The sequence below is a fragment of the Ovis canadensis genome, chromosome 17 (assembly GCF_042477335.2).
Source record: "Ovis canadensis isolate MfBH-ARS-UI-01 breed Bighorn chromosome 17, ARS-UI_OviCan_v2, whole genome shotgun sequence".
Lineage (NCBI taxonomy): Eukaryota > Metazoa > Chordata > Mammalia > Artiodactyla > Bovidae > Ovis > Ovis canadensis.
In genome coordinates, this window is record NC_091261.1 from 55,654,388 (window position 1) to 55,798,566 (window position 144,179).

The window sequence follows — 144,179 nt, forward strand, 5'->3', positions numbered from 1 at the left end:
AAGGCTCAGTACCTGTGGCTTGTGGGCTTTGTTGCTCTGTGGCCTGTGAAATCTTCCCAGCCCAGGGATCAAACCCACGTCCTCTGTATTGGCAAGTTGATTCTTCCTACTGTACCACCAGGGAAGTCCTCACTTTGTCTTTAACCAGAAGTGCCCATTCTGAGGGCTTCCCCAGTGGCTCAGCAGTAAAGAATCTGCCTGCAATGCAGGAGCTGCAAGAGACATGGGTTTGATCCCTGGGTTGGGAAGATCCCCTGGAGGCGGGCATGGCAACCCACTCCAGTATTCTTGCCTGGAGAATCCCATGGACAGAGGAGCCTGGTGGGCTACAGTCCATAGGGTTGCAGAGTCAGACACGACTGAATTGACTTAGCACACGCACGCGTGCTTATTCTGAACAAGTCTGTGACAGATAATGAGAACAGGCGATGCGTCTCTAAGCCTTGACTTTATTGAAGTCAACAAATATTCCTTTGTTAGTGTTCAGTCCCCTGGTTCCAGTGCTCGGTGGTGGAGGGAATAATCTATCAGATTCCATGACGTTGTGGAAGATTAGCTCTGGAGCCCAGTCGTGGGGCACCTGTGTTTGGTGGCAGCCTCGGCAGTGGGAGACGGTGCCGCCCGTGACTGAGGCCACTCCTCCTGAGTGATGCCCTGTCTTCTCCCTGCTGGACTTCAGGGCCCAGGGTTCCCAATGAGCCCCGTGAGTAGGTTCCACAGCTCATGTGCACTCATCCTTCAAGCTGACACGCTTTCCAAACGCAGGCATTCCTACTCCCAGCTTTAGAAGGCAGAGTTTTTGTGTTTGAGTTTCTCTTTTCTTCTTGTCTTTTAAATAAACCTTGGGGATTCCCTGGTGGTTCAGTGGTTAGGATTCTGTGCTTCATTGCAGGGGGCCTGGGTTCGATCCCTGGTTGGGGAACTAAGATGTTTCATGCTCAAAACAAACAGACAAACAAAACACCCAAACAATACTTTAAAATTTGGAAGTTTACACGTATAGAAAAACTGTGACCAGCATATAGAAGTGCCGATGACCCCTGTACCTACTTCCCTCTGTTAGTAACACCGCATGTGCTGTGGTGTCTTGTCACCATCTGCTGCTGCTAAGTCGCTTCAGTCGTGTCCGACTCTGTGCGACCCCATGGACGGCAGCCCACCAGGCTCCCCCGTCCCTGGGATTCTCCAGGCAAGAACACTGGAGCGGGTTGCCATTTCCTTTTCCAATGTATGAAAGTGAAAAGTGAAAGTGAAGTAGCTCAGTTGTGTCCGACTCTTTGCGACCCCATGGACTGCAGCCCACCAGGCTCCTCCGTCCATGGGATTCTCCAGGCAAGAGTACTGGAGTGGGGTGCCATTGCCTTCTCCAAGGGATCTTCCCGACCCAGGGATCCAACCCGGATCTCCCGCATTGCAGGCAGATTCTTTATAGCTGAGCCACCAGGGAAGCCTATTTAACCATATGAATGATCACTTAATTCAACACAAATGAAACCGCAAACTCTGCTGAAAACCACCTGCTGGACTGAGATGTTTGGCCGTTGGGTTGAGTTTCCACCTCTTCTCGGCAGCAGCCTGGCCTCCCTGCCCCACCCCCCGCCCCCGCTTCCCCCTTGGCCTCCTCTCCCCTACCCCCCACCGCCTCCATGCTCTCTGCCATTGCAGTCTTGTCCTGGATGAAGCGCCTTCCCCAGCAGCTTTGTCTCTTTCTGGGAATGTGGCGGAGCGGCTGGGCCCTGAGCTCTCGCTGGGTCAGGGGAGTGGAATGGTCTGGCTGGGGGTGGGGGGTGGAGGGCAGGGCTTTCGGACCTTAGCCACACCCGCCTCTGGGCTGTAGGGATGTTGAGACAAAGCATTCCTGACAACAGGTGGGAGTGTGTTTTGAGCAATGTTAATGCATGTGAAGAGCCTTGGAGATGATCCGGATCCACGCTGCACACGCATGATGAGGAGAGAAAGGCTTTTTTGGCTTGGTACCCTGGCATTTTCAGTTGTAGGATGCGAGAGCGTGCTGTTCACCGAGGGGATGGGCTGGGGGGCTACGGTGGCTGCCTGGTCTTCCGCCCAGGGGGGGCAGCTGAGCCGGTGAGGGAGACCAAAGCCAGGGTTCCCGCCCAGACCTGCGCTGGACCGGGGGCCTCTCCTCCCGTTCCCGCTGTGGTGATGGTGGTTGCCAGTCTCGTGGACCCTAGACACAGAGTCCACGACAGGTGTTGTCTGGGGGACGTCTGTGTAAAGACCGTATTTCCTCACCATACCACGATGCTCCCCTGACAGCTCGATGTCACCTGCCATGTTCCTGGAGCCTCCAGACAAGGCTGCGTGCCATCACCCAGGAGCACTTGGTTGCAAACAGAAATGTCTGTGTTACATGGGGCCTGACAGATGCCTGGACGAAGCCCCCAGCCCCAGCCCCGACATCCTCTGCCAGTGCTTTCCTGCAGCCGTCCTCACGGATGACTCTGGACATCAGAGGGTGCGGGCCCATGACGGACACCCCACCCCACAGTGCTCGATCAGCGGGTGTCCTGCTGGCGTTCGTCCAAGTCATCCTTTTCCTGCCAAGAACCTTTGCCTGGCTCATGCTCCCAGTTACTTCACAGTGGAACAGCTCAACAGTGGCCCTGCACCAAGCAACAGAGACGTAAAAATAGCAGAGAATGGAAGTCACGGTCGGTGCCCACAGGTCTAAGGACACAGAACCCAGACCTCGTGAGGAAAATGAAGGACCATGTTAAAAAAAAAATTTTTTTTTGCAGGCTCAAAAAAACCTATAAAGTTAAAAGAGAGGTGACACATTGGGAGAAAATTACTTACAAAGTAAATAATACAGAACGGGCTGCTTACTGTGCAATAAGCAACTCAATAGTAATAAAGAGCCGAAGCACAGGGCTGGTTTGCAGAGGAGAAATACAAAGGGATTTATAAATACAAGAGAAGTTGCTCAATCTTGCTCATAATTAAAGAAACGAAATGAAAATGTGAGAACTTTTCATCTCTTTGATTCAGCCAAGGTGACGTGTGAGTCACAGTGCTTTGATGAGGATGCTGAAAAGACACTCATGTTTGACTGCCAAAGAGCCCTTTCTGGAGGACAATTAATCGCATCAAAATCAAAAGGATACGTACCCTGGGACTTCCACTGCAGACTCTGTGGTACCTGTGTGCTTAGGTGACGTCTGTTCCAGGATGTCTGGTGTGGCTGTCATGCGGGGACAGCACGAAAAAAAGAGGATGCCCCTGACATGCAAGCTCTGGGTCTGTGCGCCAGGCTTGTGTCTGTTGGATGGTGGTGGCCAGGGTGGGGCCTTAACTGCTGCTGACAGGGCACCGTCTCAAGGCAAGCCCGCAGGATAAAGTACAGAACTCCACAAAGCACAGCAGCCACCGCCGTGTGAAGGGACAGGTGTGTGAGACAGTGGCGTGCATACGCACCCACCGGGCAGCAGGACCGCAGCCGCAGCGGGAAGTGGCTCCGTGCCCTCAGCTCTGCGCACGCCCCGGCCCCGTCCTCCTCCAGCCCAGCCTCAGACAGTCGGTTCCCAGGGGTGTGTCGTTTTCTTCCTGACTGTCCTCAGCAAGAGCCCTGGGAAGGCGTCTGCTTTCTGAAAAGGAACATCTCAAGGATCCATTTTCTGGTTCTTGAAAATTGGCAGAACCAGGATGAATTCCGACTTTGGCACGGAGGGTGTGTGTGTGAGTGAGCAGTGCAGAACCTTCTTACTGGGAGGATGAACTTCAAACCATGGACAAGAGACAGCAGGCCCTCACTGCTGGTGCTTTAAATAAGGCACAGGCGTCTGCGCACTGCTGGGGGCCTCGGGTACTCTGCAAAGGCCCCGAGACACAAGCCAAGCTGCCCTCTCATGGCTGTGGCCGAAGCCTACAGTAGGGTGAAAATGGGTGGAAATATGAGGTATGGGGGCCAAGCGAGCAGGGTTCAGGGAAAGGACAGCTGTGTTCAGCACCATCCATCTGAGTGAACGGGGGGGGGGGGGGGGGGATGGGGCACAGGTGCTAAAGGTAGGAACCCACCCATGCAGCGATGACCTGCCCGGTGGAGGGGGCTCCAGGCCGTTTGCCTCTCCTGCTCTGCGGGGAGCAGAGACGGCAGTGGCCCTGCACCCTGGTGCAGGGAGTGCTGAGCTCTGACCACAGTTGGGGGCACAGGAGCCAGGGGTGGGGGGTAGTGGTGGTTGTATGCCTGGGTCGGGGTGGTGGTGTCAGACTGGCAAAACCAATAGCCATCCCCACGTCCCCTGATGCCCACATAACAAGTGTTAGAGGCCAATGATAGACGACAAACAGTGAAAAAACTCACAAGCCAGACAAGGAAGAAACTGCCCACAGTTACTAGCTAAAAAAGGTGTTTTCCTCCCATTTTATTTGATAATACATTTTCACAGAAACATGATATTATTTACAAATATACAGGTAAGAGACTGCTGGTCAAAAATCTTAAACTGAAAATGTCATCAAAAAGTAATTTACAAAACCCGCCAACTGTCCAGGAGCCCCGGCGGGGATGGTCTGTGCAGGTCGGGGCTCTGCTCTGCTGGCTTCGGGAGACCAGTCGCCCGGTCGCCCGAGGCCCGTGTCTCAGGAGGCGCTGGTCTGCATGTTTTTGGAAGCTGCTAGCATCGCTCTTACTTTGGCCATGAGGTCCTGTGTGAGGAGAGACGAGGTGAGGTGAGGACAGAGGAGACTGGGGGCAACGTGCTGGGGGCCATGGGTGTGCTCAGGGCAGGGTTCCATCCCAGCCCTGCTGCTGGGATGCGAGGTGGGGCTCACGGGCTCACGGCCCAGGAGTCGACCACACAGGTCACCGGGGAAGGAGGACACGGCTGCCCGGAGAGGGAAGCTCAGGGCTCAGCCAACCCGGGACCTCCAGGCAAGCAGCCCAGGACCCCCGTCAGCACCCATGAGGGAAGAAGGAAGTGAAGGCTAGCCCCGTCACAAAAAGACAAGAGGGAAGACAGACCCGCTCCCACCTTACCTGAGTGATTTTGCTCTGCACGGAAGAAACGATGGCTGAGGAGATCTGACCGTCCTTTTCCTGAGAAACTCCCCTAATGCAAAGAGAAAGAGAAATCGGGGGCTTAAAAATACTTCAAGCCATTTTGTTTCTAGTATCTTTAAAAAATAAAGCAACCTTATAAATGCACATATTTTGTCTATTTTATGTAACAGAAATTTGAAATATTTCATAAAATATAATCTAACTCAAAAGATATTTTCATATAAACATCTAAGGCACATTTACAAAACGATGAAGAAAAGGAGGGCAGCAGAGAGAGCTGGCATGCACTCAGAACCTGACCATGACCTGAGTGGGCGCCTCCGGCCCACGTTTTGGACTTTTGGGGGCATGGATGTGACACGCAAGTGATGATGGAGCCTGTACTCAGGTTCACCTTTGAAGAAGCCACAGCCTAGTTTTTGATTCACCCCAAGTGAGCTATGGTCTCTATGGTCTCCGCCACTCACCTGCCAGGTTTGGGGGAGATGGGCCAAAACTCACACTCATGAAAACAGTGGGTGTACGAGCAGGAGGGGACATGATCCCAGCGCCCCTCTGGGTGGATGGGTGGGGGCGGCTTTATGAAATGGTACTGTCTGGCAGATACCTCCCAACAACCAGGGCAGCCAGTCCTTGGGGAGCCACCTTGTGGGCATGGGGAGACTGTGATGGTCAGCGTGGACTCCCACGGCCCTGCAGCCCGGGTGCTCGGGAAGTTTCGCCCCTGTCTGCTCTGGCTTAGAGTAAGCAGTGGGTTGACGGGTTCTGGGGCTCAGTCACCGTGCACTCCTGTGCCTGCTCCCTTCCCGTGGTCACACGGGGCTCCGCAGAGGGGGCGACTCCCACCCCACACGGCCCGTGTGAAGACAGAGGTACCATCATGAGGGAACGGCTGCTGCCACATTACAACTGAGGCAGGCGCTTCCCCAGGACTCGTGCCCAGGTCTGGGAAGGGAGGCCCCCCACCTGCTCCCAGGTTCCCTCTGCCTCACAGCAGGGGGTGGGGGCAGCCCAGGGTGTGGGTGCAGGAGGCAGCCTAGGTTCTCTGACCTCTGTGTCCGCCTTTAGCTCACTCTGAGCCTGAGTGACACACAGAGGAGGGTGCAGGAGCAGGGGTCTGGGCGTTTGCCAGCGCGCCTGCCCCCTCTCAGCTCCCCTGCGTGGCCCAGAGGTGGGGGTGGGTCAGGGAGAAGCTACCTGGAGCGCTCCTGGCTGGAGCCCCGGCTCTCCACAGGAGAGATGCTGGCCGAGTGGCGGCGCGTGGGCTGCTTGCTTGGGGAGGCTGGCTGAGATCCAGCCTTGGACTTGGTCCGTGACCGTGAGCGTCTCTTCTTCTTCTTCTCGTGGGGGCTCCTGGAAGGAAAGCAGTGTTAGACAAAGGCACCGCGCTGGCTCTGAAGGAGTGCTGGGTGTGTTCCAGGAGAATTCAGCAACTTCCCCCTTCTATATACATGAACTCTTTTTAAGAACTATGTATGTTTAACTTGAAACGGGGATGGGTCTAACAATATAAAAGCCATGCAAGAAGTGAAATGTAGACCACTTTTGAGACAGAAGACAGAAGTTCTGAAGTCAGATGCCTGTGGGTTTACAACATGCTCAGCACTTTATCTGCATTTAAACACCCAAGATAAGCAACTGAGTGCTGTTTATGCTTCCTGTTCATTTATGCTGACTTAACGGGAATTTCCAGCCAGAAATGGAAAATTATTAAAACCAAGCACTGCGAACACAAAAGCTCAGTGTGTCCTTCTGGCCTGAGGCGGACATTCCCAGGGGCTGCCTGCCCTCCCGCTGGTCCCCACATTCATGTCTCGCTGACTGTAGCCCACGTGCTCCGAGTCACCAAGGCCTGCAATTCCACGTCAGAAATGTGCCCCCAGCTCCGTCTCCCCTTTCCAGACCCTTCCCCTGCCCAGAGACGATGATCCCTGAGGTCTCATGCTACGTCCTGCCCTGTGACCCTCCTTCCCATGCCCCTAAAACACCTTAAGAAAGAGGGAACGTGTATAGATGGTGAAAGCGTGGAAGTGCAGATGGGCACTGAGCCCCTCCTCCGGGCTTCTTCTGAAAGACTACCTGTTGCCAGTCCTTGAGAAGCCCACCCCAGCACACAGCACAGGGGCCTCTGCAGCCTGCCCTCTTGCTGTGACCGAGCATTTCTGGGAGATTCTTTGAAGACATAGGTCACTGTGAATTTCATGAGCCTGACGCCCAAACTGTGCAGGGTGCCAGCTGGTGGGTGGATGACAGGCTCCCAGTGCTATCGTGACCCCTGCAAGTATTTATTGCTCTAAATACGGACACCCCAGGTCACCACCTGCACAGCTCAGACTCCTCTCGGCTCCTCAGGACTCAGGCAGCTTGCAGGCCCTCCCTAATCTGCAGATACCCCAGGGTCTGTCCTCACGTCCTCTCACCATTTCACCTGCCACCTGACCTGCCACTCACCAGGGCATTTCCCTGGTGCCTCGATCCACCTTGGTAGCAGAGTGTGGGGTTCAGGCAGGGCCACTCCGGGCACCTGAGGGGGCTCATGCTTGAGTCCCACGGTTCAGTTCCCGTGGGCCCCTGGCGTAACAGACTGCTGAGCCAGAGAAGCAAGCTGATCCTCCTGTCTGGTAGGGCATAGCTTTCTGGCCCTGCCTCAACCACAGCACCAGAGCCTGGCCGCAGGTGGTGACAGCCTGACAACTCCAGCTGCGGGAAGTGCCCCCAGGGAGCCAGGCTGTGGGCAGGTGGCCTCCGTGCAGGCCTGGATGAAGAGAAGCGGTCGAGAAAGGAGAGGCTGTTCCTGGGGCTGGACACACAGAGGTGGAGTGCGTAACACCACAGGCCTACTTCCTATACTGCAGAGGTTTTGTGAATTTTTGTCTATAAACACATGCCTAGGATTTCAAAGGAAGCAGGGTTAAAAAAAAAGTGACTTAAGCCCAAATCTAGCTAAGCTCCTGTGGCTGCCGATATGAAATAAAGGTAGGTTAGCAATCCTGACCTGTAAATCACTACAACTTGATCTCATAACAAAACTTTCTAAGTGTTTGCTTAAGGAATTAAGTAATCTAATTATTAATGGACCCACTGCTCTGATTTCCAGTACAGATTAGGTTGGTGCAAAAGTAACTGCAGTTTCGCACTGCTGAACTTTGCTGTTTGACACTGGAATACATTCTTAAAAAAATTCGGTTTTGTTATATACATTTTAACACACATTTCTTGCTTTATGGTTTTTTTTGCTAATGACTTACTACTTGCTGTTTATATTTATTTTAGGAATGATGTGAGATAAAGAGCAAATTCGAGCGATTTTCTTATTAGAGTTCAAAATGGGTAATAAAGCATCAGAGACAACTCACAACATCAACAATGCATTTAGCCCAGGAACTGCTAACCAAAGCACAGTGCAGTGGTAGTTCAAGAAGTTTTGCAAAGGAGATGAGAGCCTTGAAGATGAGGAGTGCAGTGGGCGGCCGTTGGACGCTGACAACGACCAACTGAGAGGATCACTGAAGCTGATCCTCTTACAACTACCCGAGAAGCTGCCAAAGAATTCAGTGTCGACCATTCTACGGTCTTCTGGCATTTGAAGCAGATCGGAAAGGTGAAAAAGCTTGTTAAATGGGTGTCTCATGAGCTGACTGCAAGTCAAAAAAACTGTCCTTATGAAGTGTCATCTTCCCTTATTGTACACAACAACAACAAACCGTTTCTCGATCGGATTGTGACATGCCACAAAAAGTGGATTTTATACAAGTGGCGACAACCAGCTCAGTGGCTGGACCAAGAAGCAGCTCTAAAGCACTTCTCAAAGCCAAACTTGCACCAAAAAAAGGTCATAGTCACTGTTTGGTGGTCTGCTGCTAGTCTGATCCACTACAGCTTTTCGAATCCTGGTGAAAACCATTACATCTGAGAAGTATGCTCAGCAAATGGATGAGGTGCACTGAAAACCGCAACTCCTGCAACCGGCATTGGTCAACAGAACGGGCCCAGTTCATCTGCACTACACCCGACCGCACACTGCGTAACCAGCGCTTCAAAAGTTGAACTGGGCTACGAGATTTTGCCTCATCCGCCATATTCACCTGACCTCTTGCCAAGTGATTATCACTTCTTCAAGCATCTCAACAACTTTTTGCAGGGAAAATGCTTCTGCAACCAGCAGGATGCAGAAAATGCTTTCCAAGAGTTGGTCGAATCCTGAAGCACAGATTTTTATGCTATAGGAAGAGACAAACTTATTTCTCATTGGCAAAAAAATGTGTTGATTGTAATGGTTCCTATTTTGATTAATACTGTATGAATCTACCTTCATACAGTTTAGGCTTTCTCCTGTTAACTGATACCTGAGTTGTTTCCAATTTTGGCAATTACGAATCAAGTGGGCATTTGCGGGCAAATGTTTACGGGGAGTGGACACCTGGGACTAGCGGGGTTGGGCCGTGCAGCAGTGTACGTGGGACTCTGTGAGAAACTGCCTAACTGCTTCCCAAGTGCTGTACCACCCCGCCCCCGCCCTGCAGCTACATCTCAGGATTACGGCTGCTCACACGCTTGTCGACACTCATTACGTAATACCGGGCTTGCTTATTGCTGGCTATTCCTGTCAATGTAAAGAGCACCTCGTCGTGGTTTTAATCTGCATTTCCCTAACAGATGACTAATGAAGCTAAGCATCTTTTCATACCCTATCTTCACTGGCTATTTAAATATATTCTTTTTTTCATGCACAGTATTTATTAGTTGTTTATTTATCAAGAGAAACTATTCCGTAGCCCAGATATTCATAGTTCATACTTTAGGAACACAGGTTAAGTGACAAACTACCATGGAACTCAACCCGAAGAAATCCTGTGCATTCCAAAATCACTCTGCACTCTGAAAGACACCAGCCTTCCTCATCTCCTCCAGATCTTTTACGGAATCACAATTTGTGTAGGAAACTGTGTATGCCTTCTTTCCTGATTCACCCACAGCAAACTTAGAGAGAAAAACTCAACTCCCAGGCACACAGTAAATGCTCCAGCAATATGAAGTCGCAGATGCTTGACCAGAAGGCTGTGCATCCAAGCGCTCATCAGAGACCTGGAAGCCATGGTAATTTTTCTCCTTGACAGCTCAACAACAACGTCCTTCCAGGCTGATGCAGACGAGGACCTTAAATACATTCTGTCATGAAACGTCTTTTCAAGCAGTCTGCCCCTTTTCTATGGGGTTGTCTTTTTGGCATTGACACAGGCCTTTGTCAAAGATACACACTGTAAATATTTCTCCCCGTCTGGGGCCTGTCAATGCGGTTTCTTAACTGTGCCTTTTGAATGAAATTTTTAATTTCAATGAAGTCAAATTTATAATCTTTTCCTCTTATGGTGGAATTTTCTATATCCTCAAGATTCTCTGTCACTTCATTAAATGTATTCTCCTTATTTTCTTAAAAAAAAAAACACACAACACACACAACAGAATGGTTTCAGTTTTCACATTTAGGTCTGTGATACATCTTAAATTAAACCTGGTATATGGGGTACAGGTCACTGTTCTTCCATTTTGATATCCAGTTACTCAAGCAAATGGTTGAAAAGGTTTTCCTCACTGCACTGTTTGGCTCTTTACCTCTTAAAGGTATATAGTACATACTGTCTGCTTGATGAAGCTTTCTAGTAAGTCTTGGATTAGTAGTAAAAGTCTTCCAATTTAGCTTTCAAGTGTCTTTTCTTTTTAAATTTTCGTTTTGTTTTTGGCTGCGCCGGGTCTTCGTTGCTGCATGCGGGCTTTTCTCTATTTGTGGCGAGCAGGGGCTACTCTCTAGCTGTGGAGCAAGCTTGTGGCTTCTCTTGTTGCAGAGCACGGGCTGTAGAGCGTGAGCTTCGGCAGGTGTGGCTCGTGGGGTTAGTGGCCCTGTGGCATGTGGGATCTTCCTGGACCAGGGATTGAACCCGTGACTCTGGCAATGGCAGTAGGACTCTCAGCCACTGGACTACCAGGGAGGTCCTCAAGGTTGTTCTGACTGCTAGTCAGTTTGCCAGTACCTACAAGAAGCCCATGAGAGTTCTGATGGGGACTGTGCTGGATCTACAGATCAATTTGTGGAGAAGAGCATCTGACTAATACTGAGCCTTCCGATCCCTGAATACGGACTTTATCTCCATTTCTTTAAGTTTCCTAAACATTTTATCTGAAATGTTTTATGGTTTTCATTGTAGAGAGATCTTACATGTTTCCTTACATTAATTGATATGTAGTTTGCTTTTCTGATATTGTTATGGATGGTACTGCTTTTAACTTCATTTTTTGTTTTATGCCAGTATACAGAAATACTGGCATAAAACAAAAAATGAAGTTAAAAGCCTCATGAGAAGAGTTGACTCATTGGAAAAGACTCTGATGCTGGGAGGGATTGGGGGCAGGAGGAGAAGGGGACGACCGAGGATGAGATGGCTGGATGGCATCAGGGACTCGATGGACGTGAGTCTGAGTGAACTCCGGGGGTTGGTGATGGACAGGGAGGGCTGGCGTGCTGCGATTCATGGGGTCGCAAAGAGTCGGACATGACTGAGCGACTGAACTGAACTGAAGACAGAAATAAGAGGTTCCTCACGATTTTACACAATTATGTAAAAAGACACAGTTTCACATTTCCCTTTGCAACCTTTATGCCCTCTACTTCTCTCTCTTGCCTTACCGTCCTGGCTATTTCTATTACACGGCAGACACCCTGGCCTTTTCTCTAATCTCAGAGGAAGGCACTAGGAAGTGTGATGTTAATTGCAGGTTTTTCAAAGATGCCCTTCAGGAATTTCCTGGTGGTCCAGTGGTTAGGACACCACCTTTTCACTGCCAAGGGCCAGGGTTCAATCCCTGGTTAGGGAACTAAATTCCTGAAAGCTGCTGGGTGCAGCAAAAAATAAAATCGGACGGAAAAGATTTCCTTCTATTTCTGCTTTTGCCAAAAATATCCCCCGCCCCATTTTTCTTTTTAATGAATGGGTGCTCAACTGTATCAAATACTTTTTCCTGCATCCATTGAGATGTCATATGATTTTCTTCATTTATTTTGTCAGCACTGAATTACAAGGACTGGTTTTTGAATGTTAAAGAACTCTGCACTTCTGAGACAAATCCCATTTGGTCCTGATGTGTTAGTGTGATCCTTTTAGTAAACTGCTACACTCAAATCAGCTAACACTTTGTTAAGAATTATTGCACTTATTTTCCTGAGAATATTAGTTCATGACTACATCTACACCCCCTGACAAAACACACTCCCCACCACACGGATGTGCACACGCCTGCCCATCTGCTTCAGGTGGCCTCATGAAGTGTTCTCTCTTCGGTTTCCTTTGAAGTGTGTTCTGCTTTTTCTTGAGCGTTTGTTAGGCTCTGCTGATGAACGTCATCTGGGCCTGCGTTTTGTGGGAGGTTTGGACCATAAATTAGGTCCCTTTAGCAGACGTGGAGATGTTTGGACTTTCCATTTCTTCTGTTGTCCATTTGCACTTTGTTTCTTTCAAGGAAATTTGTCCACTTCACCTAAATTGTTAAGTTTACTGGCATGGTATTTATTTCCTTATTATTCTTTTAATATCTCTTGGGTCTTTCATTCTTGATCAATCTAAAAACAGATTAATCAATTAAAAAATCATTTTCAAAGAACAATCATTTGGTTTTACTATTTTCCTCTGTGAGTCTGTTTTCTGTTTTGTTGATTTCTGATCTTTTATTATTTCCTTGCTTCTACTTACTTTTGGTTTCATTTGTTCTTTTTTCTTGCTTAAGACAGATTAGATCACAGTTTTTTGACTTTGCTCTTTTTTTCATATAAACATTTAAAGCTAGTAACTTCTTTCTGAGCACAACTGCACTCCATAGACTTGAGTGTTACATTTTCATTATTATTCATTTCAAACTATTTTCTACTTTCTCTTGTGATTTCTTCTTTGACCTATGGGTAATTTTCAAATATGTTTATTTTCAAATATTTGGGATCTTTCCAGATATCCTTTTACAGATTTTCATACTTAAAGTCGGCCTTCCTAGGTGGTGCTAGTAGTAAAGAACCCCCCTGCCAATGCAGGGACATAAGAGACTCAGGTTCAATCCCTGGGTTGGGAAGATCCCCTGAAGGAGGGCATGGAAACCCAATCCAGTATTCTTGGCTGGAGAATCCCATGGACAGAGGAGCCTGGCAGGCTGCAGTCCATGGGGTTGCACAGAGTCGGACATGACTGAGCAACTTAGCACGCACACACACTTAGTCATGTGGTAGGAAGACACGGAAGACACGTTCTGTGTTATCTGAACATACTGGCACTAGTTCAGCAGTACAGAGAATGGTCTAGCTTGGTGACTGACCCGCGCACGTCATGACGCGCACCTCATGAGAGCGTACACGCTTCACTGCAGGGCGTAGTGTTGGTGCTGTTCACATCTGCTGCTTCTGTACTGTTATACTGCCTGCCTTTTTCCCTTTAATTCTTTCAGTTTCTGTTTCAAGTATTTTAAAGCTTTTATTCAACGCTCACATTTAAAACATTATGTGCTCATGAAGAACTGATCCCTTCATCATTATGAAAAGGCCTTCTTAATTTCTAGCACCATTGCTTCAAGTCTATGTGGTCTCCTATTACAGCCGTATTGCCTTTCTTCTTATTAGCCCTGCATGGTGTATCTTTTTTCAGTCTTTTAGATCTCAAAGTATTTGTGTATTTCAAGTGTCTCTTTTAAGCAGCTTAGTATTAGGTTTCGCGCTTTAATGTAGTCTAAATTTCTGCCTTTTAACTAGCGCTTTTGGTCTACTTACATTTAATGTAATTATTTGTATAGATGGTGTTAACAATCCCTTTTGCCTTCCAGTTGTCTATTTGTTCTTTTTCCTTCCCCTCTGCACTTTTCCACTTTCTTTTGCATTAATAAAGCATTTTTAATGTTCTCTTTAACAGTCTCTATTAGATTTTAGCCTTTCTTAATTGGTTGCTCTAGGGAATTATGATATGCAACCTTTGACAGTCATAGTCTACAATGAATTAATAACACTTCATGTATGATGTAAGAACCGTAGAACAGCAGTATATTCCCACTCACTCAATAAACATTTACTGATGTGCTCAGTGCAGTGCTGAGCTGTAGGAATTCAATGCTAACCACCCCTTCCCCAATCAATCACTAACTATTTACTGTTATAAAGTAATGGGGACTTCCTGCTGGAGTATATGGCAATATGATTTGGCTAGACATTTTAGTGAATTTTACTTTAAAAAATATTCACTCTGCCCAGATTTAGATTTCTAAACACTCACTAAAAGGAACCATGATTCCTAGGAGAAATGACTGACCCCAGGTCCAAGGTAGGGGAAGCACCAGCTAAACCTACAGTATCTTGGGTCAGAAGTGACAAAGTGCTCAAGGAACAATGGGGTCAAATGTGAGACAATGTCACCATCAAATGGAATATAGTGGCAATGGATTACTATACAACCAATATAAAATAAATTCCCCAAACCCCAAATCCACAGTGATACTACACAAAGGGTGGGGTGTCTTTAGAGAAAAAATGAGGAGAAAGCTGATAGCAACAGACATCTACACTGTGCAGCGCCACCCACAGGTCACCTGCCAGTTCAAAGAGAAAGAGGCGCAGAGCAAGTGCAACCTCAACCGAGTCATCAAACTCAGAGCCCCTGGTTACGGGACAAAAGGGCACTTGTGCATCTGTGCGATACCATGCGCAGTTACCCAGCATCATTTATACAGTATACAGTGCTCTTGCCCCAGATACTTAACAGCAACACAGCCAAGAGGACAAAGTAAGACCAACCCAGAGTGTGGAGTCTTCAATGACCTGGACTGGCCTGGACTTGTATAAGTCATGAAATATACACATAGAAAGGCGGGAGGGAGGGAGAGGAAGAGAGAGGAAAGCAAACGTGTGAAAAGCATTCACAGTGAATTGAGCTACAAGCTTCATGCCGATGGCTGTTCACTGTACTATTTCTATGTAAATCCAAAACTTTCTAGTAAGTTAAAATTAAACAAAAAAAAAAGTCAGCAAAAGCAGCATTCAATGATCAGCTTGCAGGAATAATCCTTCAAATCTGGGAGGAGGCACCTTCCCCTCAGTTGGGGGACCTGATGGGATTAGTCACCCTGACTTGGTGCATCATTAGCTACCTGCTGCTGTGCTGAAGCAGAGAACCCCCCGTCCCCGCCCCAGCAGCTGCTCTGAGTAGAAGGACAGAGGGAACAGCCTGACTGTTGGGTTTATATAACCTGCCTGCCAAAAAAACATATTCTGGACCTAGAGACAACTCTAGGTTTGCAATAGCTTTTCTTCTAAGGAGCAAGCATCTTTTAATTTCATGGCTGCAGTCACGATCTGCAGTGATTCTGGAGCCCAAGAAAAGAAAGTCTGTCACTGTTTCCATTGTTTCCCCATCTATCTGCCATGAGGTGATGACAAACCTAGACAGCATATTAAAAAGCAGAGACATTACTTTGCTGACAAAGGTCTGTCTAGTCAAGGCTATGGTTTTTCCAGTGGCCATGTATGGATGTGAGAGTTGGACTGTGAAGAGGGCTGAGTGCTGAAGAATTGATGCTTTTGAACTGTGGTGTTGGAGAAGACTCTTGAGAGTCCCTTGGACTGCAAGGAGATCCAACCAGTCCATTCTGAAGGAGATCAGCCCTGGGTGTTCATTGGAAGGACTGATGCTGAAGCTGAAGCTCCAATACTTTGGCCACCTGATGCGAAGAACCGACTCATTGGAAAAGACCCTGATGCTGGGAAAGATTGAAGACAGGAGAAGAAGCGGACAACAGAGAATGGAGATGGTTGGATAGCATCACCGACTCGATGGATGTGAGTTTTAGCAAGGTCCAGGAGTTGGTGATGGACAAGGAAGCCTGGTGTGCTACAGTTCATGGGGTTGCAAAGAGTCAGACACGACCAAGTGACTGAACTGAGAGATAACTCTGTGAGTTTATAATCACTGCCATGAAATCGACCAGTAACCATGCACATGTTCAGCTCTTCAGGCTCCCCCTGAATCCACCACCGCCCACAGCCCCTCAGAGTTAGGCCACAGGATTAATCCCATCCACCAGGGCAGGGCAGCTGGGCCCTGCAGTGGGATCAATCTTGACTTCTTTTGTCTGACTTAAAGTTCCGATGATAACACAAGCTCTGATGAATCCTAATATAATTACCATAGTCTCAAGTGATAGCTCTTTTAATGCAAAGGCTAATTTGAGGGTAAAGCAAGAACTCTTCTGTTAGAGATTTTCGGCTACAAGGAATTAATTTTAGCCCATGCCCTTTACATATACCAAGGGTGATGATAAATTTCAAATGTCAATTACTTGCATAAAGAATAAAATTTAAAATGGACTTCACTTTTCATCATGTTATCCTGGAACAGTCACGTATACTTAGTGAGGGATTTCTAAGGCACAAAATGAAATTTATAAACAGATGGAATGAGTCGTACATGAAGCCTTTGCTGAAATATATTAGCTTCACAGCTCCTTTCTGATTTTTCTGTTTTAAATAAATGAGTTGACATTTTATCATTTAATGGAACAATCACATAACTAGCCAGACTGCAGGAACATTATCTGGCTAGCAATGCCTTTTAGAACTCTCCCTGTTAAAGGCAGTGCTGATGGAGGCGGGTCTCTGAGGCAGGTTTGGGTGATGGTTGGGTTCATTTGCCCAAGAATTCAGATCTGTCCTATGGAAGGCTCCAGAAGGTTCTGGAACTCCAGATGTCCTGACACACACACACACACACACACACACACACACTGAGCAGCATAGCCTCATGCAATCTGAGACTATCACACACACACACACACACACACACACACACACACACTGAGCAGCATAGCCTCATGCAATCTGAGACTATGATGGGCAACAATGGCATCCTGCCTGTTTCTGGACGCCTCAGTCGCCGGGACAGCAATATTCCTGTCTACCCAGAACAGCTGGGGCCTGCTTAACCCCAGAGCCAGGGCACAGAAAGCAACCAGCCTCACTTCTGGGGCAAATGGAAATACAGAAGCCAAATGACTTTAAAGTGTTCAGGTGGCATCACCCACACTGGACGGGATGGTCTCCAGATGGCAACGCTTAGCTGAGAGGGAAATGCCCACTGGTCCACCAGCCACCAGCTCTGCTCCTGGCTTGGATTCTGTGTCTTCTCAAGTCAGTGGTGGTACTGGGGCCTCTGGTGGCAGAGGTCAGCCCTAGAGCTCTCTCCCTGGGAGTGAGAGTGGGGCCCTGGCTTGCTGAGTGTCAGAGGCCCAGACCCGGGTGGTGGTGATGTGGGAACCTGGCTCCCTCACCCTCCTCAATAGACAGGTCTCTTCCAGTGGTCAAGGGGTCAGACGACGGACCCTGTCCCTTCTCTCTGGCCCACTCCTGGGAGCCAAAGCTGGGGCCTGGCCACCTGAGCAGCAGGGACCTACTTGAGACTTGAACTTCCGATTTTCCTTGTCACTCATCCCTACCGTCCTTTTCCTTCTCAACAGGTAGAGGATAAGGTGCTATGTGTGGGGGTCCAGAGGAGCAGCTAGACATGGGGAAAATGGAGGCCCCACGACCCACTGCAAAGACAGACGGTCCCTGGCTCTAGCATGGCAAGTTCCCCTCTGCCTGTGAGAGTTCCAGAGCAGTGGAAACGCTGCCAGGACTACTCAGGATCTGTCAAAGCAGCTGCTCCCCTGGTTCCCAACAGCTCGGTGCTGTGGACGCGGAAGCCCCACCTTCCCAGTTCAGGTCCCACGTCCGCAAAAGCTCGGCTGCCTACCTGGACCGGGTCCGCTTCCTGCTGACTCCAGGGCTGTTACTCATCCGGTAGGCGGTGGGGACGCTCCTGTCCTCCCGTCGTCTCTCGGGGGAGTGCGCTCGTCTCCGAGGGGACCGGGACCGGGACCTGGGCAGAGGAAGGCAGGCGTTTCAGTCCTCTGTGTGTGGGGGCAGGGGAGCACCTCCACCACTGAGGTGGCGGCCAGCCCTGGCCTGTCCTCTGAGGCCCGCCCCCAGCCTCCCTACTCTGCCGACCCAGAACGGGATCCAGGCTCAGGGGCAGAGCACTTGTCACGCCAATGCTAAGCTTCTAACTGGGGCACAACTCATGCTGAGGCTGGAGCCATGCGCTCTGGGCCGGCAGCGGCCAGCTCCCCGACTGGGCACCTCCCTGCGGGTCTTGGTGGACGTGGGCCTGCTGCTGCTCTTCCTCCCTCTTGCCTTCGCCCTAAAAATGTTCAGCTCACTGGTATTTCTATCAAAATTAGGGACGGAAAGGCACTGAGGCTCTAGTGAGTTTTTCTACTTGTTCTGAACACTGGCAAGAGGAAGGAACGAAACAGAGTAAGGTTAGAAGGTGACTTGGAAATTTCCCCTGTATGCACTCATCTCACGGGCTCTCAGCATGAAAAGCAGGCTGCAGGCCCACTGGCAGGAGCCTAAACCTTCAGTCCAACGCAGACCCTGCCATTCCCATGAAAGTTTCGGCTAAATCATTTGTTTCTGAGATTTCTAGTGTTTTACTCTTCCCTTTCCTGAGCCTGGAAAGGGACTATTCTATTCATGCAGTGTCCCACAGACACCAGCACACAGAGCTCTAGCTCCAGACCCTCACCTGTGCGGTCAGGTCCTTAAGAAGAGACCTTTAATAATGGGTTTAGGACTCTTATTTAAGTTTTTTGTCCATTCAGTGAAAATACTATTTTGGGGAAATCTGAAATAAGCAGATATCTGAGCTAAAAAAGAAAAAAAAAAACCCAACAACCCCCAAACCAAAACAATTTATTTCTGTTCTGTTTCTATGACAACACACTCAAAACCAATGTAAAGAAGAGATGTTTTGATTTTTGTCATCTAAAAAAATTCTACACTGAACCATTCCAGTTACAACCAAACCTCCCAAACAACACACATGGTTGTTGCAAAGATCAGCCTGTAATCACATTCCACCCTCTGTGTCATGGAGAAAACCCTGAGTCATTCCTGAAAAAACACAACCACAGAATGAACCTGCTCCGGGATCAACTCCCCTCGACTCTGGGGCTCCTCCCACACAACTGCTTCTCAGCTTATACAGCGGTTTTGGTTTTCCAGACCTTTCCTAAGATTTAAGTAACAGATTACAAAGGTGAGGTCAGTCAGACACCTTGACATTTTACCAGGTTTCCCCTCAAAAGAGCTCCAGGAGGCAAATCTGCTCGTGGTCGAAGCTGCCTGATAACTGTCCCGCTCTGCTGCTGCTGCCACTGCCGAGCTGCTCTGACAAGGCTCCGTGCTCAGCGTCCCTGGGGAGGCTGTGGGTCTGTGATATGGAGGTACACACTTCACATTCAGAATAAAATGTGCTGAGCTGGGCAGCGCTAGAACCCTGAAAAAAGGGCTCTGCTTAATCAAAACTATAGTACCTATGGAATGCTCAGACGCAGAATTCTACAATAAACTCAGTAATCAGGAAAATGGATTAGTTTTTAATGTTTGCAAATTCGTAACTTTGAAATACAATACCATTTAGCGGTGGCTATGAGTATTAGATTTCTTTAAAGTAAAGTGGCTGTTACCAGTAGATTTCAAGTTATCTGGGAAAAAAGCCCATCTCAGAATTAAGGGCCGTGAGCTATGCCAGATAACACTTGGGTTTTATTTTGATTAAAGAAGCTCTAATGTTTTTATTCTATTAAGTAGGCTCTTAATATTGCTACCACGACACAGTGCAGGAATCAGGAATTCCATTCTTTACGTAAATCATCTGTATAACGTGACCAGAGGCCTTCTTATAGAGATGCAATAGTCTGAATTCAAAATACTTCAAGCATAATGCAACTTGGATATTTTTTTCTTAAATAATCATAACGGTTTGCTGTCAAATAAAAGCATAAGGAAACCTTTTGTCTGAATGATGAGATATTTATAAATAGCTCCTTCTACCAGCGTTTAACCATGTCTGCGACCCACTTCTTCACTCCTGTTACTTTCCTGCTCACAGGTCCTCATGGAACCGAACGGGTGTTGCTGGTGCCCTGGCAGCAAGGATTTGGCACCAACTGGCGTGAATAACCAAGAGGATCCCAGGTTCTACTGAGATGTATTTCACTTCTGAGCTGTGGACCCAGCTTCTCTCACAGACCCTCCCTCCTCTCCTGAGGGGCCAGTGTCTCCCACAGCTTTCCACCCCAGCACTGTTATCAGTGGCTGTGGCCCTGTCTGGGGATACGACTCACTTCCTGGAAACCAGCATGGGAACTGTCTCCTCGTGGGAGCATCAGGGCCCCACGCTCTTTCAAAGATCAGGATTGGGAGATGAACCACTCACTCACTGACTAGATATGCAGCTTATCAGGGGGGAGAAGTGAGGAACTAAATTTCAAACTAAAATATGACCCCGATTTTGCCCACCTGAGTTCTTTTTGAACATTAAGTGTAACTGTTAAAAAGCCACGTTAACCTCCGGCCTCTCCTTGAGTGAAAGCCCTGAGGGAACTTTACTTCAGGAAGTGACACAGGGCTCATTATCCTTCACAGAGAACACCCCAAAATGTGGGGGTGCAGAGTTCTACCTAGAAACCTCCCCTTAGACACAAACTAACCAATGAAACGACACCACAGGTGATCTTATTAAAAGCTTTACAAATAAACTGAATTTCAAGCTTTAGTCGCATTGAGTTTAGTTTTAAAATACCTAAACTGTTAAAACTGGATTTTAATTTTAGGCAGTAGATTGCATGAGTACATCTTTATCCCATTAAGATATAAAACCTAATGTGATATAAAAGCAGAAAACAAAAGAGAAGGAAGTCTTATACTTTAATCAATGTTGATTTAAAAGACACTAAATCCTGCCTTGCGGTAATCACTGTGCTTTCTGAGAAGCAACAGACTGATTTCCAAAACTAAAGATTTTTCTATGACTAATTCACCTTTGGAGAGCCAGAGTCATCAATAATTTAGACATATTTGATAAATGGGACTTCAACCACACAAGCATTAATATATTAACATAAAAATTACTTATGATAGTAAAGCTTTTCATCTTAACTTTCTACATTTTACACAGGACTTTAGTAATTTAATATACAAAAAAAATACATATTTCAACTGTAACATCCTACCCCAAGCAGAAATATTAACAAAAGTCATTTTACTTGAAGCTGGCAGTAGTCTTTTAAAAACAATCGATTAAATTGTGTCAGGCCCAAGAAACAAGTTTGATATATCCTATGTAGACATTATGTCTGTAATGGGTTATTCTATCTGAAAAGACAGTTAAAGAAATAATTATGATAGTTATCATTAGCAACTTCAATATTTTGGTTAAAATTTAATTTCTTTTCTTTTACATTTCAAACAATTCATATTACCAAGAACACCAACCCCTCTCATTTCATAACTGCTGCATTCAAAATTCAGTTGGGTCCCTAGAAATTATTAATGTGAGCTTGGATTAAGAAAGCAGGTCTATAACCAGCTTAAAAAAAGATATAGTTTTATCAAATAAAACTCACTCTTCTCAGAAATAAGAGCTGAGGCAGGATCCTACCTGGTGAAGGTAACTTCCTGCCTTATGTCCCTGGGACCCAGAGACCAACCACAGGACAGCTAGGCTCCTCCATACATCCAACCAGACCTATAACCCACTTCAGCACCCTGAGCTCAGAGGTGGTCTGATTTCAAGCGGCATCACTGTCACATACAAGCTTTCAAGGCAAAACTTCCTGGACAAATACTTTGAAGGTTTTGTTTTATAATATTATTTTTAAAAAACAATTTATAATAAAGTTGCACTTTGCCTTGATACTTTATCTAAGCTGTAAAATCAAACACCAAAGATCTGACTTATTTAGTGAACTTAAGTCAGCTGATTTAACTAAAATTAACTAAAAGTATCACATAGATACTACTGTGTGTGCCTGTGTGTCTAAGTTGCTTAGTTATGTCCAACTCTTTGGGACCCCATGGACTGTAGCCTGCCAGGCTCTTTTGTCAATGGAATTCTCCAGGCAAGAATACTGGAGTGGTTCACCATTTCCTTTTCCATAGATACTATTGATATTTTTCTTAAAGTTTGAGAATTATGAAAATACTCAGCTCTCTTTACACATAAAATACTCTGTTGGTTAAATTAAGGTAAAATTGTCAGCCTGCCATCACAGAACTTATAGTAACAATTTTTTAATCTTAATTTTTTCTTTAACTGAAAATTATACACTAAGGATTAGGATTTTGCTTCTTGTACTTGTCAGTACTGAATATATGAAAACAATATAAAATACACTTGCATAGAAAATATGTAAGTCTATTCTAAAATAAAAGCTATTTTAAAAATACTAACATAATATACATAATGACTTACTCTACTAGAGATAGTCAATAAAAACCATAGAAATCCTAGAGAGTTGAAATTCCAAGTGTTTCATAAACACTTCTAGTTCTGAAGAGACCAACCTGGGGAAAAGTCTGTGGCCATTAAGTCTGACCAAATGGGTTCACATAAGAACTAGACACCTGCACCTACTATTTGTGCTAAGCATGCACCATGAAAACCAACTCATTTCTTACATAAGAAGCGATCGAAGGAGCCCTGAGCATTATCAGACCCCTAGAAGGGGATTTAGGAGTAGATTATACTTTCTTCTCTTTGAGCGCTGAAATAAATGAAATCTAGGAAGGATTTTACTGGGTATGGTTATTATTCATCGGGCTTGTACAGGCCTGTTTATTTACTTCCACTATATCATAAGAAATTTTTTCAAGTAAGAAACCCTAGTTTTGATATATACATACAAGTTCCTGGGGACTTTCAAATATTGGAAATATGTCAGCAAAGTTGTTCATTTAATTAAACAACAAGGTGTGTGTGTGTGTGTGTGTGTGTGTATGTGTGTGTGTGAGAGAGAGAAAGGGAGAGAGAAGGACAGCAAGGGATAGAACTTCTAAAGAACTAACAAAAATGCAGAGCCAAAGATCAAATTTATTTATCGTGGGGGTAAACCTAATTTCATTGTAGAGAAGGGTAAATACTTGTCAAGCCTTGAAGGTCTGGTCTAGGTAAAAATTAGGGAGCATGTTGTTTTAGGGTATATTCAAGAAAGGCTAATGTGTATACAAGTACAGTTTTTTAAAACATAAAAAATAAAAAGTATAGGCCCATCTGCATTTTTCCCATGGAAAGGAAAGAACATCAGTTGTAGAAGTAGATTAGTACAAGTGCTGTGCTAGAGAAACTAAGTCCAATTGACACTCAGTAAGAAATCAGAAGGCGTGAGGTAAGTTTTAAAACTAGAAACTTGTTTTTCTGAACCTCCTGCAAGTCAGATGCTTTAAAAATCAGAAAAGTACCTGCTTCACTAAGCACTAAATTCTGTGATCCTTACAGGTTTTCGTGTTTATTATTTCTGTTGCATAAAACCTTAAGCTGCTTCCTCAAAAGCTGGCTCCTCAGAAGGTGGCTTTTGGTTGAACAGTGCCTGTTAGTGGGAGGCTGGGGAAGCAGATTAATTGAGAAAACAGATCTGTGCCGCTGTGTTTCCTCCTTTACGGGCACTTGCAGGTGCTGTGCCAGTGAAGCTGAACACAGACACAGTGCACATGTCTCTCGTTTCGGCAGATACACATTCAAAAGGAATTAGCCTGGGAAAGTCGACTCATTCACCAAACAAAACGCCCCCAACCCTGTGAGTTTTCCACACATTTTCAGCAAATACGCCAGGCTTGCTCCCAAGACCTGTTAAAAATTCAAATACCTCTCCTTTAAGAAAAACCTGACAGTAGTTGATGCATTTTGGAAAGTCAGGTTAAAAAATATTTTGAAAAGATGAAACTGCAGGGCGCATCTCTGCGTAAAGACACGCAGGTGTGTGGGTCTGTGCTTGCGGCAAGCCGGGGGAGGGGAGCCCCGCGCCCCCTGCTGGCGAGCAGGAGCAGCGGGATCCGCCCCGCACCGGACGCCCGGCCGCGGGGGCACCCTGCACACTCACCTCGAGCGCCGCGCTGTCCGATAGGCACTGGGAAGACAATGCTTTGCTTTTGAGTGAGACCTAGACCTGGACTTGGACGACGAATGATACTTGGGAGACCGCGATCTTGTTCGAGACCGTTTTTTGTGCTTTTTCTTTTTCCTCTCTCTTTCTTCTTCTCTCGGCGGGTCTTTGCTTCGGCTCGAGCGCCCTTCTGGAGGCTTCACGTCTAAAGTTGGCAGAGGTCTGCCTCCAGCCAGTAGAGGACAGGGCACGGTACCAGCCTCCTGAAAACAGAAGCACACGTCCGGATTTCAGCAAGGAAGATATGCTGTTTTAAAATGTATGTTTATAAGATTCCAACTTTGGTGCACTCTCATTTGTTAGAGCAGCCCATGCCTCCGTCTGTGGCTCTAAATATACCCCCGGCATCTCTGGGAGAATGATGGCTCCTCAGAGGCCAAGAGCACGAATGCCTACCTCTCATGGCCGAGCCTTCCTGTGCAGGGTCCCGTCCCCAGCCTGCCAGGCTCTGGAGGCTGGATCTGAGAAAAGAAACGCGGCACATGGAGGGCTGTGTTAGGAAGAGCCCCGCCAGCTCTTTCCTAAATAATTGTGACTTTCCACTAAAAAGGAGATTCTTCAAATTGCTAGCACCAGGTTTTTATGGATCTCTGCTCTGCCTGAACCAAAAGAGGTTCCTCTTTGATTAAAAAAATAACAAATTATTTGTCACTAGGAACACTCATTTCTTTGTATGAGGTAGTGGATATTAACTTACTGTGTCGATTACTGCGTATTTTATGTAAGTCGTATCATGCCATGAGCCTTGAACACAGTGCTACATGTCAACTGCTAACTGGAAAATGGTCCCTCACCATCTGGTGCTACAAGGATGAAGTCACTGGTCACTGGAGTTGCTGACCTTTGACACACCCTGAAAGAAGTTCAGTGCAGAGATCAGGAAAGAGGCCCTTTAAGTATGCCCAGAGAACAGGGCTCTGCCTTCCCGCGCTGTGGGAAAAACTGGCAGAATGTGCCTTCAGATAGTTAGACCTTTACAGGAGAAGATTCTAAGAGCCATTCTTGCATCTCCTCATGTCTGGAAAAGCACTAACATTACTAATGGAGACATCTGCTCCTCATGATAAGCAGCCATCTTCCGCCAAAACGTGTGCTTCACTGCACATTCCGCTTTTCCCAAACTCACGTATATACGGACCCGCCCCCCACCTCTCAGGAGCAGTTCCTCAGAGGTCTTAGAGGCTGTCTCCCCCGGCTATCATCCTCATTTTTGTCCCAAATAAAACTTGATGTGCACCTTTTTTCAGGTGACACAATTATACCTCAGTCAAACTGAAAGTAAAAAAATAAAGCCACTAATGGGAACCACAGACAAGACAATCCCATCAACACAAGCCAGCCTTACTCCACGTGTATCAATACAGCAAAGAATTTCACTTAATGGGTTATCAGTCTTCAGACTGCTTTGTCCAAGTATGGCAGATACACAGAGAGTGCAGGATCTTAGGGCTGCTGCCTACTGAACTCTCATGTCAAGACCCCAGCACATACATCAAGGAGCCACCACTCTCAGCAGTGTGCATCCAGAGCAGTCCCGTTTCTAGGACTTGTTCACTATAGTCCAACCAGGAAGGGAATTACTACTCAACTTTAAAAATGATGTGGCAGTCCTATTTTATTGACATTAACATTGTCCATGTCACACAGTAAGATTAAAAAAAAATGAATTTACAAAAAACAAAACCAAAAAAGCCACACACAAGAAAACCACAAAAAACACCCCCCAAACCACATTTTATATTTGCAATTGCAGCCACCCACCTTCAGCCCCTTCCCCTTCTGAGAAAGGTCATTTCCTTGAATTAGTTTATGTGAATTTTAACTACAGCCAATAAACACCAAACACAGAGATATACCGAAAAATCTGGAATTTATCATTTTGTGCCTCAGAACTTTCAAGCTGTTAAGGTTCATGAAAATAAAAAAATCCCAGGCAGGGGCTGCAGCCCTGAGTGGGTGCTGGCTGTTGGCGGGTGGTGGGCTCCAGCAGGCCTGGCTTCCCTTCTCCTCGGGTCCATTTGGATAAGGCCAACTGGATGAGACAAAACAACACTTTGTGCAAATGATTCTTCTGAAGTTATGCTTCTTCCCCTCATTTGAAAGGAACTGTGATGGTGGTCTTGTGGGGCAGCCACCAGACAAAGATGTCGCCCCTCCATTAGGGGTACGCCCAGAGAACAGGGCTCTGCCTTCCTGTCAGCCTCCTGTTGCTTACACTCACAACACACTGTCTTCACATCTTTCATTTACTGTGAGCTGAGAGGCAGTGGGGCTGAGAACTGCTCAAGAACAATATGCCCTGCTCGCAAAGCAGTTTATTCCCACCGAAATACTCTTAGTAACCAGGCCCCCTGTGGAAGGGCACACGGCCGCCTGGTGTTCCTGTCGGGCCTTCACTCTTCTCCATCGTGGCAATGCTGCCCAGGGCATTTTTAAGGTTTTGCTTAAACTGTCTCCAGGGAAACCATTTCATTATGAGACAGTTCTTCTTATCAAAAATGTCTTTCTTACTTCAAATTATTTTAGTGCAGTAATCTTTTTCTTCCTTTTTTTTTTTTTTTTTTGGTGTCACTTGGCATGGCTTGAAGGATCTTAGTTCCTCAATTGGGGATCGAACCTGTGCCCCCTGCAGTGGAATCGAGGATTCTTAACCACTGGACCGCCAGGGAAGTCCTGCAATAATATTTTTTCAGGTTAAATTTTAAAATAATTGGTTGTTAAACAATTCTAACATGTAGATACACAACTTTACATCTAAGAACACCTAATTCCCATTCTGGCACTCTCTAAATACACATACAAAATGATACAATAAATTAAGACTAATAAAATGTAGTGAGTTTTCTAACTTTAGAGGCTGGAGGAAGGGAAATGCTGCCCCCTTCACCCCGGCATCCACTGGCCTGTAGAGAACTCTGCTGTTGCCAGGGTGGAAAACCAGCTTTTAGTGCATTAAAACACCCCAATAACCATGGACTCTAAATTAGGAATATATGTAGGTCTTCTCAGGTGGCACTAGTGATGAAGAATTCACCTGCCAATGCAGCAGATGCAAGAGATGCAGGTTGGATCCCTGGGTCGGGAAGATACCTGGAGGAGGAGATGGCAACCTACTCCAGTATTCTTGCCTGGAGACTCCCATGGGCAGAGGAGCCTGGTGGGCTACAGTCGATGGGACCACAGAGAGTCAGACACGACTGAGCGCACACACACACACCCTGCATGAAAAAGTGAGTTGGAATTGGGGGTAAAAGTCACCACTAAGAATTTCCAGGCCAGCACACGCGAGGCCTCTAGGAACGCTGAAGGTCAGGGCCCAGGACCACAGGGCAGTCAGGGCAGCTGCAGGGAATTCCCTTGGGAACCAGAGAGCCCGTTTTAGAACTGAGACTCCATCTTTTATCTAAGTGGATGGTTGAATGAAGAGAACACGGGATGGCTTTCTCCTTCTCCTGCACAGGGGACAGAAGATGGCACTGATGAGTGATAATGTGCGCTGCACTAAGAGGGGGAGAAGGGGAAAGTACGTCCCCCCAAGGATGTCTGCAAAGAACAGGAACCAGGGGGACGAGGCACTGCGGGCAGCCACACCAGGCCAGCAGGAGGGGGGCGTGGCAGCTCATTAGATGAATTCCCGTTTATACGTTGCTGCCAGCCTGATGATTTGTGTCTCTGAACTTCATTAGTGCTTCTGTTGCCTTTGTCCTAAGCCCATTGTTAGTAACACTTATTTTACTGCTGTGGTTATAGTTTATTTCATTTTGAGGCAAGGGAATAAGTAAATCAATATATTAAAAGTATAACTTGCAATTAAGTCATAGGATCTATTTATTCTAATAAAATGATCGATTACCCTTCACCATTAAAGTAAAAATCAGCAACTTGGGGGTGGGGGTGGGGCCGGCGCTTGGCTGGGCAGAATTAAGATGATGCATTGTGACGACCTCACCGTTTTTTCAGCTTAAAAATACAAAGAGGACATTAAAAACCCAGCAGTTAGACTTGAGAATAATAACAAAACAGGCTAACCAATCCTACATGCCCAGTGGTAGCCCCCACAGTGGTGGCTCCAGGGGCAGGCTGTGTGCGCCAGCATGTCTCAGCAGTCTGGAGATGTACGTTCTCCGCAACATGCCAGTGCTTCTGAAACCCAGAAACTTCATGACGCATCCTACAGTCCAGGGCAGCGGCTCTTGTGACCGCACCTCAAGAAACAGACTCAGGTCACGCCTCTCATGCAGGGTCACCAGCAGTCAAGGGAGGAGCCCAGTTGAGCCCACAGTGGTACCTATGCCCAGAATGCAAGTAAAAATGCAGAGTTTAAGAGACTTGCAGAGACGCAGGTGCTCTACCCAAACATAAGCAGGAGGACCTGGTTTCCCAGGGCCCCCACAACTGCTCGGGAGGTGGGCTTCTTGGCCTCCAGTGTCAGGGAGCATCCCAGCACATGGCACACGACAGGACAGGGGTGCGTTCTGGCCTCTCCAACTACACCAAAGGCGTTCCTGTGTGCACAGCTGGGGGTGGGGTACACACTCCAGCAACACAGAAGAAGTAGTTCATGGATATTTAGACACAAGCCATGGAACTACTGGGTTGACCAAAAAGCTCCTTTGGTTTTTAAGTAAAAACAAAAGATACATTTTTCATTTTCCCCAAGAACTGCACTGAACAACATACTCATTCTGTTCTACTACCTTCTGCTGTTTTCCAGGCAGTTTTGTAATTCCAGGGATTCCCTGGTGGCTCAGAGGGTAAAGAGTCTGCCTGCAATGTGGGAGGCCTGAGTTTGATCCCTGGGTCAGGACGATCTCCTGGAGAAAAAAATGGCAACCCACTCCAGTATTCTTGCCTGGAAAATCCCATGGACGGAGGAGGAGCCTGGTGGGCTACAGTCCATAGTGTTGCAGAGTCAGACATGACTAAGCGACTTCTCTCACTTTTGTAATTCCATCTTTCCAACACTTTTTATCTTTTTGAGCCAGGTGTCTTTTACAGTCTTTCAGGAAACTGAAATTTCTTCCACTAAGAGAACTTTGTAAAGACTGAAATATATGGACATCTGAAGGTGCAATGTCTGGTGAATACAGCAGATGGATCAGAACTCCCAGCCAGGCAAACAGCTGCCTCCTCAGCCAGGTGGCTTTTGTCTGATCGTTAAAGAAATGCGCGCCCTTGTGTTACCCCAATGGAAGATTATTTGTGTTCTGTCGACTATTTCCAGACGCTTTTTGTGGAGTGCTGCTTTAAGTTTGGTCTATTTTGAAGCAGTACTTGTTGGAATTAATCCATCTGGTTTTCCGGAAGGAGCTCATAATAGAGGACTCCCTTCCAATACTACCATATACTGAAGACTGGCCTTTGGTGCATTTGGCCTGCCTCATGATCTTTTCTGTTCCACATTATTGTATCTACTTTCATCGCCTGTCACAATTTGTTTTAAAAATGGACTGTTTCATTACATTTCAGTAAAGAATTGCATGCGGAAGTATGGTCAGGAAGGTTTTCTTGCTTAACTTACATGGAGCCCAGACATCAAAGTGATTAACCCAACCAAGCTGGTGCAAATGATCCTCAGTTCCTGATTTGAATATTTTGAGTGTGTCGGCTATCTCCCAGGTGGTATAACACTGACTGTTCTTAATTAATGTCTTGATTTGAAAGCTATCAACTGGTCTACCCAACTATGGAGCCTTGTCTAGCGAGAAATCTCCAGCACTAAACTTCAAAAACCACTTCTAACACATCTGATCTGCTGCAGCACCTTCTCTAGACACTGCACACATTTTTTTTTTTTTGGCATTTCAGTTGTATTTTTTATCTTTCTTGAAATAATAAAATAATAATATGCCAAAAATGTTTTTCTTCCATCTTCAGTATTAAAATGGCTACACAGAAATTAATTTTTTTTTTTAAATGCACATTGATATGACAGCTGTCACAATGCAGAGCTGGAGAGCGTGGCCAGCCAGGGGAGGCTGGGCCTGCGGATGCACCCTTGAGATTTCTTGTGACGTCCCGTGAGCCGTGCTACCCTCACAACTCAGAAAGCAAACCTGACTAGTTAGTGGTTTTGCTTAAGTCGTTTGGGGGCAGTAGGGTAGGCTTCTAGCATGTGTAATATAGAGCCCTGACTGATGCAGCAATCTGGATTTTTAAACTGCTGGCAAAAAAGAATGAATACCCAGCTAGCTCTGTAATGTAGGCCGTGCTGTGGTGGTGGAAATGTTCTATTTCTGCTGCATTTAGCTACCAGCCATGTGCGGCTATGGAGTACCTGAAATACGGCTAGTGTGGTCAAGGACCTGAAGTCCAAATTTAATTAAGTTTAACTGAAACTGCCAGGGAGTCCCCTGGTGGTCCAGTGGTTAAAATTTTGCCTTCCAATGCAGGGGGTGCAGGCTTGATCCCTGGTCTCTCCCACATGCCACCTGGCCAAAAAAAATCAAAACATTAAGCAGAAGCAATATTGTAAGAAATTCAATAAAGACTTTAAAAATGGTCTACATTAAAAAAAAAAAAAACTTTAACAGAAACAAAACTGAGATTGCCACATGTGGTTAGCAGCTACCATACTGTATAGTGTATATCCTGAAGGAGTCAAATGACCTGTTAATTTATACTCTAAATTATATGAATAACCTGAGAGACTAAGCCACTGCTGAGTCAAGACCTTCCTTGCAGCCCCACATGTTCTGTGTCTGGTTTCTGAAGGTGTCTGGCTAAGGCCTGGCACACAGTGACCTGTGAGAAGCTGCCTGCGATGCCCACAGGAGACACAGCAACAGAACCACATGGCAACCAGTGCCAAACAAGCAAAGCAGCCTCACACGGACAGAATGTTAACATTCCAGCAAGGATGACCAAGGCACAAATCATCATGGGCGGGGGGAGAGCACAGGCTGGTCTGAATCGTGGGAGGGCAAAACCAAAAGGAACTTTATAAAGATCAGTTACTCATACGGGTATTTAAAAACTGACATCCCTTTTGTTGGTAACACTGAAAAATATTAATCTGTCTTTGATCACAACGAAGTATTTGCCAACAAGTTAGCACACAAACTAGCAACTACTATTTCCTGCTGTGGGAAAACAAATTGCTCAAAAGCAGACTAACAGACATTTTAAAATAAAATCTTATTTCTGAAGTAACACTACATTACCTAGGAAATGGGATAATTATGCAAAAGACTCAAGATAACGTTTGAAATCGGACTTTGAAATGCATCCTCTAGAACTGTATTTGCAAATTTCTACCCGTGCTGGGCACACCCCTACAACCCTCCCAGGCAGGGCAATGGCCCAGGTCTGATCGCTGAGGCCTCTGTCCAGATGACCCTGCGTTTTCCACTCTGTTGGCACCCTCTCCTCCCCTCATCAGCTGTGTTTGCTTGGGCGTGCTGCTGCCAGCCTTGCCAATGCTGCTCCATACATATTCTTCCCGTGGAAACACTGCTTTAGCTCGTCAGTGTCCCACTCGTACTGCAGCCAGTGGTTCAGCCTCTCCCACACCTGCCTGTGTCACTGACTTGCTCTGCGCCTCCTCCACAGACTCTCTGATGCAGGGTTGCAGGCATTATCACTGCCTGCACGGGCTTCACTGGCCTCCCCCACAGGTGAGCCTCAGGGCCTCCTCGCTACTGTCACCTCTCCAAATGACCCAGGTTCCTCACAGTCCCGCTGCTGCCTCTGCTGACCTGGAGGCCCGGGGCCCTCATCCACACACTCAGAGCTGCTCTGCCCCTTACAGGGCTGGCGTGGTAGAAATGTTCATGTGTAGATGCCAGCCACTCAAAAGCGACTGGTCATGAGAAACAGTTTCTAACTCATACCCCGAAGCTCCCTGAATTATCACAGAGGCTCAGCGAACATGGGTTGATTGTTGTTCCCCTTTTCTTTTCAAACTCTTGAAAAGTGAAACTGAAAGTGAAGTTGCTCAGTCGTGTCTGACTCTTTTCGACCCCATGGACTGTAGGCTCCTCCGTCCATGGGATTTTCCAGGCAAGAGTACTGGAGTGGGTTGCCATTGCCTTTTCCAGGAGATCCTCCCGACCCAGGGATTGAACCTGGGTCTCCAGTACTATAGGCAGATGCTTTACCGTCTGAGCCACCAGGGAAGTCTTGCTGTACCTTAAACCTGGCAGGATCATTATCCTGAAAAAAGTCACTGCATCTAAACAAAAGTACTGAAGTCTGTCGTTACCACATAAATGATGCCATGATTCAACAGAGACTTGATTCAAAACTTCTGATTTCTCTTCATTTTGAATAACAGTGCATGTGTGCACGGACACACACACACAAAATGGGATGATATATACACAGATTTCTAAATACTACTTATGAATAGGTTTTTATATATTTTATATACTGCTTAAACATTTAACATACTAGTATCTGTCCACGTCAATAAATACACTTCAAGATATCCTTAAAAGTTATACCTAAGCATAAAATCACCTTTCCTAACAAACAGACCAAAGGAATTGAACAGACAAGAATGTAAACACAGAGCAAACACAAGTGGGAATTTAGTATACAATAAAGGGAGTCCTTTACACCAGTGGGAAAAGGTATGTGGTTTAGTCGTTTGTGTTGTGCCTAGCTATATGCTCCTCAAAGTGAAATAAACTCCCAGTGGGGCAGATTAAGAGACAAAAAACAAACTGCTGGTAATGCTGATGACACAGAGCTAACACAAAAACAGCAGAGACAAGACAATCAGCCAGGAGAAAAGCAAAGGCCACAGAGGGTGTTCTCAGGAGGAGAACGGAAAGGCCGTGAAGCCTGTGCAAAGTTACTCAGTGTCCCCTATAATTAAAGTAAGTAGTCACACCAAAGAGATAACATATTTTCCCACCTATCAGACTGAGAATTAAGGTGGATGATAACCAATGCTGACAGGGAGGCAACAAAGCTATATTCATACACAAGGGAGACACACAAAATAAAAACATCCCCACCCCACCCCAGAACTGCAATAACCGTTGTAGGGCCTAATTTAAAGGTAAACTAAATTTAAAAATCGAAAATGTAATAAACAATTCCACGCTCAGGAATTTACTCTGTGCGTACACTCACCTCAGTGAGTGCACAAGTCACAGGAGCCGCTGTACAGTAAAACCCCGAGTAGGGCCTGTGCTTCTTGAGCAGGGAGGCGTGAACAGCGCACAGCACACGCAGAGTAGCTTGACACAAGGGCTGATGCGTGAAAGGACTGACGGTCATGCATCCAGAGAACAGTTACCAAGTGTTTATTACACACCAAGCATCACTCTGACACTGGTATGGCAAGATCTCTGGAGCCAGTGAAAAAAATCAAGACACCAGAAAAAAGGATAGGGCACAGTCCTATGGTAATACTCTATACATACAGAACTTACTTCCCTGGTGGCCCAGTGGCTAAGGCTCCATGCTCCCAATGCAGGGGACCTGGGCTCGATCCCTGGTTGGGGAACTAGATCCCACGTGCCACAACTAAGAGTTTGCATGCCACAACTAAAGATCCTATGGGTCGCAACTAAGACTGAAAATCCTGAATGCTGTAGCTAAGACCTGCTACAGTCAAATAAGTAACTAATATTTAAAAAAATCTATATGTAGATAAGTATGATGGTGGGTGCCAGAGGCTGGGGAAGGGGAGTGGGGAGTTGGTGTTTAACGGGGACAGTTTCCGTTTGGGGAGATGAAAAAGTTTTCAAGAGGGATGGTGGTGATGGTTGCCTAACAACATAAACGTACTTGGTGCCACTGAACTGTATCCTTAAAAAGGGTTAAAATAGTAAAAGACTTTTACTCTTTACTTTACACTTCTCTTGAGCATTTGAACTTATAAACCATATGTATGTACTGCTTTTATACAAAGCAAAGTAAAAACAGAAAGTGCCTCTCAGGCAGATAAGCTACAAGGTGCCAGGTTTTGAATGACCCTATTCAGCCCTATGTGTGTCTGCTCAGAATGGAGCTGGGGTGCCGTCTATTCCCACTGGGCTGACACCACTGCACTCCAAGTCCCCTGGACACTAAAATGATACACCTGAGCAGTGGGGTCGGACACGTCAGCATATGAGTCCAGTGCACAGGAAATGGTCAACAGAATCAGGGTCACCTGTCTCCAGAAGCTGCTTTAGACTGAAAATATTTTCAAGTGTGAATCTCATTTATGATAGCTGCCAATTTAATTCAGGTATTTTGTTTCAAAGTCATTAAAGATATCTATCACCACCTGCAAGTACCGTTAACATTTTTGTTGAAATAGTTCAGTAGCTGTAATCTTTCCCACTAGACGTCCAGGAAGATCAACCCAATGATTTAAACATGAAGCATAAGCACTCATTTCTAAGGTATTACAGATTTAAAATACATGCTTGAGAAGAACACAGTGGGGAGATGCCACAAAAAAGACAAACAAGATAAGAACCTAAGTCTCAGGCTATTTTGTGTTTATAAAGAAGCGATTCTGGTACCTGTGACAATACCGGCAGTACAGCAGACAGAAAAACTGGATTAACGATGAAGGACTCTGGCTGTGATTGAGTTTGCATTTAGACACAATTTTATTAGAAAATATAGATGCACCCATGTAGAATAGTTGGTGAAAGTATCTATGTACGTGGATAACTTTTAATTAAGTCCTTTATTCACTGCCTAAGTGACATCCAAACAATAAGGAAAACGAAAATAGCCACTCACACCCCTCCCATGGAGGCAGTTCCCTGTCTTCCTAACAACCTGCCCTGGTGCTATATGCATAATTTTTACAGCTGCAACCATAAAAGTGGAGCTGCTCCATATCCTGCCTCTTCTTCCTTTTACATCTAACGCAGTCTTAGTGGCTGCTGGTTTCACCTCTGCACTGGTCCAGAGGTCCTCCCAAAGCTAGGTGATGGCCGAGGGTGCCTTCCTGGGCATGCTTATTTTTGGCCCAGCTGGTGGCAGTGAGGCCCTCCCCAAAGGGGGACGGATGCATCTGAAGGCGCCATGTAAGCCGGCGCTCGCTGCTCCCCAGTCTGATCCAGCTACTATTTTTGAGGCCTCCTGCCAGATTTGAATTGCAGACTGATTCCTGGGGTGAGAAAACTGATTTGACCTTCAACACAATGCTGAAAAATGCTGCTTTCCAAGGAGAAACAAATAAACCTGTGGCTACATGCAGCAAAAATCAGTTGTGAATAATGGCTCTAGACTCTTAGAAATGTCAATGTAATTAAAGTAAAAGACGCACAGGGCCCATCTACATTACAGGGGAAAGAGCTGCAAAAGACATTTCGGGGACACTTGGCGAAGTGGCGTGAACCCTGCTCTGAGCAGTCCAAGCCCCCCTCCACAGCCTTCTGAAGGGAAGAAATGGGCCGGGGGGCTAAGTTCTGGTCCTACAGCTTAGGAAACTTGTCTTAAGAGAAGATGACAGTGACCGCATCTTATCTCACTTTTCTTTTAATTGAAGAGCTGACAGTAACCTAGATCCCTGAATAAGACTATAACCCTAAGCATGAGCTCAAGGGCTGCTATGATGGCAGGAACATGAGTGTTCCGGCGGGTCTGTCCAGGCCTGAGATGAGTGCCTCAGAGGCGAAGTTCTGTTGCTCCTGGGAGGTCGCCACAAAGCACAGGCTCCCAGCCTGGGCCCAGAGGCCTGGACTGTGACACTGCACCCAGAATGTGGTGTGTGCATGTACATTCTGGGAATCTCCATCAGACTCTTGCTGACCCCAGCTATACAGTACAGGCAGACCTCATCTTCACAGATACTATGGTTTGTTTTTTCCCAAATTGTTGGAATTCACAGATACTGTGTTTGTTTTTTTTTTTTTCTTTTTACAAATTGCAGGTTTGTGGCAGCTCTGTGTCGAGCAAGTCTGTTAAGGCCATCCTCCCAACAGCATATTCTTACTTCACATCTGTGTCACAGTCTGGTAATTCTTGCATTTTTTCAAACCTTTTTCATTATTTGATCTGTGATCAGTGAAGTTACTACTGCAAAATGGTTATGACTTGCTAAAGGCTCAGATGATGGCTGGCATTTTTGGGCATCAAAGGATTTTTAAATTAAGGTATGTATTTATCTTTCAGGCATATGTGCTTGCACACTTCAGAGACTACGGTATAGTATAACGTAACTGTTACACACATGGGGAAACCAAGAAACGTGCATGCCTCACTTTGCTGCCAGGTCTGGAACTGAACTCCATGGTGCCTCCATAGTCTGCCTGGACAGGCGCTCCATCCCATAGGGGAGAGATGCAGGGGCTGCCCATAGCCTTCACACAGCTCAAGAGCTGAGAGGCTACAGGATTCACACACAGGTACTTCTACCAATGGTGCTTGGTTCAGAGCACTGATGGCGGACCCTTTTTAAACTCACCTCTACGCTGAAAGGACTCTCTTCAACTTTCCCGACTTCTGCTTCTGGCAGAGGATTTTTTAAGGTCTGTAAAAATAAAGCGGCTTTTCTTTTACGTTCTGCTTGGAGCTGTTTCTCCTTTGATTCCTTAGACGCTTGGGCCAGCTTTTCCCTGGCAGCAGCTGCCAGTCGATCCTCCAACTTTTGCTTTGCTTAAGGAATAAACAAAGAAAAAAGATGTTTAGAGCAAGCAGTATTTTATAAATACCTTGCTGTCTTAATTTTCATGGGCAGTAGCACGGTCATGAGATACAATGCAGTTTAAAACATGAACGTGATACCGATTTCAGGAAAGGTCAACAAATCAGGCAAACAGATTTCTGAAAGAATTAGTTTATGATGCTTATTATTAGTACTTTTCATAAATTTACTTTCAAACTGAAAGTCAGAAAGCTGATGGGGTTCCATAGCAGTGAAACCTGGAATGATGAGACTCTTGGAATGGTTCTCATATACAAGTGCCCAAACAGCCATACCGGGCAATGAACACTCTGTGAAGTGTTTTATGCCAAATGAACCGACACACAGTTGAGTTCACACGTAGTAAATGCAGATTTAGCGACACAGGCATGAACACATGTGTGCTGGGGAGAGAACTACAGCATATCACAAGTTCCAGGACCTCCTGTGGTTAAAGAGTTACCTTTTACCAATGCTGTGTGATCTGTCTGTGCATACACAGAAAAAGCAATTCACAAAACCAGTTAAGGATTGTTAATGACTTTAGTTAGAGAAGAATAGTGCTTATTTTGAAAGAAGGGTAGAACACTGCTGGTCATGTGTCAGAGGCAAGCGGTGGCCACACTGTGACCCATGAAGACGAGCCACAGTCTGAAAACCAGCAGGGGCCCCGGCCCCTTCAAGGGTCCGATGGTTCTGTAGGGAGAGGCCTCACAGAAGGGAACCTGCTGGCTCAGAACATTAACCCGAGCTGAGAACGCGGGCTGAGCATTTGCCCCAGGGCTGCCATTAAAGCACTCTTGGCCACTCTCAGCTCCTCCTCGGAAAACAAATCGCCGAGGGCACTGCGTCTGAGCTTAATGAGCAGCAGCGCTCCTCATCTGACTGAGAGCTTCTCAGCTGAACAGAAACATCACACAGCTCCCCAGCGGTCTGACTCCAAAGGCTGGAGACTCTAGTCTGCAGTCCTGTATTTTTGGCTTAGTAGGTTAATCTTGTATGTACATACTTTTCTTTTAAGAAGTTTAAAACATTTGACAAACCTTGCTTTGCTTCTAGCTCCTCCTGGGTAAGTTGAGGCCGCTTCTCCTCAACAACTACACAGGGTGGGGCAACTGCCGGGTTAGTGTTTGTAGCACTACTAGAACTTTCTTGGCCTTCTTTGCTTTCTTCATCATCATCACTGTCATCATCTAGCTTAACACGATTTTTTTCCAGGGGAAGTAGATCATTTTCTTTGGCCTTGATTGCAAAGCTTATTGGAGCAAATGAAGCTATTGAGAAAAGGTGAAAATGGTAATACATTTTTAAGTAACTGGAAGCACAGAGCAAAAATCTCGGCCCCACCATTCACATGAGCATCAGTTGGTGGGAGCAACGTCTAGAGTGGAGCCACATCTTACGCAAAGGGAGGGTTTAGGGGCAGTAGGTAGTGCCCATGATGTCAGAGAGCCTTTAGAAGGATGTCACACACCCCAGGCTAGATGCAGGGCACTGCAAAGCACTGGCTCCAACTCGGGCCACGTCAGGACGCACACACCGAGTGCCAGCTGGGGTCACTGCAGGGCCAAATGGTCAATTTTTGTTGACGTTTTCCTTCTTTTTTCTGGGCTCAGCACATAGCTGAGTTTCCGTAAGTAAGCATATGATGCGACTCCACTATTAAAAGTTACTTCTAAAAAAAAAGTCCCAACTGTATAAAATAAACTTTTTTTTTAAACAAAAGCAAGATAATCTATTCCTTTATTCAGCAAACATTTGACTGGGTGCCTACTTTGTGCCAGGCATTATGTTAAACTATTTTCTGAACCTGTAAGACAATTTTAAACCTAAGGTAACAAAAATTTAGGTGGTTCAATTTTTTCTCTACTAGAATATTTGGAATTTTTAATTTAAGAGAAATACAAAGGCCCAAAAGGAAACAATCTTCTTCCCCTTCCCCCCCATCCACTCAACACTCACTCACTGGGTCCCTTCTTCCTCAGACACTATGGTAAACGGCTCCTAACAACACCTAATTGGTTGTAATAAGACACTTTATTTTTAAAACCATGTGTTATTACTGATGAAAGCTATTCAAGTAAACCTCAATGAAGGGTGATTTTAAGTGCAGCACAAATGAGCTAACTCTGAGAAGGAAGTGGATCTGGGTTAACCAAGGCAGGTTCTGAAGTGGCTGGGGTTGTGAGGGTGAGCTCACTCAGCTGATCCCAGAGGCACCCCCACTTTCAGCATTTTATGGTTCCAAATCCATGTGTGATTAGAAGCTGGCAAATAACCCGATCACCGAAAAATAATCATCTCTTGTCAATAATTACCTCAAGCTACAAAGCACACCCTAAGATGTTCAATGTTGGTAAACTGGGCTTCCCTGATGGCTCAGATGGCAAAGAATCTGCCTGCAATGCAGGACACCCGGGTTTGATCCCTGGGTCAGGAAGATCCCCTGGAGAAGGGAATGGCACCCCACTCCAGTATTCTTGCCTGGAGAATCCCATGGACAGAGGAGCCTGGTGGGCTACAGTCCACGGGGTCACAAAGAGACACAACTGAGCGACTAATGCGCACAAAGCGCTGTTTTGTAAGTCAGAGCCAAAGGGGGCAAAGTCAGTCTCTGTGCTGATCATGCAACGCTACGCACCTGGACTGTGCAGGGTGGTGCACGTTCCTAATAAACCCCAGACAAAGAACACGGGAGGAAAAATACACTTTGTTGGGAGAGCCAACATTAATCATTTTACTGTGGTTATGTTAAGAACAGCCCTTATCTTTTGGAGATACATGCACTCACACTGATGGATAAAATGCCAAGATGTTGGGATCTGCTTCAGAATATCCTAGGGGATGGGCTGGACTGAGTCTATAGATAAAATTAGTCAGTGCTGGCCACGGGAGCTGGACACTCAGTGCTGCATGTGTGTGTGGTGACTATTTTGCCAGGCTCTGTTTTTGTACTTGTTTGAAATTTTTCTTAAGAAAAAAGTATCATAACATTAACCTTGTATTGCCTCTAGGTCTCTTTAATAAATCAGAGTCAAATAAACATGTCACTATAAAAGAAAACCTCAGTTAACTGTTAATCAAAATTACTCAAGTTAACTTGGGGCTAAAGTACTGTATCATAAAACAATTTTAAAACAATTACTCCCCATCTTCAGGCCTCCAAACTAAAATAAATTCAACCAAAAAATACATTAAAAGGAACACTTCTGGAACACAGCTTAATGCACGCCAACACCATGCATATACTTTAAAGTGACTTAAAATAAAACTAATACACAGTCTACACGCCTCACCTCACTTCACATTTGCGACCCCAGGAAGAGAAAGAAATGATCAGGCCTCCCCATTTACAGACAAGGAAACTGAGGTTAAAAAGGTGAAGTAACTTTCCCAATGTAGCTCAGCCTGAAAGCAGGTGATTAGGAATTACTTCCTTTGTAGAATTATTCAATTATACAACTATTGCTTCTACATGGAAGCTTATTTGCAAGTCACATCACACAACATGTGAAGAGCGCTTCTTACAGCCTTCAGTTTCCTGTTGTGTTAGGATGCAGCCCAGGCTCCTGGCCACCTCTCCCACTATGTTCCGGGCCAGCCCTGTCCTCCGCCTGGAGCTGTCGCCCTCTCCCACGCCTGGCTTTCTTCCTCAGCTCTTCTCAAATGAAGGCTCTCCCTGGACAGGGCCTGCTGGCCTCTCCTCCTTCAGCCGCTCTTCAGTTTGTCCTGCGTGTGTGGTCTGCTCACCTGGAGCCTGGGAAAGGCAAGGACTGCAGCACTAAGGTGGCTCAGGTCCGCACCGACTCTCAGAAAACACTTGTGAGTGAACCCACAGTGTCTGGCCCTCTGCCTTCCACATCAGATACGCTTCCTTTCTTAAGGTCATTAATAGCTTTTAACTTCTATGGTAAGATATATTCTCGGTGGGAAATTATGAAAATACAGGTGAAGAAAATGAAAGACCAACTGCAATTTGGATATGGGAAAAAAAGGATCTGAATATTATCAGAGGATGGTTCTGAGGCAGCAACATGTGCACAGATACAGGAAAATGGGACCATGCTTTACTGTTTTTAACCCGCTTATTATTTCCACTTCACAAGTGTAGACATCTTTCCATGTCAACATACATCATTTTAATAAATGGCAGTCATATTTTTAGTATGGACATACCAGTTTATTTCAATCTCCCACAGCTGTTCCCAATTTCTTATTTTTGAAAGCTCACAAGCCTTGTGATGAACACCTGGCTGAGACAGCCTGGGGAACCAGCCGTTTCCAGGAGCAGGAGGGCGTCTGTGTTCAGAAGTGGGTCTCCACCATCAGGCTCCCTCCTCTAGAGAGGCCTTACCAACAACACTCCACGGCCAGTGTGTGAGGGCCCAGCCGCCCACAACCTCTCTTTTACTTTCTAACTTAGCAAAGTGGAGGCAAAGAACAGTATCTTGTCAGTGGAGACACATTTTAGAAATCTGCTCACGTACCACCTCTTTTTCTTTTGTGAACTAGCTTTTCATGCCCTTTGTTTTTCTACTGCAGTGACTTTTCTTATTGATTCACAAGAGCTCTTCCTATAGCAAGGATTTTGACCTTTATCTTCTGTTATTATTAGCAATCACCGCTGTCCTGACATTTGTCTTTCAACTCTATACGGGCCCAGCTCCCGCCAGACCTATTAATCTTTCTTTATCATTTATGGCTTAAATTCTTAGGCAGTACTTTCCAACTCTAAAGACTAGGAAAGAACTATCTAGTTTTCCTCTCCTTTCATGGTTTTAGTTTCTGCATTTAAACACTTTGTCTGGAATCATTATTTATTGTCAGGTGGGGTGTAACAGTCTAATTTTTTTCAAATGGAGAGCCTGTTTTTCCAACATCAATTATTGTCATATTAGGGAAGCTGTCTCATAAGCATCTCGGGAACTGCGGATGTTGTTCTGGCACCTGTCTGGTGGTAAGACTGGCTGTACTGGGAGATTTTCTGGTGGGGTGCCACACTGGGACTTCTGCAAGGAACCCCACCTGCCCACACTTGCTCTTACTGCCCTTACTTCTCTGGCATTTAATGCTATAGACACATGTCTAATGTGCCAGCCTGCTTTTTTCCCCCTGTGGAGGACAACCTATTTTTCTTTCTAGACAGCTTTTCTTCCATCTTTATCCTTTTCCTTGGAAATCTGAGGAAAATTCTGAACTTGTTTTCTCATCCAATCTGATTTTGAGCGCTTTATTATATTTTAAAAATTGGCAATCTTTTTCTAAATCTTTCCCAGATGCTGGATTATCGGTTACACTGATTTTACAGTACCTTTTAATTCTATGAGAATAGAAATCAGAGAGTAAAAGAATTTTCCTATAACTTAGTACTGCTTCCAAGGGCTCAGATGCGTGTCCTTCTGAACTCTTGCCCCTCTGCAGGTGCAGCGGCCTGTCTCAGGCAGGGCGGGTTCTGTTGGACACCTGCAGCTCTCAGGCGTCTCAGGCTCAGAGAGTGCAAGGAGGCGAGCATGGTTTCATCTGCTGAATTACCAGGCACTCACAGGAAAGGGGAGGGTGCCCCATGGCGGGCAGTAACCTTGGCTGAGGGGCTGACCCACTGCACTGGATCACACTGATAGGGCCTAGCTGCCCTCAGATGCTCCTGGCTGTTCTGGTCTTTGGCCTGCTCCCTTCTTTGGTTGACAGTGGGTTCTTCTGGGGGTCACTGCCACTGGCTCCCCGAATGTCCAGCTTGTTCCTATGAACTAAAGTCCAGATGGGCTGGCTTGTCTTTCTTAAGCATGTTCCCCCAGTTTTTGAAGCAGTAACCAACCCCACCCTCCTTTTATAATTTTTAATTGAAGAATAATTGCTTTACTAGTAACAGTTTTTACTCTCTACTTACTACATTCCTTTGGTTATTTCAACGAGAGTCTGAAGACAGCTGGGAGGGGTGAGAGATGAAACACACATGCCCAGGGAACCTGCTATACTGAGAGGCTTACAGATGCTTCCCTGCTCTCCTAAATCACTGGTTCCCTAGTTCTTCATTTGCGTCCTTTTGGTCACTCTTGAGAACCTTGTCTTTGGTTGCTGGGAAAGCCCCTCCTGTGGTCCTGGCCCATTCGGGACCTCCTGCCTCTCCTCTCGCCCCAGCACTAGCTCCAGCGCCCCTCCCCAACCTGGGGCCATCAGCTCCACTCCAAACCTCCCACGTGGTCTCTCTGCTTCACATACTCACCACACAGGGCAAAGAGACTCCTCTGATCTAAGCGGTAAGGTGTTTTGCCCCTGTCGGGAGCCCCAGGACCCACCGGGAGGGCAGAGCCCCACGAGCTGGCTGAGGCTACCTTGGTGGGTATGCCTCACTTGACACCTGAGTCGCTGGGACCGCTTCCCATCTCTGAACCAGCCATGCATTTCAGGTGGGACTGCCTCTGCCTGGGTGTGAGCCTCTATTTCTGGGAGTCCCTTTCCCTCCGCACGCCCTTTCTTGTTCCCACTTGGTGGAATTCACTGCTTCTTCGCATGCTCTACCACACAGGGTTCTGCTAATGTGCCTGTGTCAGCCTTTTTCTTTCTGTATGTCTGTCCTGGTAGATGAAAAACTCCTCCCAAGAACATAAAGGGAAACGGGAATGGAGTGAATGGAATACCGCCTGGTAGAGACCCTCAAGGGAACTACCTTAACAAATAAAACTAATTTCATTGGCACAATAGTCTGAATGTAGTTTCAGAAGTCCAAGGGGGTACAAAACATTATTTGAAAAATTCTAAACGCTTCCATTAACCCTAACACGAGAATAATCTGTTAAAACAAATGTATACCTAAGATGAGTTTGTATCCAAATGACCCCAAATTCAAAATCAAGAAAGTACTGGGTTGGCCAAAAAGCTTGTTCAGGTTTTTCCATAAGATAGTACTGAAAAACTTGAACAAACTTGTTGGCTAACCCATATGCTATGAAGTAAGCAAGTTTCATTACAGCAACTTAGAAGGGGCAGCCATTCCCTCCTGTCCTATGGTTGAAGGCAGCTGACCGTAAGTGGTCTAGCGCTCTTCCTTGCTAATTTAAAGTGACACCTACGAGGTACAAGATCAAAAATGGAACTCTCAGTACCAAAGGCAGCGTACCTTTCACAAGCTTCCCGTCTGGGACAGCTCTGCTGGATGACGCCTCCTTCTTCCCCGAGGAGACACCTCTTCCCCCTGCGTCAGCTGCGTCTTCAGACGCACTATCTTCCCCAACATCACTCGGCTTTTCAGGAGCAGGCTCTGCAGGAGTCTCTTCCGGCGCTGACACAGCCTGCAGAGGTTAAAAACATGACTATGAACTGCTCACCGGAAATGATGCAGGATTTGTCAGGAAACAGTGTATGTACATCTCATGGGACAACAGCACTGCTATGTTACTGCCTAAGTAACACTAAGGAGCATACTTTCTAACTCAGACTTCTATTTTCTGATAGAACAGACTAAAAAGAGAAGGAGGTATTTCCCCTCTAACACCGTTTTGGGAACAAATGCCCACAACTTCTGTGGAAATGGATCACTGAGAACACATTTAGAACACCAAATTATGCCCAGCACCTGCAGATAAATCCATTTTCTTCAGTTTGAGCAGTCAGAGATAAAAACCTGAGGAAATCCACTGATATGTTTTCTACCAATACAGGTTTTAAAAAATATCAGGAGGAGAGGAGAGCCAGAAGAAAGGATTATAAGGACAGGAAGAAATGCTTCCAACAGGTACCTAAGAATCAAGTGTGGGGCCGATTGCAGGGAGGGACGCTGTGAAGGGAGCTGCTAGCAGGCGGCCCTCAAGGACAAAGGTGGGCAGCACCCTTGACTGGACAAATGATCATCAATGAACTGTGAATGTGGTCAAAGGTTTCAACAGGTGTAAAACAGAGAGAGGGGAGAAAGGTAAGTCAGTAAAAGCAAGACATCCATTACACCTAAAAGCAAGTGTGAAATGTACACACTATTAGTACACATCTTGAGAATCAGACCGTTCTTCCCACACATACCTGTGCGTTCTCACCCCCTTCTTTCTGGAGGAAGAACTGCTTCTTAAACTCGTAATAGGCGTTATACTGGTGCCACGGCTGCAGGAACTCAAACCTAGGAACAGAGAAGGGTTGAGCCATTCAATAAGACACGCTCACTGCAACACCTCAGCTCCGACCAACCACACCTGCTCTGACTTCACAGTGACTGACTCCCAGGATCTCAACGACCCCTAGGGGAGCCACAACACCCGCCCCCACACTTTACAGACCCGAGAGACTGGGGCAGAGCGCTCATCCACAGTCACAAAGATTGTGCGGCAACCACAGCCTCCTGTTTTTATGTTACAATCTGAGCATGGAACATTATTTGATTAAAAACACAAGGTGAAGTGTGGGTCTAAACTTCCACAGCAGATTCTTGAAAAGCATGAATTCCAGCCTTTTATTTTAGGCAGGTCCAATATTTTTTAAAAATGAAGCAAAACAAACTGAATGAATAAAAACTGTAACAATAAAACAGACCACCACCCCAATTCAAAGTGACTGAACAAGATGTATTTATCTAAACATAGGATTAAATATATATGTGTATATATATAAAGAATTATGTAGCTAGGTAAAAAAAGAAGCTAAACTAAACCTCAAATACCATCTACCTACCCCATATAAACTCTTTTACTCACCGCTGATCATTCTTGGCCCGAACGCTGGTCTCAAACTTAAGGCCGTTCCTGGCCACGTACTCTGCCAATTTGTCAATCACAGGCTGGATGTCGGGGGGCGGGGGGATGATGGTGGCCACGGGAGCAAGCGCACTGCAAGGGAGAACAGAGTCACACCCACAGCACTAGGCCCTCCCCCAGACCACTGGTCGGGGCAGCCGGCACAGCGGCTGGAGGAGGACCTGCACTGTCTCAGTTCCCACCAATAGGTAAGTCACACAGAGACAGGGACGCTCTTATCTGAGATGACTGGGACTCCAGAAAACAAATCAAAGTCAATCCACTTGAAACAGGGACCGAAATATCATTGCTGATTGTGAAAATAGGGGTTTTACTCAAAGTGACACTTAAGGTCATGAAAACAGGATCATCTCCTCCCGTTTCCCTCAAATTGCTAATTCTCAGAAGTAACCACGAATAAACCAAGTGTGGATTTTTTTATCTTAAAAATGCTGGCTAGCATAATTCATCACCCATAGTTTCATCTTTGACTTTCTTAGCACGTTCAGAAAGTGGGTCATTTCTACAAAAACACCCAAGTGTTCTGCCAAGTTTCCTAAGCACATTTTCAGCACGTTCTAGTGCCTCTTACAAAGTGCCTGCTCAGCTGAGACGCTCAGAGTCCCTTCCATTCCACCCGACAAGGGCTGGGGGTTTAGTCCCTGCCGTGCTAGCTCTGGACTCAGTGGTTTGCTGGGCTGATGGCCAGGTCCCCGTTTCCCAGCAGTTTGGGAGAGATTCACTTGCACCAACTCTATGAAATCCGGGTTTTTGGCAAATAACTGGACTCGATACTGACTGTGCCCGGGACTGTCCGCCTGAGATGGTGACATACAGGAAGGAACAGATGCTGGGGCTCAGGGGAGGGTGTGGGATGCTAACAGGGAGGGGATTTTCTCAGTTGGTTAGATCTCACTGCTCTAAGTGCCTATGTCACAATCACCCCTGTAATGCGGGGACTTGGATAATAAATACTCAGATAACAGAGACCCTCTGTGTGACCCATACTATAAAGAAGCCCAAACCAAGAGCACGCGTGCCCCAGCCAGCCAGCAGGAGGGCATACCTTGTGGTGATGGTGGTAGAGGTCGCCCCACTGCTTGTCTCCGCCGTGGCTGGTGGGGGAGGGGGCGTGGTCCCTGGCGGGGGTGGGGCGGTGGCAGTCACTCCGGTGGAGCTCGATACGGCCACCCCGGCAGGCAGGGTGCTGTAGTAAGTGGCAACATCAACCCCTGGAGGGGGAGGTGCCAGGCAGTAGGTGCCGTCTGGCAGCATGTAGTAGCTGTAGTACATGGCTGCCACCGTTGCTGTGAAGAGACACATTTTGAGGGCATGAGAGTGGTAAATGATGGGCCAGTTGGCTAGAATACACAATGCAGGGAGAAAGGGACACTTGCTCAAGTGCAGTGTCCCTTCTGTCCAATGTCAACCATGTATTTTATTTATTTTTCTGATATAAGAAAGGGTGCCGAGGGGGCAACACAATTTGGAAGAACTGGACAATGTCCAGACACACACCCAGGAACAATGGAATCTGAGCATGCACAGGGACATTCAGAGAAGGCCACTGCCTACACAAACTGCAGAACGGCAGATTAGGACGGACTCCCCCACCCAGCACCCCAGCTCCCCTCCCCGTGTGTCTTGTGAGATGACCGTCTGAGGACTAAACCCCTCCACTGGCTTCCCTGTTTGACACCAACTCTCCACTCTTTACATTCATTACTTTCCTCTTTTAAAAATTCGTCTTGGCATAAATCGTTTTCTTAGGTCTCCAAGGCAACAGACACAAAAGCAAAACCAAACAAATGCGACCCAATAAAACTTCATAAGCTTTTACACAGCAAAGGAAACTATAAATGAAATGAAAACACAACTCACAGAACAGGAGAAAGTATGATGATGTGACCAACAAGGGCTTAATTTCCACAATATACAAACAGTTCATATACCTCAATAACAAGAAAACAAACAACCCAATCAAAAAATGGGTAGAAGACCCAAACAGACATTTCTCCAAGAAACACACAATGGCCAATAAGCACACAAAAAAGATGGTCAACACTGCTAATTATTAGGGCAATGCATTAGAAATACAAGGTATCACCTCTCACTAGTCAGAATGGCCATCATGAAAAAGTCTACAAATAATACATGAGGAAGAGGGTATGAGAACAGGGAATCCTACACTGTTGGTGGGACTGTAAATTGGTCCTGCCACTATGGAGAATAGTATGGAGATTTCTTATTCCTTAAAAAACTAGAGCCACCCTCCCGGGCCTACATCTAGAGAAAACCCTAATTGTTCAAAGCAGCACTATTTACAATAGCCAAGATATGGAAGCAGCCTAAATGTCCATCAATAGATGAATGGATAAAGATGTGATACATACGTACAATGGAATACTATTGTTGTTAAGTCGTGCCTGACTCTTTGTGACCCCATGGACTGCAGCCTGCCAAGACTCCTCTCTCCATGAGCTTTCCCAGGCAAGAATACTGGAGTGGCTGCCATTTTCTGCTCCAGGGGATCTTTCTGACTCAGGGATCAAACCTGTGTCTCCTGCATTGTGGGTGGATTCTTAAAACCCAACAGAATATTACTCATCCACAAAAAAGAATGAAATAATGCCATCTGTAGCAACATGAACGGAACTGAGATTATTACTTAGTGAACTAAGTCAGAAAGAGAGACAAATATATTTGATATCATTTACATGCAGAAGGTAAATGGGCTTCCTTCATAGCTCAGTTGTTAAAGAATCCACCTGCAAAGCAGGAGACCCCGGCTCGATTGCTGGGTTGGGAAGATCCCTTGGAGAAGGGAAAGGCTACCCACTCCAGTATTCTGGCCTGGAGAATCCCATGGATACAGTCAATGGGGTCACAAAGAGTAGGACATGACTGAGCGACTTTCACATATGGAATCCAAAATATGATACAAATGAACTTATTTACAATAGAGAAACAGTCTCACAGTCAAATAAAACAATACCAAAGAGGGAAGGAGAGACATAAATTAAGCGTTTGGGATTATCAGATACATACTGCTATATATAAAATAGATAAAACAACAAGGTCCTACTCTATAGCACAGAGAACTATCCAGTATCTTTTAATAAACTATAACAGAACTGAATCTGAAAAAGAACATATATGTAATAGATATAATAAATGAATCTGATACAAATCTCATATACATACATGTATATACATGTATGTATGTTTAGTTGTTCAGCTGTGTATAACTCTTTGCAATCCCATGGACTGTAGCCCACAGGCTCCTCTGTCCAGGGGGATTCTCCAGGCAAGAATACTGGAGTGGGTTGCAATGCCCTCCTCCAGGAGATCTTCCCAACCCAGGGATCAAACCTAAGTCTCCCACATTACAGGAAGATTCTTTGCTATCTGAGCCACCCATATACATCTGTGTGTGTGTGTGTGTGTTGTGTGTGTGTGTGTGTGTGTAGATATAAATAACTGAATCACTTTGATGTACAGCAGAAACTAACACAACACTGTAAATTAACTACACTTCAAAAATAAACATACATTCGTCTTGAAGTAAAGTCTTCTTGTCTACAAAGCTGTGCTGCTCTGTAACCACTGCATGTCCCCACCTCAGCGCAGAGATGCACTGCGATTTACTTAAGAAGTCCTAATGGACACTGAGATCACTTTGCGGCTTTACTATTATAAACAGTGACGTACAAAAACTTCTTACATATTTTGCCCACACAGGCTAGTATCTGTAAGACAGAGCCTATTTAAAAACAAAAAACAAAAACAATGACAATTCCTGTAAGTTTATTCTTTTTTTTTTGGTGAGGGAAAAAAATTTCAAAACCAGCAAACCCACAGAAGACCCAATGATCTAATTAAGCATTTAAATTTCTAATCCTGTTGTAGATAAGCAACTGGTTCTGACTACAGAGATTTAATTTACTATTCATTAGAGGATGGTGAAAGATTTTCCTAAGTAAGGAATTTTGATTTTCAATTAACTTACTTTAAGACAAAAACACTTACAAATAGCGAGAGCTATTCACTGCCCGTGGTCTCCAGCAAGGTAGGCCATGCAGGGCAGATGCGGGAGGTGCAGCAGCTCCCTAGGTCTCCTAACAGCTGGACCAGAGCTCTGCCGCCCTCGGCGGGAACGACTGCACAGTTCACATGCGCTGCAGGTGTATCCGCAGATGCTAATGACTTACTCTCTGTTAATCACACAAGTCTCAGTTCCTAGGTTGTGACTCTCTGGCTTGATGCTGTGCACCAACCACCGTTCACATTCACGACAATATTCCACATTTTCAGAGTAATATGTGTGGCCTCGACATCCTCTCTATGTGATCTTCAGCAAGGAGACATTTAGACCGCACCTCTGAAGGCAGGCGTGGGCAGAGATGAGATCACAAAGGGCTGGGCGTTGAGGGAGGAAAGGGAGGTTAGCTCTCTAAGCCCAGCACTCAGCCCACAGAGTTTGATGGGTGGACAGACTGATAGGACATTCATATACAGGCTTTTCCTAACCAAAGGAGGTATCTGAATGTGAAGAGAAGCCTCTGGGAGATAAACCATAACCTTGAAAAAATGGAATTACGTTTCCCTTTATCCCCTTCAGATAATCAAGCTACAAGGTCCTTCTCACCCCTTGGGCAGAGCCACCACCACAGAAGAGGAGGCAGCATCAGCAAGATCAGAGAGTGCCCTGCCCTCCACCCCCCGACAGAGCACACCCCTGTGTATACTGGGGAGAGGGGACAGCAAGTGCTGTCCAAAATGTCACACCTCAAGGAAAGGACACTCCACGTCCTGTTCCAGACAGTTAGCCTCTTGCCTGAAAACAAGTCAAAATACATTTAAAAAATGTAGCCATAAACCAATGAAACAAATATGAAATTAAAAAAGTCCGTAACTGAGTTTCGACTATATATTATGCAATTATAACTTAATGCATCCTTTATGTAATACAAGTGAATAAATTATTTTTAAAACTGAGTAACAGCCCTTTGAAAGTTTTGATATGAATATGCAGATTAACCATCAGTCTATACCTGAGCTACCCATCATATTAAATTAAAACAAAGACTAAAAATAGGCCTGCCAGAGAAATGGCAGATGAACCCAAGAACTCATCCATTACAAACATCTAAAAACGTGTGCTAAAATAAAGGAGAAATTTAAAATGCATAGCTGAGCTCACTAAGAAGAAAAGAATCCACCTCCTGGTGTGAAAATCAAACAAAGCTTCCAAACCCGAAGGCCTCTCTTAAGCCTTGGGCTTACTCAGGATGTGGGGATTCCCACGCTGGAAATGGGGCTCAGGCTGCAAACCCTAGGGCCACCCCAGGATCCACTCTGGGGAGTCTTGCACAGGACAGACTGGAATCAGAAACCTAGGGACAACATGTTCAGGATACCCTCTCACTTCTTACACAAGAACTCTGTGAGTCCCTTCCAATAAATTCTAATTATACCTTGCAAAGGTGAATAGGAATTTGAAAATCTCTGTACATCCAAAAATAACCTTGATGGCAATGAAACATCTGAGGCGTGGTGAGCTGAGAATGCAGACTTGCTGCAAGGTGCCTGCTGGGGCAATGCCACAGCTGAAGACTCAACACTGTGGCCAATTATGAGACCGTTTCTCCAAGATTCTCTGTGCATGGAATGTAAAAGTTGTTTCTGTTCTTTTCACCACAGACACTGAGGTCTGGATGGATATGACGGCCAATTTCAGCAAAGACCCACGCCTGTCCTGTCTTGCCCCCCAGTTTATGGTGAACAGCACTGTGCCCCTCACTTCTGATCCTGGCACCTCTAAACTGTGTCTTCTGCCTGCTATGAAGTCCTTCCTAGGTTTTTTTTATTACATCCAACAAAGAACAAACCCTGGTGAGGATGTAAAGAAAAGGGACCCCTTATACACTGTTGGTAGGAATGTAAATTAGTGCAGCCACTGTAGCAAACAGCATGGAGGTGTCTCAAAAATCTAAAAATCAAATAAACATATTTTGGGAAAAAAGAAAATACTAACCTGAAAAGATACATGCACCCTAATTTTCACAGCATTGTTTACAATAGCCAAGACATGGAAGGAACCTAAGTGTCCATCAGCAGATGAACGATAAAGAAAATGTAGTACATATACACAGCGGACTACGACTCAGTCATAAAAATGAATGAAGTCCTGCCACCTGCAGCAACATGGCTGGAACTGGAGGGCATTATGTTATAAGTGAAATAAGTCAGACAGAGAAAGACAAATACTATTTGACATCACTTACATGTGGAATTTTAAAAACTACAACAGATTAGTGAATATAACAATAAAGAAGTAGACTCACAGAGAGAACAAACTAGTGGTTACCAGTGGGGAGAGGGAAGGGGGGAGGGGCAAGACAAGGATAGGAGATTAATAAGAGGTACAAACTATAATGTACAAAACAAATAAGTGCGACTTCCCTGGTGGTCCTGTGGTTAAGAATCCACCTGCCAATGCAGGGGACACGGGTTTGATCCCTGGTCTGGGAAGATTGCACAAATCGTGGGGCAACTAAGCCCACGCCAGAGAGCCTGTACTCTATAACAAGAGCAGCCACTACAATGAGAAGCCTGAGCACCACAACTAGAGAGGAGTCTCTGCTCACTGCAACTTGAGAAAGTCCACATGCAGCAACAAAGACCCAGCGCAGCCGTAAATAAACAAATACAAATTTAAAAAATTATTTTAAAAACTTACTAAAAAATAAGCTACCAGGACATACTGCACAGCACAGGGAACACAGCTAATATTTTATAATAACTATTAATGGAATATAGCCTTTAAAAATTGTGAATCACTATGTCGAACACCTGCAACTTACCACCTCTGCCGCAGGAGGCTCTGCTCTGCCTTCCTGAACACACATTGCTGGGGCTGTTCTCTGCAACCTGGGCTGTTGGCACAGAGGGCAGTGCCAGAAAACCTGCACAGCTCCCAGGACAGAGCAAGCACCAGAGATGTGTTTAGAGTGAAGCCTGCTGACTGCAGGGTGCATGCGCCTCCTAATAACCCTTGGGCTGAGACATTCTGCAAGAGCGAGAAGCTGGGTACCTGACACCATCCCACAACACTTGCTGAAGACGTGCACTTGCCCAGTGGGGCCTCACAGCTCTTTAAGTCCTTGAAACCGTTTAAAATGACCACCAACTAGAGCACATGTGTTTTTGTGTATAGTTCCCAAGTCAGAAATTCTTCTGAGTTTTGACAATGCCTGGACTAGACGGAGGAAAGGACAGTCAGAGGTCTGGTTTCTGGAAACTCACCACTGTGTCCCAGACTGAACTGGGGTGGGGGGAGAGGGAAGGTGCAGGGTTCCAAAGGGCCCCTGTGGTTCCGTTTCCCCCTGAGCTTCTGTGACAGACTGTTCCTTACTAGGTCTGCTATTGATCTCAGGACTTTCTGTGAATTTTCCAAGAGGGGATTGGGTTTCACCCCAAGTTAAATGTCGATGTGATTTTAATAAAAATCACTGAGTACCACAAACACCTACTTCAAATAAACCCAAGAGAGATATTTCAGTGGGGGTCTACACTTTCCAAAGGCAGATATAGTTGTATGGAAAAAATCAAGTTGCTTAAAAGCACCAGGCATATCCTTAAGCACTCCTCAATACTGTGTGTGCTTAGACAGCTGTGGAACCCAGGGTCACAAAGACCTGCCTAATTCCTTCGAAGCCCTTCTATTCAGTTGGCTTCTTGCAAAAATCAGAGCTAATTTACTGATATCTGTATGCAATCTTAAATCTCATATAAATAAATCTAATTCTCAGGAGAGAATGTCAGCACTGGAAGGGTTCTTGGAGCTTAGAGACCTGGTGAGCAATACTTGCTGTCAATTCTGGAAGATAAACATGTGTTTGTATTAAAAATGAAAATAGCTTTCCCGAGTTCTGTGGAGAAATGAGCATATTCTTAAAAAATCAATCTACTCTATTCACACGAGAATGTGAAGAAGCAGCACTGTGTTACCACCTGAGCAGGCCTGGGCAGCAGCAGCTGCACCCCGTCGAGGTCAGCGCCTGGCCCCCCCAGCCTACATCCCAGGACTTTTCTACTAAGTTCAATGACTTTAAATCCTGTTTATACTTGCTGATTCCAGAACGGCCATCTCCAGCCCTGAGCTCAACTAGTACATTAAGTGCCCACTTGACACTTGCACTGGGGCATCTCATAAACCTCACAGATGGACTGTGTCCAGAACAGCGCCGTCTCCATGCACGGGCACCTCCTGCTTCCTGCAGCTGTGTCAAGCCTCCTCCCACAGGGTCAGTCTGGCTTCCGTGGTCTCTCAGACCCACATCCGACTCCCCAGAATCAGATCTCTCCTGACTGCTGCCCCGGAAGCTCCAGGGTTCCCTTCTTCGACTAGACAGAGCCCGCCCCGCCCACCCAGCCACATCACTCCTCTGCTGGGAACCTTCCCCCTCAGGTCCCCAGCCACGCTCCCCTTCTGTGAGGCACCTGCCTTCAGGCCTTGGGGCCCTGAAAGCTTTGGCTCAAGGGCCTCCCTGGCTCTATCCGCCAGCGCGGTGCACTCACTCCCCCAGGGCTCTTGTTGATTCTGTGATGCTCCGTGATGGAGGAAACGATGTTATGGCTATCCTCAGCATCGTTTGCCCACGATGCCAGCTTGTTCAATGGCCGTATAAATCACTGGAACTGGAATGACACGGGGCAAAGGCTTCTAGGAGACAGAAGTCTGGAACCTTCTGAACTCTGAGGGGCAATATTCAACCCACAATTCTGGATCCATCCAAATGACCTATCATGTTTGAGTCAGTATCCAGACATTTTCAGACATTCAAGGATTAAAAAAATAAAAAAATCGGTCTTCCTGTGTACTCTTTCTTTCTTGGCAAACTACTGGAGGACGTGCTATAGTAAAATACAGGAGTAAACAAACCAACCAGGAGAAAACAGCTCTAACACAGGAAAGCAATGCCTGAAAGTCACCGGAACACCCTGGGCTGCAGGTTGGGAACAGGGCCCGTCTAGACTGGTACCAAGGCATACAGCTCAGAAACACAGCTGTCAGTCACCACAATGCGGACCATGAATGCAACCAACAATGTCACAGAGAAGCTGCTGCAGCAGCAAACATGAAGCATCCAGCATCAAGACTCGCTTAAAAAGATGGCACCATTAGCAAGAGCCCACATCACTCAATGTCTCTGCAAACTGGAGGCGAGGAAGTCAAAGCAGTGACCTGGCACCTGATAGCTGGGGCTCCTCTGACAGAGATCAGGACAGAGAGACAGGTCCAAAACTTTGCAGAGGAATCCAATTGGTGCACAGGATTCGTGAATCAACTATTTCTGTATTGTTCCCTTTTGAATTTTGATTAGGAAACAGAGGTTGAAATATATTAAAGTTACAAAGTAGCCAAAACCAAAACTAAACAAGATGAGCAAAATTTAGGGTATTAGCGCAGACTTCATAGGGGCACAAGTGAGCCGAATCATCATTTGTCATAGCAAGAAAGACGTCAGAGAAAATCTAGAGCTGATAAATCCAGAAACAGTGCTATAAACGCATTATTCAGAGATATGAAGGAATCCTCAAAAACTCACAACAGTTAAAGCATTTATTATTTGACTTGAAAATATATGTATTACTTTGGGACACTTCCACAACAGACAAACCCCACCCTCTGGGAACTGCTGTATGGCAAGTCAGAGTACGAAAGTAAACCAAGGAACAAACAAAGTAAGCTCCAGTTCTGACAAGGGTTATGGAAACACAGAACAGGGTGTGTGAGAAGAGGATGAACTAGAGGAAAGGACACTGTGCAAGGCCAGGGAAGACCTGACCTGAGCAGCGACAGCTCCGAGGAGGAGCATTTCTGGCCGATGAGGAGCCAGCGCAGGAGCCCTGGGGTCAGAACCCACTTAGCACAGGAAGAACAGTGTGACAGTGCAGGGCAAGGTGGAGGGTGGAGGCAAGTTTCTGGAATCTATATGGCATGGGAAATCAAGAGAACAGTTGAGTAGGGAGGTGGCAGGGCAGCTTCCACTCACGGCCAGAGGAAGGGCAGGCTACGGGAAGGCTCACCAAGACTGACAGGGGCTGCAACAGATGACAGGGCCAAGTAGCGTTATGCGGTGAGGAGTGTCAGATTTGAAGGAGGCCCTGAACGTGATCCCCAAGGAGGCACAGCAAGATGTGGGAACAGGGAAGAGAAAACTGAGGTGACGCCTGATGCTCTAGCCTGAATGACAAAGTGAAGGCTGGTGCTGTGCCCTCAAACAGGGATGGGGCGGGGGGGGGGGGTGGGGGGCAAGACGAGAGGCCTGCTCTGGATGCACTCAAGTTAGGGGGTGATGGTGAGAAGGCAGGTGCGGCTGGGGCTGGAAACACACAGACACTTCCTACCACAACAATACACTGTAAATGTTGGAGTCTTAATGAAACAGGTCTTTGCTATAATGTTAAAGTTTGTAGGGCTAACATACTAATAAAAAAGGAGTAAATAAAATAAGAATACTCATATTCAGTAAGTCTCTGAAGTAATTTTGGGATAGACCAAGGGTTGGTAAATTTTTCCTATAGAAACCCAGGTAGTAATTATGTTAGGGTCATGGATCAAGCAGCAACACTGAGGATATTATACAGGCACTTAATAGTGAGTAAAAACAAATTCCCACATATTTTTAAATTGCTGAAATTCAAAATACAGTAAAAATAATTGAGTGCAGGGTTTTTTTTGGTGGGGGGGGGAGGGGCACAGGTCCATTAGTGGGAAGAATACAATTCCTTTTACACAGTAAAACTTCCATTGAATTGGGGTTCATAGTGTCCCCATCACCAAGATGACTGTAAAGCCTGTTCTCAGCTCATGGTCGCACACACAGGTGGCGGGCTAGATTCTATCTGCAGGCTGTGGTATGTCACCTGGGAGAGTGTCATACACCTAGCATTTTCTATTTACTCTGAAGCTAAAACACTTTCCCCTCTACAAGTGGAATTTTTGTTTTAAAAAAGTCAACTGCAGATCTTACTTCCCTGACCAGGGATGGAACCCTCAGCCCCTGCAGTGGAAGCATGGAGTTTTAACCACTGGACCACCAGGAAATTTCCCAGCCCAGTGTTCAAGGGAAAAAAAAAACCACTCAAGGGAATCAGTTTTAGACATGTGAACACGTGACTCTGGAACTTTAAGGCCAGTGTTGAAAAGTAATCACTCTATTTTTTGCAAATACAAGTTATTTCTCAGGATGCCTTGTCTCCAACCATTACTTAAAGTCTTCATCAGTGACCCTCAAGCAAAATGATCTGAATATTTTATACTGTGCTTCGGTTCTGGAGACAAGTTACATAAGAATGGATTCTGGAGAGTCTGGGTGGAGAAGGCAGGAGGCTCAAGTGTGTGACCAGGAGCCCAGGGGGAGGCGAGACTGCGGGGGTGGGGGGGGGTGACCTGGGGAAGGATATCTGCTCCAGGAGCCCAGGGTGAGGCGAGACTGCGGGGGTGGGGGGGGGGGGGTGACCTGGGGAAGGATATCTGCTCCATGAGCCCAGGGTGAGGCGAGACTGCGGGGGTAGGGGGGGTGACCTGGGGAAGGATATCTGCTCCAGGAGCCCAGGGTGAGGCGAGACTGAGGGGGTGGGGGGTGACCTGGGGAAGGATATCTGCTCCAGGGCATTGTTAGGATCCCATGAGAGCGGACAACGGAGTCTCCAGAGGAGCTGCACTTGGGAGGGCAGACAAAGCATCTCAGAGCAGTTGTGAATGGTGTACAGGAGGGGCACCCGATGCTGGGACTAGAGGTCTGGACAGAGCTGCCAAAGTAAGCAGGGTGAGGGGTGAAGGGGAAGGTGAAAAGGAAGAGGCCCAGCAAAAGGAATCCAGCAAGGAACATGCCATGTAGATAGCAAGGAACTGAGTCTGGAAGGAAACAGAACCCAAGCAACCTTTTGAGTTTCTGGGCCACAGACGAATCTGGAGAGACAGGAATTCAATCGAGCACAAAGAAAGGAAGTAAAGCAAGCAATGAGATGGAAGGGATCATGCTGAGCAGGGTCAGGAACCAGCCTGTGTGTCTGCTTCAGCACAGCCTAAGACAGCTCAGGATGGCTTCGCAGTTTCAAATGGTTCAAAAATAAAACCAAAACCCACCCAATACAACAATTTCATGATGCAAATATTCTATGAAATTCAAATTCCGGTGTCCATAAATCAAGCTCTATGAGGCCCCGTTACACGCCTCTGTTCCCAATCGTCAGCGCAGCTTTCACACTCCACCAGCAGCAGCCGCAGAGAGCACTCAGTCACCACACTAGAAGTGCTTACATCTGGACCTTTACAGGAGAGGTCTGCAAACCTTGCTGAAGAGCTTAGAAAACAAACTGAGGACCCAAACACCACTCCTACCAAGCTGGTACATTTTAAACTGTAAGGAACAGAACAGTCATAGTTGAAAAAAATCAAAGTAAGGAGAAGATGGGACAGGAGGTGGATGTGATCATGCTGAATGCCAAAGAGAAACCGAGATTAAAACAAAAAAGAGAAAATGACAGACACGGAAGAAAAAGATGATCCAAAATAAGGAAGCTGGCATCTTTTAAAAGACATTCAGAGGTACAAAATAATTCTCTGAAATGAGAACAGAATATTTGACTGAAAAGGGTATGCAATAAATTCCAGGAAAACTGAGGACTTCATTGTAAGTTATTAAAATTTAAGAACAAAGAAAGAATTCTTAAGGCATCCAATCAGAAAGAGTAGGCTCTTAAGAGGGGAGATGGAGCTGGCCACTCTCTCCCTTTTCACAGCAACACTAAGCAATGCTCCCAAGTTCCAAGCAAGTGTGAGTAAGTGCACTATTCTCAGTCAAGTTGCTATTTATGTCAAAGGGCAACACAGACATTTTTGAATATGAGATCTCAGAGAACAGCACCCAGGAGCAACTAATGAAAACCAAATGACTAACCCACACAACTAGTCAGTGGCAAAAGTTAGCCAACCTAGGTTTCTCTGAGAGGAAGGACCATGTGAAATTCCAGTTTACAAAGATATCAGAGAAAGAATAAGCAACCCAAGAATTTTATACCCAGACAATTTTTCCTTTCTACACCAGGGTCAAAGGCAGGCCCTTTTAAAGTACATATGAAATAGAAACCTTGCAAAAAACCTACTTGTTTATGAAATTCTAATGACCAAGAAATGAATCAGATAAAGAACCCAAACAGAGATGCTCTGACAAAAAACTTAACCCAAAGAACTCAGAATAATCAACCAGGGAATTATGGTTACAGAACTGAACATAAATACTATGTGTAACTCTCACAATCTAAGCATATTTCTTTAAAAAAACAAAAACAAAAAACAAGTTAGGGAAGGGGTGAAGGGAAGGTATTTTAATGAGGACTTAATTTTCTCTAGTTTCTTAGTTGATTAATAATGTCTAAGATAAAAAATAAAAAGCTTAAGTAAAAAAAACCACACCCTACAATTCCAACCTCTCTAATGTTCTCCTAACCTTTAGAACTGAATTCTTGGAAGAAACTTTTACCTGAAGTTCAGGAATTACTTCACTTTGATTTTGATTATAGGTTCTTCAGCCAAATTCAAGTAAAATTATAAAGCTTATTTCCACTTTAACACAAATATTTCTATTTACACATCAATTTTTAAAAACATTTTTTCATCAAAATTATCTTTGTATCCTAAAGATATTAGCTTCTTTTTTCCCCCTTTGTCCCCACGATTACCTCAGTCTTTTCCACTGTCAATGATGTTCACCTAATGTTAAAAATGGCTATTTCTGGATGGTAGCATCTTGGGTAATATTTTTACTTTTCCCCTTCTACTTCTCTTGAATTACAATAAAGCCATTTCTAAAGGAGAGTTTGGAAAGTAAGTAAACCATTTCAAGGTCATGACTTTGCAGGGAAAAAAATGCTAAAACCAACAGCAAAACCACATTTTAAAAACTGGGAAGAAGCAAGAAAATATCTACTGCAGCCACGTGATGTGGTTTAATTTCACTTAAGCTATTTATAGAACATTAAAAAAACTGAGTTGGCATTTTAAAAAAACCACATCCGATAATAGTGGGTAGTATTTCAGCATTACTGCTTCCTGCATAATTAATTTTATTTATTATGCTCTTTGGTAAGGATTTATAGCTAAATAGCATAAGACAGCCAAATAAGAACAGCTAGCAGCATGAATGACAGTTCACTGTCAGACTAATAAGTGAAAGAGATTAAGTTTCATATATCTATATTGAAGGAATTTGGAGAAAAATTCTTTTAAAATAAAAACAGATGTTTTTCCTCCTAGACTGCCAAATCTAGGAAAATCTCTGATAAGCAGAAAGTAAATAACAAAGGACAACTGAGTACATTCTAATGTCATTATTAACCAAGTCATATAAAAAGAAAAACAGAGACTCCAGCTACCTAGATGGGCCCCAGCAGGTGGGCACCACAGCCTTTGTTTTTTGGGATAAAAGCTGCCACAGGGACTGCTTAAGCCTCAACAGAATACACGGAGAGCTGACAAAACAGTCATGTCATTAAATCACAGAACTGCAAAGAATTAACTCAGGATACCAGTGTTTCAAAATAAGTATCACCCAAATCTGTATTTTTTCTGAGAAGGTTTAAAGGAGTGCAAATGGCCAAGGAAGGAGTCCCTCTCCTTGTCCTGTACTTTCTTCTTCCAGGTCCTTTTCCGAGGGCACTGTGAGTACCAGTTTCTAACCTGTCTTTCCACTTCTGAACTGAATGCTGATGGTCTCACACCAAAACCTATTCCTGGGCCTTCTGCCTTCACCCACACCAGGCGCCCCAGGCAGGGCCTCCAGCTCCTCTCTTAACTCCAGCAGCCCGCCACACACATGCATGCCCTGATGCTTATTCCATTAGTCTTCCCTGAAGGACACAGAGGGCAGCTCAGCCTTGTGCTACTAATAAATATCTTTTTTACAATGAACATTATTTTTTTTTCTTTTTAACTATTTATTTGGTTGCTCTGGGTCTTAGCTGCAGCATGTGGGATCTAGCTCCCTGACCAGGGAGCAGGGACCAGGCCCCCTGCATTGGGAGCACTGAGTCCTAGCCACTGGACCACCAGGTGGTGGTGACGGTTTAGCTGCTCAGTCATGTCCGACTCTTGTGACCCCATGGACAACAGCCTGCCAGGCGCCTCTGTCCATGGGATTCTCCAGGCAAGAGTACTGGAGTGGGTTGCCATTTCCTTCTCCAGGGGATCTTCCTGACACAGGAATCAAACCCAGATCTCCAGAATTGCAGGCAGACTCTTTACCAACTGAGCTATAAGGGAAGTCCCACAGTGAACATTCTTCTAGCTCAATCTTTACACATATATTTGTAGAAATATTGGGGAAATAAAGAAATTCTGGGTCAAAGGCAGGTGCATTTTAGTTCTGGTCTACACTGTCCACTTGCCCCCCACTCTGCTGGATACAAGTCTACACTCTCACCAGCAACAAGTGAGTGCTGTCAACCTTGTCCTTTGCTTATGTGACAGCTGAAAAATGGCATGTCACTGTAGGGTCATTTGCATCTTTTTATTTAATCTGTGATTACTAAGAAATTTAAAAAGGTATACACAAAAGAACATTTTCCATAGCCCAGAAACTTCTATTTTATATTAAGATATATAATTTCAAAGTATTCTCATGTTCCTGAGAATGGATATTTTTTTATCATAATGAAGTCTCAGATTCTTCATATATTTGCTGCAGCCTGATTTAAAAGAAATGTTGGATTTTATTTTCCGTGGAGATTAGGTTCTAAAGTCAGCAGATACAACGCCATTTGAGTGAGCAGCAAGGGTAAACCTTTTTAAAAAAAATTGTATGGTCATTTTTACCTTTGTGAATTATTCATACTATAGTTCATTTTTTCTACTGGACTGTAAGTTTTTTTTCCTACTTGACTATAAAAACTGTTTGTGTATTATTAGTTTTTTCTGCTTTCTTGATAGTTTTATTTTTTTCCTTTAGTTAAATATCATGTCTGTTGGTTTAAATAGATGATTCTTTATCTGTTAAAGTATACTTACTTTCCTGAGACTCTCACATCTGGCACTTAAACCTGGAAGTGATTCTGCTGTTAGATAAAAGGCGAGGTTTTAATGGGATCTTTTCTGAATAGCTTTTTCCTGACACCATGCTTTTCATGAGCCAGCCCTTCCTCATCTGAACCTGTCTCTGGGGGGCTCATTCATTCTCTCCCTCTGAAGAGTCTCCTGGGATTTGTGCTGGGGAGGCCCCAGGAGGCACTAATACACCAGGCCAGGATATTCCTCCTTAGACGGCTGAGCCCTCTGCTTTTACCAGCAGAGTTTTTAACTTTTAAACATTTTCTAGTTAAATGTACTAGAATGTAGGTATTTAATTAAAATGTATGCACACAGATGAAATCTGGGTGGGAAAAGAGAATGGCTGCTTCTGTGAAAATGAAACTGAATCCTTTAAAAGATGGGTTAAAACACCAATTGCTTAAAATACAAAAACAATAAACTGCTGTGGAACCCAAGGAGGGAGAAAGAACTGTAAAGTGCAGAAGGAAGATACCACAAGCCTGGGGTTCTGCTCTTGATGTTCACCTCACCTCACCGAACCCAGGCTGGCTGTGGTGAGTACGCCCATCAGAGGCAAGGGTGTGGCCCAGGCCAAAAGTGAGTCAACAGGGGCACATGTTCAGGTACGTATGGACGGAGCATTTTCAGACCTGTTTTAATCACACGCTTTCCTTAAATCACCAAATAATTCAGACCTCCCAAGGACTTCTATTATAACACATCACTTGATTATCTTATGGGCCACATCAGATGTGGCCCTTTATTGTGCCTCTCTTTCAAATTTTTCATATTCTTGCTCGCTAATTTTTAAGAATCTAACCACAAATAAAAACAAACTTCGAGCACCCAAGTACAGCTATCTCTAAGCATTTTTCTGATCCAGAGCCAAATTCTAGCCCCGGGCTCTTCCTGGGAATACCCAGGCCACCTCTCCCACCCTAAGACTCTTGGATGCTAGATGGGTTGTTGTCATGGCAAACCAAGGGGCTGATCCTCGAGGGAGGGCTCTCAGGGAACGTCTCCTTCACTACGTGCTGTCCCCGCATCCCTCTTCACAAGCAAGTTCCAGGAAGGGGCCAAGGGGTCGTGCACACCACCCATTCACTTCCTACCAGGAAGGAATCTGGTTTTTGTCCTCATGTCAATAAAACTGGTCTCACTCCTGGAACATTGCATTTAAATCTGTTTGAAATCTGAAGGATGTTTCAGAGCCTGCTCCCCAGCCTCTAGGCAGAGCTGATTTCTGCTGAGCACAGTCTCCACAGAGGAGCTCTGTGAGCTCCCTCTGACCCACAGCCTGTGATTCCTTCTGCACCCACAGCAGAGGTCTGATGCAGGCACCTGTGAGCAGCATCTGGCTTGCTGCGTGTTTTGCTGGACTGCCTTATATTTTTACAAAGTACGAATTCACTGCCAACATCTGTGAGTTGAGATGTTTCACCCAAACATGCTAGATTCCTTGCTTCTCTGGAATACCTAGAAGTTGGTCCCTGCCCTTGCCATGTCTAATCAGCCACACGTTCTGTCAGCACCACCTCCTTCATCTCTGCGGACTTAGGCAGATGTGAGGCTGCCCTCGATGCAGGGTGTGTCCAGGCAAGACCCCTCAGAGGCCCTCTCCTACTCATGTCTGTCACTCTTGCACGTGTGAAGGTGATGAAGTGAAGTCAAAGTCGCTTAGTCATGTCTGACTCTGCGACCTAATGGACTATACAGTCCACGGAATTCTCCAGGCCAGAATACTGGAATGGTAGCCTCCCCCTTCTCCAGGGGATCTTCCAAACCCAGGGGTCGAACCCAGGTCTCCTGCATTGTAGGTGGATTCTTTATCAGCTGGGCCACCAGAGAATGATGACCATCAAAACAACTATTTTGTTGAGGGGAAGAGCCAGTTACTAATGGTGCCCCCTGACTGGAGTATCTCCATCTGGGGTCATGGGTCACGTAGGGAACCAAGACTTCTCACCTATGAACTGGTTCACAGCAGTTGCAAAGAGCAAGGGTGAGATTATACTGGGGTGGGGGAAGAGGCTGCCATGAGTCACTCTGGCCTCTGGGGCCCCTGGTTGGTGGCAGAAGGGACTGAAGTCATGGGCTCCCTGGGACCTGCCCACAACTTTCATCCTGTCATTACTTGGCCCAGACCACAGGACCTTGCAGTGAAATCCCGAGTCACTGAGCAGCTTCTCTCACTCGGCTATTCCCCTGCCCAGTCCTACAGGGTCTCTAGACAACGCTGAGCCATTACCAATATCACAGTTAACTGCATGTACACTAGTGATAAGCAGCGAGAATAACCAGGTAACCGCCACTCAATCCTGAATTTCTATTCCTTCCCAATTTAAGAAAGTTTGATAGCTCTAGGAATTTAGTGGAGGTGCAGGGACAGCACACTGAACTTGTGGAAATTCAAGGATGGGTCTGAAAAGACACAGCAAGGAAGAAGGAAACTGGAGACGTCTCGCTCAGCGGCTTGCACCTTGGGCTGAGGCAGCAGTAGATTCACCTGTGCGGGCTGTCTACACAGAAAGCCCCTGGGGAGTGATTTACAAAATGCTGCAGGCATTTCCGCTTATTATGGTCCACCACACCCCAACCTGCTAACCAGCAGGTGAGATGAAACAGGGCCAGATCTGCTCTTTGATTTGAACATTTAAAGAAATTTCATTTGACTTGATTTAAGCATTAAAGATGTTACCTGAGTTCTCTAAGAGGTTTTTTTATAAGGACATATACATTAAGTTCACTAAAGCAACTTATTTCTGAGGTCTAAAAATGTTAATTTAGCACATCAAAATTACACATTATTGCATGCCAATGCCAGACAGGAAGTATATAAGGACACAGTTATCATTTTTAACAAAAGCTTCATTCCCCCAAAGCAAGCATTTTATACATTTTAAAATGGAATTAACCTCAGGCTGACCCTCTAATCGCTGAGAGTGACAAGCTTTATAGATGGATTCATTGAATCAGATACCAGATGTAGGCTGAACAGAATTCCTGTGGCTTTGCTAAAGGTTCTTCTCTCATTCAATATTTAACCTCTGAATAAAATAATTTTTAAAAGACCTGGTAGTAAGACCAAGGTTAAATACTTTCAAATAATTTCTTGAATAAAACTTCAAGATTTGCATTCTATTAGTAATCTTAAGATTAAGAAGAGTAGCAATCAGAGAGAATAAGTGGGAACCGAAAACAATTCCAAGGTGCATATTAGACACTGTTTTAAGCCCTGTCGTCTTTTTCAGCGAAGTGACCACGGCAGACACCACTACACGTCCACCAATGTCTGTTCTCCCTGCTCTTCTTAACAGGACTGATTTTATTTAGGGCAGCAATGTGTCCAAATGAAAGTCCATCCCCCAGCCTATGCTGTAGGATGAGAAGACCATGTGACACTGCTTTCTGCTCTTGCCCTTCCTCTTCATCTGTCCTGGAATGCAGGCCTGATGCTGGTGATAGGGCAGCCACTTGCCAATATGAAGCAACAAGCAAGAGGATGAGGCCACACGCTAAGGATGCTCAACGTAAAGGTTCCTCATGGCACCTCTACCAGACCTGCCCGCCAGCTTTCATATTTTTTTGACACCCTGCCGGGAAGCGCACAACAAAATACTCACAGTCAGTGGTGTACTCCACCTGGGAGGGCTGCACGGCTGCACCATCCGCCGTGGGTGGGGTGGGGGCAGGACTGTCGGCCTGGGCTTTACGGACCAGTGCTGCAAGGGGGTGATCAGGGTCTACCACCTTCAAAGGCTGCAGAGAGAGAAGATGCCAGGTCACACCATTTCCTGCATTCTGAGTCACACAAAACCCTTCTGTGGCAAGGTTCATCTCAACTTTAGAACAGTATCTACGCTTCAGAAAAACCTCAGCACACACATGTAAGCGTGTGTGCACACAAGGAGGTCCTGAGTAATTGTGGCTGAGATCTCTAGCTGGTCATGAGATCCAGAGGAAGTGAATAAATGAATCACTTCACTCTTCCTAATGACATGAGGGAAAGTAAGGATGGGAGACAGGACTAGACTGCTGCTCGAAAAGTGTCAGCCTCCAAATTCACTCAAAATCTCAAACTGTGCCCCTCCTCAAAACAATTTCTCATTTTTAATCACCAACAGCTTTTAAGGTCCAATCGATCAGCCGCACTGTGTGACTGCTGAAAAGATAAGCTTAGGTCTGAGGGACCCGTTTTCTCACATCACAAATGGCAGCATGAGGGGTGTAGATTAACTCCTAATGATAGGGATGAAAAAAAATAAATAGGTTTTTAGGTAACATTATGTTTCCTGTGACAGATGGTTTCAAGCAGCACATACTCTATGCACCTATGAAATCCTCTCATAATAAAATCTATATGAAAAACCCATTTTCTAAGTCTTAACCAACATTTTACTCATTCTAAATATCCCAAATAGTGAAAAAATCCCAAATATAATAAAATGAAAACAATATGCTTGTGATTATATAAAACAGGGCATATAAGAAATAAAGGGACCAAATCCTTTGCTGCCAAGTCAAACAAAACGGCGAAATATACCTCAATGATCGTAAAACGAAATAGAGCTATTACACAAAAACATGCTTAACAACTTCCAAGGTTACATTAGCAGTTTTGTTCTATAAGGAGACCAGCACCTTCATGAGCTCCTCCAGGCGGTTGCACTTCTTCGAGGCGAAGAGGGACGGATGCAGGTAACTGCCATCTTCCTCATCGTCGTCATCTTCATTGTCAGAGCTGAGGCCTGACTCTGAAAGCAAAGCACATTTCAAGATTTTACGGTACAAATATACTGTGTGGGAATGTAGGAACAAAGGCAGAACTATGTGCTGCCATTCCTCGATTATCTGTCCAAATAATCCCTCTGGGAAAGACTCCCCATCTCACTGCCCCCGAAGACACTCAACAGCAAGGCAGGTGGTGAGAAAGGCGTGGCCCAGTGGCACCTCCCCTCTGGCGTTTATCGGTCAGGGGCCACTGAATATTCACATTTTTTACAAAAGAGGCAAAAATCTTACTGATTTATGAAGGTAAAATAACAGCAACAGGTATTTTAGAAACCTACAGGAGACTAACATGGAGAAGGTAAGGTCTGCAGTAAGACTGATACAACTGATTTTGAAAATCATGTTTCAGCTGAAAAAAAATTCAATGGCAGACAGATATACTGCTGTCTCAGGATGTTATTCGAAATACTTAATTAGCCTTTGCCGTAAGAACTTCAAATTTACACACTCAACCTTACGCCCTAACCGGGCGTGTACCCTAGAACCATCCACGAAGCATGAGCCTGCTGCTTTCTCTGTGACACGTTCAACAGCCCAAAGGAAGGAATTATTTCCAACCTACATGGATATGTTCTGATGGTATCAATATTTAATTCTACATCACCAATCTATAAAAATATTAATAAAGAATCTAACATATTTTCAGACTTATTAGGAAGAGTGTCATACTAGACTACGGAGCACCAGTGGGTTTAATCCCCGGGCCTTGGCAGCAGGACTTCATAAACGCTCTGGAAGTTCTGCAGTGTAGACTTCAAGCTTCTATCTATGAGGATGACTCTCCCTACACTTCTCCAGGGCCCCCCTTACCCCTGCCCCACTCCACCCCAACCAACGCAGGACAGAAACAGTCTCACATACTCTTCTTCTCTTCACTTTTGTTTTCTGCCAGTACCGTATACCGTCCTTCTTTCATCGCTTTCTGGATGAATTTGTAGTAGGGGTTGAGGTAGTGATCGAAGCGTAGAAAGTCAAACTGAGAGTTTCGGGCCTGCTTGGCTTTCAGCATTATCTCGAACTGTGCACCTTGTTTGCACACGAAGTTGGCCGTGCGCTCAATGATGGCATGCATTTTGGCTGTTGGTGGCTATGAGAAAACACACACACATTCATGTCACCAGTTTGTTCTCTTGTCCACTGACTTTGTGACTCAAAACATAGAAGTGACCCTGGTTTTTACTGCCAACTATAAGAAACTACAGACATTTCAAGGGGAAGAGCCCAGTTTGAACTGAGTGACACTGGCCCCTGTCACAAGACAACTAGTTTCTGAATTTTGTGAGGAGAAAACTCCCGTGCTGAGGCAGGACATGCTAGCTTTGTACTGAACTGACGGGGGAAGACTTCTGTAAGAAAATCAACAGGTTTCCGTATATTGGGCACCCTTAAACATGGTTCCAAGACAGGCTTCAGGGGGTTATGAATCTTCTGGGAAGCTGTACGTAAACTCGGCACATACACATGCATATTTCTAGGACAGGGTGCATGTTTCAACAAGCTTTTCAAGGACCTAAGAATCACTTCTCTTTGGGCTCTAGAATCACTGCAGATGGTGACTGCAGCCATGAAATTACAAGACACCTGCTCCTTGGAAGAAAAGCTATGACAAACCTAGATAGTGTATTAAAAAGCAGAGACATCACTTTGCCAACAAAGGTTCATATAGTCAAAACTACAGTTTTTCCAGCAGTCATGTACAGACGTGAGAGCTGGACCATCAAGAAGGCTGAGCACTGAAGAACTGATGCCTTTGAACTGTGGTACTAGAGAAGATTCCTGAGAGTCCCTTGGACAGCAAGGAGATGAAACTAATCAATCCTAAAGGAAATCAACCCTGAATATTCACTGAAGGACGAATATTGAAGCTGAAGCTCCAATACGTTGGTCACGCAATGGGAAGAGTCAACTTCCCAATGGAAAACACAGAGGATGAGATGGTTGGATGGTATCACTGACTCAATGGACAAGGGTTTGAGCAAACTGAGGGAGATAGTGAAGGACATGGAAGCCTGGCGTGCTGCAGGTCATGGGGTTGCAAAGAATTGGACACAACTTAGCAACTGAACAGCAAGGTATGGTCTGGCCAGAACAGGGAAGGTTTCACCCACCTTTACTGGGTGAATCATCTTGTTGCCTTAGAGTGAGTTTACTACTAGGAATCAGACCCCACCTCTCTCCTGCACCTGCTGCTAAGTTACCTCTACCACATCCTGAGCTGAGCAATTCCTACTCACACATGGAGCCCCTCAGACCAGAGGCTGGAAGCCACACATCTGAAATACTTTTATTAGTATCAATGAAAAGATTAATACTAGAAAATTACATGCAAATAAAGTGGGAAATGGCCTCTCATTAATGACACACAGTCAAGATGCTTATTGTCACTTGAGGCCTGAATCCTTCACGAAATACCAATGCCTTAATTCTCAAATATGATTCCTGAACTAATGACGTCCTTCACTCTTGAACAGCGTAAATGTCTACAATTAAAGCTATTCACTGATCTTGAAATAAACCAGAGACCATGTTGAAGGCTCACTGAGTACTTAAGTCTGGATGCTGATGCATGTTTTCAGTGGCTTTGCCTCAACAGGAAGATTAATTTTTGAGTCAGTGCATATATGATAATCATTTATGATTACTTCAGAATAACGACCCTTATGGGAAAATATAACCCCATCTGCCCCTATATGTAGAGATATTCTCTCATGACCTAGCCACGTGTTGGGCAGTATTATGGCTACAGTGGTTACAGAGAAACAGACAGGTCATTTCACAAAGCGATGATGAGTATAGAGAAGCAAAGTACTTTATGAACGTCCTTTCAAGATCTGCTACTAAAGCAAGTGTATATAAGACAAATGCCTGGTCTGGAGAAAGACATTGTTTGCTCTATCATGTAAGTTTTAGAAAAATCCTTTTCTATTTAAAAATATAATCATTCCCACCCAAAGATGAGATTTTAAGGATATGCCCAATGTTCAACATACATATGTTACAAAGACTGATACGGGGGAAAATGATTTTCTAATTCAAGAAAGTGCTTTAAGAAAATGACTGAGTCCCAAGAAGGGGGGCTAACACCTCCCAGATCCCCCAAAATTAATGTGGCTCTAAGAACTCCAGAGTAGGAATCGAAAATGGGACAACAGTATGTGAGTTCAGAAAACCTGCACAAGTATGAGATTTCTGAAAAGGTCTGAAACGACTGGAGCTCAGATCCAGGAGCCGGGGGAAAATGAGGGGGCCAGACTGGGTGGCACATGGGGTGAATAAGTGAGGAACCCCAGGAGCAGCTGGGCTGGCCCTTTCCTCCTCTGTGATCATGAAAGTGAAAGTCGTTCAGTTGTGTCCAACTGTTTGCGACCCTGTGGACTATACAGTCCATCAAATTCTCCAGGCCGGAATACTGGAGTAGGTAGCCATTTCCTTCTCCAGGGGATCTTCCCAACCCAGGGATTGAACCCAGGTCTCCCACACTGTAGGTGAATTCTTTACCAGCTGAGCCAAAAGGGAAGCCCAAGAATACTGGAGTGGGTAGTCTATCTCTTCTCCAGCAGATCTTCCTGACCCAGGAATCGAACTGGGGTCTCCTGCATTGCCGGTGGATTCTTTACCAACTGAACTATCAGGGAAGCCCTGTGATCACAGCCCCAAATAAACATCAGACTGAGTCATGAACTGCACTGTAAAAACAAAACTATGGATGTAACAGCATGGAATATAGGGCTGTCAGGGGTGGAAAGGTCTACTGAAACCAGATTCAAAATCCTGAAGCCAGAAAGGAACATGGTGACATATGTGTTTTTAAAAATACATTTAAGTTCTGCATGGAAAGAGGGACAAACAGTTAAGAGACAAAGTACCAGAAGAACAAACATGCACAACACGTGCTGGACCAGGGGTTAGTTAGCGCTCATCATACACGAACAGTCCTCACAATCTCCTGAGAAAACACACGAACTCCACAGGGACATGGGTAAATAAAATTTGTCCCCGCCTCCATCCCATGGCAACACACCAGCTGAACACATGGTGAGAATTAACGCTCTAATCAGAACAACCTTCAATGAAGCGTAACCATGTGGCCCCAAGTTCTGCAATGGCTCTGGGCTGCCCTGGGGCCGCTACTCTTGACACGTCTAGCCTGTGTCCCCGTCACAGAAATACTGGTGTCAGGGGGACTGAGGAGCTGAGCAGCACAGTGCCTGGCTCACAGCACCTGCTTAATGAACACTCCTTGGCTGCTGTTGCTATTAACCTACTAGACGGAAACCCAGCCCATGATGGGGACTGTGCATTGAATCCTTCCCCCTTTTCCTTCTGTCCATAAAGTAAGTTAAACAAGCACATTTCATTGGAAGGACTGATACTGAAGCTGAAGCTCCAATACTTTGGTCACCTGATGCAAAGAGCTGACTCACTGGAAAAGACCCTGATACTGGGAAAGATTGAAGGCAAGAGGAGAAGGGGATGACAGAAGATGAGATGGTTGGATGGCATCACCGATTCAATGGACATAAGTCTGAGCAAACTCTGGGAGATTGTGAAGGACAAGGAAGCCCGGCATGCTGTAGTCCATGGGGTCGCAGAGTCTGACATGACTGAGTGACTGAACATGACTGAGTGACTGAACAACAAAGCGCATTTCCCATGTAAATACACTCAAATGGGTGTGCTGAGCAGCAGCACTTCTGGTCCCCACGGCTTGAGGGAAACAAAAGAAGGTACAGAACAGACAGGTCCAGAAGGTCCATGGCATCTCAGGCGGGTGAGAGACCAGGCTGAGACATGCCCTCTACCTTCCCTGCAGTGCAAGACAAGACAACCACAAACGGGCCTGGGCGTGTGCAGAACTCAGGAGGTGGCAAAGCCTGGGAAAGGAACAGGTAACTGAAAACACTGTTAGGACAACCATTGGGCTACATATTCTGGCAAAAACTAGGTCCTTATTTCCCAAGAAACATACAAGTGGCCACACAGAGTCAGTATAAAAAGCTAAAATAGAGCTGTGAGGCCACCTGAGGGGCTTGCGTCTAGTCTAGGGGCTGGACCTGAAACAAGTGGCCAGCCTCGAGCCTGCACCAGCACGCGTCCCCAGGGTGCCGTGACCTCTTAACTGCTCCCAATGCTTCACACGAAACCCCAGAGCCCCTGTAGCCATTGGGTTCTAAACCAAAAACTTAATTTAGAAACCAAGAACCCCTAAAGCACCTGCTCTCTTTACCATCCTCAGCCGCACATGGCCAGGAGCTAGAGAAGCCCCTATCCACCCAGGCAGCATGTGTCCACATAAACACATGCCAGCAGTTTCAACATTAGTAACCGAGATGGACTATATGACACAGACAGCTGTCTGCTAGAGCTCTTCCACTAACGTGGAGACGACAGCGTGTGTATAATGCACACAGCGGATCACTGCTCCAATTCACAGTAATTATGAAAAACCCACTACTGACATCACCACAAAGGAAAAGCAAGCTGTCCATTGGAGACCCAGTGAGCACTCACAACTGGCTCCTACACAGAGCAATTTCCTACTCAAGAGACCATTTTATAACAACATCAGAAGAGAGCAGACTTTCAGCTCAAGATGGTGGAGCAGAAGGACACGTGTTCATCCCCTGCGAGAGCACCACAATCACAACTAGCTGTTAAACCACCACTGACAGGAGGACACTGGAACCCCCCAAAGAAGATACCCCACAGCTAAAGATAAAGAAGAAGCTGCAGCAAGACTGCAGGAGAGGCACAATCACGATAGAAGCAAATCCTATGCCCACCGAGTGGGTGGCCCACAAACTGGAGAACAATAATACCAAAGAAGTTCTCCCACCGTTGGGGAGGTTCTGAACCCCACGTCAGGCTTCCCAGACTGGGGATCCAACAAAAGGACTGGGCACCCCTGGGGAATCTGACCTTGAAGGCCAGTGGGAGATTATGGGACTTCCACAGAACCGGGGGAAACAGAGACTTCAGTCTTGGAGGGCACAAAATCTTGTGCACACCAAGACCCAGAGGAAAGGAGCAGTGACCCCACAGGAGACTGAACCAAAACTCCCTGCTAGAGTTGGGGGCCTCCGTGGAGGTGTGGTCTGGCAGGGGCTCACTGTGGGGCCCAGGGAACTGGCAGCATCAGGTTGGGAGGGTCCCCGTTGGTGTAAGCCCTCTTGGAGGTCACCACTACCCCCACCACAGAGCTAGCAGACGCCAGGGCTGAGCTGCCTCAGGCCAAACAACTAGCAGGGAGGGAGTGCAACTCCACCCTCCAGCAGATAATTGGATTAAAGCTTTACTAAGCAAGGCCCTTTCACTTTTCACTTTCATGTATTAGAGGAGGAACTGGCAACCCACTCTGGTGTTCTTGCCTGGAGAATCCAGGGACGGCAGAGCCTGGTGGGCTGCCGTCTATGGGGTCGCACAGAGTTGGACACGACTGACGTGACTTAGCAGCAGCAGCAAGCAAGGGCCTGGCCACCAGACCAAGACCCAGTTTTTCCCATGCCAGTCCCTCCCATCAGGAAGCTTACACAAGTCTCTTAGCCTCCCCCATCAGAAGGCAGACAGAATAAGCAAGAGGCACAGTCCCAAAGCGGCTAAAACAAAAACCATATTACAGAAAGTTAATCAAAATGAAAAAGCAGAAAGTTATATCCCAGATGAAGGGACATCATAAAACCCCAGAAAAACAACTAAATGAAGTGGAAAAGGAACCTGCCAGAAAAAGAATTCAGAATAATGACAGTGAAGATGATCCAGGATCTTGGGAAAACAATGGAGAAGATACAAGAAATGTTTACCAAAGACCTGCAAGAATAAACTAACAGATGAATAATATACTGGAAGGAATCAACAGCAGAATAGCTGAGGCACCTGAGGCAGAAGAACAGATAAATGACCTGGAGGACAGAATGGTGGAAATCACTGCCTCAGAAGAGAATACACGAAAAAAGAATGGAAAAAAAAAAAGACAGCCTAAGAGATCTCTGGGACAATATTAAACACACCAACATTCACATTTTAGGGGTCCCAGAAGCAGAAGAGAGAGAGAAAAGACCTGAGAAAATATTTGAAGAGAAAACAGCTGAAAACTTTCCTATAACAAGGGAAAAGAAACAATCAACTAAGTCCAGGAAGCAGAGAGTCCCAGATAGGATATACCCGAGGAGGAACACACTGAGACACACAGTAATCAAACTGACCAAAATTAAAGAGAAAGATAAAATATTAAAAGCAGCAAGGGAAAAACAACAAATAACAAACAAGGAAACTCGAATCAGGTTTATCAGCTGATTTCTCAACAGAAACTCCATAAGCCAGAAGGGAGTGGCAAGATATATTTAAAGCAACGAAAGGGAAGAACCTACAACCAAGATTTCCCTACCCAGCAAGACTCTCATACAGATCTGATGCAAAAATCAAAAGCTTTCCAGGCAAGCAAAAGTTAAAAGAATTCAGCAACACCAAACCAGCTTTACAACAAATACTAAAGGAACTTCTTCAGGCAGGAAACACAAGAGAAGCAAAAGATCTACAGAAGATAAACCCCAAATAATTAAGACTATGATAACAGGATCGTAGTATCTATAATTACCTTAAATGTAAATGGATTAAATGCACCAACCAGAAGACAGAGACTGACTGGGCAGATGAAATCATGTGCATGTATGCACCTCCATTTACCACATCACTCTGCTTCACCCCCCAAACTGTACATAATTTTTTTATACTGTGAGGTTAATCATGTTCCCATTATGGCTTGTGACTGTAATCATCTTTTACTTTTTGTCTGGTCATTGATTGATAAACATCTTTCTCTATTGTGATTATGGAACTATTACTCACTTAATACCACTGTATCATGACTGGTCAACAGAAAAATAATAAAACTGTATATTACCAAAACCAAAGAGGAAGAACCATCAAATCCATGCTGCACTAAATATGGGAGGTGTCATGCACACGTGAGGAGAATGCAAAAGACTTTTGTGAGTTTTCAGCGTCCACTGATTATCAGTGATACTACAGCGGGACACACAGAATGACCTGGAATACCCACATCCATGGTAGGAAGATGCCAAAGAAAAAACTTTACAGTGAGCACAAACAGCCCTTTTCTGGGTGTGTACATGCAACAAAAATGTTTTAAACATCCCTAATAAACATGTAGGGACCCTACAAAGCATAGCAATTCATGACAGCCCGACAGTCAAAAGACTGTGAGTCAGAGTTCCTGCCTGCTGTGTGTGACCCAACTTCTTCACTTCTCTCCATCTGTGACAGAGAGATGGTAACAGGAAGCTACTTCATAGGATCACTAGCATTAAATGAGGTAACAGGTGGAGAACCCTTGATGAGGCCTGTTACAATGTAACCTTAACCAAATGTAGCTGAAATAGCCAGGCGAGGTGAGATTAATCCAACTCCGCCAGTAACCAGCCGCAGGGCACTAAGGTGGAGAGGAGGCCACCCAGGTGTTCCTCCTGAGTTCAGGGGCTGCCTGGAGATGCCACAGGGTCTTGACATACTAGAGAGGAAAACCAGGCAGAAGGGTGCCAAGGGAATGTCAAGGTGAAGACACTTATCTTGATACTGCTGCTGCTAAGTCGCTTCAGTCGTGTCCGACTCTGTGTGACTCCACAGATGGCAGCCCACCAGGCTCCCCTGTCCCTGGGATTCTCCAGGCAAGAACACTGGAGGGGGTTGCCATTTCCTTCTCCAATGCATGAAAGTGAAAAGTGAAAGTGAAGTCGCTTAGTCGTGTCCGACTCTTTGCGACCCCATGAACTGCAGCCCACCAGGCTCCTCCGTCCATGGGATTTTCCAGGCAAAAGGACTGGAGTGGGGTGCCATCGCCTTCTCCAGACACTTATCTTAAGTGCCCACAAAAACCACATTAGAGAAAGATAGGCCAGAGCAACTTTACTGAAGCCAAGCTGCTTTGAGCAAGAGGGTTTTTACACCTAAACGTGGCTAACAGTCTCCTCACCAGGAATTCTGACTAGGTTTTTCTGCGCTGGTAAAACCTGGGGATTCAACCACATGGTCTCTGAGAGTGAGCCAGTTCCCGAGCCCCCGATGCTCTGGTCTAGTGATTCTACTGTAGTGTTTCTCTTTTTCTTTAGAGAAAAGTAGGCGGTGTGTGATGAGTTTTCCTCCATTAACTCAAAAATAATTGTAAAGCATCACACAAACTGTAAGGCAGCTGTGACTGTGGTGAGGCTCTCACATGAGTACTTCCCGGTAAGTGCTAACAGCAGTGAATAGCAACGTGAAGGACAAAGACACCTACCAGCTCCACATCAGGCGGCACGTTCAGTCCTAATGGGGCAATGAAAGGCTCCTCGTTTTCCTCCAAATTTTCAGCCTCATTTTTTTCTGTATAAAAAGAAAACGTAAAACTTCAGAACCACAACCTGAAAAGAGGGCACCACCATCAGTAAGCAACAGTGGAGGGGAGAGTGGCAGGAGCATCACCTGGCCCCTCGTGGTCTTGTCGTACATCAGCTCCCAGGAACACTTCCACTCTCTATTCTGTGTTCACTGTACTACCTGTCGGCAAAAGCACCTCACCAGGTCCCAGGGGGGCTGGGCTGGTGCAGCATGGGGCGGTGCCTCCCTTGTCCTTGTCTGCTTCCTCCTAGTACTGACAGAGTGGCAGCGCGGACTCCAGGGCCATGGTGCAGGCGCAGTGAGACAACGCACGAGAGCGCTTCCACCCCAAGGCTCTGCACGCAGCAGGCAGACACACTTTCAGCTCTCCTCCTTCCCAGCCCCTCTGATCTGCTGAGCCCACCCCCACACTATCTGGGTGGGTTGCCCAGAGGGCCAAGCACAGCACAGGGTGCTCAACTGCAAGACGGCTGTTTTCATCACTGAACCATAAAATCCCTGCATGTAACTGCCAAGACCTCTCCACCCAAGCAAACCACCTCTCTCTTCACAAATAATCAGATGTATGTCTATTTTCATTTCTTGTTTAACGGTTCACTTAACAAACATCTGTCTACTGGAAGCCAGACAAGACACCACACACTGCAACTTTCTGAATTCTAAGGTACCTATATACATCTCAATTTAATGAACAATTTAAGAAGATATAGTGAAATATATGAAAACATACTACTAGAAAACCAAGCTAACATTTTTAAGAATTTCACATCTACTTATTTCTTCAAAAAAGATGTGAAATAAACATTAGGTCTTCATCAAAACAAATATCTCCATTGTACATAATGGATTCTCTTGAAGAGACAACCATTTCAAACTTAATTCTCTGCAAAGCCAAGAAGGAATTTTATACAGGCTTCACAGTACAAAAGACCTGCTGACTGCAGTCTGATGAGACACAGATTGATTTGTAAGAGTATTCACCACTGTTCACAAGCTCACATACCCTTGTTCTCTCCCAAGAACTGAAGACTTACTATGGCCTGAAAGCTCCCTGTAATCAGCAACCCATCTCTTCAGCTCCAGTAACCAAATGACACAGCAGAACTGGTAAGTATTAGAAACACTGGTTTGCAACATGCCAAGTAACAGCTTAAAATCCCCAAATTTCTTTGGGAATGAGGCCAAAGGTGTGAATATATAAAAGTATAACTTTACCGTATCTCCCTAAAATGACAAAGTGGTATAAACTTTGTTCGAATAGCCTTTCCTTAGTGCTAAGCTGTTCTCAAAAATAAAGGAACTCAGAGCAAAAGAGCTATTTGGAATAGGTAGCTTACAGATTTGCTCTGTTCTTACACATACTTTTCTTCACAGAAAAATGGTTTTAGTAGCACAAAATAAAAAGCAACTTTTGTAATGCTAACTAAGATTCAAATAAATTTAAATCTTTTCTTGTTAAAAAAAGGGATAGATGATGGTGAAAACCTGTGAAAATAAAGGATGGAAACAGTAAGCTGCCGAAAGGGAAGAGAGAAGTTACACAGAACTAAAGGCACCGTCAAAGGCTTCTGGTTAATATCACAAGGATTCACAGCAGTCGAACACCAGGACAGTGCAGTCGCCCCTCAGTGTCTGCAGGGACACCAAAATCCGGGGACGCTCAAGTCCCAGAGCCGGTCCTCTGTATCTGTGGCTCCACTTCTGTGGATCCGGCCAACAGCACAATGCTGCTTTTTATTGAAAGAAGAAAAAAATCTGAGGATAAGCAGACCTCCCCAGTTCACACCTCTGTTGCTCAATGGTCAACTGTATGGCATTTTTGTAAATCAAAGAATATTGAGACATGTTGGTGACTCAGAAAAACAAACAAAAATTAAAATTTTAGACTGTAAGATAATGCAGCAGTAAAGTACAATCTGGTTGTTAGTGGTACTGGGTACCAAACTGTATTCTACTTGAAAAGTGTGTGCATGCATAGGTCACATACAAGTATGTATGTGTGTGTGTGCATGCGTACATGTTATTTGTATATGTGGCATTTTATTTATACCAGTGTAAATTTAGAGTTGAGCTGTAAGTTTTACAGGGGCCCAACTTCCATTAAAAAAATTAATCAGCACACAAAGCAAAGTTCTGAGAATGTGGTTACAGAAATAAGATTTTAAATATGGAGAATTTACATTAAAGAGAAAACACACTAAAACTTGGAAGAGAAACTAAGCCACACTGAAGTTCTTAAAATTCAATGCTGTTGTTATTTACTTGTTAAGCTGTGTCCAAATCTTTTGCAACCCCATGGACTGTAGCCCACCAGGCTCCTCTGCCCATGGGATTTCCCAGGCAAGAATACTGAAGTGTTTTCAATAATCTAACCATATTTGACATCAGGTAGCCCAACAATTACACTGAGACAGGTACCCAACACCTAGAACAGGCGTTTGCGACATCTTTCTGCAAAAAGCCAGACAGTAAACATTCCTGGCTTTTTGGCCAGATGGCCTCTGTCTCAACAACTCCACTTTGTCAGTGAAGTGCAGAAGCCACACAGACAAAACAGGGACAAATGACCATGGCTGTTCCAATATAACTTCACAGAAATGCGCCAACTGGGTCTTCAGTCATAGTTTGCTGATCCCCAATCTAAAATGTTAAGAAAACATCACTGTAGATTTTCCCAAAATAGTCGATTGACCTTGCAAAAGACATCTGGGTTCTATGAATCTCAGTTCTTCCATTGTGAAATGGAGATAGTGTGCATTCCTTCCTTCTGATCGAACATTGCATATTTAAAGCACACAGAATGTACAAGGCTCAGAGACAACAACAAAGTTGGAACTGTCCAGAATCCTAAGACGGATGACTTATTCCAGATTAAGGAATGAATGTATGCTTCTCAAACCTGCAAGAACACGTCCACTGCACCCTAGCTTCTGAGGTCTGCTCAGATTCAAAAGTCAATGCTAGAAGGTGTTTAATACCTTAACTAGGCTTTAACTCAATATGATTAAAATTACATCTGGGAAAACTCTTGAGAAGCTTGCAGAACAGAGCTGTGCAACAGTGATTCTTATGGCCATAAAGTAATGAGCAGAAAGAAAGCAAGGGCAATGAGGCAAGTGTCTGTATAAGCTGGCCCCCACACCTTGCTGTCAGGCCCCGAGGTGAAGAAGCTGGGAGAACCCTAATGTGGCTGCAGGGCACAGGCATTTTAATGTGCAGGGCAGATGGCATTTTAATATTAACTGCCACAGTTACTTCATACTTGCCAGAAGATTTCTTACTTTAGGAGAAAACAATAAGTAAGTCCATATCACAGGTTCAGCTAGCTCCAGAATTCCATCTCTCTATGATGTGATTCCAGTTCATTACTCCGAACATTTGAATAGGTTTCTGAAGCTCTTCTTCTCTTTAAACAGAATATCCTGAATAAAGTGATCCACTCTTAATGTTTCCAGTGTGTGTTACCATCATTGACAATTCATGACTGATCAGTATGCAGGGCTGTTATACAGGTGCTCTCAGGGCTTACCAAAGTGAATATGGAGTTTATTTTTGAATTTCACAGCTCCAGTTTTTTTTAGTAGCACCATCGTTTATTTAAAAAAAACATTCAGAGTTAATCCCAAAAGGCATACATTTAGAAGCTTTATTTCTAGGTAAATATTACTTACTTTAAAATACTGTGGTAAGTCTATGTCCTAGGGCCTATCGAGGCTCACCAGGACACCCTGTGCTGTCTTCTGTTTGATAATAACTGACTCCACAGGTGTCCTTCCACTGGACACCTGTCATTATTTCACTCAAGGGGTGGCTATGAGGAAGCAGGTTAGCAGGAGAGTGGTTAATGCCTGTCCCTTCAAGACCTGAGAACTGTGGATTCCAACACATACACTGTCCATACATTCCATACACAGAATTCAGAGTAACTCCTGCTCCATGAATCCAAAAGCAAGAAAGGAAAAGGCAACCAGATCCTTGGAAGATAACTGAACTCTGAATTCATTCCCCACTTCCAACAATTCCTTTCCTACTTCTTAGCTTTGTTTTACCCTAACACCAATCACGTTTCTTCTCTGTCCCATGGTGACACTGCGGCTGTTTAGTGCCCGTAATCGTGCTTTGAAGACTCTATGGTTACACGCGACGCCTGCCCAACATCATCACCCGGGCAACCCCCTCACCTCACCTCTCTGTTTGGAAGGTTCCTCTTCCTCCGTGGGTTCAGATGGGTCATAGTAATCACTGCCGTACGTGAATCCCACTGCATTATAGCTCCCGTCCTCCGCCAGTGCTTCACTCAACCGCTTGTATTCTTCCTCTTGAACAAAAATGAGAATTATGTTAACAGAAGCAGAAATTTACTGAGAAACATTTTATATATTTCTAAAGTTGTGGCTATCAGTAAAGCACACAACACACTTTTTCCAACCTCTTTTCAAGGCAATAATGTTTTTTAAAATTTCACACTTCACATCTATCAATATGTACTTTTGCCAGTACATGTTTACCACAGACAGCGGATTACACGTCTTTTGTGGAAAATTTCTTCCTGCTGAGAAACTTGGGGATTAAGAACTGTATGAAAGATTGTTACGGCAAAGACAAGAACATCAATTTTAATTTATACGATACTGTTAAAGAAGAACAGTTAAAGAGTTTGGTTTTTGTTTTTTCAAATCCCAGTCTGCCCTCAAAAGCTGGGAAAATTCTCTGTGGCTCTATATATAAACTATCCTGAGGTCCTCTCAGAACGCAAAGACTGCTGTTTTTCCAATCCACTGGGTACTGTCAAGATAATATCAGAAAGAGTGAGTATAAAAAAATGAATGGGAGTAAACTTTTAAATACTTAAAAATTTTTTAAAAAGTTTGTTGCTTAAGTAAGTTTTTCTTGAGCAGTACCTTGCCTTGCCTCCTCCTCAAGCAAGTCCGTATGCAAGGCTAAATACCTCTCTTCATCACACAGGGCCTCTATTCGTGCCTCCTCTTCGGAGAGCTGGTAATCTCTGTTCCATGTGGAATACTCAGCATCGTACTCAGAAAGGTCATGCAGGTGACCGCGCCCATCATATCTGTAATATGAACATGCTGGTCAAGGGGAAGAAATTAACGTTTGGGTTGGTTCGTGTGTGACGTTTTCTATGTATACTTACCAATTAAAATAAAGAAATAAAAATATTAAAGCAAACATAAAAATGCTTCTCATTATATTTAATTTGGCTAGTCATATCTCACCTACTTTTAAACTCAAGTTATCTTAACAAAGTCTAAATTCCTTTCTAACATATGATAAAACTTATAATTAAAGGTAAACAATCCTTTAATAGCTTAAATGGTATCCACTTCAGTGGCAGTTCTTACCCTTTATGGTTTGGTTAACCATTCAATGCCATTTGTAAGGAAAAAAAAAAAGAAAAGAAAAAACTTTTTTTTCTGAAAAGTCAAATATCATAGCTTACATTCACACAAACCGAATACATAAATACCTATCCGTAAGAACCAAACGGTCGAAATTTCCTCGCTTCTTTCTGCTAGTCCCGAACTCTCAGGAGAGATCTTCACCAAAGAAACTTGCGTCCATTGGAGGTAAAATCTTGGCTAGGCTCGCCCCCTAGCCACTTGGCTGAGGAAATAAGTGCTGGGTTATGTGATAGAGAGACACACATACATAGGAACAGTGACATATACGTGCAGTTTAAGGAGGTTCACTAGAAACAGAGCAAAACTATTAGAAGATGCAGTATAAAATATGTGCTTCTAAACTTTATGCCCCCAGGATATAACATAATGAACACACATCCATGTGCACTTGCGCGGACCCATAGGTATGTTGGCCAGATGAAGACTAAGGAGGCACTTTCTGCTATGCTTAAAATACAAAAAGTTCAATGAAGATGCTATCAAAGTGCAACTCTCAGATAATGAGTGAATTAGGGAATTTCACTTAAAACACTCAGATTTAGGGTTGCAGAAACAGACGTTAGAGAGACAAAAGTCTGCTTAATTTTTTAATGCTGACTTTTGTAATGAGGACTAGAAAATATAGGGGGAAAAAGACATTTACAGGAAAAAAGGCCAAATATTTCAGGGTAGCCAAGTTATTGCATATTATTAAATTTAAAAATCATTTGTACTATGCTGTAAACCTCCTTAACTTACAAATGTAGATCATTATCTTAAAATATTACACATCTACATGTGTAGCGTTTGCTCCCCACTGGTTTTGGAAGACCTAACTCACATCATGTACAGAATGATATGGAAAACTGCATAAAAAGCTCAGAGTTCCTCGCTTATCAAATTTTAACAATACCACAAGTAACACTTTTCAAAAGGAAGCCGCCTGACAACTCAGGCAGCATCATTCAATAGAAACCATGGTTTAAAGGTACAGCATGCTTGAGCAGAGTGCCGGGGCCCTCAGGTCCAGACCTGAGCTGGCGACCCTCCCTCCACGAGTTCTTCTTGTCTAGATCTAACTCCAAGTGGAAACGTCGGGGATGGAAAAGGCGTTTGGTCACTAATGTGTCCATTTTGGCCAGCTCAGAGGTCATCCCTATAGTCAGGTTCCAGGGCTTTGCAGAATCCAGTTTTAATTGTCTCAAACGATGGGCTTCCTTCACTCGGAGAGACTATTCCACAGTTTAATGGTTGGTCACGGTTACTTTTCAGTCTGGGCCCCAGAAGCAGAGTTGCCAAATTGGCAAAAACCAAACCCACAAACAAAAATTCCAAGGAGAAAGAGGGACTGAAAACATGGGAGGGGAGGGGAGCAAAAACCTACATCATGTAAGGTCATCCTTTTCAAATCAAACATCTTCAGAAATTCCAGTCCCATGACCTCTCTGTCCAAAGTGGCCAAACACCCTCCAGAGTGACTACCTAAAAGCATGTTTGATTTGAAAAGAACACACCTCTGTCTCAGCTCTACCCTTCAGTTTTAAGAGACAGTGAAACCGGCCCTAAGAACAGTACCTCTAAGAGCAAGGCCAGTGTCTGCAAAAAGTCAACTGGCCTTCAGTGATTGGCAACTTCAGCCTCAATCTGTGAAACTCATCGGATTAACACAGGAAGGGGGAGGAATGGGGGGGAGGTAATCAAATGTCATGACGGCAAAATACGGGCGCTCCACAGAGAGCCTTGGGGATAAGAGAGATTCAAAGCCAACTCTTGGGGTCCAAGAGGTCTCTAATCGCGACATCAGCTTGCGGCGTTTCGGGTTGCCCTCCCACCACACGGAGCTGTGGGAGCGCCGAGGGCCCCAGAGCGCCGGTCAGGAGAGGCCCAGGGCCCGGGCAGCTTCCACTGCCCGGAGTGGCAACTGCAACCCAGCGACAAGAGTGAGGGGTCGTGAGGGGCTGCGGGAGCAGAGACGATCCCTCCGGCGACAGACGCGGCACGCAGCTCCAGCCAGTGCCTTAGGGCAGGTTTCACCATCCCCTCCCCCCCAGAACCAGGGGGATGTGAGGACAGGGGAGGGGTGTCCCCCAGATCCCCGATGACTCCAGAAAACCCCTTTCAGTCCCGGCCATCAAGTCAACATCAGACGAAATCAAGCGGGCGAGGGAAGGGGAGGACCGGCGGGTGGGGGGAGGAACCGACCTGTCGATGAGGATCTTGTGGTCCCCCATCCAGGGGATGAGGTGTTGTCCCTGTTCCTGGGCCAGGGCCCTCTCATCGTCTCGGAACAGCTTGCAGGCATAGCCGAAGACCAGCAGCTCCACTCGGTTCCCCCCACCGCCGGCACCGCCGGGCCCGGTCTCCTCCTTCGCGCCGCTTTTCCTCTCGGTTTTGGTGCGGCCTCCGCTCGCGCCGTACATGACAGCGTCCTCAGCGTCCAGGCTGGTTTTCTTCTGCGCCGCGGCCGATGTCCCTGAAGCCTCCGCTTGGCCTACCCGCTCAGTCAAGAGCTCCGCATCCCGGCCCCAAACTAGACACTGCCGCCATTGCGGGCAATAAAATGGAGGAGCGCAACTTCCGGCGAGGTGCAGCCCTACTTCCGGCGAGCAGATTCCACTGATTAGTTAATCCACTCGCGTCGTTTGAGCCTCTAGAAAATATTTGACTCCAGCTTTTCGCATTCGGAGGTGCCGCCACGTTAGGAACTTCCGTTATCAGAGGAAAGCGCGTTTTTGGTGTGGATTTTCTGCAGCGGCAGTCCAGAGAAGTGGCGAAAGCGCGGCTTCGGATCGTGCGTTACCTACACCCGGGCGCGTCCCGGCCCTGGGCGGAAGGAGGGCGGGTGCTTCGTGGGCTGCGTACGCGGCTTGGGGCGGGTGCTCTTGGTTCCTGGGAGAGGCTTTTCTGTCAGCCGGGCCCTGGACCATGCACTCTGCGGCCAGGGACCGTCGGGTCGGGTGCTTGGGGGCCATGGGGCCATGAGGTCGTGGGGTTCTGGGATCGGGAGCTCTGGGACCGAGGCACCGTGGAGTCGGTTACTCGGGGGCGTGGGTTGTGGAGTCGGGTGTTTGGGGGCCGTGGGGTCGGGTGCTCTGGGCTCGGGGACTGTGGAGTCGAGTGCTTGGGGGCCGTGGGGTCGTGAGGCAGGGGGCCCGTGGGTCGTTGCATCGAGTGCTTTGGGCCGCGGATTCTGGGGCCCGGGAGGTTGACGGGGGTGTGCCTCGGGAGCCGGTCGCATGGCTTTTCTGAAGCCCTGGTTTTTTCTAGGTCCTGGGGGTCATGACCCTGGTCTCGCCTACCTCATAAGGTTTCCTCAGCGATTGTCAGAGATCGTAGTAAGATGCGAAGCCTCTTGCCTTGACGGATTTTGTGGTCCTGGGGACCCGAGTGGGAGGAGAGTGGTGGGAACTCCGTTTGTGGAGACCTGTCAATTGACTGCGGGGTGGTTTTGCTTTGGTTTGTTTCGTCTCTTACTCTTATTTGTTTAGTTTACTGGTTCAACTACTTTTGGAGACTGTCACTCCGATGAAGTTCAACGTATTTACCTGTACCCCGCAGTTCCATTTGTCCGTGGATACCCTAATGGGTACCCTCATGTGATACCCGGAATGCTGTAGGAGGCCTGGACACAAGTGTTTATAGCATCCTTCTTGAATGGCCCCAGACTGGAAGCAGCCCAAGTGTCCATCAACAACAGAGTGCTCAAATCAACTGTAGTGTAGTTATATACACAGTGGAATATACAGTGAAGCTGAATGAGCTGCAGTTATAAGCAAGAGACTGGATGAATTGGAAACAGTTTTGAGCAAAGGAAGCAAGACAGAAAAGTGCAAATTGTACCTTTGTGATTCCAGTCCTAAAATTCAGTCAAAATTAGGCTAAAATGGAGCACCCTGGTGGTCCAGTGGTTAAGAATCCGGGTTCAGTTAAGAAAATAAAGGTGGTTCTACAGAGGGAAATTAATACCCTGAGCTGGTAATAAAGGTCCGCTGCTGTTGCTGCTAAGGCGCTTCAGTCGTGTCTGACTTTGTGCAACCCCATAGATGGCAGCCCACCAGGCTTCTCTGTCCCTGAGATTCTCCAGGCAAGAATGCTGGAGTGGGTTGCCATTTCTTTCTCCAATGTGTGCATGCATGCTAAGTTGCTTCAGTCGAGTCCGACTTTGTGTGACCCCATAGACAGCAGCCCACCAGGCTCCTCGGTCCACAGGATTCCCTAGGCAAGAATACTGGAGTGGATTGCCATTTCCTTCTCCAGTAAAGGTCTAGAAAGAGATGAAAACAGGTAGATGGCGTAACCCTGAGCCCAACGAGCCAGCACCCCCACTACCGTGGAGGCTGGAGTTGATTGCTTCCTCAGAGCTGGGGTGGGGTATCTGCCTTGGTTGTGAAGGAAGGGCTGTGTGGAGACCTAGAATCAAGAAGAAGATACAGATAAAACAGGAGATGCCATTCAAAACAGAGAAGTAGACAAACACACCAGCCTCTGCCCTCCAGCACCCAAACAGCACTTGTCTGGAGGTGAAGCCAGAGGGCTAGGAAGCCTGTATGCTCAGCCTGTAGGCCAAGCCTCTTGTGACACTGGATAGAAGGGCATCAGTGGTCATGAGGGCAGATAGATGCCTTCCGGAGCACATGTAGGACCCATTTGGTCCTCATGAGGCCTGATGAGAAATAAGACAACAGTCCTCAAATGGGGTTGATGATACTAAGCCTCATGTCATCAAACTAAGACCTGATTTAATTATGGTTTTGGCTCTCCTAGAAATGGAATCTTAAATCAGCAAATCAGGAATCACCTGATAAGCACTAGTTAGCACTAGTTAGGTCACTTGCTTTTTAGACCCCTGCCACCTCCTCCAGGAGAGTAATCTTGCAATAACCAACCTGTTTTGGGGCTAGTATGACTTCTTGTTCTTGCTCCCTACTACCTATGAAAGGTTTTATATATATTTGGCTGTGCTGGGTCTTAAGTTGTGGCATGCAGGGATCTAGTTCCCTGACAAGGGATTGAATCCCGGTCCCCTGCATTGGGAGTGTGGAGTCTTAACCAGTGGACCACCAAGGAAGTCCCCTATAAAAGTTGTTTTGTACAGCTTCTTGGTGCTTCTTTCTGTATGTTAATTTGTATGCTACCTGATTTATGAATCATTGAATAAACCAGTAAGATCTTTAAGGTTTGCTCAATTGAATTCTATTCTTTGATCGAAGTTGTCCTGTGATCTCAGTCTTACCTGGAGATGTTCAAGGTCACACATCCCTGGCTGAATGCCCCCAGGGCCTGTGCTCCTACCCATCAAGGCAACTGTCTTGCCAGGCCGAATGTGCTCAGCACTGGAAATAAGAGAGTTGATGTTCCCTGTCTTTGAAAGGGTCATGTTCAAGGTGGGGAGACAGACATGTGAAGATAAATCTGTTCTGTTGGAATATTTTGTAAGTGGGTATTTCTTACGGGGATGCTTTCTCATGCTATACACTGAATGTCAGAATGCCCTTCCAGCCCACCTCTGCTATTAAGTTCTCAACATGAAAGCATCTTGTCTGCAGTGTTAACTGGGCTTGTCTCCTTCAACTGGATATTTTAATAATCTAGTTTGAAGATGGAAAAAAAATATAGTGTTGTGCCAGTACAGTAGTGTGTGTGTTGGTGACAGAATCTTGCTTTTATTTAAAGACTAAAGGTACCATATATTTAACCATTCACAAGTGAATTTCTTCCCCGTCCCTTCCATTTTGTTATTTTCAGAAGCTTTGGAATCTCAGGAAGAGAAGCATTTCTTAGCAAAAAATAATAACAAAAACTTGGACTACAAACAAACATCTCTCATTTTTTTATCTCTCTTCACCAGTACTATTAAAACATTTTTTTAATGTAAAGAGTTCTCTATTTTTTAGTTAGGCAAAAATTCAAAAGTTTTCTAAGATATATATGTTATACATGCTATTTATATATATGTATTCAAAAGATTTTCTGCTACAATTGATAAAAACTTGAGAAAGAACATAGAAGAGAGAGAGACACTGGAAAACAAACTAAATGAAGTGGGAGCACTGAATATGAAGTAGAAAAAGTTAAACAAGCTAGGTAAAAGTAAAAGATTCTCATATAGTCCAGTTGTTTTTAAACATGGCTGCTCATTAGAAACATATCTGGAGCTTTGGAGAAAAAAAGCAATACCTGGGCATTTGTATTTTTCAAAAAATTCCAAGATAATTCTGATATGCATCTGGATTTTAAAAAGTGATTACAAACTAAACTATGATAGTTTGGTGATATAGAATTCTATTGTTTTTCTGTTGACCAATCATGATATGATTAGGTAATAGTTAACATAATCACAGTAGCAAAAGATGGTTATCAAATTTCACAATCAATAGACAAAAAGATGATTACAGTTGCCAGCCATAATGGGAATATGATTAATCTAACAATATAAAATAACTACATACAATTTGGGGGCTTAAGCAGAGTGATGCTGTAAGTGGAAGTTCATACATGCTATTGATTCCTTCTAGTGTATTTATTTCTGTTAGTTTGTTCTTTAGTTCTTATAGGTCTTTGGTAAACATTTCTTACATCTTCTCCATTGTTTTCCCAAGATCCTGGATCATCACTATCATTATTCTGAATTCTTTTTCTGAAAGATTGCTTCTCTCCATTTAGGTTCCCCCCCCCCCCCCCCCCCGAGGATTTATCTTGTCCCTTTATCTGGGACATAACTTTCTACTTTTTCCTTGTGATTAACTTTCTGTAATGTTCAGCCACTGTGGGATTATGATCCTTCTTGCTTTTGTCTGCTGTCTGATAGAGGAGGCTAAGAGGCTGGTATAGGCTTTCTGATGGAAGGGACTGGTGATGGGAAAAATTGGATTTTGCTCACTAAAGCTTTAATCCAATTATCTGCTGATTGGTGGTGGTGTGCCCCCTCCCTGGTAGTTGTGTGCCCCCTCCCTGGTAGTTGTTTGGCCTGAGGTGACCCAGCCCTGGGTTTAAGGGCTCTCAGTTCAGTTCAGTTGTTCAGGCATGTCTGACTCTTTGCGACCCCGTGAACTGCAGCATGCCAGACCTCTCTGTCACCAACTCCCAAAGTTCACCCAAACTCATGGTCTATCGAGTTGGTGATGCCATCCAGCCATCTCATCCTCTGTCGTCCCCTTCTCCTCCTGCCCCCAATCTCTGCCAGTATCAGAGTCTTTTCCAATGAGTCAGCTCTTCGCATGAGGTCGCCAAAGTACTGGAGTTTCAGCTTCAAAATCAGTTCTTCCAAAGAACACCAAGGACTGATCTTCAGAATGGACTGGTTGGATCTCCTTGCAGTCCAAGGGACTCTCAAGAGTCTTCTCCAACACCACAGTTCAAAAGCATCAATTCTTTGGCACTCAGCTTTCTTCTCAGTCCAACTCTCACATCCATACATGACCACTGGAAAAACCATAGCCTTGACTAGATGGACCTTTGTTGGCAGAGTAATGTCTCTGTCTTTGAATATGCTATCTAGGTTGGTCATAACTTTCCTTTCCAGGAGTAAGTGCTTTTAATTTCATGGCTGCAGTCACCATCTGCAGTGATTTTGGAGCCCCAAAAAATAGTCTGACACTGTTTCCACTGTTTCCCCATCTGTATCCCATGAAGTGATGGGACCAGATGCTATGATCTTCGTTTTCTGAATGTTGAGCTTTAAGCCAACTTTTTCACTCCACTTTCGCTTTCCTCAAGAGGCTTTTTAGTTCCTCTTCACTTTCTGCCATAAGGATGGTGTCATCTGCATATCTGAGGTTATTGATATTTCTCCCAGCAATCTTGATTCCAGCTTGTGCTTCTTCCAGCCCAGCGTTTCTCATGATGTACTCTGCATAGAAGTTAAATAAGCAGGGTGACAATATACAGCCTTGACATATTCCTTTTCCTGTTTAGAACCAGTCTGTTGTTCCATGTCCAGTTCTAACTGTTGCTTCCTGACCTGCATATGGGTTTCTCAAGAGGCAGGTCAGGTGGTCTGGGATTCTCATCTCTTTCAGAATTTTCCAGTTTATTGTGATCCACACAGTCAAAGGCTTGGGCATAGTCGATAAAGCAGAAATAGATGTTTTTCTGGAACTCTCTTGCTTTTTCCATGATCCAGTGGATGCTGGCAACTTGAACTCTGGTTCCTCTGCCTTTTCTAAAACTAGCTTGAACATCAGGGAGTTCACTGTTCACATATTGCTGAAGCCTGGATTGGAGAATTTTGAGCATTGCTTTACTAGTGTGTGAGATGAGTGCAATTGTGCGGTAGTTTGAGCATTCTTTGGCATTGCCTTTCTTTGGCATTGGAATGAAATCTTACCTTTTCCAGTCCTGTGGCCACTGCTGAATTTTCCAAATTTGCTGGCATATTGAGTGCAGCACTTTCACAGCATCATCTTCCAGGATTTGAAACAGCTCAACTGGAATTCCATCGCCTCCACTAGCTTTGTTCATAGTGATGCTTTCTAAGGCCCACTTGACTTCACATTCCAGGGTGTCTGGCTCTAGGTGAGTAATCACACCATCGTGATTATCTTGGTCATGAAGATCTTTTATGTACAGTTCTTCTGTGTATTCTTGCCACCTCTTCTTAATATCTTCTGCTTCTGTTAGGTCCATACCACTTCTGTCCTTTATTGGGCCCGTCTTTGCATGAAATGTTCCCTTGGTATCTCTGATTTTCTTGAAGAGATCTCTAGTCTTTCCCATTCTGTTGTTTTCCTCTATTTCTTTGCATTGATCACTGAAGAAGGCTTTCTTATCTCTCCTTGCTATTCTTTGGAACTCTGCATTCAGATGCTTATATCTTTCCTTTTCTCCTTTGCTTTTCGCTTCTCTTCTTTTCACAGCTATTTGTAAGGCCTCCCCAGACAGCCATTTTGCTTTTTTGCATTTCTTTTCCATGGGGATGGTCTTGATCCCTGTCTCTTGTATAATGTCACGAACCTCAGTCCATAGTTCATCAGGCACTCTATCTATCCAGATCTAGGCCCTTAAATCTATTTCTCACTTCCACTGTATAATCATAAGGAATTTGATTTAGGTCATACCTGAATGGTCTAGTGGTTTTCCCTACTTTATTCAATTTAAGTCTGAGTTTGGCAATAAGGAGTTCATGTTCTGAGCCACAGTCAGCTCCCGGTCTTGTTTTTGCTGACTGTATAGAGCTTCTCCATCTTTGGCTGCAAAGAATATAATCAATCTGATTTCGGTGTTGACCATCTGGTGCTGTCCATGTGTAGAATCTTCTCTTGTGTTGTTGGAAGAGGGTGTTTGCTATGACACAGTGTGTTCTCATGGCAAAACTCTATTAGCCTTTGCCTTGCTTCATTCTGTACTCCAAGGCCAAATTTGCCTGTTACTCCAGGTGTTTCTTGACTTCCTACTTTTGCATTCCAGTCCCCTATAATGTAAAGGACATCTTTTTTGGGTGTTAGTTCTAAAAGGTCTTGTAGGTCTTCATAGAACCGTTTAACTTCAACTTCTTCAGCATTACTGGTTGAGGCATAGACTTGGATTACTGTGATATTGAAAGCTTTGCCTTGGGAACAAACAGAGATCATTCTGTCATTTTTGAGATTGCATCCAAGTACTGCATTTCGGACTCTTTTGTTGACCATGATGGCTACTCCATTTCTCCTAAGGGATTCCTGCCCTCAGTAGTAAATATAATGGTCATCTGAGTTAAATTCACCCTTTCCAGTCCATTTTAGTTTGCTGATTCAGGGCTCTATGATAGGGTTAATGGTGACCTCCAAGAGGGCTTAAGCCAATGGGGACTTTCCAGGACAGCTGCTCCAGTGCCGCCAGCCCTGTGGCGAGCCCCTGCTGACCCACGCCTCCATGGGAGCCCTCCTATAGTAGCAGGTAGGTTTGGTTCAGTCTCCTGTCGAGTGGCTGCTCCTTTTCAGTCTTGATGGGCACAAGATTTTGTTTGTGCCCTCCAAGGCTGGAATCTGTTTCCTCCAGTCCTATGGAAGTCCTGTAATGAAATCTCACTGGCCTTCAAAGTCAGATTCCCTGGGGATGCCCAGTCCTTTTGTCAGATCTCCAGCCTGGGAGGCCTGACATGGGGTTCAGAACCTTCACAACAGTGGGAGAACTTCTTTGGTATTATTATTCTCCAGTTTGTGGGCCACCCACCCGGCAGGTATGTGATTTGATTTTATCATGATTGTTCCCCTCCTGCTGTCTCGCTGCAGCTTCTTTTTTGTCTTTGAAGGTGTGGTATCTCTTTTTTTGTGTGTGGTCCCAGTGTCTTCCTGTTGATGGTTGTTCAACAGCTAGTTGTGATTTGGTGCTTTCACAGGAGATGAGCTCATGTGCTTCTACTCCACCATCTTGAACTGGAACTCCCTAGAATATTTCTTGATTTAGCCTTTCTCCTAAATTTCTTTGAAATCTAATTTTCAGAGTGAAAGCCTCTACACAGTTACAGTGAAGCACTTTCGTAAACAGCTTCATATTTCTTTCCTACTTGGGCCGCTGCTTGGCTCAGAGTGTAAGGGGAGATCTCCATTCCTGCTGTCAACACTCTGGACGGATAGGTCTTTGATCCTTGCTGTGTAGCTTGGCCATGTCACACCTGAGGCTGTGGTCACCTTCATTTATGAACAGCACAGATCCACCACTTACTGGAAATGGAATTGTTAAACGTCATGTCTGAACAGTATACTCTGTTCTTTTTCATTGGGTTGAGGGAGGTGGGAGGGAAGGTTGCAAAAGGTGTGTACTAGAACATTTCAGTTTAACATTTATGTTAATGTATTTCGTTTAACTGGACAAATGGGTCCCAATTTTATAATATCTAGTTTATAGATATTAAAGAAATTTCCAGTGAATAACAAAAATAGGGTTAGTAAACTAACACATTTTTTACACTTTGTGTTAAAATTCATTGAAAGGCTGTCCTCTGAAAATGACCTTTGGAAGTGAAATTGCAAATCACATCTAAGCGACATATGTGCCTGTACTTACCGCCCACTGTTGGCTGGATGGTGGAAAGGAGGAACTGGGAGAAATGAAAGATTCTAGACTAGAATATTCCTTTGTAGAGGACACTTTTGAATATATCCATTGTTACTTGTGTCTAGTTTATTCAACACTACTGTGTGTATAGTGGATAAACTTAAGTCCGTATTTCAAACATCTAGTCTTTCTAGATGTTTAGAAGTGCACAAGTTATGTTAAAAATAGATTTCATGAAATAATATATTTTGTAGATATATCCTTTTTAAAAATTCATATGAATTACTGTCCTTTTAAAGTTGCAGGATATAAAATCAACACACAGAAATCCCTTGCATTCCTATACACTAATAATGACAAAGTAGAAAAAGAAATTAAGGAAACAATTCCATTCACCATTGCAATGAAAAGAATAAAATAGTTAGGAATATATCTACCTAAAGAAACTAAAGACCTATATATAGAAAACTATAAAACACTGATGAAAGAAATCAAAGAGGACACTAATAGATGGAGAAATATACCATGTTCATGGATCGGAAGAATCAATATAGTGAAAATGAGTATACTACCCAAAGCAATTTACAAATTCAATGCAATCCCTATCAAGCTACCAGCGATATTTTTCACAGAACTAGAACAAATAATTTCAAGATTTGTATGGAAATACAAAAAACCTTGAATAGCCAAAGCAATCTTGAGAAAGAAGAATGGAACTGGAGGAATCAACTTGCCTGACTTCAGGCTCTACTACAAAGCCACAGTCATCAAGACAGTATGGTACTGGCACAAAGACAGAAATATAGATCAATGGAACAAAATAGAAAGCCCAGAGATAAATCCACACACATATGGTCACCTTATCTTTGACAAAGGAGGCAAGAATATACAATGGAGTAAAGACAATCTCTTTAACAAGTGGTGCTGGGAAAACTGGTCAACCACTTGTAAAAGAATGAAACTAGATCACTTTCTAACACCGCACACAAAAATAAACTCAAAATGGATTAAAGATCTAAATGTAACACCAGACACTATAAAACTCCTAGAGGAGAATATAGGCAAAACACTCTCTGACATAAATCACAGCAGGATCCTCTATGATCCAACTCCCAGAATACTGGAAATAAAAGCAAAACTAAACAAATGGGATCTAATTAAAGTTAAAAGCTTCTGCACAACAAAGGAAAATATAAGCAAGGTGAAAAGACAGCCTTCTGAATGGGAGAAAATAATAGCAAATGAAGCAACTGACAAACAACCAATCTCAAAAATATACAAGCAACTTATGCAACTGAATTCCAGAAAAATAAATGACCCAATCAAAAAATGGGCCAAAGAACTAAATAGACATTTCTCCAAAGAAGACATACGGATGGCTAACAAACACATGAAAAGATGCTCAACATCACTCATTATTAGAGAAATGCAAATCAAAACCACAATGAGGTACCACTTCACACCAGTCAGAATGTCTGCGATCCAAAAATCTGCAAGCAATAAATGCTGGAGAGGGTGTGGAGAAAAGGGAACCCTCCTACACTGTTGGTGAGAATGCAAACTAGTACAGCCACTTTGGAGAACTGTGGAGATTCCTTAAAAAATTGCAAATAGAACTACCTTATGAGCCAGCAATCTCACTTCTGGGCATACACACCGAGGAAACCAGAATTGAAAGAGACACATGTACCCCAATGTTCATCGCAGCACTGTTTATAATAGCCAGGACATGGAAACAACCTAGATGTCCATCAGCAGATGAATGGATAAGAAAGCTGTGGTACATATACACAATGGAGTATTACTCAGCCGTTAAAAAGAATTCATTTGAATCAGTTCTGATGAGATGGATGAAACTGGAGCCGATTATACAGAGTGAAGTAAGCCAGAAAGAAAAACACCAATACAGTATACTAACACACATATATGGGATTTAGAAAGATGGCAATGACGACCCTGTATGCAAGACAGCAAAAAAGACACAGATGTGTATAACGAACTTTTGGACTCAGAGGGAGAGGGAGAGGGTGGGATGATTTGGGAGAATGGCATTGTAACATGTATACTATCATGGAAGAATTGAATCACCAGTCTATGTCCGATGCAGGATACAGCATGCTTGGGGCTGGTGCACGGTGATGACCCACAGAGATGTTATGGGGAGGGAGGTGGGAGGGGGGTTCATGTTTGGGAACGCATGTACACCTGTGATGGATTCATGTCAATGTATGGCAAAACCAATACAGTATTGTAAAGTAAAATAAAAATAAAAAGAAATATTTTTTTTACCAAAAAAAAAAAAAAGAGTAATTTAACCACCTCTCTGAGCAGTACGCATTATTTTATTTGTGCTCATTCAGGGGAAAGTGAAAGTGGAGAGTGAAAAAGTTGGCTTAAAGCTCAACATTCAGAAAACGAAGATCATGGCATCCGGTCCTATCACTTCATGGGAAATAGATGGAGAAACAGTGGAAACACTGTCAGACTTTATTTTTTTGGGCTCCAAAATCACTGCAGATGGTGACTGCAGCCATGAAATTAAAAGACACTTACTCCTTGGAAGAAAAGTTATGACCAACCTAGATAGCATACTCAAAGGCAGAGACATTACTTTACCGACTAAGGTCCAACTAGTCAAGGCTATGGTTTTTCCAGTGGTCATGTATGGATGTGAGAGTTGGACTGTGAAGAAAGCTGAGTGCCAAAGAATTGCTGCTTTTGAACTGTGGTGTTGGAGAAGACTCTTGAGAGTCCCTTGGACTGCAAGGAGATCCAACCAGTCCATTCTGAAGGAGATCAGCCCTGGGATTTCTTTGGAAGGAATGATGCTAAAGCTGAAACTCCAGTACTTTGGCCACCTCATGTGAAGAGTTGACTCATTGGAAAAGCCTCTGATGCTGGGAGGGATTGGGGGCAGGAGGAGAAGGGGACAACAGAGGATGAGATGGCTGGATGGCATCACTGACTCGACGGACGAGAGTCTGAGTGAACTCATGTCTGAGTTGGTGATGGACAGGGAGGCCTGGCGTGCTGCAATTCATGGGGTTGCAAAGAGTCAGACATGACTGAGTGACTGAACTGATATACTGAGGGAAAAGAAAGTACCAGGGCATTTATACTAGTGTGTTTATAGTGAAACAAGATTAACCATTGTCCCTTATGTGTCTCTGCATTTTGTTTTACATACCTGTGTATATAGTATACATAAGAATTGTTGTTCAGTCACTCAGTCATGTCCAACTCTTTGCAACCCCATTGACTGTAGCACACCAGGCTTCCCTGTCCTTCACCATCTCCTGGAGCTTGCTCAAACTCATGTCCATTGAATCGGTGCCGTCCAACTGTCTCATCCTCTGTCATCCCCTTCTCCTGCCTTCAGTCTTTCCTAACATCAGGGTCTTTTCCAGTGAGTCAGCTTTTTGCATCAGGTAGCCAAAGTACTGGAGCTTCAGCTTCCTCATCAGTCCTTCCAAGGGTTGATTTCCTTTAGGATTGACTAGTTTGATCTCATTGCTGTACATAAGGCATAAATGTCCAAGTTTACAACATCTAGTCTTCCTAGATGTTAAAGAGGTTGCCAGTGTGTGACAAAAATAACAAATAAATACATTGGGTACATTTCATATTAAAATTCATAGGAAAGATTCTGAAAACAACTGGTGGAAGTGAAATTGTTAAAATCCCGTCTAAGCATTCAGTTCAGTTCAGTTCAGTTCAGTTGCTCAGTCATGTCCGACTCTTTGCGACCCCATGAATTGCAGCATGCCAGGCTTCCCTGTCCATCACTAACTCCCGAAGTTCACTCAAACTCACGTCCATCGAGTCGGTGATGCCATCCAGCCATCTCATCCTCTGTTGTCCCCTTCTCCTCCTGCCCCCAACCCCTCCCAGCATCAGAGTCTTTTCCAATGAGTCAACTCTTCACATAAGGTGGCCAAAGTACTGGAGTTTCAGCTTTAGCATCATTCCTTCCAAAGAAATCCCAGGGCTGATCTCCTTCAGAATGGACTGGTTGGATCTCCTTGCAGTCCAAGGGACTCTCAAGAGTCTTCTCCAACACCACAGTTCAAAAGCATCAATTCTTTGGTGCTCAGCTTTCTTCACAGTCCAACTCTCACATCCATACATGACCACTGGAAAAACCATTGCCTTGACTAGATGGACCTTTGATTAGTTTTGTCCACTGGGTTGCTAGAGATGAGCAGGGGTGTGGTTCTTGGCTAGAGTGGTTCTATTTAGATGACACTTTGGAGTAGATAGCCTTTGTGTGCAGTGTACTCATTGCTGCTACGTGTATGTATACTGGCCAAACTTTAATCTTTATTTGAAACATCTAGCCTTTCTAGTTGGAGAAGGCAATGGCACCCCACTCCAGTACTCTTGCCTGGAAAATCCCATGAACGGAGGAGCCTGGTAGGCTGCAGTTCATGGGGTCGCTAAGAGTCAGACATGACTGAGAGACTTTAATTTCACTTTTCACTTTCATGCATTGGAGAAGGAAATGGCAACCCACTTCAGTGTTCTTGTCTGGAGAATCCCAGGGATGGAGGAGCCCGGTGGGCTGCCATCTATGGGGTCACACAGAGTCGGACACAACTGAAGTGACTTAGCAGCAGCAGGAGCAGCAGCCTTCCTAGATGTGTAAAAGTACACAGCCTATTTTGAAAGTAGAGAGTTAAAGTAGCATCTTTTAAGTATGTATTCTGTTAATTCACAGGAATGGTTGTGTTTGGGGAGTGGACTTGTTAAGCGAGTCTTGAAGAGTAAGCCGGCTGTTCACTGGGGGTGAGGGTGGGAGTGGGGGCAGGGAAGGAAGTGCAGAGAGAAGCTCTCAGTGCCCATCAGCCTTTAGACAAGTTCAGAGTGTCTAGCCATTGTTCTGTTTGTACATTTTAGTTGATATTGCTGTGTATTAAAGAATAAGCAAGTCCTAATGCCCAAAGTTGAACATTAAGGAAATGTATTTTAATCATAACTCTTGCCAGTATCTTTATCTAGAGGCCTGTTGCCGATTCTTTGCAACCCCATGGACTGTAGCCTGCCGGGCTCCTCTGTCAGTGGAATTCTCCAGGCAAGAACACTGGAGTGGGTTCCATTCCCTTCTCCAGGGGATCTTCCCAACCTAGGGTTCAAAGTTTGGTCTCCTGTATTGCAGGCAGATTCTTTACCACCTGAGCCACCAGAGAAGCCCTTTCCCACTCTTCTTTTCAATGCCCAAAGTGCATTAAAAGTAGAGGTAGTAAAATAACCCCTTAAGAGATGTCCTTTTGTTGTTAGGAAGGGCTGTGTCTCCTGGGAGTGTCTTGGAGCTGGATTAGTCTGGTACATCGCTGAAATGCTGGAGAAGGAGTAAGAGGAATGCTGAGGGAAAGGGCTCTTGCCTAATATCTCCATGTCTAGAAGACAGTTTTAGGTTGTACGTGCATTTTTGTAAAGTACCTAGTTTATTGTGGACAAGGCTCATTCTTTATTTTGCAACATCTTGGCTTTTTAGAAGTCCTGAGGTGACAATGTATGATAAGTTGAGCTAGTAAATTAACCAGTTTGTAAATGTCTTTGTTGTGCATGAGTGCTACGTTGCCTCAGATGTGTCCGACCATTTGCGACCCTATGGACTATAACCCACCAGGCTCCTCTGACCATGGGATTCTCCAGGCAAGAATATTAGAGTGGGTTGTTGCCATGCCCTCCTCCAGGGGATTTTCCCGGCCCAGGGATTGAACTTGCATCTCATGTCTCTCTTATGGCAGGCAGGTTCTTTACCACTAGAGCCACCTGAAAGCCCAACTATTTCTGTTATAATTAATTAAAAAAAAAAAACATCTTGGACAGGGAATTCTTAAACTGTCTCTGAGAAATGTATGTCAGGACTTGTTCATTAGGTTAGCGGCAGAGGGCAGAAGGAAGTATAAGGGAGGGGTGTGTGTGGATGTGTTCATGTTTATATTTTGATGATGACCAAATGGCAACCCACTCCAGTATTCTTGCCTGGAAAATCCCATGGATGGAGGAACCTGGTAGGCTACAGTCCACGGGGTAGCAAAGAGTCGGACACGACTGAGCGACTTCACTTTATGGATGTGTGCACATCTCTTGGCTGTGCTATGGAGTTCGTTGTTCAGTAATTCAATGGAAACATACCTCTTTGCTAACATTTTAATAATTTAGATCAGATGATGAATCCTCTTGGAGGCATTATTCTTTTTGTACTGTGTTGCTTTATGTCTCATTTTTCATTGAACGTTAAGGGGATGTAGGATTTTAGTCATTACTCTGCTAGTATCTTTATCTAGAGGCCTATTGCCATTCTTGTGTTTTCTGAAATTTTTGTCACCAAGAAAGGCAGGATTACTTTTTTTTCCCTTCCAGATTGAGTTGATATAGTATATTCTTGGTTATCAGAATATTCATAGCTTTGGGACTTTGAAATGGTAAATATTCATGATGTGTGGAACAGCATGATACATAACCGTGTGATCTTAATTGCATAAAAATGGATGCTTAGTTTCGAAAATACACAAATGACACCTAGAAGGATACATCAGACGGTCAACTGCCTGTGGTATGAATGACTTTGTTTTTTGGTTTCCTGTTATGCACATATAAGCTTTTAAGAAAGAAATGTTTAAGGTTAAAAACCTTAAAGAAAATGAGGATATCCATTTTCCCCTCGACCAAATTGCTACCTGTCATCATTTCATCCACTGAAGTTGTATTCCAGTTTCACTGTTTGGTATCATTCATGGACTGTTTCATCTGATTTGAGCCATTGGGATAAATTTGGGGTCAGAGCTTGAGGTGCTCTGTGAGAGTCAGGAAGAAGGGAAGTTGTTTCCCTTGTGAAATCCATTGGCAGTTGACCCTGAGCTGTCTGTGCCTCCCAGCCCCCACCCCCGTCATCTGGAACACCCATCTCACCTTTCCTGTTAGATGTGTCTCAGCATCAGTACCCACACATTCACTGTGAATGTGGCCTAGTATGGCCAGAGAGGCTTTGCAAATGGGCTTAAGTTAAGGATCTTGAGATAGGAGATTATCCCGGATCATCCGCTTGGGCTCAATGTGGTCACAAGGGTCCTCATAAGAGGGAGCTGGGAGTCAGGGGCGCCAGCCTTGAACATGGAAGCAGATTGGAAGTGATGCTGGCGCCTCTAGAAGAGAAGAAGGCAAGAAACAGAGTCTCCCCTGGAGACTTCAGGTGGAACCAGCCCCGCTGGCACCTGGGCTTCAGCCTCTTTAAGACTCCTGTCCTCCAGAGGTGTAAGACGATACATGTGTGTTGTTTCAAGCCACTGAATTTGTGGTCATTTGTTACAGCAGCAGTGGGAAATGAAGACACGTGTAACTCTGTGTTTAACTTTTGGGGAACTGCCAAACTGTTTTCCAAATAGCTGCATCATTTTCCATAGTCCATTGTTTTGATTTCACAGCCATTCTAGGGGTGTGTACCTCATTATGGCTTTAGTTTGCTTTTCCCTAATGATGAATAATATCAAGTGTCTTTTCATGTACTTAGCCATTCAGATATATTCTTTGGTGAAGTGCCTATTAAAATCTTTTCCTCATATAAAAATCATGGTCTTTTACATATATTATCATATACTGACATGTTTCCTTTTTTTTTTAAAAATTTTTATTTATGTATTTATTTTTGACTGTGCTGGATCTCCCTGGCTGCGCAGGCTTCTCTCTGGTTGCAGAGATTGGGGGCTACTCTCTAGCTGTGGTGCTCAGACTTCTTATTGCGGAAGCTTGTTTTGTTGCGGAGCATGGGCTCTAGAGCACAGGCTCAGTAGTTGTAGCCCTTGGGCTTAGTTGCTCCATGGCACTCTGAGCCCAGGACCACTGCAGGAAGCATTCAGCCTCTCACATTGGTGGTGGTGGTGGGGTTAATTTTGGGACGTGAATAATGTACAACCTGGCTTCCCCTGTGGCTCACTGGTAAAGTATTCGCCTACAGTGTGGGAGCTGCAGGAGATGCGGTTTGATCCCTGGGTCAGGAAGATCCCCTGGAGGAGGGCATAGTAATTCACTCCAGTATTCTCGCCTGGAGAATCTCATGGACAGAGGAGCCTGGTGGGCTACAGTCCACAGGGTCGCAGAGTCAGACATGAAGCAACTTAGCACAGCAGAGCATGGCATGACATAATGTGTAAAGTGTGTGCAGGTTCACTGGTGATTTGTGAAACACGTGTGAGAACAGTCAGTATGCTGTTGTCAAGTTGCATTCTTTGCCATCTGTCAAATGAGCCCCAAAAGAATGAAAATGGTGGCGCCAAACTGCCCTCTTGCAGGTCATTCAAGAATGACCCTGTCTTTCACTCAGGACTCTGCTTCAAATCAGTGGCAGAAACAAAGTGGGAAAATGTTTTTTCCCCTGAGACACTGAGACCAATTCTTAGTGGATTTCCTTCCATAAGGAGCAGGTGGTCTTGGCAAATCAGCTATCCACTCATTGATCTATCCCATATTAAATCTTTTCTAAGCCTCAACATTCTTACAACCCCCCAAACAACCTGGTTCTTTAAGAGTCCCCCAAGTGTCCATTGACAGATGAAGTGGTAAAGAAGATTAGGTATATATATATACAACAGAATATTACTCAGCCATAACAAGGGACAAAATTGGGTCATTTGTAATGATGTAGATAGACCTACAGTCTATGATTCAGAGCGAAATTAAGTCAGAAACAGAAAGACAAATAATCATATATTAACAGATATATGTGAACTCTAGAAAAGAGGTACAGATGAGCCTATTTGCAAAACAGAAATAGAGAAGCAGGCAGAGAATGGACACGTGGATGTGGGAAGAATGGGAGGATGGGACGAGTTGGAGGTTAGGATTGACATATACACTGCCATGTGTGAGAGACAGCTGGGGGAAGCTGCTGTAGAGCACGGGGAGCTTGGCTCAGTGCTCTGCAGTGACCCAGGGGTGTGGGATGGCAGGGTGGGAGGGAGGTCCAAGAGGGAGGGGATAGGTGTATACATAGAGCTGATTCACACTGTTATACAGCAGAAACGTTGGAAAGCAATTATACTCCAATAAAAATTTTATTTAAAAAAGCAATCTCCAAGTAGTCTTGGCCTCTGCATCTGGAATATGAAACGTGTCAGGCATATGACGCCAGTGAAGATGCCACAGTGCTGAAGAGGACCTCAGCCCAGGGCTGCTGAGCAGCTGGTGAAAAGTCTGGGATGTTATGGGAACCTCTTCCGCTGCTTTTTAAAGTCAGAAGAAGCTGGCCAAACAAAACATCTCTCCTTCAGGTCACCACTTTGCAATCTCTGATTTACATGCTTTTAAATGTGATTTGAGCCAGCCAAATCATGCTTTAATGAAGGGGCTCTGGCAGGGGGACCCTGAGGGTGTCAGTGCTTCCCAGACCCCTGGAACAGCCCGAGCGTCTGCCCCATAACTGTCCCCTTGGATGTGCCCGGTAAGGATGTGCTTCCTCAGGGAGTGGGACTGTTTCACCCCCACCATGGCTGCCTCCTCTGGGGGCTCCAAGAAGAGAAATGTCCTCCCATGTGGGCCTCCTTGGTGGATGATGCATCTGATCTGAGAGAGACAGCAGTGGGCGTGATTTGAAGGGAGATCTTAGTTCCCTGCCTAGGATTCAAACCTGCGTCTCCTGCATTGGCAGGTGGATTGGTTGCCACGGCACTACCAGGGCTGTGTAGTTTTGCCATTAGGAGGATCTGTTAGGGAGGTATTCACCCAGTAAAGGCCAGTGAGGCCAGCATGTGCACAGACAGTCTCCGTAATCTGAGCCCAGTCCACAGAGAGCTGGCCTCTGCCTTCTGATTCCCAGGGCCTGGGGTCAGGGGGGTTCAGTGGGAACCATCTACCTAAGAGGCTGGCAGCTGGGACACCCAGCCTGAGACTCTGAGGTGGTAAAGAGCAGGGGGGTGTGTGCTAAACCCAGAAGTTTAATTTAAGAAGCCCAGGGGCGTGACTTCAGTGCTGGGACCAGACACAGAAGTGGAGGCAAGCAATACCTGGTGTTCAACAGACTGGAGAGGCTGATTAGCATATAAATGATGGCTGGTGAGTGAGTAGCATAGAAATGATGGTGACAAACAGTGTTTCCTGTATCTGGGGCACTGTTGTGTTCCCAGAGCTAAATCTCAGGGATCACATTCACTCTGTCAAGGTGCTGAGTAAACCTGTCTGGGTTTTTCACAGCCCTGCCCATGGCCCTGGGAACACAACCAGGGTCTTCTGAATGAGTGGGGGAGGGGATTGTCAAAGGGAGAAAACCCACCTGAGCACCCCCTGGGCAATGTCCCCCAAAACCCTGGCTCCACTGGGTTTCAAGTCTGAATCCCCATGTAAATGAAAATTGGTGGGTTTAGGGGACCTGAAGCTTTGCAGAATTTAGGGGGTATAGACGGCTCAACCCCTTGCCTGGAACCTGGTGGGCTGCAGTCCATGGGGTCGCTGAGAGTCCAACACAACTGAGTGACTTCACTTTCACTTTTCACTTTCATGCATTGGAGAAGGAAATGCAACCCACTCAGTGTTCTTGCCTGGAGAATCCCAGGGACGGGGGAGCCTGGTAGGCTGCTGTCTATGGGGTCACACAGAGTTGGACACAACTGAAGCGACTTAGGAGGAGCAGCAGCAGACAGCTCAACATTCAGAAAACTTAGATCATGGCATCTGGTCCCATCACTTCATGGGAAATAGATGGGGAAACAGTGGAAACTGGCTGACTTTATTTTTTTGGGCTCCAAAAATTACTGCAGATGGTGATTGCAGCCATGAAATTAAAAGACGCTTACTCCTTGGAAGGAAAGTTATGACCAACCTACACCAGCATATGAAAAAGCAGAGACATTACTTGGCCAACAAAGGTCCGTCTAGTCAAGGCTATGGTTTTTCCAGTGGTCATGTATGGATGTGAGAGTTGGACTGTGAAGAAAGCTGAGTGCAGAAGAATTGATGCTTTTAAACTGTGGTATTGAGAAGACTCTTGAGAGTCCCTTGGACTGCAAGGAGATCCAACCAGTCCATCCTAAAGGAGATCAGTCCTGGGTGTTCATTGGAAGGACTAATGTTGAAGCTGAAACTCCAATACTTTGCCCACCTGATGTGAAGAGTTGACTCATTGGAAAAGACCCTGATGCTGGGAAAGATTAAGGGCAGGAGGAGAAGGGGACAACAGAGGATGAGACAGTTGAATGGCATCACCAACTCAATGGACATGGGTTTGGGTGGACTCCGGGAATTGGTGATGGATAAGGAGGCCTGGTGTGCTGCGGTTCATGGGCTCACAAAGAGTCAGACACGACTGAGCAACTGAACTGAAGACATATGTGGGTTTTGGACCAAAAACCTCTCCTTGCTGCCTATGGTCTGTGTTCAGTCTGGAATGGGTCAAGTTTGATCCATGGAGGTTTTGTTTTTTTTCTTTTTAAATCTGGGGATTTCCTGATGGTCCAGTGGTTACAACTCTGCCTTCCACTGCTGGGGGCCAGCAGATGGGGTGGGGTGTGGGTTTCACCCCGGTCGGGGAGCTAAGATTCTGCTTGCCTTATAGTGTGGCAAAAAAAAAAAAGTATATAAAAATCGGAAGCAATATTTACATATTTGGAAACTACTCTCAAAGAACTGGAATGTTTGGCCACGTTCTGGTGATTCTGGTGTGGAAACACTGTTCTGGGGCTGGGGAGTAGCTTTCCCTGGGGACTCAGTATATCCCTCCCCCATCCCTCCCTGACTCAGTCTTGCCAGGCATTAACCCATTAGTCACCAGGTCCTGAGGGATCTATGGGGGAGCCTGGCAGAAGGCTGGGCACTTAGGGGACTTGGGGCAGTACCTGTTCACCGCATTTAGAGACTCATTCATGTTATTTCAATACTAACAATTGTCAGGGGCCGGGTGAGCTCAAAGCCACAGGGCGGGGAGGGTTGGGAGGTTGTGGCAGCTGACTGTGTCACGAGCACCACCCTTCCAGCTGCCCGGCTGCCCTGCTCTTTCCCTGATCGGGTCTGACACCATCACGGGTACCCGTGGACGTGCCCTTTGGGATCAGTGCTTCCCAACCCCGGAGCAGACATAAGATGCTTCTCTTCCTTTCTCTGCCCCCATCCTCTGGCTCTGGTTCCTCCTCTCTTTGCAAAGGAAGGAAAAAGGAGAATGCCAAATTTCCCCCCTGCCCAGACCCCACCTCACAGGACTGGAGACTAGGGTCCTAGCAGGGCTGCCCTGCACCTCCCAGAAGACAGTCCTGATGCCATTTCTTCTCTCTCCCTCTCTCTGTCCCTGTCTCTGTTTCTCTCTCTCTCGTACATTTAGTCACAGAGCTGACAAGGTCAAGGGTGATCATTAAAAGCCCATCGTCTCAGAAGAGCCACTTTTGCACCAAGCAGGGGTTTGAAATCGAACAAGGTCAGTGCATTAACTGCAATCAAAGGTGGCTGGAAGCTCCCGGACTCTTGCTGCTGCCTCTACGGTGAAGATGGTCTTGACTCTCCTATCACAGGGTCGCCTGAAGGGCCTGCTTCCATTCAGATCCTGCAAACCTGTCTGGAACATCGTCATAGAAGAGGTTACTCTAAGTGTATTTTCATCCACTTAGATCCACTCTATTGCTTCTAGGTGACTGCTGTTATTTACTGTGGATGGAGGCTGCCTCTCTGCCAGGATTTTACCAGAAAGTGTAATTGTGACAACCTTGGGAGAATTTAGCTGAGACACTCACCCTCATGGCAGAGGTGCTGGGTGACCCTCGGCAGGCCCCTGGAGACAGAGGTGGCTCCCCAGCCTGGGGACTGGGTTTTCACAAGGACAGTGTCTGTCTGCATCTCCCTCACTACCCTGATTTCCCTTCTATAGCTTGCTGTCCGGACCCTGACACCTCACCCTGTGCTGGGCATGATCAGGGGCCCCACAGCTCAGTGGCACCCCCAGCCCCATTCATCCAAACCCCTTGTCAGGGGCAGGGCCTTCCCTATTGCCCCCAGCACCATCCCTCTGCTGCCCAGGTCCTGCCCTCCATTCTGGGGTCCACAGGACATGGACAGTCCACGTGGGGTGATTTATGGGGACTGGGCAAGCCTCAGCACCTAGAGAAGCATCACTCAGCTGGGGACCAGTGGGGGACTCGGTGCCTGCTGCTGGTAACAGGCCCAGGGCTGTTGATAGAAGGGAGATCGCACTGCCCCTCACCCCAGGTGATGCGCAGGGCCACCTGAATGAGACCAGCTTCTGGCACAGACCCCACTCCCTGGGGCTCTGGCGACCAGGTGGGTGCTTCCAATCAGAGGGCTCCTCTGACCTCAGACTCTGCCTCTGACAATTCAGCTAGAGCCCTGCTAGCATCTGCAGTGGCTTTGTGCAGATGAGAAAAAGCTCTTTTCCAGGGGACACCTGGATACCTGAGGAGTGGACCAGGGGCTCCTTCCTTCTCCTCAGACCTCCTAGCAGTGTGCAGCCTGCACCACCAGACAAGGCAGGCCTGACTCAGCTCTTGTGAAATGAACTTGAAGCAGCTTTAAGGTTAAAACCTGTTTACTCAGCACCTCCTTCTAGAAATTCATCCCAGGGAAATCTTCTGGCGTGTGTATGAAGATTTATGATCATAGCAACGCTATTTATAATGGTGGAAAAATTGGAGACAATCTAAATGTTTAAAAACAGGGATCCATTATATAAATGATCATGCAATATTCTCGCAGCTCTCTGAGCAGGCATTAAAAATAGTGCTGTGATGCACACAAGGACGTCCGTGCCAGGATGTTCACTGCAGGCTTGTCTGTTGTAACAAAAGACTGAGATAAATGTCTGCAGAGAAGAAACCACTTCAGTGAATCGTGGGCATCTGAACCATGGACGCCCTGCAGGCTTGGACCACAGTGATGGCCAGGTAGTTCTAATGCAGAAGAATCTTTGAGATTTTTGTTCATTGAGGAAAGGAAGGTTGTATAGTATACAAATATGTGTGTGTTACCATTTGTGGACAGACCATATGTGTAGATATACGTGTATGTGTGTTAGTTGCTCAAATCATGTCTGAATCTTTGTGACCCCATGGAATGTAGCCCACCAGGCTTTTCTGTCCTTGGGATCCTCCTGGCAAGGATTCTGGAGTGAGTTGCCATTCTCTTCTCCAGGGGATCTTCATGGCTCGGGGATTGAACCTGGGTCTCCTGCATTGCAAGTGGGTTCTTTACCATCTGAGCCAGCAGGAAAGCCCTATAGATATACATCCACATATATGTATAAACTTGTTTACATCCTGACTGTCTCCAGTGAGGCCATCAGGAGGCTTTGTGGCCAAAATAACAAAGAAGAGAGCCCCCCTACTGAATCCCTTTTTATACTCCATGCTTTCAAACATCACATACTTGATTTGGGGTGGAAGTAAACAAAGCGTAACCACACAAACAAGTATAAAGGGCTGAGAGCACTTTGGTTGCCTTGGGGAGATGAGCAGATCTTTCAGGACTGGGGTTCTCATGGCAACATCCAACTTCACGCTGGAAATGAACTTCAAGGGTCATGGATCTGCACCCTTTTTTCCACAACCCCAGTGCCCACTGTATGTATTCATATAATTTTAATACACTTTACATTTTAGAACACTTTTGGATTTACAGAATTATTGCAAAGATGGTGCAGATGGTTTCCATCTACTGCAAGCCAGCTTCTGCAATGACTGGCACTGTACATTTGTCACTATCAATGAATGAACATTGATGCATTTTTTGGTGCAACTGATATTGTTATTAATTTCTAAAATAGTTTTTTATTGGAGTATAATTGACTTCACATGGATACATTTTAAACTGAATTCCACGCTTCATCAGATTTCCTCACTTGCCCCAACTGTCCCTTTTCTGTTCCCAGATCCCTTCCAGGGACCACACTACATTTAAATGTCATGTCTCCTAGGTTTATTTTGGCTCAGAGTTTCTCCCTTTCCTTGTTTTGATTACCTGGACAGTTTTGATGACCTGGATAGTTTCGAGGAGCGCTGGTCAGGTGCCTTGTGGGACATCTCATGCTGGGATTTGTCTGGTGTTTTTCTCATGATTACCCTGGGGTGATGGGTGTACAGAGGTGAAGTGCCCTCCCATCCCATCAGCCAGAACACCTCCCATCAGCGTGACTCATCACTTGATGTTGACCTTGATTGCCTGGCCAGGCAGTGTCTGAGGGTTTCTCCTGTACAGTTACCATTCCCCGCTTTCCACACTGTCCTCCTTGGAAGGAAGTCACTGACTCAGCTCACACTTAAAAGTCTACCTGCTTGAGGAGGGAGATGTACTTTATTGGAGATTTTTCTGCACTGGAGATTTGAATATCCTTCACCATTTATTTATTCAATATCAGTATAAATTCATGGGTGTTTATTTCAAACTTTGAGTTACAAGACAATACGAGTTTACGTTCCTTGTTCAGATTCTGCCAGTTTGGCCATGGGAGCTCTTTCCAGTGGACCATTTGTGCTGTCCTGTGATTATGTACATGGGCCTGTGTGTGTGTGCATGTATCTTGCACTTCCTTCATCTCTGACACCACCAGGGGCTCCCCGCTCACCTGTGTGTTTCCTGCTCCAGCCCCAGAGTTAGCTGTTTCTCCAGGAGCCCTGGCCCCTTGTCCTCATAGACCAATGGATCCACGATGTCCAGTCCCTCCTTCCCCACCTGGGGAGGGAAGTGGTGCATCAGTGACTTTAGGGTCAGAGAGGCTGAAACCAGGCCTGCTCCATCCCCTGTGAGCTGTGGGCTTCAGTTTGTGGCATGTGAGGTCACATGATGCAGGAGAAGCAGGAGGCAGAGGATGCTGGACCAGTGAGTGTCCCTTGCTGCTTGAAGCTAAGAAAGAAATTTAATCAGTTGATAGAAAATAAAATGTGCATTAGATCTCACCCCACCCCCTGAGCTTGGAGTGGGGAGCTCACCCTCCCAGGAGTTCCCTCCATGACTCCACTTCCTTGTCCCTGCTACCAGTCACCTCCTGGGGGTCCAGGCTCACTACCACCTCCCTCTCCTTCTGTCCTGTTGTAATAGGGAAGAATGCTTTGTATTCTATTACAGGATAATCACTAAAGGGATGTTGCCAATAAGCTTAAATTTTACATAATGGCCCATCTCTGGGCACCCCACTTCCCAGGCAATGAACATTAAGCTAAAATACTTATGTTTGGCTCATAAGAAATAGCCTGATCAGGTCCACCTGTGAATGACTGCAGGGAGGATGTAATTAATACAGCCCGTCTGGAGGCTGATGGGAACCATGAAGTGTTTGACCTTACTTCCTCCACTTTTAGTATAAAAGGAGCCTGAATTCTAACTCAGGCAAGATGGTTCTTTGGGGCATGAGCTCACCATCTTCTCCGTCCGTTAGCTGGCTTTCCCAATAAAGTCACTATTCCTTATGCCAATAACTGGTCTCTCAATTATTGGCCTGTTGTGTGGCAAGGAGTACGAGCTTAGACTTGGTAACCCTCTCTAGCCAGGTCAATCCACAGCAGCTGCCCCTGGGGTCCTGGGAGATCTGCACACAATCTTGGTCCTGCCTGCATCCCTACTGGAGGCATCTCAGGTCTCATTCACCTTTACATCTCTTCTGACTGTGGTACTGATAGGGACAGAGTAAAGGGACGAAGTAGGTGATTAAATAGTTAACCCCCTAGGGGATTGTAAGTAGAAAAAATGTGGGAGATCCCTGTTAAGTTAATAATTACTTGAGAAAGCAGGTTTACTTAAACACAAAACCAAGCAGGCTTGATTAGCAATAAAATCATGCAGTAGAAGCATGCTGCTGCTGCTGCTAAGTTGCTTCAGTCGTGTCCGGCTCTGTGTGACCCCATAGATGGCAGCCCACCAGGCTCCCCCGTCCCTGGGATTCTCCAGGCAAGAACACTGTAGTGGGTTGCCATTTCCTTCTCCAGTGCATGAAAGTGAAAAGTGGAAGTGAAGTCGCTCAGTTGTGTCCGACTCTTAGTGACCTCATGGACTGCAGCCTACCAGGCTCCTCTGTCCATGGGATTTTCCAGGCAAGAGTACTGGAGTGGGGTGCCATTGTCTTCTCCAGTAGAAGCATGAGCTATACCCCCAAACAATAAAACTGGTGGTATGAAACCCACATCCTGCCCAGGAAGCTCAATAAGTTGATGATCCCATCCCTAAGACATGCTCTCTGCACACATGAAAAACAGTGGTTTGTGGACCTAACTTGACTATGTAGGGAGAAGAAAACTCCCATGCCCAGACTGGAAGAGGAGCTGATGATGGAAGCATGACATCTCAAGAGAGACAAAGAAAAATTCCCCCCTTCTCACTTTTCCTTTGATTCTAAAACTATAACCCAGTAAGTTCTTGGGCATGACTTCTCTCGCCCACCGACTTGTAAGCCTCACGATCATCCTATTCCAATAAATCACTTCTTGTCTATCATTTTGCCTCTTGCTGAATTCTTTCCTGTGCTGAGACATAAAGGACTGTGGTACCGGAGCTCTTTGGAGCCCCTCAAAATGACACCAATCAGTTTCAATACCAACAAGAGCTGCCCCATGTCCTTTAGACACAGAGGGGATGTGCTGGCCAGCTTACTACCAGAAGTGGACAGTTCCATGGGCATAAACTAGGTGTTTGGTGTCATGAGAAAGCGCAGTGGGAAGCTATGGTTCCATGACACCTGACATATCTTGGAGAGGATGTAGAGTGTTTGTGTGTGCAGACTCCATTACTGGGCACAGGCAGAGGGGAAAGCTGCTTCCTTGAGAAGGAACAGGACGTGGAGCAGCCTCTGTGCCCATCCCCATCATCGCCCCTTGCCCTCACCTGTGGGGCACCTGAGAGGACACCTGCCCAGCATTTGTTCAGTCCTCAGGGTCACTGCACACCTTCTTGGCATTCAGGGGGATGGGGGGCATTTCAGGAAGGACCTGTGGCCATGTCTCCCACAACCCTTTCTCCCTTTGATGGCTCAGCAGGTATTCCACACAGAGGAAGGAAGCACATCCTGAGGACACGGCTCCAGAGGCAGGGAAGGGAAAGGTGCAGGATGAAGTCTCTGCGATGGCCTCATCACACAGGGCCTGCACTCCCATCTGGATTCCTTCCAAGAACAGGGCCATTTTCTGCCGTTGAACCTTTTTTTCTGTCACATTTCCTTGATCATGTGTAAATATTTCCTCAATTGGGCACATTTCAAGCTCTATTTAAAGCGTAATATAGGTGAATATAACTTCCATGTTCACAGGGCAGAAACGAGCACAAGGATGCACCCACTGGGAGTGAACTCCATGCTCCCCTGTCCGGGGAGGGGAGGAGACACCCATTTGAATGACCCTTAGATGATGTAGCTCATGGTGTTGATTAAGCCAGAATGATAGGGACAAAAAGGGATAAAGTAGATGATTAAATAGTTAGTCTCATTAGGGGATTGTAAGTAGAAAAAATATGGGAGACCCTTGTAAGTTAATGATTACTCCAAAAGCATGTTTGCTTAAACACAAAACCAAGCAAGCAGGCTTGCCTAGCAACAAAACCATGCAACAGAAGCATGAGACGTGCCCCCGAAACAGTAAAACAATGGTGGCAGGAGACCCACATCCTGCACAGTAGGTTAATGATCCCTAGGACATGTTGTTTGCACACAGACCTAGCATGACCATGCAGGGAAAAGAAAACTCTGTTCAACCTGGAGGAGGAGCTGATGTTGGAAGGATGATGTCTACACAAGAAAGACAACGAAGTTCTCCTCCTCCCCACTTTTCCTATGATCATAAAACTGTAACCCAGTAAGTTCTTGGGTCAAGGCACCTCCTCACCTGCCCACTTGTAAGCCTCACAGGTGTCCTATTCTAGTAAATCACTTCTTATCTGTCACTTTGCCTCTGGCTGAAATCTTTTCTGTGCTGAGACATTAGGGACTGTGGTACCGGAGCTCTTCAGAGCCCCCCAGACGCAACCCAAAGGTTTTAAGAGGATGTAACAATTGCTGTTCCTGCAGTTTCATGTGCTCACCCAACGACCCTCCTGCTTTCCACTCAAGAAGCCCCTGAAGGCACCACAGGGCTCATCTCCCACGTGATTAAACCCAGGTGTGCTGGTTTAGACACTTTGGTGGGAAGCACCACAAATGGGTGTGGGCTACTGCAGCCATGAAATTAAAAGATGCTTTGCTTCTTGGAAGAAAAGCTATGATTAACCTAGACAGCATATTAAAAAGCCAGAGACATTACTTTGCCAACAAGGGTCCATATAGTCAAATCTATGGTTTTTCCAGTAGTCATGTACAGATGTGAGAGTTGGACCATAAAGAAAGCTGAGCGCCGAAGAATTGATGCTTTTGAACTGTGGTGTTCTTGAGAGTCCCTTGGACTGCAAGGAGATCAACCCATTCCATCCTAAAGGAAATCAGTCCTGAATATTGATTGGAAGGACTGATGCTGAAGCCAAAGCTCAAATACTTTGGCCACTTGATGCAAAGAACTGACTCATTGGAAAAGACCCTGATGCTGGGAAAGATTGAAGTGGGGAGGAGAAGGGGAGGACAGAGGATGAGATGGATGACATCGCTGACTCTATGGACATGAGTTTGAGCAAGCTCTTGAGAGTTGGTGATGGACCAGGAAGCCTGCTGCAGTCCATGGGGTCGCAGAGAGTCAGACAGGACTGAGTGACTGAACTGAACTGAACAACCCCATCAATCAGCAGATAATTGGATTAAAGTTTTACTGAGCAAGGCCCTGCCCACCAGAGAAAAAGCCAGTGTTTCCCATTGCCAGTAGCTCCCATCAGGAAGCTTACACAAGCCTCTTAGCATCTAAGAAGGAGGCTAAATTAATCATGATGAGAGTTAATCAGGATGAAAAAGTAGAAAGTTATGCCCCAGATAAAGGGACAGGAGAAAACACCAGAAAAACAAATAAATGAAGTGGAGACAGGCAACCTTCCAGAAAAAGAAATCAGAATAATGATAGTGAAGATGATCCAGGATTTCGGGAAAACAATGGAGAAGATGCAAGAAATGTTTACCAAAGACCTGCAAGAACTAAAGAACAAACAAAGATGAATAATACACTAGAAGGAACCGATAGCAGAATAACTGAGGCAGAAGAATGGATCAATGATCTGGAGGACAGAATAGCAGAAATCACTGCCTCAGAACAGAATATAGAAAAGAATGAAAAAAAAAAATGAAGACAGCCTAAGAGATCTCTGGGACAATATGAAACACACCATTGGCATTAAAGGCATTATAGGGGTCCCAGAAGGAGAAGAGAGAGAGAGAGAAAGGACCCGAGAAAATATTTGAAGAGATAATAGTTGAAAACTTTCCTAACATGGGAAAGGAAAGAGTCAACCAAGTCCAGAAAGCACAGAAATAAATCCAAGGATAAACCCAAGTAGGAACACACTGAGACACATAGTAATCAAGCCAGGGTTCTCCCGCAGGGAAGTGGGGGACAAGGATGGTTGAAGTAGGAGGACACAGCTCTCAGCAGCGTCAGGCTCTACTAGTAGAACTGGTTCTGTTCATTTTCAAAAATTGTTTATTTATTTATGTGGCTGCACTGGGTCTTTATTGCTTTGCTCAGGCTTCCTCTAGTTTCAGTGAGAGGGGACTACTCCTCGTGTGGTGCACGGGCTTCTCACTGTGGTGGCTTCTTGTTGCAGAGCACAGGTTCTAGGGCACACAGACCTTAGTAGTTGCAGCTCAAGGGCTCATTAGCTGTGGCCCCTGGGGCCCTGGAACGCTGATTCAGTAGCTGTGGCGCATGGGCTTAGTTGCCTCTCGGCATGTGCAATCTTCCCGGACTAGTGATTGAACCCATGTCTCCTGCATTGGCAGGTGGATTTTAACCACCGGACCACTAGGCAAGTCCCACGTTCAGTTGTTCTTATCCCACCTCTAAAACACACCATTGTGTCACTATCTTTTTTGTGCAGTCTTACAAGCAATTTTTTATATATAGCAAAGGGTCAAGATTGGGAATTTTTTTAGTGTTTAGCAACTAAAAGGATTTACTAGAGTAACTGACTTTTGGTCACTTGGCTCTCACTAGCCGCACACTCATCTGCAGTCTTGTGGGGTGGGGGAAGGTTAAGGTCCAGCCAGTGTGACATCTACTCACCACCCTGAGGTTAGTTGTCCATGGCTGTGGAGAGGACACTTTCTGTGGAAAGCACCAGAAACCCTGACTCTAGTCAATACCTAGAGGGAACATGTTGGCTCATGTAATAGAGGAATCTTTGTATTTTACCTGGACCTGGGTGTGACTGCATTGGCGTCTCTGAAGATACCATCTGGAAGGCACCTGTCTATCCTTTGAGATCTGCCCTCTGTGTGGGTTTCAACCTCAGGTCCCCCAGTGTCCCCTGATGGCCCCTAGACCCCCTCTGGCTGTGACCTCATCAATGCTGCAGGACCTCCAACCTCACCTGCTCTCCAGAGAAAGACTTCCTCCAATAGCTCCTGCAACAGCCCTTATAAGACTCTGATTGGCCCAGATTGGGTCACACGCCCAAACCCCAAATAGTGCTGTGAGAGGGATGCTGTTAATTTATTACCTGGACTCAAGTCATACGATTCACAGATAGGAAAACATAAAGGCCCTCCCTAGACCACAGGCACTGACACACGGTTCAGTATGGGGGGTATATGGGGGTCAACCCCTAAAGGAAAGCCATTCACAAAAGAGGAGGAGCAGTGGTGGGAGGAAAAGCTCAGAGCCAATGGTGGAGAGTAACCTTTTTTTTTTTCCTTCTAGATTTTAACTTAAGAGTTGCTTATAGGCTCTTGCATGGGCTTCCCCAGTGGCTCAGTGGTAAAGAATTTGCCTACAGTGCCCAAGATGCAAGAGACACAGGTTCGATCCCTCAGTTGGGAAGATCCCCTGGAGGAGGGCATGGCAACCCACTCCAGTATTCTTGCCTGGAGAATCCCATGGACAGAGGAGCCTGGTGGGCTACAGTCCATGGGGTCGCAGAGAGTCAGACATGACTGAAGTGCCTGAGCACAGCACACATAGGATCTTGTGTTTGGTGCATACATTGCACAAACAGACACAGACTAACTTCAAAACTAGCAGTGGTACTGTGAGTTCCCCAAACTAAGGAAAATAATGTTTTCAAATTTGTAGGCCTTTTAAAAGTAACTTATTTGACTTTTGAAAACAATATATGGATAATTTGAAGGCAAAAAGTTTAACTCTATAATAATGTTTGACTTTTAGAATTTCGATTCAATTAAGCAAACATTAAATGTGGTTTGTAGGGTTTTTTTTTTAGTATAATTGCTTTACAATATTGTTTGTTTCTATGAGAATGACTTTCACTGAAGGTCGTCATGTGGGGTTCAAAAACTGCTGTGTCCACTCACCCTCTGCACAAGCTCTCTGGGCTTGTCAGACTTTAGTTAAGCCCTGGGGAAAGTGATGTGCATTCAAACATCATCCATCATGCCCACGCCATGGAAAAAGGGCTGAAAGCCCTGCCTATTTCACACCTGAGTGAAAAATTAAGTCTTCAGCCCATGAGAACTGGATTGTGGACTGATGACTTGGGATGCTGGGCTCCTGATAAAGCTTCATCTGCTCTGTCACTCAGGACCACATCCCTGGAGCTGTAGCTGTGCCCTTACTTCCTGGTGTTGAGCTCACTGCAGTTTACTGCCCCAGGATTCCTGCCGAAGCTGATCTGCTGGTGATGTAGAGTCTGCGGAGACTGACTCAGAAAGGTCCTGACCAGGCGCCATCCAAGGCAGCTTTCTCCCAACATCGTGAACTGCTGCCTCCACATCTGCATCTGTGCTGGTGGGAGAGGGGGAGGAAAGAAAAGCCAGAACCTCAGCTGTAGTGGGTGGGGAAGAACCTGGGATTCAGGATAGGAGGCCCCATGGTCTCCGCATGCCAAGGACTCCAGCAGGTGCCGGCAGAACACTCACCTCTGGGGCAGAAGGACGTGAAGAGCACAGGCGGAGAGGCTGGGCAAACCTGAGCTAGAATCTCCCTCACAGCCTTGAGACATGAGACAATGACGGCACTGCCCAGACTCTCAGTTTGCCCATCTGTGAAATGGGGACAGCCATCGTGTTGGCATGACTGAGTTGTGGGGAGTAGACAGATGACCTCGTTAAAGCAGCGCAGACACAACGCCAGCCTCCTTCAGCAGGAGTGCTCGTTCCCTCTCTCATCTCGAGTCCTGCTGCTCCCGGTGCAGCAGAGCAGGACTCTGAGGTCCTTCTCCTAACACCCTCCATGCCCTCTGCCTGCCTTTTGTCTGTGGAAAACTTTAGCTAAAGTATAAGTTTAGCCGGAGAAGTGAGAAAATACAGAAACAAAGGAAAACAGTCAAAGGAGACCAGGTAATAGCACTCTAGCTATTAAGCAACACAGAGGACTTTCAGTTCCCTCTCAAGGGCTGTAGACAGTATTCTGAGCCATCTCCTGTGAGCTGTCTTATAGACTCTGAAACCTCCACCAGGTGGGAGAAGTTAATTACACGATGACCAGATCTTAGCCATGACGTAAACTGCCACAGTTCTGGGAACTGGCCTCCAAGAAATGGGAACGAACTGACGCTGAAACTGAAGATTAACCACTTAAGACAATCAATGCTGGTCAGACCACTGATGACCAATTTCAAGACGACTGGCAGAGCTGACCGTGCTGCTTCTGCGCGTAGCCCCCTCCCCAGCCTAGAAAAGCTCTTGGCCGCTGGTGGTCAGTGGAAGTCCTTTGGACAGGAGCTTGCCCTCATCCTTAGCATCCAAAATAAAGCAAATTTTCCTTTCCACCAACCTGGCCTCTTGATTAGCTTTCACGCAGTGAGCAGCTGGACCCCACTTTTGGTTACAGGGAGAGCTCCTCTTTCTGGGTTCATCTCAGCACCGGCTTCTCCTGCCTGCTCATTCTAGAACAGAACTGAAGACCTTCCTTCCATGAGTCATCTGGTCAACCCAGAGGCAGGCCCTTGGACCCCATCCCAGCAGGGCCCCACCTCCCAGGGGAGACCTGTAAGTCCTGCCACATCCTGCTGGTATGTTGACTACATACCATGTGTCCACGGTGCCCTGAGCAGTGGGATTACATCCGTGGGGAAAACAGGAAAAGACCACTTTGTGGAGAATATCCTGCAATGAGCTCACTCATAGACAAATCACTCATCCTCAGACTCCTCCCCTCCCCCAGACCTTCTCGGGAACTTGGGCAGGGGCTCTGGCTCCTGGAGAGGAGACCGAAGCATGATGGAGGTCAGGAGATACTGCCTCGGATCAGCTTCACTCTGGAGCAGTGTGTTTGGATCTTTAAGTTCTCGGAGGTCATTGGACCACCTGGCTGCGGCCCCCAGACTTGTGGGAATGAGTCTGTGGCCCCATGCTGAGGTCAGCAAGCCATCTCACTACTGATTCCCCGTGGGATGAGGGGTGCTGGCGTGTCTCCATGGAGCCCTCAGATTCCCCTAGTGGGGCACAGCTGGTAAACCTCTGACACCTCATGCCCGTGGATCCCAGCTCTCTGGTCTGGGGAAAGCTCACCTCCCTCTAGCCCTAGAAGACCTCTCCCAGCCTCTCCTTCCCACTCCTTCCCCTTGGCCAGAGCCTTGTACCTCTGTCTGCCCAGAGGGCCTGGCTGGACTTGCTTGGGGTCTATTTCCTTGTGTAGCCATCACAGGTCAGAGATGAGACTGATGGGGTGTGGGGCCACACTCTCCACATCAATCCATTATGTCTTTTGATAACATCCAGCCATGGAGTGTATGCTTGTGTGAGGGTGAGTGTGAGTGTGAGTGTGTACCTGTGTATTCACAATGCCCAATTCAGGCACTGTCTCTGATCCTACAGAGAGGGATAATAATGACACACCTGTGGCTCCTTCTGTCTGCCAGGCATGGCACTCAGTGTAGGTAGATTGAAAGATGGATGGATGCATAAGATAAATGAATTTAATCTTCTCAAAAAGCTACATGGAAGCATTGTTCACAGAACAAAGCAATAAATATGTGGGATGAATAGCCATTGAGTGGATAATAAATTGTGGTACAAATAATTGTATACAGCTTTGAAAATGCACGTTCAACAGGCCCTTTAACACAGAGATGCTCAAAAACTCAAGTTGAACGCAATAAGCAAGTCACAGGGGATTGGGGCTGGATGATTACATCCTATAAATGTGCAGAGTGACCACAGTCACTTCTGTGTGTGAAGGATGCATAGTATAGTGAGTGAAGTCGCTCAGTCGTGTCTGACTCTTTGTGACCCCGTGACTGTAGCCTATCAGGCTTCTCCATCCATGGGATTCTCCAGGCAAGAATACTGGAGTGGGTTACCATTTCCTTCTCCAGGGGATCTTCCTGACCCAGGGATCGAATCCGGGTCTCCTGCATTGGAGGCAGACGCTTTAACCTCTGAGCCACCAGGGAAGTCCATGGAGGATGCATGAAGGGGGTTAAAACAGAAACAAATACAAGGTAAGGGGGGAGGCAGGATTGAGGAGATGGTACCTGGGAGGAGGGGGGAGGGAGCCTGGGAGGGACTCGGGGCTGCTATGGTTCTGCTGATATCCCAAGTGTGAACCACCCAACATGCAAGCTGCCAACCACAGGGACCATGTAAACGTAGCCCACACCTTCAGCCCTGGCCCCTCCTTCCTATTCCCCTGCCCACAGCCACAGAGGCAGCAGTGATGGCAGACAGGAGTCCTGGAGCTCCGGCTCCTTCCTGATCCCACCTGTGACCTCATCTCCTCTCTGTCCTCTCATGACGGGTCCTGGATGGCCAGAGCCCTGCATTCAAAGTGGCTTTAGACTCTGACTCCCTGGGGCAATTACGTTACTAAATGAACCTAAACTCATTAATTCCACTTGCACTGGCATGGAGACTGCAGGGGTGGGGGTTGCTATGGCACCGTCACCATGGTACCCAGGCGCCAGAGACCTACATCAACTGTGTGTCTGTGGAGGGGAGTACCCAGCATCAGTCAGCTGTGCAGAATGCCCGAGGAATGTGACCCTCTGCCTCACCTCTGTCCCCTGATGTCCCTTCCTGGGGACACCCAGGGCCCTGAGCTCCTCTCTACCTGTGCCCAGGGCCATGCAGCCAGGTGTGCACTGCAGGGTCTCACTCATCTCCTCTCCATGGACCCTACCTGGGGGGCTCCCATCTCTGTCTGTCCACACAGGAAAGCTGTGTGTGCCCCCAGTACCCCAGAGAGCTTCCCTGGGGGAGCAGAGAGCAGAGGAAACCTCATATGGCTTCCCGCCAGTCCTCCTGAGCCTCACTCGCCTGAGGTCAGCCTGGTCCACTCGGTGTCCACAGCCCTTCCCTCTGTCCCCCTGAGGCTCTGCCCCCTCCCTCCAAGTCCTTCCTGGACAGGAAGCTGGTGTGGCTCTTCACTAGGGGGAGGATGGGGAAGGGTGGGTGGATGCTGACCTAGAAGCCATGTGGTCACTTTCCCGCGCCCTGCTCCCCATCTGCTTAACTAGAATGGACCATCCACTTGCCCTTCACCCTCTGTCTGACCTGTCCTGTCCTGATCTTGGTCCCACCTGGTTAGAGCCCACCTGGTCCACACTCACCACACCCTGATAAGCAGATGGGCTGTGAGCATCCCCTAGAAAGTGCTGGCCTGAGGTTCCCCATCAGAAAGGGAGCTCTCGGTTCCCAGTCCAGGGTTCTCTCTGTTCCTTCTGGAGCAGGTGTGTGTGTACATATGTGTGCATGGCATTTGTGAGTACAGATGAGCGTGTGTACATATGTGTATACGTGCACCCACCTGGCATCTCCTCGGGAACCACAACCGTGTTCTCAGTCCCTCACTCGTGGGGGCAGGACCCGCAGGTGTGTGTGTACATATGTGTACACGCATTTGTGAGTACAGATGAGCTTGTGTACACGTGCACCCCGCCCAGCATCTCCTTGGGAACCACAGCCGTGTTCTCAGTCCCTCACTCGAGGGGGCAGGACCCAGCTATATGCTCAGCAGGAGGCATGTCATTCAAGTCTGACGACTGGGGACAGTCCATTTCTTGGGCACAGGGGGCACTCCGTGGTCCACAGGGAAGCTGGACCGTGGTGTCCCCTTCTCTGCCCTCAGGAGAGAGAGATCTGGGAAGGATAAGCCTGCAGGTGCTAGGTGCCCCCTGGTGTGACCACAGGGAGACAACTGCCTGGTAATGTCAGGAGAGACAGAAAGACAGACAGCAGGAGCACACTCAAGGTCCAGCTGTGCCCAGAGCCTTCATCCCATGAATTGTCCTTATACATAAGCCAACAAATTCCTTTGCCCTTCCCCCTTTATAAAAATTTTTTTTTTTTGCTACCTTGCATGGCATGTGGGATCTCAGTTCCCAAACCAGGATCAGACTCTTGCCTCCTTCAGTGGAAGGGTGGAGTCTTAACCACTGCATCATCAGGAAAGTCCTTGATTCCTCTCTTTTAATACTTAGTGAAGTTGTTACTCAAACACCTCCAAGTGGTATCAGATTAACCTCATAAGAGACTAGTGAGTGAATCTTGTTCTCGCATAAGCGGCTCTGGCTTAGGTGATGTAAACAGGAAAAGCCTTCTTCTCCTCCGCCCCATCCCACCTCCTATTCTGTGCCCCAGATTCCATCTCATTTTCCTGACTCTCCCAAAGCTACCAGCTCTGACCGGGAAGGACCAGAACTGGCTTCGACCAAGTCCTCCTGAGTCAGATGCCCCTTTCCTGGGGTCCCCTCTGATTTCCTGACCTTTCTGTTTTCTTTTTTAAGGACACACATGGTTTTCTCACCAAGGATGCAGGACCCGGGTCTGAGCAATAACACTAATAACCAGTCTATAGAAGCCCCTGCAGGGAACACACCCCCACCCCATCCCAAATGGCACTTTGTTTGTAGCCTCTCTCTCAGGTGGGGCCACAGTTGGTCCCCCTGGGAGCCTGTCCCTCCTCTGAACTTGCAAACCTGTGAGAACGCTGACTTGCTGTGTCCAGGGGGTGGGGAGGGCCTGACTCCAGGGCCAGCTGAGGGGTGACAGGAACAGGATCTAGAGGAAGAGGTGTCTCTTGTCCCCGCTGTCTCTGCAGGAAGAGTGACATCAGAGGGGAAGGGCCCGCGGGGGTGCGGGGACAGGGAGGGTTTTTCCTCCTTGCTTTGGCCTCAGCTCCTCCTTCCCGGCTCAGATAAAACTGTGTTATTGTTCAATGATAACAATGGTCAAGTGTCCAGAGGTTTCAGAGGTCACAAGTCACAGGATCGCATCCCACACTGTCTGAGTGCAGAGAGCGAGCGCTGTCTCCTGTAACTGACAAGGTCCCGGGCAGAGCGTCCTCTGACAGCAGCCTGAGGCCACCTCTCCCGTCTCTGCACACAGGCCGTCTCCCCGGACCTGAGCGGGTGCGGTCACTGAGAGTGGGCAGGCATCCCGGCAGCTTCCAGCCCCGGAGAAAGCAGGCCCTCCATGTGACCAGAGTCCCAGCAGACGTCCGCGACAGCGTCTCACCTCTCTGACTCGGGACCTGTGTCCAGCCCTGAACTGAAGGTGGCGGCCAGGGTATGAGATGTGCACGTGGCCAGGCCTGGGCCCCTGAGAGCGGATGAGGGTCACGGGGTGTACGAGGAGTCTCCTGGAGGTCAGCCCGGGGAGCGAGTGCAGCCAGGAGCAGCCTTGGAGCCCAGCCTTCCTATGGGCTCTCTCGGCTCCCATGAGCTGGCTGGGTGTCAGGAGCTGTGGGGTCACCTGTGGCACAGACCTTGGTCCTTGAGTCATGGTCTACAGGGCAGAGGCAGAGAGGAGGTGGGGCAGCTGGGCAGAGGGGGTAAGGAGGTCCCAGCATCTAGAACCACCTTTGAAGCAGCCCCCTGGGTACCCACGTGGGGATTTTAAGTTCCAGAAATGGCACATCCTCCAGGGGGTGAGCCTCCCCATGGAGGGAGCCCAGGCATGGAGGGCCCTTCCCTGAGGCTGCTCCGTCCACTCACGGAACGACTCCTCCAGGACCTGCTCACACGAGCTCTGCTTTTTATAACTTTACTCCAACATAGCTCCTTAATTGTGGGTGATCATTACCAGGGAAAAGCAGGGCAGGGAAATTACCAGATGGGGAGTTTCTGCAGTGATTTGCAAACCAAGAATGGACAGGTCATAAGACAAATACCTGTTCTAATTTCAAAGTGAGTGTGAGAACAAGCAGCAGAGGCAGGTGCTAATGGGATCTTGCAACCTGGTAGTTTCTCCATCAGAGAGGGAGAATCTGAAGGGGAGAGGGGTGCATGTATGAATGGCGCCCCCTACAGGTGTGCAGGGCGCAGTGGCTGTGCTGCCCCTGGGGAGGGATGGGCAGGATTCCAGCTCTTTAAGGTCCTGGTGACAGCCCTCCTGGGACGGCAGACTCCATCTGGGCTGTTAGTGCAACTGGACCACCCAGGACCTGGCTGTGAGGGGACATGGGCCTGCCCAGACCCTTGTGCTAAAAAAGCTATTTAGGGACATCAAACTCCATCAACACCACCACTGGCCTCAGTACCTTAGTCTAAATGGTCAGGCCAGTTCCATGCTGTTGACCTTTTAGCATCACTGCGTGACCTCCTGGCAATGGAAGAACAAAGCCCCTGCCAGGTGTGAGGGCTCGCCTGTCTCCAAGTGACAGTGGACAGAGGATATGTCCACTAGCTCTGCTGCCCTGGGCTGAGGGCCCAGCAAGTGAAGGGAGAGCTAGCAGTTCAGACCAGAGGAACAAGGGAGGCTAAGGAGCTCTTGCAGGTGGGCCAGGTTCCTGAAAGGCGGATGGGAAAGGACTGGGGCAGGAGGCAAGGGAAATGGAGGGAAGGCTTCTGGGTCAGAGCTCAGGAAGGGAACTTCCAAGGATGACCCTGAGAAATCCCAGGAGCCTCAGAGATGGAGCTGCCCAGATCCGTGAGCAGAGAGAGCAATATATGTGTAGGGGAGTGAACAGAAATACATGGGGAAGGGGAGCAAGGTGACTAGGCGGTGGGTGTGCAGGGCAGGGCCTGGGTCAGGACAGAGCTCCTGAGGGGTGGCGCTTGGCAGATGCCTGGGAGAAGATAGGAAGAGAGTCAGGTAAGAATGGGAGAAGGGCTGTCCTGGGAGTGGGCATGGCAGGTGCAAAGTCCTGAAGCGAGAGCTGCACAGAGAGAAGGGAAGGGAGTGGGGAAGTAAACTGAGGGCATCAGAGGGGCCTTGAAGATCAAGCTTGAAACTGGGTTGTTTCAGGATGTTGAGAAACCACTGGAGGGTGTGGAGCAGGGAAGCTACATGATCTGTTTGTCTTTAAATCCACCTCTCCCCCAGCCCACACCTTTTCATACCAAATCCAGCACCAATGGACTTTGGCACTTCTGCTGGCCTTTCGGCTCTGGGAGTCGGAATGGGAAGAGGACGCTCACCTCTGTCTGTCTCAGGATGTTTACTTAATCACATCTGAGGTGTCCCTGGAGGCTGGGGTGGGGTGGAGTCTCCCACTCGCTCCCTCCCACTATGTAGTGGGGGTGGTTTTGGCAATTGTCCCTTTGATTAGCAGCTGATAATTCATTGAGATGGGATCCATGGGGTGCAGGCCCTTTAGGCCAGCTAATGAGAAGGGAGATGCCCCTCCAACCTGGCCCCTCATCAGCTCCATTGGTCTTCGTTGCAGCATGATTGCCTGACCAGCCTCAGATGCTGCTGGCTTCTTGTCCAAACAAGAGGGCCCTCGGAGTCCCATGAGGCCAGGGAAGGGCGGTGGATGGGAAGGAGGGTGGGTCCCAGCCATCTCATTTCTAGCCTCTCTCCAGGGGTTCTGGAAGATCTTAGGGCCTGCTGGGATTTCTGCATCAATATTTACCAGGGATATTGGTTAAGTTTTCTATACTATCTCTGTCTGATTTGGATTTAACAGCATAACATGGACCTCGTGGAATGGGTTTGGAAGTGTCCTCTCCCCCTGAACTCTCTGGAAGGGTCTGAGAAAGATTGGTGTTAATTCTGAGATGTTTGGTGGAATTCACCAGTGAAGCCACCTGGTCCTGGGTTTTTCTCTGTGGGGATGTTGGATTCATGATTCAACTTCCTTATTCATTGGAAGTCTGACTTTCTATTTCTTCCTGATTCAGTCTTGGTAGGCTGTATGTTTCTAGTCACTTATCCATTTCTTCCCAGTTGTCCAATTTGTGAGTGTGATTGTTTAAGGAAGTCTCGTGATCATGTGTATTTCCATGGCATAAGTTATGATGTCTCTGTTCCATTTCTGAGTTTTATGTCTTGTCTCTGTTTTTCTTTTAGGTAAGCATTTGCCAATTTTACTGATCCTTAAAAAACAAATTTACTTTCATTGATTTTTTTCTATTCTTATTTTATTTCTGGAGTAATCTTAAACATTTCATCTGCCAACTTTTAGTTTAATTTTCTCTCCTTTTTCTAGTTCCCTGAGGTATAATGTTAGGTTGCTCATTTGAGAGCTTTCTTCTCCTTAAGTGTAGGCATTTACTGCTATAACCTTCCTTCTTAGCACTGCTTTTGATGGATCAAATAAGTTTTGGTATGAGGAGTTCCATTTTCATTCATCTCAAGATATTTTCTAATTTCCCTTGTGATTCCCTCTTTCCCCATGGATTGTTGAAAAGATTGTGTCTTAATTTCCTTGTGTTTGTGAGTTCCTGGCTTTTCTTTGTTGCCAATTTCTAGTTTCATTCCACTTTGGTCAGGAAAGATACTTGTATGCTCTGAATTTTCTTAAAGTGGATAAGGCTTGTTTTGTGCCCTAACATGTGGTCTCTGCCGGGGGATGTGCCGTGTGAACTGGGGGAGGGTGTGTATCTGCCACCGTTGGGTGTGATGTTCTGCGTGTGCCTGCCCTGTTGCTTTAGCCCCATGTCTCTCTATTGAACTTCTGTCCAGCTGATCCATCACTTACTGGAAGTGAGCTGCATCTCCTGATGTCACTGCCTCCCCTCAGTTCTACCAATGCTGCTTCCTGTGATTAGGAACTATGTGTTGCGTGGATATATATTTACAATTGTTCTGTCTTCCTGAATTGACCGTTTCATCATCATACAATGTTCTTTGTTTCTTGTGACTGTATTTACTTAAAGTCTACAATGTTGAGATCAGGTATAAGTATAGCTCCCCCTGCTCACTTCTGGTCACTGTTTGGTGGAGGATCTGTTTCCATCTTTTTACTTTAAGCCTGTGTCTCTCTCTGAGTCTAATTTTTTTGGCTACATCACATGACACATGTGAACTCAGTTTTCTGACTAGGGATCAAACCCGTGTCCCCTGCACTGGAAGCTCAGAGTCTTATCCGCTGGACCACTAGGGAATTCCTCATCCTTGTGTATTAAGTGAGACTCTTGTAGGCAGCATATACTTGGATCTTGTTTGTTTATTCATCAGCCACTCAATATGTTTTGACTGGGGAGTTTAACCCATTTCAATTCAGTTCAGTTCAGTCACTCATTTGTGTCCAACTCTTTGCAACCCCATGAATCGCAGCATGCCAGGCCTCCCTGTCCATCACCAACTCCCGGAGTTCACTCAAACTCATGTCCGTCGAGTTGGTGATGCCATCCAGCCATCTCATCCTCTGTCGTCCCCTTTTCCTCCTGCCCCCAATCCCTCCCAGCATCAGGGTCTTTTCCAATGAGTCAACTTTTCTCATGAGGGTGGCCAAAATATTGGAGTTTCAGCTTCAGCATCAGTCCTTCCGATGAACACCCAGGAATGATCTCCTTTAGAATGGAGTGGTTGGATCTTCTTTCAGTCCAAGGGATTTGCAAGAGTTCTTCTCCAACACCACAGTTCAAAAGCATCAATTCTTCGGCGCTCAGCTTTCTTCACAGTCCAACTCTCACATCCATATATGACCACTGGAAAAACCATAGCCTTGACTAGATGGACCTTTGTTGGCTAAGTAATATCTCTGCTTTTCAATATACTTTCTAGGTTGGTCATAACTTTCCCTCCAAGGTGTAAGTGTCTTTTAATTTCATTGCTGCAGTCACCATGAAGTCTGACACTGTTTCCACTGTTTCCTCATCTATTTCCCATGAAGTGATGGGACCAGATGCCATGGTCTTTGTTGTCTGGATGTTGGGCTTTAATCCATTTACATGTAATTTAAATTACATGTAAATTACTGATGGGGAAGGGCTTTCTATTGCCATTATACATTGTTTTCTGTATGTCTTTAGTGACTTTCCTCTCATACTGTTTTCCATTGTGTTTTGTTTTTCATATAGTGATATGTTTGATTTCTTTCTCATTTTTTGGGTACATCCTCCATAGGTATTTTCTGAGTGGTTACCAGTGGGATTACAGAAGACATCTTATAGACATAACTGTGTATTTTAAGCTGATAACACCTTGCCTCCAGTCACCTACAAAACCCCTACTTCTTTACAAACCCCCTTGCTGCTTTATCTCACCCATGTCACAATGACATCTCCATATGGTTTGTGTCTGTTCACCCAGTTGTAACCATCTCATAAAGGTTGTGGACCGTGTGTTGTTTTCAAGCTGACTTTTCTGTGGGGAGTCAGGTGGGATCTTCCTCTTTCTCCCTCCTGTCCTCATCTCTGGATGTGCTAACTCTCAGCAGGGTCCCCTTGTGGGAATGGCCTGTGAACTCTCTGTACCTCCATCTTGCTCCCTGAACACCCTGTTGAGAAAATGTATAGAAAAGAGTTAACCTGGCATGTGAACCACGATTCTTAGAAAGGCTGCTGGCAAAGTTGTCTTGGGTGAGGGCCTGGGAGCAGGACCGTGGAGAGTTCCTGATATGGATGGGAATTTTTTCTCAGTGCTAAAGAGGACTTCCCCCATGCCCATCCCCCCATCTAAACAATTGTGAAGTCAGCATGGTTGATGCTGGGCACCTGCTTCCCTCCCAGGTCTGGGATTTGAGGACATTCCAGGCAGAGGGTGGCTACTCGGCCAGCCCCCAGTGCAGCTCTGGGCACTGAGTCTCTGATGAGCTTCCATGGTGACACCGTGTCACAGATGCTGGCCTGACCTGCTGGCATGACCTCCTGGGTGGCTTCTCAGGGAGAGGACTCTGGACGCCTGTGCCTGACCCTCTGGACTTGATGGAGACCTAGCCCCTGGTCTGCCCACCCCTCCCAACAACCATTCTCCAGCCCCCTTGTGGCAATAGTTTCCTCTGTGGCCAAACTCAGGGTGTCCCTCCCCTCCACTCTCAGCTGTCTCTCACCTTTATAATCAGTGTGCTTATTGAATTTCTGTTTCCAAGTCCCTGCTGTGCCTTCCACTTCCCTCTCTGCCTGCACAGCAGTCAATCAGGAGCTGCCATTTCTCTACTGGTAAGATGTACCCATCGGAGACTTGCACCCAGGAGACGGGGGCGAGTCCATCTGGGACAGAGGGCTTCAGGTCAGCAGGTCCCTGCACTGACCCAGGAGCTATGTATCTGTTTCACTCTGTGGCCACATGTTCCATCATCTCTGAGGAGCAGACTGCCCGGCTCCTCCTGAGTCCCTGTCATCATTTCCCTTCACATACACAGAACATCCACATGACATCTTACCTGCAACTCAGGGAGCAGGAGAGATGCTCAAGTGGGAGTGGCCACTGCACACACAGCCTGGGGGGATCCGTGAGGACAGGGCCCCGCAGGCAGGCAGACAGACAGATGGAAGCCCCTGGGACCCCAGTTTTGCTTCCTTCAAGCCGTGTGGCCCAGCAGCTCAGTCACCTGTTAGGAGCCCTGTTTGCTCACCTGGGTGCTGGGTGCTGGCGTCTCCTGGTTTGTGAGCACCGTATAGTCCCACCATCCCTGGAGGCAGTCCCCCTCCTGTCTGGCATGTGGACCTAGGGTGGCACTGTTACCCCTGTGTCTGCTGCCAGGCTCCAGAGTGGCCCCAGGGCCCAGGTCGCAGGGAGGGGCTCAGGATGAGGAACCTGGGCATGTGATGTGGGACCCCAGGGTCTGGAACAATGGGAAGGAGGGTCAGCAGAGAGCATGTGAGTCCTAAGCTGGGAGTGGACGGTGTACTCCAGGAGGGGAGAGGCTCCCTGGAAGAGGACTCACTGGAGACAGAGACAGTGTCTGATTCAGGGAGACCTGGTAACAATGCCCCTTGAACCCCAGGACCTGCCGACTGGAATCTGGCCCCCACCTGCCCCCGCAGTTCAGTCATGTGAGCAGAGCTCCTGGGGTTAAAGTCAGTTTGGGTGTGATTGTCCCTCAACGACTGTCTGAGCGCAGACAACTGTTGGGTTAACACCCCTATCCTGTGTGTGCAAAAGCTTCAGGATAAACCTGGGAAGAGGTGACAGACTCCTGAGCTCACTGACCCTTCATTGGAGCAGAAGTGGGGAGCTTTATACATTTTATCATGTTTAAAGCAATGAAGATAAACTGCTGCTTTCTCTGGAGGTTCACAGAGTCGCCAGGTCATGGGGTGGAGGTTATGTTATCATAATAGGATCCCACGAGATGGAATCAGCCTCCCTCCATCTAATTAGGAAGTGATCTCCTCCCTCAGGCACCACCACTCCCAGCCCACCTCCACTGCTCAGGAATTTAATATTAAATGTGAACATTTAATTCTACAGAAGTCAAAACTTTTGTCAGAGCTTGACTTTTCATTACCGGCTCCTCGGCAGCTGTGCAGTCATTCAAACCTGATAAACTAACTCGGTTCGTTTTCTGTCTTCACTTAACGGCATAATTGAGTCCCTGGCAGCTGTGCCCAGATGCAGCTTCTACAAACAGAGGAATCTGCCCCAAATTTGCTCTGAGCATCTCCTCTGGACCAAGCCCGAGATCCCTGAGGCTGGTCAGGGCAGCACATAACTCAGTGACCTCTGCTTACTGTCTCTGCTGGTGACACTGGAAGATGCAGAGGGGAAAGAAGGAAGGAGAACTCATTCCGGCATTCATTCGTTTATTCAACACATATTTGTTGAGTCCCTACTCTATGTCAGACAGTTTTATTCTCTGGAAACACAATCTTGAATAAAACAGACCAAACTCTCAGCCCTCATGGAGAATATATTCCAAAGGTGAAACAGACATTTATTAGATAAAATATACAATGTCAGCTGGTGATTGGCACTCTGTGGAAGCATGAAGGAGCAGGGGCATGGCAGAGGAGGAGGCGGGGCTGCCAGGCACTGTTGTTCAGGTTGCGCACTGGGTCACTCAAGCAGCACAGCTCGCACCACGGTCATGTAGGAGTCACACATACTGGGATGGTTTCCCAGCAGATGGCAGTAACAAGTCTGAGGAAGGGTCCATTTCTAATTTACCCATAACCATCTAGGAGGCTCAGAGCCCTGGAAAGAGGGGGGTCTTGCCAGGATGACACAAAGTGTGGGACCCTCACTTCCAGGCAGCTCAGCCCCTCACGTCCAGCTCCAACCCACAGCTCCCCACAATGATTGAGGGCAAGGCCATGAACTCACGTGCCCTTGGGACACAGACAGGAATGTGAGGAGTGCAGGTGCCTGGAGGTGAGTCATGGGAGTGGGTGGAGACTATGGAGAACAGAAGAGCATCTGCCCCTCCTAAAGGCAGTGCTTCTTGTTCCAAAGACAAACCTGCACCAGCCGCGCTCACCTGCCCTGGGGCTACCCAGTCCTGGCCCTGAGTGCACCCCTGGGAGAGGCAAGGTGGCTCAGAGGTGCAGGATCCCAGAGCCCGCACAGTTGCTCTGGAGGGAGGGGGTCTTGGCTTCAACATTCCTGCTGAGAAAAGTAAGGGTGCAGGGTGATTCCAGGCGCAGGGTATTTATTTGAGGAAATAATGGCTCTTCTGGCAGCTGGTGGGTGGAGGGTCCCTTTCGGTCAAGAGGCACAGCAGGAAGTTGGGTCTGATGCTGGAGTGGAGCTCACCTGCCTGGAAGGAAGGGCTGTCGGTGCCAGACGTGGGCTCATTCGAGGCAAGGAGGCTGTGTCAAGAAAAGAGGGTCAAAGAAGGACAGGTGTGTGCTCACTCAGTCGTGTCTGACTCTTTGTGACCCTACAGACTGTAGCCCGTCAGGCTTCTCTGTCCATGGAATTTTCCAGGCAAGAATACTGGAGCAGGTTGCCATTTCCAACCTGCGTCTCTTGTGTCCTGCTCTGTCAGGTGGATTCTTTATCACTAGCGCCACCCAAAGGGGAGCCCGAAGGACAGGTGCACGTGGGCCCAGCTGGGCTGTGCGGTTCCTGCAGGGTTTTCACACCACGGCTCTGGGGTGGTGATCACGATGAGGCAGGAATGGTTCTCATGAGTCCAGGAGCGCGGGCGCGCATCTGTGTCTGAGAGGTCCTGGTCCCACCTATTGTCCCGTGTGCAGTGCTCAGATCCCGAGCTCAGAACTGGGGGTGGAGTCAGAGCGACAGGAACGTGATGGGGGACAGAGCTTTCACTTGCTCTCAGGAGCTGTCTTGAGAATGCGGTTTACAGAAGGACAGGTGACTGCAAAGCCTGATTTCTGGCTTTGCCTAACGGTAAAATGAGTTTGATACAGTTTAATAATTAATATCCTTCTATCTGTGATATGCCGTAAACGTCAGTTGAAACAGTCTTTCTGGGTCCACCTGTGAATCTATGACCTTAGACTCTCCTTCTCTGCTTGCCTTGGTATCTAAGTTGGACCTGGTAACTCTCCAAAACCCACCATCACCTTGAACAAGGCCCACGTTCATTCGCTCAACAAACACTGGTTGTAGCACCTGCTGCGTGCCGGGTGCTGTTTTACTCCAGGACAGGTAGAGAGACACTGTGTAAAGGAATACATGGAGACATTAGACAGGGTTTCCAGGTGGCTCAGTGGGTAAAGAATTGTTGCAACGCAGGAGACACAGCAGACGTGGGTTCAATATCTGGGTCAGGAAGATTCCCTGAAGGACAGCATGCAATCCATTCCAGTATTCTTGCCTGGAAATTCCTATGGACAGAGGAGCCTGTCAGGCTATAGTTCATAGGTTCACAAAAAGCTGGATATGACTGAAGCAGCTGAGCATGCACGCAGACATCAGATAAATCCACAGTGCTAGGCTGAGAAATGAAAGACGACAATGCTCTAGGGAGCTGGGCAGGGGCAGGACGGGGTCTCTGTCCTGGCTGGTCTGAGGCTGCTCTGAGGGAGACCTGCACTGCGAGGAGGAGCCAGCTGACCATTGGCAGGAAGAGTGCTCCAGGCAGAGGGAAGAGCGTGTGCAAAGGCCCTGAGGCCGGGGACCCAGGGGTTCAGGGACAGAAGGCCAGTGTGGCTGGGAAGGGGTGGGAGGAGGAAGATGTGGGAAGTGGGGAAGGCAGTGTGTCCTGACTCAGTCACGGGGAGGAGTGTGGATTTTATTCTCAGTGCATTCCAGAGCTATGGATTTAATGAAGACTTCAGTGCTGCTGTGGGGGCAGCTGATGGGAGGGGAGCAGGAAGTAGCTCATTTCTCCACTTGTTTTACCTACTTAGCACGTTATTAAAATTACTCCAAGGCAAGTGATGCAGAGAGAGCTGATGCTATTTAATGGACACTTAGCAGGTCGCTCTGAGAGCAGCATAAACACTTCTATGCTCACCCTGTCTACACCAGGAGGTGGACGAGCGGCTTGTGACAGTGACCTTGTAAATTCTCAGTCAGGGACCACAGAGGTCTCCTCAGCAGCCAGTTACCAGTCAGGGGGTGTTCTCTCTGGAGCGGGGATGGCCGCAGCTGGAAATAAGCGATGCTCTCGGCACAATGCAATTCTCAGATCATTATGATATTTGTTTATACAGTCTTGGTTATTACGGAAAGTCTAAACCGTCATCTTTTCTCCTCCACAATGGGACATTGACTCTACTCCACTTTTATAATGGGCCTTAATGTTTGTTGTCATTATAAAAGAACATACAATTTACTTGTCCAAAGCTTGCTAATGAGTTTGAAAAATCCCCGAGGTGATGAGGTGGTGGCAGCAGCTCCAGCCACAACCTTCTAGGGTCCTGGGTGGTGAGATGAGAGCTCCCTGGGTTCCCCAGGTTCTAACTCATATATGGCCTGACTCTAATAGGCTCCTATGGGTCACCTGCCTGCTCCACAAGCTTTCCTCATAGTAGGTAGATGAGCCCTCACCACTCAGGGGTTGAGTGGACACAAAGAATCATACCCCCATGAACCAAGGGGAGGGTAGAGAGCTGCACCTGGGAAGGGGCCCCTCTGCTGGGCCCGAAGGAGCCGATGCCCACTAGGACTCCCCATCCATGAGCTCCGCCCCATGTCTGCCCCTGACCTCTTCACTGGCCTGGTTCACCACAGACCTTCCTGTGGACCCCCAGCAAAACACTGCTCTGCTGTAATGCTGCTTTGCTCACACCTTGAGGCCAGGAACAACTCTACCCTCCACCCTCTGCACACTTGCATCCTTCCTACCCTTCCTGAGTTCACATCAGGACAGCTTCCCCAGTAGAGACATCAGACATGGATGGCCTGGGCACAAGTGAGAGAGGGGCTGTGAGGTGTGGTTTTATGTATCAACCTGGCAGGGCTACGGTGCCCAGGTAGTTGGTCGATGTTCTGTGAGGGTGTTTCTAAATGAGATTGACATTTGAATCAGTGGATGCTGAGTAAAGCAGATTGCTCTCCCTAGTGTGGGTGGGCCTCATCCAATCAGGTGATGGCCTGAATACAACAAAAGAGTGACCGCCCCAAGGTCAAGGGGGAATTCTGCAGCAGATGGCTTTTGGACTGGGACTTCACCATCAGCTCTCCTGGGTCTCCAGCCCATCCTGCAGATTTTGGATGCACAGATCTCCACAAGTATCTGCTCCAACTCCTTACAATAAATCTTTCTACAGACACACAGGAGAGCTGGCATGTACATGGGGGTGGGAAGAACTCATGGAGGGAAGGCTGGGCAAGACCCATCTTCCTGATGCTCCAGGGTGTGACACCCTCTGTCACCTGTCGGCACCCCATTTCCCTGCTGTTTCAGCTCTGGCTTCTCCACGATCAATAAGCTTGTCTATGAATTCTGGCATTCCAGTTCAGTTTAGTTCAGTTCAGTCACTCAGTTGTGTCCAACTCTTTGCAACCCCATGAATCGCAGCACGCCAGGCCTCCCTGTCCATCACCAACACCCTGAGTTCACTCAGATTCTCGTCCATCGAGTCAGTGATGCCATCCAGCCATCTCATCCTCGGCTGTCCCCTTCTCCTCCTGCCCCCAATCCCTCCCAGCATCAGAGTCTTTCCCAATGAGTCAGCTCTTCTCATCAGGTGGCCAAAGTACTGGAGTTTCAGCTTTAGCATCATTCCTTCCAAAAAAAATACCAGGGCTGATCTTCAGAATGGACTGGTTGGATCTCCTTGCAGTCCAAGGGACTCTCAAGAGTCTTCTCCAACACCACAGTTCAAAAGCATCAATTCTTTGGCGCTCAGCTTTCTTTACAGTCCAACTCTCACATCCATACATGACCACTGGAAAAAACATAGCCTTGACTAGATGGACCCTTGTTGGTAAAGTAATGTTTCTGCTTTTGAATATACTATCTAGGTTGGTCATAACTTTTCTTCCAAGGAGTAAGTGTCTTTTAATTTCATGGCTGCAGTCACCACTGCAGTGATTTTGGAGCCCCCCAAAATAAAGTCTGACACCGTTTCCACTGTTTCCCCATCTATTTCCCATGAAGTGATGGGACCAGATGCCGTGATCTTAGTTTTCTGAATGTTGAGCTTTAAGCCAACTTTTTTACTCTCCACTTTCACTTTCCTCAAGAGGCTTTTTAGTTCCTCTTCACTTTCTGCCATAAGGGTGGTGTCATCTGCATATCTGAGGTTATTGATATTTCTCCCGGCAATCTTGATTCCAGCTTGTGCTTCTTCCAGCCCAGCGTTTCTCATGTTGTACTCTGCATATAAGTTAAATAAGCAGGGTGACAATATACAACCTTGACGTACTCCTTTTCCTATTTGGAACCGGTCTGTTGTTCCATGTCCAGTTCTAACTATTGCTTCCTGACCTGCATATAGGTTTCTCAAGAGGTTTCTCAATCCCTGGCATTCCAGGTATCCTCTTAAATTCAATCCATCCTAGTTCTGGGACCATCCAAGCCCTCAATGCTGAGGGTCCCATGTGGTCCCACGGGTGAAGGTCCCTGGGCATCTCCAGGGACTGAGGAGAGTTCTCCTGGTTGGAGGATGCTGTGATCTTATATCATAGCTGTGAGAGCAGAGAATGTTTCTGATTCTTTGACAAAAATGCCATTCCAAAAATTTATGAGCCTGAGCAGCACATTTGTTTTTGTGGCTCAGAATGAAGTAAGGCTTGCATTTTTTCAAGATTTTCTTTTCAATTCATTGGGCACCATGTGCATGACTCACAGCTTGTCGAACATTTTAATTCATGAATTTCTTTCTAAACTGTGTATGATTGGCAAGAGCTTGGGAGGGTGTTCCCTGCTGAGAACAACTCTGGGTGATAATTCCAATTTGTCCTTGAGCATCCATCCCGGGGACAGGACAGCACAAACCCCAGGAGGGATACTCCCAGCTTCTCGGCTCACCTATGTCTATAGACCTGGGCTAAGTGCTGCCCTTGGCTCAAACAGCCCTTGGGAATGGGGGTGTCCTCAGCAGGGGGAGGGGCAGCCTGTCAGGGCTCTGCAAGGGCCTCCCCACATTTCCTGCAGGACCACCTTGTCTTCTAGGGACCTGCAATCCTGGGGCCCCACAGAGGCCTCAGCACAAGGGGTGGGGGCTGGAGGGGCCTCCAAGTTGCCCCTGGACTTCCTGTTCCAAGACCCACCAACACCCCTTGTCCTCAGTCCGCCAGCCCCCTCTGAGGGTCACACGTGCCCCAAACAGCAGAGCTTTTCCCCAGCAGCCTAGACAATCCCACAAGCCCCAGAGCCAGCAGAGCTGACCTCAGAGAAGTGGGGTCTCCAGGGACACAGTTCAGGCATGGACTGGCGCCCCCCTCCCCCTCAGAGAGCCTGGTGCAGGCCAGGGGGTGAGGGTGAGCCTGGGGACACGGCAACCCCCAGGGGTTCTTGTGGGCAAGAGGGGAGTCAGGGGCAAGATTTGTGGGCCAAGAGCAAAATGAACTGCAGAGCCCGTTGTTCCAAAATCAGGAAAAATCGCTGTTACTGGGACTGAGATGAGCTCTTTCTTTCTTCCATGGTCGCTCTAGACTTGCCATGGGCTTTTTCATCTGCTATTTTATATATGTTAATAAAATTAAAATTTTAGGTTGCTAGCATAAATTTTACCACTTGTTTTTATATTTCCAACAAAAGTTTAGATGCAAATATGAACATTTGAATCATACGGGAAACCACCTGAATGAGGACGGTCATATCTGAGGCTCCCCTGGAAGCTGACTTCAGGGAGCCAGCCCAGGTGAGGTGGAGAGCGGCCCCCAGGCATGGGATCAGGAGGTGCGGGGGCACAGGGACCCCAGGGGACAAGGGCAGCCTTCAGGGGACACGCATATTGTCTCCGATGGCCACCAGCTCCCCTACTCTGTGTGGACCCCTGGGGGCTCCTGGTTTTCCCCGCCCCACCCCACTTCCAAGCTCCCACAGGAGGCCCAGCTCGCAGCTCTCAGTCAGGTTCCCTCATGAGCACGTAGGGGAGTAAATCCGCTCATAGCACAGGGCAAACGCTCTGCCCTCACCATTCATCACAGGCTTCAGAGAAATGCATTATTCACCCCACAGAGACGGGGTCCAGGCAGGAGGGGAAGGACGGCTGCTCCCCCAGTTCCTTAGGAGAAACCTGAATGCTAAGACACCCCAAAATTCAGACATGTCCAGGGGCCGCTTCTCCAGACCTGGACCCCAACAGCAGGATGTTCAGTGAGGGGCAGCCCGGAGCAGGGAGGTCATGGCCCAGAAAACAGCTGGGGTCTGCGGGCTCCCCCTAAATGCCACAGCTCTGACTCCAGAGCCTGTGTGCCTGGGGGTCTTCAAAGATTCCCCCAAGCTCCACCTCCGGCCTTTCACCTCCCCTGGAAGGGGCTCCAGGGATCCCTGAAGGGACAAGTGCCTCCCAGTCTCCAGGCAAAGATCAGCCTGGTTACAAATGCTTCCAGCTTGAATCTGTCTCCTGGGGAAATGTGTCAAAACAGAAACTGCCAGGAAAACTGTGTTATTAGACTTTCTTTCTCCTGATGGCTCTCCAGTTCTCCAAAGCCCTGCCCTGAATTCAATTTAGTTGAGAAACGTCCACTGGTTGCCGGAGAGAGCAGAGTGGAGGGGCAGGTGAGAAAACTCGTTTCACAGAGCTCGTGATCAACTGTAGACCCCCGAGGAAGAACGCCACCCCCCGCACAAGGGCAGACACAGGGCAGACGCGGAAGGACGTTTGTCATGTTTAACAGACAAAGGTGTGGCACAGAACCATCTCAGGGGCTTCCACCAATCAATAATAAGTAGAGAAAACCTGACAAAGAAGTGGGCAGACGCTAGGAATAGACATTCACAGAGAAGGACGGGAGAGTGCAGCTAAACACGAGGAGAGATGCTCAGGCAGGTCTGCGACATTTCTGCCTCCAGATCCAGGCTGATGTGCTTTGGAGTGTAGACAGCCGCCAAGGGACCCCCACCCCACCTCCTTGCAGGGGCGGCTCTGATGCCTCCCCTGGAAACTCCCCAGGAGGTGGGCACATCAACCCCATTAACACAGTGTCCCAGCACCTGCCGCTGATGTCCATTCCTGATTCCCCTCAGCCAAGCATGACGGGAACCACTGATCTTGGTGCTAGTGCAGGAAACAGGGTTTGCTGTGTGAGTGAGCCTTCCAGGACCCCAGGCTCAGTGATGCCCTTGGCGGACCTACCTGTGTCTTCTTACCTGGGGGACATTCATGTCTTCTGTAGAGGTCTCCTGCTGAGGACAAGCTGGGAAGGGAGGTTTCTGAAAGGGAGCTCATTTCCTGCCTTACAAAGAGGGGCCCAGGAGAGGAGGGGAAAAGCTCCACCAAGAATGGGAGAAAATAATAATGAAAATAGTAGCACAAAGTGTGCTCCAAGCCATGCCATTCCCTCATCACAGCTCCTCATCTCCCTGGCAAAAGGCACCATCTTCATCACCATCACCATCATCACCACCATTATCACTATCACCACCCTTATGTCACAGCTTTGGAAGCCCAGCCACAGGGATCTAATTGATCACCACGTGAAGCAGGTTACATTTCTCCAAAGTTCACAAAATCTCCTTTTCCCCTGGGTCCTCTTGGGCCTGGAAAGAAGCTGACCCAAGCTGACCGGGCCTCATTCAGTCACTGATGTGTTAAATGGGCGAGAGGAGGGCTCCCCTGCATCCTCTCAGGGTATCCCACAAGTTGCTCCTGCGACCTCTGCTCATAGTGCGTTGGTCGGAACTCAAATCCATCGGTCATATGGCCTCTGAGGCTGCCACGGAGGCTGGGAAGTGTGGTCTTTAATCTGGGCAGCCATGTGTCCTGAGCATGCTCAGGGTTCTTTCCCAACCATAGGGCAGATGTGGAGGGGAGAGCCTGAGAATCTGCATTTATAATGAGCTGCTGGTGATACAGATGCTGCTGGTCCACAGACCCCAGTCTGAGTAGCAAAACTTTAGGGGCTCAGCAACCCCTGTGTCTTCCCCTGTAGGGGGGCCCATGCTCAGAACCCTGGGGGGTTCCCACTCAGTCATGTAACCCATCATGTCCCAGGTCCTTTCCACAAAGCCTCCTGAGGGACTCCTGAGGACAGACCATCGTGGTTTCCTCTGCTAATTAGTGCAGCATTTCCTGCCATGGATTCTCCCCCAGAATGGGTCCCCAGGATGCCTGGTGCCTGTGTTTGTTTTCCCAGCATCGATCCAATGTGTGTATGAAAGCACAGAGCTGGCTTAGCAGAGGGGTAATTTCTTCTGTACGCATCACACAATACCCCATGCATCACCAATCTTGCTCATTAAAATTTCACCTGCATTCAGAGAGAGGAATCTAAATATACTCAACAATCTCTCTCGGTTGCAAACTTCAGAGGTTGATGTGTTTGAGGCCCAGGACCAGCAAGGGGAGAGGATCCCTGCAGCTCCTGGGTCAGGAGGCGTGTTTCAATGTGCTGGTGATAAGGGAGGAATGGGGGCTACACTGAACCAGGCTGCAGTGCCCCAGGGGCAGGATACACTCTCATTATGGACCTGTAGCCATGTCTCCACAGCCTCCATCCTGTGTCTCTGAAGTCCAACATCAGCTAATCCTCGCGAAAAGTGAGAGAGCCCCATAAACCTAATACCACAAGGATCGGTATGGTGCAAGCACTGACAAGTCAGGGCGCTGCCCACTGGGCTGGTCTGGCTGAGCCAGGGAAGGACAGGCACTACTTCCCTGAGATTCGCTGTCCATCCTGCAGTGATGCCTGCCTTGTGAGACTTACAGACCCTCTGACCAGCCTCACTGCATCATAGTTGAGGGGTGGGCAGCTGCACGCCCCTCCCTGACAACCACACGACCCCACACATCCTTTTACAGCACTCCCTTCCCCAGGCTTCCAAGGTTCTGTGAACTATAACCACCAGATTCCTCTGCATTGAATCCGCCACAAAACATTTAATTTTTCCTCCGAGCTCCCACTCCTTCAGGGAACATTGTGGGGAATGCTCTGTCTCTCACCCTCTTTGCACACGTACTGGCATTTCTCCAGGTTAGATCTGGGAGGTGGAGAAGCCAGGGCATGTGAGGTCTTTGAGCCAATAGATGTGCCCAGATTCCTCTCCACAAAAACCCATTCAAATTACATTCTCACCAGCAGCATGTAGGAATCCTGTTTCACACACTGTCAGTCCTGCACAGGTTTGCCAATCAAATAGGTGAGAAATGGTATCTTGTTTTAACGTGTTTTCCCCTCATTCCTACTGAGCTGAGAATTTTTCATGTCTGTTGGTCATTTGTAATTTCTCTCTCATGAATTGTGTGTTTATATCTTTTGCCTGAATTTCTACCAGTTGCTTATCTTATCTTTTTCATATTACTATTTGGAAGGGATGACATATTCTATCTGTGACCCTTTGTTTTGTATTGTGTGAGTGTTTTCCCCAAATCTGGGGGTAATTCTAAACTGTATCTTGAGTTGTATAGGGATTTTAAATTTTGAGGTAGTCAGGCTTATGTGTTCTTTATTTTAGCCTTTGCATTTTCAGTGTCTTGTTTGAGGTCTTTTGTCTCTCCAAGTTATTCTTTCTTATATTTTGTCCAATGCTTTTATAGTTTCGTTTTACATTTAGGTCTGCCATTCACCTGAAATCACTTTGGGAAACGGTGTGAGGCTGAAGATTAATTTTATTTTTCTTTCATAATAGTAGACAAGTGTCTTAACACCATTTAATGCCATTGATCCCTGAGGATTCGACACAAATCTTTTTTTGTATGTTAATATCATGTGTGTTAATGAATCTGTTTCTGGACTTTTCATTATGCCTGCTTGATCTGTTTGCTCTACTCAGTCAGGTCCGCCACTCCTTTTTACGTGCTTATGTTATGTGCCCAACCTGGAGAGAGAATCACCACTTCGCCCCTCTTCCTCCCCATCCCCTCCCTCCCCATCGTCCCCCTTTTCCCTCTCCCCCACCTTCTTCTTTTTCTTCTTCCTTTCTTTGCGGGGCTTCTGTCTGGTGGCTCAGATGGTAAAGAATCCGCCTGTAATGCAGGAGTGCTGTGCTGTGCTTAGTCATTCAGTCGTGTCTGACTCTTTGCAACCCTATGGACTGTACTCCGCCAGGCTCCTCTGTCCATGGGGATTCTCCACGCAAGAATACTGGAGTGGGTAGACTGTTCCTCCTCCAGGGGATCTTCCTGACCCGGGAATCAACCTGGGGTCTCCCACATTGCACGTGGATTCTTTACCAGCTGAGCTACCAGGGAAGCCCAAGAATACTGGAGTCCATAGCCTATCCCCTCTCCAGGGGAACTTCCCAGCTCAGGAATTGAATCGGGGTCTCCTGCACTGCAGGTGGATTCTTTACTAGGTGAGCTACCAGGAAAACCGTGCAATGCAGGGACCTGGGTTCAATCCCTGGGTCAGAAGATCCTCTGGAGAAGGCAGTGGCTACCCACTCCAGTATTCCTGTCTGGAGAATTCCATGGATAGAGGAGCCTGGCGAGCTACAGTCCATGGGGTCGCAAAGGGTCAGACACAACTGAGCGACTAACACTTCTTATCTTTACTGTTCTTGCCATTTCTCTTCAATATGAATTTTGTCAATATCTCTAAAAATCTATGTTGAGATTTTGGTTGGTACTATACTGAACATGTAGATGAAAATGGAAGAAAGTCAGCCACATAATGTTGAGGCTTCCTATTTAGGGATGCAGCAAATTGCTTCTCCTTCCTATCAGGGAGTTTTGGTGTCTTGCAGGCATGTGCCATCATCTTTGTAAAGATCTTGCACATTAGTTAGGCTCACTCATGTATGTTAAAATCTCACTGCTACTGTAAATGGAAGATTACTTTTGCATTGAATCTTCTAACTGATTACTGCTAATAATGAGGACAATCTTGATTTTTTTATATTGAGTTTTTCTTTATGTCCTTATGATTTGTGATATTCGTTATTGGATTTTCTGTATAGGCAATTGGGCTTCCCAGTTGGCACTAGTGGTAAAGAACATGCCTGCCAATGCTAGGACAAGTAAGAGACATAGGTTTAATCCCCGAGTTGGGAAGATCCCCTGGAGGCGGGCACAACAATCCACTCCAGTATTCTTGCTTGGAGAATCCCATGGACAGAGAGAGGCCTGGCAGGCTACAGTCCATAGGGTCGCACAGAGTCAGACATAACTGAAGTGTCTTAGCATGCATGCATGTAGACAGTGATCTATTCTGCACATGTGAATGATTGCATCTCTTCCTTTGCAGTATTCTACCACTTTTTTTCTTGCGCCACTCATTACCCAGATCCTCCAACAAAAGTTGTTCATGTCAGGGACATTAGGCACCTTTAATATGTTTTCCTGACTTCAGTTTCACCATGAAACATGACAGTAAATGGGTTTCTCTCAGTTCTTGGAACTTTGCACATGTACAGTGTCCTGTATAGTACTCCTGCTTAATCTCCAAAAATGTTTCAAAAGCCCATGCACCCAAATCCTGGGCAGGTGAAAAGCATGTAAGAATAAAACCAACTGCTGCCCAAGAATCCCAGCCAGGTTCCTGACTCTGGGCAGGTAAAGTTGGTCTTGTCTCCTGAGGAAATGGACAAAGAGAGACTCTGGATCACCTCTGGGCTTTCACAGCCTCCATGCCTCTCAGGCCAGAGCCACAGGTAACATTACTGAAAGCGGGGGTTTGGCTGCTTGCCACTCAAAAGCCGATGAAGAGGCAAGGTTGGTGGAAAGGAAAGTTTGCTTTATTTTGGATGCTGGCAACTGGGGTTGAGGGGTGGGTAGTGTGAATTCATGTCCAGAGGCCGACCCCCTCCAACCCCCTGGTGACAATCAGTGGGCAAGAGCTTTTATAAACAAAGGGAGAAGGCTACATGCAGAAACAGCACAGTCAGCTCTGACCATCATCTCGAAATTGGTCATCAGTGTTCTGAGCAGCGTTTTCTTGATTGTTGTAAGTACAGTTAATCTTCAGTTCTAGGGTCAGTTTGTTCCCATTTCTTTGAGGCCAGTTCTTGGAATTGTGGCAGTTAATGTCTTGGCTACAGTCTGGTCTTCATGTAGTTAATTTATTCCACCTGGTGGGGGGTTTCAGTATCTATAAGACAGCTCACAGGATATGGCTCAGAATATTATCTTTAGCCCTTGAGAAGGAACTAAAAGTTCTTGACTATGCTTAATGGCTAAACTATTATTATTTTGTCCTGTTTTACTTTGCTTCTGCATTTTCTCACTTCTCTAATTAAACTTATTTTTTGACTGAAGTTTTTCCACAGGCAAAAGGCAGTCAGAGGACATGGAGGGGCAAGGACCATAGGGTCCTGCTCTTTTTCAGGAAGAAGAATGGAAATCCACCCCACACAGACCAACTCCCATCCTTGCTAACCCTCCCCACAGCTGCAAGGGCTAAGTGTCATGATGTCATCAATCAGAGGAGAACCCTGAATCTCGACAGATGTTAGATGGCTTGACCAAGACTCGGGGGCAAGTGGGGTTTGCAGATGGAACCTTTATGTATCTGGACCATAGTTCTTCCAACCATGGTGTGGAAGGTAAAAGAAGAGTATAGGGACTTCCCTGCTGGTCCAGTGGTTAAGAATCTGCCTTCCAATGCAGGGGTGTGGGTTTGACCCCTGGTTGGGGAACTAAGAACCTACATGCCACAGAGCAACTAAGCCCATGACCTACAGCCATAGAGCCCACGTACTCTGAAGCCCACATGCCACAACTAGAGAGAAGCCCTTGTGCCCCAATGAAGATTGTGCCTGTGGCCACTGAGACCCAATATAGCCAAAAATAAATTAATATTAAAAAAGGAGAGTATAAACCACTGACATCATTTATATAAAATAAATGGGTATTATGAACATAGTTCAGTTCAGTTGTAGTCGTGTCCGACTCTTTGTGATCCCATGAACCGCAGCACACCAGGCCACCCTGTCCATCACCAACTCCCAGAGTTTACCCAAACTCATGTCCATTGTGTCGGTGATGCCATCTCATCCTCTGTCGCCCCCTTCTCCTCCTGCCCTCGATCTTTCCCAGCATCAGGGTCTTTTCAAATGAGTCAGTTCTTTGCATCAAGTGGCCAAAGTACTGGAGTTTCAGCTTCAGCATCAGTCCTTCCAGTGAACACCCAGGACTGATCTCCTTTAGGATGGACTGGTTGGATCTCCTTGCAGTCCAAGGGATTCTCAAGAGTCTTCTCCAACACCACAGTTCAAAAGCACGAAGTCTTAGGTGCTCAGCTTTCTTTATAGTCCAACTCTCACATCCATACATGACCACTGTAAAAACCATAGCCTTGACTAGATGGACCTTTGTTGACAAAGTAATGTTTCTGATTTTTAATATGGTGTCTAGGAAGGCAATGGCACCCCACTCCAGTACTCTTGCCTGGAAAATTCCATGGATGGAGGAGCCTGGTAGGCTGCAGTCATGGGGTCACAAAGAGTCAGGCACGACTGAGCGACTTCCCTTTCCCTTTTCACTTTCATGCATTGGAGAAGGAAATGGCAACCCACTCCAGTGTTCTTGCCTGGAAAATCCCAGGGACGGGGGAATCTGGTGGGCTTCCATCTATGGGGTCGCACAGAGTCAGACACGACTGACGTGACTTAGCAGTAGCAGTAGCAGTTAGGTTGGTCATAACTTTCCTTCCAAGGAATAAGCATCTTTTAATTTCATGGCTGCAATCACCATCTGCAGTGATTTTGGAGCCCCCAAAACCAATTTCATAAAGTAATTAACCCTAAACAGTGTGGACAAGGACTTATGCTTTTCCCACACGTATTCTGTACAAGATTGGCCAAAGCCATTGTTCACCCAAGAGGGAATATCTTCCAGAGATAATGGGCTTAGCATCTCCTGTGCTGCCTTCCATGGAAGGAGAGCCCACACCACACCTGTGAACCAAAAACTTCAACCAAAATACTGGCAAGCATTAGGACATAAAATCCCATGATGTTCAGTCTCAAGTCCACCTCCCTTTATGTGGAATAGCAAGTGACTTTTTTTTTTTTTAACTAGTGCTCTAGAGAAACATAAAACCGAGTATTGTGATGTAAACTAAAAAAAGTGACACTTGCAAACTCTTCAGATTTACAAATTCATCTACTTCCTTGCAGGTGAACTGCTTGCCTTTAGGAATGTCCATAGTCATTGCAAGATTTTTCCATATATGTGGTCATCCTAGTCACCCGATAGCACCTGTCCCCCAGTAAGAAGTAGTTTCTCAGGAGCATCTCAGGAAATCCTATACCACAAGAGTGGGTGGTGGGGCATTGCTAAAGTTTCCATCACAAGTGAGTGACTCATTATCTATAGATCATCAGTAAGGATTTGTTATCTAGTCCTTACAGGATGGTGGATACAGGGAAGTAGCAATGTGCTGGAGTCCAGCTCCAGCAGCCAGGGATTCAACCTGAAGGTGTGAGCGGTGTCGGTGAGAAACTGAGGCAGCCTCTGTTTTCTTGGACTACCTGTTTATTTCAAGCTTATGATTTTCTTTTATACTTTTACAAAAGCATTAGGTCAGAGGTTTGATATTTTTAGTTCCCATTGACCCAGATTTATTTTTCTCCAAAAATCATTGTTGCCCCTCAAAAGGAGTTCTCAGCGATTCTCTTATCTACTTTTTCTCATGTGTCCTTGTGAATACACTGTAACTCATGCTAATGTCTGGGCTGCATACCACATTCCTCAGTTTAATTCTTATCTTTCTAAGTCCTGTTTGCCCCTAGTATCCTAAGCTCACTATTTCTTAGAAAGGGCTTCTAGCGAATAATATCTCTAAAGTCTCTAATTTCTATAAGCTATAGTAGAATATGCTAACATTACAACAGCAATCCTTAACTCTTTAGCTTCTAACTATTTTAATTATTCCTAAGCCCTAAATTCAGCAAACTCCTTTGCCATAAACACTTTTCTCACAAATGGGCTTCAGATAGCAATCCCTCCCATGGCCTCAAGCTGTGGCCTGTGTGCTCACCCTGGAACACTTTCTTGTAAAAGTCCTTGAACAAATGTAGGTGATTAACTTTATGAATTATTCTTTGAGCACAGCTGCAGAAGGCTTTATGCCTTCTCATGCTCCTCTCAAAAACAATAAGCACCTTAATATTCTCTTTAATCAACTCAGCCAAGGAAAGGAAAAAACAAGTCAGAATCACACAAAAAAACTCCTTTATTCCGGGTCTGTGCCTACGGAACAAAGGGAGGGGGTTTAGGGCCGTGCCTCATTTTGTCAGTAATGCCTAATGCAGCTCCCGACAGCAATGTCAAGTCTCATTCTCTACAGAAAGGGCCCTAGGACAAAACTACAGGTGAATAAAGATGCTCCACGTCCTAAACTCCAGGTCTGAGCCAGAAGCAAGCCTGGGAAAAGCTGGAGGGCAAAACCACGATAAAAGAGACAGGACCAATGTGATGTCACGGTGATGTTCACCGTGTATGTCTGCTTATCACCCTTCCGCAAACAAGGAAGGACTGCACTTCAAATGAGTTTTGAATGAAAATGACACGTGCCCATCCAATCAAAGCATGGAATGGCCAGTGTGAGACTCTCAAGGACTCTCTTTCTTTTTGGCATAGCAACTGCCAGCATTTATGTTGTCGGCTGCTCCACCTGCAATGACTC

The 144,179-nt window shown here is 46.4% G+C and overlaps 1 protein-coding gene across 13 annotated transcripts; it reads right to left on the bottom strand.

Moving 5' to 3' along the window:
- Positions 1 to 4,350: 4,350 nt before the first annotated feature.
- SFSWAP (splicing factor SWAP) lies at positions 4,351 to 83,892 on the bottom strand. Of its 13 annotated transcripts, none has more exons than XM_069557988.1 (19): positions 83,264 to 83,890; positions 80,611 to 80,733; positions 79,849 to 79,980; positions 75,562 to 75,647; positions 67,131 to 67,356; positions 66,120 to 66,232; positions 65,102 to 65,237; positions 46,446 to 46,686; positions 45,341 to 45,472; positions 44,676 to 44,769; positions 43,780 to 43,951; positions 37,706 to 37,936; positions 36,444 to 36,634; positions 24,017 to 24,282; positions 19,192 to 19,347; positions 17,827 to 17,952; positions 6,218 to 6,373; positions 4,997 to 5,069; positions 4,351 to 4,665 (listed from the first exon to the last, which is right to left on the bottom strand). In XM_069557988.1, exons 2-19 carry the CDS (start codon positions 80,618 to 80,620, stop codon positions 4,600 to 4,602), a joined length of 2,607 nt encoding a protein of 868 aa, XP_069414089.1. In that variant the 5' UTR covers positions 80,621 to 80,733; positions 83,264 to 83,890; the 3' UTR covers positions 4,351 to 4,599. The 13 variants fall into 13 exon arrangements, with proteins under 13 accessions (XP_069414089.1, XP_069414085.1, XP_069414081.1 ...); XM_069557984.1 differs by having other exon boundaries at positions 19,192 to 19,413; XM_069557980.1 differs by having other exon boundaries at positions 80,564 to 80,733.
- Positions 83,893 to 144,179: the final 60,287 nt, after the last annotated feature.

Coding starts and splice junctions, on each gene's coding strand:
- SFSWAP (XM_069557979.1), bottom strand. CDS start 83,481: ATGTACGGCGCGAGCGGAGGCCGCACCAAAACCGAGAGGAAAAGCGGC. Junction 75,648..79,848: donor GGAACCTTCCAAACAGAGAG/GTGAGGTGAGGG, acceptor CTTTTTATACAG/AAAAAAATGAGGCTGAAAAT. Junction 43,952..44,675: donor AAGGGGGTGAGAACGCACAG/GTATGTGTGGGA, acceptor TAACCTCTGCAG/GCTGTGTCAGCGCCGGAAGA.